Here is a 128,232-nt window from a genome sequence, read left to right on the forward strand (position 1 = left end):
CACCTCCTGTGACTGGCTTACCCCGCTGAGCATAATGTCCTTCAGGTTCACCCATGTTGTAGCATGTGACAGGGTTTCCTTTTTTATGCCTGAATACTATTCCATTGTATGGACATACCACATTCTCTTTATCCCTTCATCTGTCAATGGACGTTGAATTGTTTCTACTCTTGATGCCTCCTACGTGAGGTATCTACAGTAGCCAAATTGACAGGAACAGAAAGTAGACTGGTGGTTGCCAGGGGCTCGGGGAGGGGGAACAAGGAGGTGATGGCTGAGCTCACCGAGGATTCTGGGAGGAGAGGCACCAGGGAGAGCAGGAAGGTGCAGAGCCAGCGCGTGGGGCAGCTGCTGGAGTGGAAGGGCTTTCCTAGGGGGTGAATGGGAGACTCAGGCTGCCGGGGGTTCCAAGCTGGGATCCGGGGCTTTTAGCAGGAACTGCAGACACGGACTTCTGAGAACTGCCGCCTGCTGCTTGACAAGGTGTGGCCCGCTGGCTCCTGCCTCCCTGCCCGTGGGTGAGTTGACACAATAACCAGAGTGCCTATCAAAGGACCGATGACTCAGCCTCCAGGTCCAGCCTCCATCTTGCTTGGCTTGTTTTCTGGGCAAGGCGGCAGAGAACCAGCGGGCAAGATGGGGCAAAATGCACAACTTGCCAGATTTCGCCAGCAGCTCATCTGGTTTCAGATTCAAACTGCCGTTCTGTTTCATTGTACGTGAGAAAGTCATCGTAGTTTGCTGGTGGGAGAAAAGGGGTTTCTTAAAGTGTGGTCCACGGATGCCCTGGGTATGTCGAGAATACAGATTCCTGGGCTGTACCCCAGACTCGTTAAGTGGGACCCTCAAAGTGGGGGGCCCTGGAACCTGCCATTTTAACAAGCTCTCCAAGGATTTGGACTGAAGGGTGTCAGTGGATTGCCATTGGGAATAATTCCTGGGATGCTTAACCCTGTGAGCTGGGCCAGAGAGCCCAAAGAGGAGGCGGCGATGGCCAACCCACCTGAACTTCCTTCTCTCCTGGCTCTCTTCTTTGCCTTGCTGAGCACAACAAACACAGAGTGGACCTCAGAGGTGGTCTGAAAATGCAATGACCTGACTTCAGTATAGTCCAACCCAAAATGCTAAATTTAAAAAAGGAAGGAAATCACACTTATTCATGGTCCACAGGTTTTCAAAAGACCTGTTAATCATGTGGAGATTTATTGCTTTTTTTGGCCGTCTTATATGTAGTCTCCTTGCTTTAGTAACAACGCCCCAAGATCCATTTGGAGTCATCTCTGCCTCCCCGTGGGCAATCTGATGGGCAGGTCAGTCAGGGCGTCTGGTGGCAGGTGACCCAAGCCAGACCATCAACATTTCTCTCCGAGGCTCGGTGAGGATGGAAAACCCAGTTGGTGTTTGTTCCCTCCAGCAAACGTATCTCGCTCAGTCTCTGTCAGTCTCCGTCTCTTGGATTCTCTTTGCCCCTCTCTGAGCCTTCTCTAGCACACGGAAGTTCCGTGGACCACCCGAGGTCCCTCCCAGGAATCCGCCTGCTGCTTACGCTCTGGTCCTCTCGACAACCCTGAAGGTTCTCTCTTTGTGTCTGCATGCTGCTGCAGTGTTCTGGAAAGCTTCACCCTGCTTTTATTTGTCACGGGGAGAAGGGAAGAGCCGAGGTGAGAATGACGATGTGAATCTTTTCTCTGCCATTCATTTTGCCACATTCAACTCAGTCCATCATAAAAGCTTTACATTTTCATCACAGACAACGTGGAGTAAGTTGCTTCCATGGACTCATTGAGATTTGGGTCTTTTTCCACGTGCGTCGGATTTCCAGTCTAAACTCACTGCTTTTAAGCTACATCAGTCGGTTCCAATTTGATGAAAGGATGAAAGAGTGAATGCAGAGGGGAGAGAACGTTTTGCTGGATGATAAAACCCACCTGCAAGGGCTTTTGTTTCTAAGTAGAACTGAAGCTCTGGAATCGAGAACACAGCCAGAGAAGAGCTTCTGACCCTAAGTTAGAAAAACCAACTCACTTCTCAGGCAATTCCAGTTAAAATTTGTGAAATCAAGTTAGGAATCAAAATCAACTGAGAACCAATGTTTGGGGGGAAAGCACCATAATGTCCCTAGATATTAGCTAAAAGACTTGCTACGTTGGCATGAGATTTCGAATATGTTATTTAGTAGTATTGTGACCATCAATTAGTTTCAACACCAAAAATGACAAAAAGCAGGTTTAAGTTCAATTTCAGAAATGTGAAGCGGCACTACTGCCACCTGGTGGCCATTTATGCAAATTGTTCGTTCAGGTTTGTTTTTTTTTTTTAAAGGATTGGCACCTGGGCTAACAACTGTTGCCAATCTTTTTTTTTTTTTCTGCTTTATTTCCCAAACGCCCCCCGCCCCCCCCACCCCCCCACCCCCCCCACCCCCCCCCGCCCGCCCGCCCCCGGCCCGGTGCATAGTTGTATATCTTAGTTGCAGGTCCTTCCAGTTGTGGGATGTGGGACGCCGCCTCAACGTGGCCTGACGAGCGGTGCCATGTCTGCGCCCAGGATCCGAACCCTGGGCCGCTGCAGCGGAGCGCGCGAACTTAACCACTCGGCCACGGAGCCGGCCCCCCGTTCAGGTCTTTTAAGGACAAAATTTGTGACATTGAACGGAGGCCGTCACAGGCAAACATTCCAGCACCCTCATCATTTGGCTATTGACCTGGGCTGTCTACATTTCTATATTCAGTTAACATCTCGATTATAGACCAAAACAATTTGGTATGGTTTGGTCAGAAAAAAGTTTCTCTTTTATTTATTTCTTAAAATCAGATATTCCCCAAAGAAGAGAAAGGATTCCAGTGATTTCTTTTACGGTTGTTCTACGTTCTCTTCTGCCGTGTTATTTTTCTTGCAGGAAGAAGGGTGGGTGCTTTTATTCGGCCCTCCTTAGTGGCCTCAGGGCAGAATAACTGGACCCTCGGGCCTGGGCCTGTTACATGCATTGAAGGTTCCCTGAACAGTATTTATTCTTCAGTCCCCCTGCCCCTGGACATCGCTTCCATGACCCCAGTCCCAGCTGCTGTCATCTTGCCCCGACCATTGCAATAGACTTGTAATTAGTCACCCTGGTTTCCCCCACTCCCACTCCCACCCCCTTCACCAGCCTATTTTCTACCTGGCAAGCAGAGTCATCTCCTCAATCTTGTCCCGTCACCCATCTGGACTGAAACCTTCAATGGCTCCCCACTACTCCCAAGACAACGACCAAACTTCTTAACACAGACTACCGGTCTCTAATAGGGTCCCAGGTGCTGTTGCTGCCTCATAAACAAGCCCGTAACTTAGTGGCTTAAAAGAACTTTTACTTTGCTCCCAGTCTTGCGGGTCAGGAATGTGGGTAGGGTTCTGCAGGGCTGCTCCTCTGCTCCGCGTGGCTTCAGCTGGGGCGTTTAAAACCCAGGCTCTGCTTCAACGATGGCTTCCTCGCTCGCCTTGGTGCTCCCTGGCCTCTCTCTCCGTGTGGCATCTTGTTCTCCAGGGCCTTGTGGCCTGGGCCTCCTGCAGCCTGGTGCTCTCAGGGCGAGGGGCACTTCTTATGTGACAGCCAGCTCCGAGAGCCGGCATAGCATCGCTTTCACTGTATTCTGTTGGCCGAAGCAGTCACGGACTGCTCCCAGAGTCACAGGGATGGGGAGAGACCCCACCCTAGAGGGGGGAGCGAGGCGAGGCCACACGGCAGAGGAGCAGGTGGCACGGCAGGTACTCCCCACTCTGTGTACGTGGTCCAGCTCCTGCGGACCCCTGCAGGCCCCCCAAACCCCAGGCCATCCTGAACCACCTGCCTCTTGCCAGTGTTCCTCCCTGTGCCCTTAACCCGGGAGCTCTACCCGCTCTGCAGACTTCAGCTGGGTCGGGATTTCTAGAGGGTTGTCTTACCCCACCCAGCGTAGATGCTGAGCCCATGATCCAATGTTTCATCTCTCAACTTTTTGTTTTGAAGAATTTCAACCTACAGAAACATTGCAAGCACAATATGATGAATGCCCATATGCTTTCTACTTGACTTCACCAACGGTTAACGTTGTGGTCACACTTGCTTTTATCTTTCTGTGTGTATGTGTGTGTCTGCGCACGTGGGTGTAAGTAATTTAGGAACCATTTGCGAGTTAGTTGCAGACATCAAGGCCCTTTGCCTCCCAGGACTTTGGTGGTATCTCTGAAAAGCCGGGGCTCATTTTCGGGTGATTTAACATGGACACAGCACTCTTATCCATATGTATCCATAGTTGGACTTTGCCAATTGCCCAAATGATGTCCTCCTGAGCTGTTTTTCTAAATCCAGGATCTGCTAAGGATCATGTATGCATTGCATTGTCCCCTGGGACCCCTTGCACACCCTAACCCTTTTCCTTCAGAGACTTTCCCGATGGGTGTTAAGCCCCTTGGCCTGGCACAAGCCCGTCCCCAGACACTCTTGTGCTTAACTCCTTCTCATCCTTCAGGCCTCAGTTTGTGCCTCCTCCTCCAGGAAGCTCTCCTTGACCAGCCTGTCTCACATAGGCTCCCCGGCCCCATCACACTTCACCATATCTCACTGCTCATTTTCCTTGTGGGCCACATCGCGTCGCTCTCTGAAAATCTCACGTGTGCTGTGCACTTCTTGCTTGTTGATCTCCTGTGTCCCCCACCAGGTCAGCTCCAAGAGAGCAGGGCCAGTGGCTAGTCCTTTTCTCCATGTCGGCACCTGGCACGGTGTCCAGCCCAGGGTAGATGTTCAATAATTCCTTGACAAACGAAGACATGAACATTTCACTGGGAAAATTTAACAAACGGGTGCAAATAGAGTTTAGGGCCGCCTGAGCTGCAAGTGCCAAGCCTTTCCCATGTCATAAACCTGCCAGCACAACTGAGTGTGTCTTGGGCCGCAATCCAGCCTACCCAAGCTTGGCCTCTATTTTGCTCAGAGGAATAACCCCTGCCCATAAATTTACCAAATTGGATTTTTACAGAGCCCATGTGGCCTGAAATAAGGCTCCTCATCCTACTACTAAACTAGCCCAAATATCTGCTTGCTACACATGGGTGTGAGCAAGAGATGGGGGAGTGTCCCTGGCTTATAGGTTAATTTCTTTTTCATGGAGAGATAAGTGGTAGGTAAGTACAATTAGCCCAAAAGGAAGTGACTACAAGCTGTGGCGATGATCATGGTAATTTGTAGATCGTCCAGAAAATTCCCCACGATCCCCAATAATTACCACCACATGTGGTTTCCACGGTGATCGGGTGGGTTTGAATTGATCATTGCTACCATGACAGAACCACCTGTGCCGTGTCAGTGTCCTTCCTCTGGCACTCCGGTCATCAATCCCACAGATTAGTCACAGCATTAGGAACCCCCCAAACGCAATACTTTCTTGAGTGTGAACAGTTAAAACTCAGTATTGGAAAAATCAGATATGATCTGGCTCGCGTATTATCTTGACTAAATCCATTCCACCCCAACGTGTCCAGTTGCATTTACTGTTTTCCTTAGAGCCCAAATCCAGGGGACTATAATTGGGTTGTGATTAGTCCTGAATCAATCCTGAGGGTAGAGACATTGTCTTTACACATCATCACTAACCTCCATCAAAGTAAGGAAAAGGACTTCCAGGTGTGTCCTTGCCCCAACGATCAGTCACAGCATCAAGACTCGTGTTCCTTGATATCAGCTTTATTGATCCAACTTCCTGGAATCTTTAAAAGAATTTTATTTCACTGGCATTGACACATGGTTGTCCAACCTGCGACGCCCCCGGCCTGAATTTTAAAATTATGGGAAATCATTCCTTTCAAAGAGATTTGAGAAAAATACTGTATCCTGCTGTATGGGTTATTTGATTATCTCTTTGGAAGGCTCTTGCTTGTTGACTGGTGGGAGTTGGAGTTTGAACTAATTTTTGTCCTTTTCTATCATCCAAACAGCCAATCTGTTAAGATCTCTTACCATTCCTTGTAGATCCTGTGGTCACTGTAGACCTTGCCTGTCCATTTGGATGCCTGGGTCCCAGCAGGTGGGGCTCTTCACCCCAATATAATTCTCCCATCCATAGTTCATCTAGGGAGGGAAAACTTTTCCTCTTCCCTCTTAGGTTCTGTGCCTGGAGCCTGTGAATTAAACTGACAAAAGATAGATTAACAGTAGAAAAGGAACACAAATTTTACTACTTTTACCTGCACAGGAGCATCACAGAAAATAGGTGAAACCCCAAAGAACTGGTTAGACTCGGGAGTTTAAATACCATTTTAACAAAGGGTGGGAAATTATGGAGAAGTGATGAGACAAAGGAAAGGGAGTTTGGGCTCCTTGGGACTGTCAATTGTGGGAAGGTGACTAGGAAATGTGTGGCAGAAGAAGGTTGTTTAGTAGGGTCCGTTATGCAGACTCATCTCGGTGCCATCTGCCTGGTAGGGGAGAGGCGAACACCTTTACAAAGGGAAATTTATGTAGAAACGAGGAGGGCAGAGAACTCTTCCTGTGTCCGCCATTTTTTCATTGCCTTCAGCTCAACATGAGCCTTATGCCAAAGTGGCATATTTTGGGGTGGTCTGTTCTGATCCTCTTCAACATGGATAGAAAACCAAGGAGCTGTATTCCTTCTCCTTAAAAATCTCATGAGGCTGAAAGGTGGGAACTGACTGAATTGGATTTGTCTGCATCATAGGGCTTTTTTTCTTTTTCTTCTTTTAAAGAAGCTCAATTCTTTTACTTCATCCTCTGGATTCGTGTAATGGGTAATATGTAAGCATTGGTCTATCTCCGGGCTTTTGCCAGGTCAGCTGTCATCTGCCAGTTAAAAAAAGGCCGCGATCTGATTCATGATGTTGGGCACGTCTCACGACGGGAGGATCCTTTGAGGTGATTGACAGGGGCTTCGCATCTTCCTCATTGGTGGGTGGAGCCACCGCCCAGCCAATGGGAGCGTCTAGAGCACTAGAGGGCCCGCCTCCAGGCATCCTGCCTAAGGGCCCGGTGTCGTTGTTTTGAACAAATTGTGGTCCCCGGTGAAGAGAGACTGTATGAGCTTCCTAGGGCTGCTGGAACAAATTCCCACAAACTTGGTGGCCTGAAACAACAGAAATGTATTTTCTCACAGTTCTAGAGGCGGGAAGTCGGAATGTAGATGTTGGCAGGGCTGAGCTCCTTCCGAAGGCTCTGCGAGAGAATCCTTCCAGCCTTTTCCAGCTTCTGGTGGCTCTGGGTGTTCCTTGGCTTGTGGCTGCCTCACTCCAGTCTCTGCCTCTGTCTCCGTGTGGGGCACGTGTTCACCTATGGTGATTTTTTGAAAGGATTTCCTTCTATCTCCACGGCCACCTGAGTGACATGCTCTCTCCTGCTGAGCCTCTTGCCCCAGTAAATTAGCAGTTACCCAGGAAACGTGGTATTTCTAACGCCCTTGTCCCCTAGCAAAGGTTTTATTTTGTTGTTTTCTACCATTTACTGATAAGGATTCGCTTTGACTTAGGCATTTTATTATCTCGTTAATTCCGTACAAGGGCCCTATCTATCAGCGTTCTTGGTCTCATGCAGCAGAACCAGTGAAATGAGAAAGAGGGGGACAGGGAGGGGAAGAGGAAGAGAGGAGGGAGGCGGCCCATTGCAAAATGTAGGCGTCAGCTGCCTTCCTTTTACACCCTGAGGGAAAGGAGGCTCAGAGGATGCGATGGGCTGCGAGTCACAGCTGCTGAGTGCTGGAACTGGCTTTCAGACCCAAGGGCCCGGTTGAAGTCCATATTCTATGAGACCAACGTATGAGAGTATGAGACGTGCTACTTTCTGGGACAGTCTGACAAGCTACGGCCCCACTCAAGTCCCCAGAGCGAGGATGCCCCGCCAGTCAGGGATTCCCCACAGTCTCAGGGAGGGAGCCAGCGGTGCTGTAGAACAAGGAATTTATTACAGGGGCAAGACTTGGCCCCACGTGGGAGAGCTGGTGGGGAAAGCTATGCCAACTGTTCCCTCTGGGTCTGGTGTTGAGCCTGGAGTCACCAGAGGTCAGCCAGGTGGCGGTCAGGAAGAAAGGATGGATGTGGACAAGACCAAGCACAAACTGGAAGTGCATCTGTGTCACCACCTCCACCCCTGGAGCCATGGGAATCACGGACCTGTTGGGAAAGCACAGTGGCACGACCTGCACCTGCACACCGAAGGAGGTCCTGGCAGAGGCTGCAGCAGCTTAGGTCCCTGAGCAGCAGACTGGAACAGGGAGCACAAGCCACCACGCTCTGTTGCCCTGGATCCACCTTCTGAAGGTAAACATGACTATTTCGCTTTGTTTCTCAGTCTCAGGCAATGTCTTGTGACCAACGCTCACCTTGAACCATCCAGGCGACGCCCTGGGCAAGGTAGTTCCAGCTGAGCGACATGGACACGATCCAAAGCCACCACACTCACCTTGTGTCGAGGGTGGCCGAGTACAGCTCTCGTTGACCAAAAATTTGCTTTCTTAGTTCACCTTGCGGCTTTGACCCGTCCTAGGATAAGCCAGTTGGATGTGTGTCTGGCGCCACAAGGCAGCAAGGTCGGAGGTGAATTCTTCCTGTTCCCTCTGTCCAGTCCCCACGAGGCATACAGCGGGAACCCACGACCAGGCCAGGTTCAAAAGGGCTGGGTCCCTGTGACTTGGGCAAGACACCCAAGCTCCCTGGGCCTGTTTCCCCATCTTTAAAATGGTCAGAAAATGTCTCAGATCATCATGTGGTAGAACAGGACTTGCATAAACTGCCTCAGGTTTGAAACCTTGTGGATTTATCGCAAGCTATCTTTTTTCCTGTTTTCCGAGCCTGAGTCTTTTCACTTCCTTGTGATTCCATGAGCCACCCCGTAGCCTTCTCTCGATAGATTCAATTGTAGCTCATCAGGCAGTTTGGCTCTGCAGCTTAAAGGAGGTGTAAGTTCCCACCAGAAGTACATGGAGCCTTTCAGGGGTAGGGTTGGGTGTTTGCTCTCTACAGTTGCACTGTCTGGCAGGACTGGATCTTTCTTGTCCTTAGGCTGGCTCTTTTCTGGTGATGCTGATAGATGACACTTGAGAATCTTGCTGCTGCCCCTCCAAAAGGCAAGAAACATTAATGCCTTTTGAGCCATCACCTCTAAGAGGCCCAATAGCATCCCCCACCCTCCGCCTCCCATTACCCTGAAAGCTCTTAGGCACACAGATATTCCAGATTTGCTGGTTGGGGACATAGTCTCACTTGGGAGATGTGCACCAAAATCCTGTCTAGGGTGTCAAGTCTGGGCTCCGCTGAGTGAGAGAATGTCTAGTCTGCATCCACCCAAGGGCGCAGTCCTCTCCCGAGCGACGCCACCTGTGTGCTGCAGGGTGCCCCACTGCCTGAGCCCGAATGAGGCATCACAGAGGGCAGCTCCCTTGTCATCTTCAGTTCAGAACCTGGCACTTTCTTTAACGCTTTAAAATGTAAAGAAACAGGAGACCAAAAAATAACAGCTTTATTTATGACTGAAGATGTAAAGGCAGTCACAAAATGCCGAGAACCATTCCCTGTTCACTTCTTTAGAGGCTCTGCAGCCTGAACTTTCACTATGTACCAGGAAAGAGTGCCTCTCTTGAGCAGATTATCTTTTACGCTAACAGTTATTTTTCTGTTTTTCAATGTCTCAGTATTGGTTACCCAGTTTGTCCCACTGGGCCCTGACTTACACTTATCTAGTCTGTTCACTCGTTGAATTTCTTGGGCTCCTTGTGCTGGCCACAGCTTCCCCTCGGTGCTCCCTCAGATGGAGGTATGCACAGGACACATCTCCTGGGGCCCCTCATTGCTTATATTCTCTCTCCGAGTGATGATGGCAGCCAGGAAACGAGCAAAGGGTCGCATTAGGGAATCAGCAAATTAAAGCCTTAAATCTAAGGCACACAACTCCATTTTCCTCCACTGAATAAATAATGCTTTCCTAAGTGATACCATATGTTTTGCATGTACAGCACACAATGTTCAACTAATTTTATTATACACATATACGTATACAAACAGATTTAGGGAAAACCTCCAGGCTGTTTTCCCCAAATGATTGACACAGTCAAAAAGCGGGGGTGCGGGCACAAATTAGTAGCCCTTAGACTTTGAACAGAATGAGAAGACATGGGCTTTCACAAAATCTGGGTGGAGATGCACCCCAGGGATGACCTGGCCTCAGCGAACCGCTGACTTTTCCTGTATCTATACTGACCACAGGCAGGTCACTGAAAGCTGACTGTCAACACAGGAACGGTGGCTGCCTGTACCCTGGTCTGCCATGCAGCTCCACAGTCAACAAAGTTGCTGCTCACACAGTTTAGCGACAGGGGTCCATGGTAGTGCATAGTAGATGTTTCAGAATATATCCATTCGAAGTACTTATTGAATGCAAATCAGAAATTCATAAACTAGAGGCCGCTTACAACACACGGAAGAGGACTGTCCCTGTACAAAGGGCTCACACTCTGTACTGGCCCTGCAAGATGGCAGTAGTGTTAGAGGAGCACTGCCCACAACTCCAATATGGAAAACAAAACAAAATCTAGCACAATATGTAATTACTGAAGGCTCTTCCTTTAGGTGAGATTTTCAGAAAACCCAGGGATAGATTTTATATCACAAAATGGTCCATATCGCCCAAAAATGTCTTTTGATTGGACGGTAAAATAGTATTTGTTGTAAGTTAAAAATTGAGATAGAGTACAGGCCATTGGGAGTGGTAACGCTTTAATTTCTCCAATTTTCTTCCAAATCAACTTATTGCTAGGGTTCTCATGGCACAGGAAGAGGTGGTAGCTTTCCACAGGAGCACACTTGGGATTGATTTTGGTGATGTTCCAAGTCAGGGCGATGCCCCTGGGTCTCAGCACCCGCTTCACTTTGAGCTCAGGCTTCTGAGGAGGAAGCGTGTCCCGGATTTTGTCTACCAGTTCAGGCAGCAGTGGTGGTGGTTCTGGGAGAGGGGGAAGGTGCTCAAAGGACTCAAGAACCTGAAAACACATTTATAAAAAGTTTAGTGAGTTGGATCGGTGGGTTCTTGATTATTTTAAAGTGGTCAACTGCATTTCTACAATACATAGTTCCCATTCCTCAATCCATCTCTCAAAATTATAAGAACAATAGGATGCTTCAAGAACAGGTGAGGCTGGGCCAGCTCGGTGGCATGGTGGTGAAGTTTGCACTCTGCTTTGGTGGCTCGGGGTTCATGGGTTCCGATCCTGGGTGTGGACCTAGCACTGCTCATCAAGTCACGCTGTGGCAGTGTCCCACATACAAAGTAGAGGAGGACTGGCACAGATGTTAGCTCAGCAACAATCTTCCTCAAACAAAAAGAGGAAGATTGGCAACAGACGTTAGCTCAGGGTCGCTCTACCTCAAGTGCAAAGAGGAAGCTTGGCAACGGATGTTAGCTCAGGGTGAATCTTCCTCACCAAAAAAAGAACATGTGAGGCTAGATCCGGTCTTTTCAAGCATGAGCTTCTTCTGGAGTTAAGATTTCTGTACTCTGGAATCTCACTATTCCAGAGTGGGTTAGGTCTCAGACATTCTGGATAAATATTCCATCTCATTTCCAAACTGCATTCTTAAACACTTGCCAATTGACACGAAAAGTGTGAGTGTATGAGGACATCCATTTCCCTCCACCTTCATCAACACGGTTATTACTCTTAGAACAAAAATCTCTTCCAATATGATGGGTTAAAAAATGCATTTTAATTTCTGTAGTTTCTGGAAAATTCAATTAAATTATTTTAATTGTGTAAATAAGTAGACTCACAATAGCACATTCAAAAGGGCACATTAAAGTGCTTTGTAAGCTGAATCGTGACCGAAATGTTTCTTCATGGGTAAATGGGGACTTCTGCTCAATTTGGAATGACTGCTCCTTACGGAGCATTTCCTATCAGTACCTGGGCTGCATTTTGTGCCACGGGGCTTCTCTCCTCTGAGATTGAAACAGCTTTCATAGGTGACTCCAGGGTGGATACTGGGCTCACTGTGAACAACACAAGGTTTAAGAAGTAAAATTCACCTATAATAATCAATCCTATAGCCTTGAAGCAAAGAAGGGTTTATGTCTCGGGTGGTAATTAAATGTGAACTAACATTACGAAAACTGTGAAATAAGAAGATAAACTTTTGATAAAAGTTTAAGATCTAAAGGTATTAAATATAGAGAATTTTCCTTTAATGTGACAAAAATTCCCCTCTTAAGGTAAATACTTAAGTCATTATGCAACTGGAAAGTAGGAAAAATTACGCATGGAAGAGGGATCCCCGCTCAGTGGTCTCAGAGGGAGATTCTGCTCTGTTAGGTCAACAGGAATGTAAACAGAGAGCCGTTTACAAGAATGGTTTGAAAACATCTGGGAGACTTCAGCTGGGGATGGTAAGAAAGGGGGCTTCAGGTTGTAAAGTAGTAGGGCTGGGTAGCTAAAATTTCAGGAGTTTGTACACACCTAGTAAGTAGTAGAAACCATTTCAGATCCATTGTGTGTGCAGTGATGTAACTGTTGAACACAGTTTGTGAATCTCCCCAAATGAAATTTCTTTTACTTATATATTTCTTTTGACTGACAAGGATAATCAAGATTTTGCATTGTGTTTCAAAGTTAATTTATTAATAACTTTATGTACTGGGGTTAAAAAACTTTTTAAGAAGACATAATGACTTTATGGTTTGAACTGTAAGAGAGTCTGCACAGCCTTTTTAACTGGTTTGATTAATTAGAACTAGATTTGCGAAATCATAATCTTCAAGTTAATCATCACACAAGAGCTGATACAAATAACCCCCTTTAAATTTTCAAGTGAACAATTTCACACACTCACAAAAATCTAATGAATATAACTTCCCTTAATGAACATTCCTTCTTTCAAGGTACTAAGTCAAGAGGCCCCTGGCAAATTAAAAGGGACTCAGACAAGAACTCAATTTTATGATGATAAGAAGAGACAAAACAGGACTTTTATCCCAAACCAGTTAATGTTTACATCCTTCGTGTCATCAATGCCAGTGTCTTGTAAATACTCTCCAGCTTTTATCCTTCATCTATATAAAAATGAATGATTACTTCAGTGCTCTGTATTCTCAAAGCACTAGTAGCCGGTACCTCATTATTTTAACGGTTCTCATTAAATCGCTAGGTGAGAACTGTGGCCATTGGTTTCAACTTAACCCTTTGGTTTTTGACCTTCCAGATCCTTTGCTGCATGTATATCACATGTGGACACACATATTCACCCATGTAAGTATTTGTATTATAAAAATGATTCTTAAAGTTTGGATTTTTTGGGTCCAGCCCCGTGGCCAAGTGGTTAAGTTCACGTGCTCCACTTCAGCGGCCCAGGGTTCTGCTGGTTTGGATCCTGGGCGCGGACCTAGCACCGCTCATCAGGCCATGCTGAGGTGGCACCCCACATGCCACAACTAGAAGAAACCACAACTAAAATATACAACTATGTACTGGGGGGCTTTGGGAAGAAGGAAACATTTAAAAAAATTTTTTAAATAAGTAAAGTTTGGATTTTTAAAAGAATTATTCAGATATAATTTACATGCAATAGAATGTACCCATTTAAAATATGCAATTCTTTTGAGTTTTGACAAATGTACACTTGTGAAACCATCACCAAAATCAAGACACTGTTTTTATTACCCCAAAAGTTCTTTAGTACCCCTTCTCAGTCAATCCCTCTCTCACCTTTGGCTCCATGAAATCATAGGTCTGGTGTCACTAAACATTAGATTTGCCTTTTCTAGAATTTCATATGAATCAAATCACATAGTAGGTAGAATTCTTTTGCCCAGGATAATGTTTCTGAGATTCATCCGTGTTGTTGCGTAAAATAACATTTTGTTCATTTTTACTGTTAAGTCCTATTTAGCTCTAGAGAGATGCCACAACCTACTTGTCCATTCATCTGTTTATGGATATTTGGGGGGTTTCTTTCTTTTTTTTTTTTTTTTTAAAGATTGGCACCTGAGCTAACATCTGTTGCCAATCTTCTTTTTTTTCTTCTTCTTCTCCCCAAAGCTCCCCAGTACATAGTTGTATATTCTAGTTGTAGGTCCTTCTGATTGTGCTATGTGGGACGCCACCTCAGCATGGCTTGATGAGCGGTGCCATGTCCACACCCAGGATCTGAACTGGTGAAACCCTGGGCTACCGAAGCGGAGCATGAGAACTCAACCACTTGGCCACAGGGCTGGCCCCTGGGCTGTTTCTAGTTTGGGACTACTAAGAATAAACTTGCTATGACCATTTGTGTAGAAGTCTTTGTGCAGATGTAAGTTCTTGTTTCTCTTGGTAAATACATAAGAGTGGAATAATAGTATCATATGGTTAGACTATACTTGATATTTTGAGAAACTGCCACACCACTTCCAAAGTGGTTTTTCCATTTTCCATTCCTACCAGCAAAGTATGAGAATTCTAGTTGCTCCATATCCTTGCCAATACTTTGTATATTTTCAGTTGTTTTCATTTGAGGCATTCTAGTGGATATGTTGTGGTATCTCACCATGGTCTTAATTTCCCTAATGAATAATGATGTTGAAGATGTCTTCTTGAGCTTATTTGCCATCCCCCATCTTCTCTACTCAAGGTCATCTACTTGCCTTGGGTTTAACTTGTCTTTTTTTCATAGCATCTTAAGGTAGAAGCTTAGACTGTTCATTTTAGACTTCCCATTTTTTCCAATATAAACATTTAATGCTAGTGATTTCCCTCTAAGCACTGCTTTAGTTGCGTCCCTCAAATTTTGATATGCTGTTTTCATCTTCATTCAGTTCAAAATATTTTTAAATTTCCCATTCGAATTCTTCTTTGACTCATGGGTTATTTAGAAATGTGTTTAGTTTCCAAATATCTATGGTTTTCCAGCTATCTTTCTGTTATTCATTACTAATTTAATTACGTTGAGTCAGAGAACATACTCTGAATGATTACAGTGCTGTTAAATGTACTGAGACTAGTTTAATGGTCCAGAACCTGCTCTATCTTACTATACGTTTCATATGCACTTAAAAAGAATGAGTACTCTGCTGTGGTTGAGTGTTTTATAAATGTCAATTAGGTTAAGTTGGTTGATAGTGTTGTTCAAGCTTCTCTAACTTTACTGACTTTCTGTCTATATATTGTATCAATTACTGAGAACGGAGCGTTGGAACCTCCAATTATAATTGTTTACTTTTCTATTTATCATTTCAGTCCTATCAGTTTTTGCATCAGGAATTTTGAAGTTCTACCATTAAGTGCATATACATGTAGGTTTACTATGTCTTCCTGATGAAAAGACTACTTTATCATTATGAAACCGCCTTCTTTATCCCTGGTAACATTCCTCGTTCTGAAGTCTATTTGATAATAATACAGTCATTCCAGCTTCCTTATGATTAGCGTTTATATGTTTTTGTGTTATCTCCTTCCATCCTCTTAATATTAACCTAGCCACAGATTTATCCTGAAACTGCGCCATACAGTTATCATGGCGTTGGTCTTTGTCATCCAGTCCAACAATGACTGCTTTTTAAAGGAGTGTTTAGACCATTTACACTTATTCTAATTATCAATATGGTCGGATTTAAATGTACCATCTTGCCTTTTGTTCTCTATTAGTCTTATTTTTTCTTTTCTTTTTTGTGGCATCTCAACTGAGTATTTTAGAAATCCCATTTTATCTCCACTATTGGTTTATTAGCTATACTTCCACTTAAAAAAAACTACTGCTCTAGGCACTACCATATGAACCTTTAATAACTTACTATAGTCTATCTTCAAATAACATTATACTAATATAATGTAAGACCCTTACAGCAGCATACTTCCATTCCTCAGATCATCTTTTGCACTAGTGTCATACATTAATGTAGTACAAAAATCCACAATCTGGTGTGGTATCCCTTTGTGTAGATCCACATTCCATCTGATATCATTCCCTTTTGCTTGAAGAACTTCCTTTACTTCTTTTTCTTTTTTTTGTGAGGCAGATTGGCCCTGAGCTAACATCTGTTGCCAACCGTCCTCTTTTTGCTTGAGGAAGACTGTCGCTGAGCTAACCTGTGGCAATCTCCCTCTAGTTGATGTGGGATGCCACCACAGCATGGCTTGACAAGCAGTGCTGGGTCTGCACCTGAGATCTGAACCCGCGAACCCTGCCGAAGGAGAGCACACGAACTTAAACACTATGCCACCGGGCCGGCCCCAGAACTTCCTTTATTTTTGATAGTGAAGGTTTGCTGGCAACAAATTGTGTTTCTCTGAAAAAGTCTTGGTTTTGCTTTCATTTCTGAAAGATATATTTCCTAGATATAGAATTCTAGGTTGACAGTTATTTTCTGTGAGCTTTTTAATGATGTCATTTGATTGTCTTTTGGTTTGCATAGTTCCAATTGAGAAAAGTGGATTTTTCGTTCTTCTGTACATATCTTGTTTTTCTCCTTATTGCTTTTCAGGACTTGATTATGATACGTTGTGATATGGTTTTCCCTATATTTATCCTGCTTGGACTTCACTGAAGTTCTTGATTATGTGGGTTTGTACTTTTCATTAAATTGGAAGGCTTCTCACCATACATGTGTGTTAGACCACTTGATATTGTCTCACAGTTCACTAAAGGTCTAACTTCTTTCTCTCTAGTCTTTTCTTAATCTTTCTTTAATTTGGATAGTTTCTTTCCAAACTATTTGGGTCAGGTGCTACTTCTTCCAGTATACCAATGTGTTTTCCTTCTTTGGTGTCTAAATATGCTGTTTATTCCATCCACTGAACTTCAAGTATTTTCTTTTTTTACATTTGGTTCTATTTTACATCTTTTATTTCTCTTCTTTTGTTCCTGTTTTCTTCCAAATCTTTAAGCATATTTCCATCAGCTCTTTTAAAGTCCTTGTCTGTTAATTCTGTCATCTCTAAGTTTGTTTCTATTGACTGATTTTTCCCCTGGTCATGGATCCCATTTCTCTTCTTATTTCCAGTGATTTTTTTAATCAGATGATGGATATTATGAATTTTGCTTGGTTGTGTGTTGAATTCTGTTGTTTTCTTTTAACAGACAGTGGGCTTTGTGTGATAACCCACTGAGTTACTTGATCCTTTCAAAGCTTGATCCTTTCAAAGCTTGTGTTTTAGGTTTTATTAGGGCAAGGCTGGAACTGCCTTTGCTGTAAGATGAGTTCACACCCAGCTTAAAAATCTGCCACTACAGCTGGTCAGAACTGAAACATTCCCCACCTCGGTTTGAGTTCTGGAAATTGTTCAGCAGAAAGGTCCTTGGGTCATTCTTTGCCCAAATTCGTGGAGTTTCATTCCATGTATATGTGGCTTAATATTATGGCAAAGACTCAAGAGGACTCCTATGCTAACATCTTGGAACTCTTTCTCTGAGTGGCTTCCTCATTCTGATAGTACTCTTCCCTTCATTCCAGTTGACTCAGTCTCTGAATGCAAATTTGTGTCTCCTCACCTCAGCAAGACAACCATTCTCTACTTGGGATCTCCTTCACTGCACCATAGTCTAGGAAGAAAGCTGGGGCGATCAATAGGGCTCATCTCATTCATTTCCCTTCTCTCTGGGTCTGCAGTCCTGTATTGTAATATCTGAAAAGTTTTTTCTTGGATCTTATTTCTTCTATCTTGTTTAGTTGTCTAGTTGTTCACTGCAGAAAAGTTAAGTCTGGTCCCATTTATTCCATGATGACTCTACTTTTACATAGATACTTTCATAATGTTTTTCTCTTGTTATGTTATTAACCTGTTTACATCAATACATGGACTACTTCTCCAACATTATTTTTAATGGCTGAATATTACTACACCATATACACCAAATTTGTGCAGGTAACCCATTATTTCTAGAAATTTAAGGTTTTCTTTCAAAGTTTTGTTTTTCACAAATAGCGTTGCAATGAACATTTGCATACTTCCCTATACACTGCAGGTTCCTGAGGTAACTATTCAAAGAATTTTTGGGAGCTGATCCTGTGGCCGGGTGGTTAAGTTCGCGTGCTCTGCTTCAGCGGCCCAGGGTTTTGCCAGTTTGGATCCTGGGGGTAGACCTAGCACTGCTCATCAAGCCATGCTGAGGCGGCGTTCCACATGCCACAACTAAAAGGACCCACAACTAAAATGTACAACTATGTACTGGGGGGCTTTGGGGAGAAGAAGTAAAAAAAAAAAAAAAAAAGAATTTTTAGGTCAAAAGTCTTGCATATTTGTAAAGTTTCTGATGTTGACAAAATGTTGTCCAGAAAGATTAATTTACACTCCCATTCACAGTATATAAACTTACATTTCCTCTAAAACTTGTTAGTGGAAAATCTGCTGCATTAACGCAACTTTTTTGGGAATGTATACTATGTGCCAAGCGCTATGCTAAAAGAACAGAAATATACAGATTAATACAGACAGCAATGCTGCTGAAAAGAATTTCAAGACTTTTTAGGGAGACAGATGTTTAAAGAAACAATTACAGAACAATGTGATAAAGCTATAATATAGGTAGGCACAAAATACCAAAGGGAGGGGGGTAAGGAATGCCAATTTCTGCCTGGAAGGAACAGTTCAGCACAAGTGTCTAAACTGAATATTAAAGGATGAAAAGTAGGGTCACCAGACAAGTCTGGGGAGGTGCAGAGGAGAGAGCCTGCCTGGCCAAGAGAACCACATATGGAGAGATGGTAAGGAGAGAAGCAGCACCACCTGCTGATAAGCTCTTAAACTGCAGGTACAGAATTTTCAGAAGATAAAGCTAGAAAAGTTTCCAGGGTTTACGTCACTAAAGATTCTCTATGTCTTCCTAAGGAGTTTCCATTTTATCCTAAAGACAAAAATATAATCAGATCTGTATATATGAAATAATATTTTAGTGGCAATTTGGAAGATTCATTAGAAGCAGTAAATTAGGGCAGAAAAGAGAGTTACTAAGTTATGGCAATAGACCAGGCTAAAGGAGATGGAATTCTGCAATAGGGAAATCTGTGGACCAGATCTGTTAGTGAGACTGAGTCTCCATATCAGCGTGCAGGACTCCAGGCTTTGAACTTTTTCTGACCCCGTCTTATTCTCATCCATGTGCTTTCTAGAAACGCTTAGAATTGCAAGTAGGCAAGCTAATCAGTAAACAGTAGAAAGAATAAGTTGTTAGGAGAAAATTTATGTCCCCTGCCGGTAACTGTTCCTTCTGTCTCAGATAAGGAAGCAACTGATCTTTTCTTAGATTCTTCAGGAATGTCATATTCGTCATCCATCAGCAGACCCGAAATGCTTTGTCGATGGAGAGGTGCCCAAGAGTCTGTGGTCATCCATCACCTGAAGTTCCTGAGCCCCCTCCCCAATCCCCATTTGCCTTACATAAGTCGTTTCCAAATCAGTCCCCTTTAAGATGGTTTTTTTGGGATGATAGTCCACCATCTTCCAGTCAGTTAGCTCATCGCTTACTAAAGTTCTTTCTCTACCACCGCCTTGCCTCTTGACTAACCGGCTTTTATCTTGCAGTGAACAGATCGAGCCCTTGCTCAGTAACATTAGCTTTTCAGACAGAACTCATGGGCTTGAAAACTGACTAGATAGTGGAATGAGGCAAATTTAAGAGTTGAAAGTAACTCTTCCACTTGTGGCTTGGTAAATTAGGGGAGCTGGTGATACCATTTATCAAGCCTGTGAACACGGGAAACAGCCCAAGTTTGACTAATTATACTTGTTCAGAATTGGACATTCTACAAGATGGACTCATGCTACCATGAGTTAGCACCATGAGTTAGCGTAATCTACCTGTCCAAGTGCTGCATTGCAAACTAAAGCCCCCAAGTGAGACGTATGACATTTTGCTAAGCACTGAATGCATCTGTATTCTTACTTCTTAATTTACTGTATCTAAAATCCTGTATCATGTAGTTTAGAAACAATTTAGTAATCTTACTCATTAAAAAGTAACTTTGATTACTTAATTATGGACTTCAATTCATTTTTCAAATTTATATTTCTAATCATCTTCATGAAACTGGAAACTGATGGGTTTTAAAATTCTATCGTGAGGTACCTGGAGATTCCAATGTTCCAACTTTTGCTTGGATCCAGTTAAAAGGAGAGAAGGAACTGGACTATATATTTCCTATACTAATCTCCATTTTAAAAAATATTACATTTTTTTAACTAATGGTAAGAAGTGGAGTTCAAATGTTTTATCAAAAGAGTACTATAGACATTCAAATGCAGTTATTAGGAGATGAAACATTGTACCTGATTACCAGCCCCAGAGAACTGTGTTTTACTTCTTTTTGTTTGTCTGAGAAAGAGAGCACTGCTGTCACTCTCCTTCTACATTTTCACGTTATGGCCTAGCACCCTCTCACAGCCACTACTGTTAGGGTTAAGGAAAAAAGGTGCGTGCTACAGGTAGAAAAGAGATTCATAATAGCCCCAAATGACTGAGATGCCTTTAGTGAACAGACAAACTATCATACATCCATACCATGGAATACTACTCAGCAATAAAAAGGAATACTACTGGTACACACAACTTGGATGACCCTCAGGAGGAATTACACTAAGTGAAAGAAGCCAATCTCAGAAGGAGACATATTGTATCGTCACAGTTATGTAACATCCATGAAATAACATAATTCTAGTGGTGAGGAACAGATTAGTAGTTGCCAGGGATTGGGGGCAGGAAGGACGTTAAAAGGGTTAGCATGAGGGAGCCTAGTAGTGACAGAACAGTTGTGTAATTTGATTGTGGTGGCAGTTGCACAAATCTACACATGTGACAAACTGCACAGAGCTAAACACACACACTAATACACAAACAAACTTCACAAACGGGTCAAATGCACTGAGTTGTTAACCTTCCCTCTTTCTTAAAAAACAAAGACAAATCCTTTACCTGCAGTGCTGTCTGATGGGCCTTCTTTCGTCAGATCAATCACAGAATCCAGTTTGTTCTTCTCTACAGCCTGAAAAGTTGTCAAAAAAATAAGATTTTGCCTCAATGCAGAAAATGTTTTTTTAAAAATTAAACACATATCATTTTAAATTACCAGATTGAACACTCCATAAGTCTTTACAGTTTAATTTAACTCTACTCTGAAAGAGAAGCTTATGAAATGCTACATGGTTTCTGAGAATATGACTAAGCAGAGTCTAAATGAGCTACTCTGGTGAATAAGCACAGCTGTGAAATATGTTTATCATTAGCTGTTTGCTTTTCAATGTTTAAGCTGGACTGGAACCTGGTTACGCTGACTAGTCAGACATTAACTTCTCAGAGAGTGAATGACAAAGTGAAGTCATCCAACATGCAGCAACACTAAGTTCCTAGAACTAACATATTCAAGTAAGTAACATTCAGAGACAGTATTTATTACCTACCATAACTTCAGTTTCAGCATGAGGTGAATGGTTAGAATTTCCTGATGTAATTTTTCCAGTATCTGAAAGAAAATTATTCAAATATGAACATTTGACAAGTTTATTAAACTATTAAATATTTATGGACTTTGTTAATATATGAATGCTGAAACAATAATAATGGGGATACTTATTAACTGTGTATTATATAATCGGAAAAAGTAACTTAATTGACCTTACCTATTCCAAAAACTGAGGAACCAGTGCAAAAATAACCAAAATCTAATTTTGGTTTGAGAGATTCTGTCCTTCTGTAACTTTACAACTATATTAGTAACCCCTTTTTGAAACTCTATCTGTAAATTAATAGAGCAGTTGAGGAAATATACTTGGAAATGTACACATATTTTATACACAGTAGCTTGAGACCAAACTACCTGAGATGACTGAGGAGCATTCATCCTAGAACCAGTAGAAAGCCTCAGATAAATATAACTATTTGATTCACAATCTTAATAGCCCAAACCATGGGGACAATTAAGTAGCTATATAAGCAGAGGCAAAACTTTCCGAAATTAAGATGCAAATATTCTAATTCAGGAAAAAATGAAAAGAAAATGAGGAATTTTGAATGAGAAATTATGGACCAACAAGGTAGCTGTTTTAATAGCAAATTTATTGGAAATCTGAGGTTAAAAATTATTACAGAAATATCCTAAGACTGAAACTCTAAAGGGCAACAAGGTACTATCTTAAACAAATTATAAGATAACTTAATAGATAAAACGAAAAGACAAACAAAAAACCCCAACGCTACCACCAACACAGGCCAGAGCAAACAAGTAAAAATAATGCATATGAAAGGTACGTAGTTTTATAGCTTACAAAGCCATTAAATAAGTAAAGAAACAAAAAGCCATAAATTGATAAACAAAAGGTTAAAAAGAAACCTTCAATTATATTAAGGCATCATTTATTTATCCTGGTAATATTAATCACAGATATAAATTAAAACATTTTTGACAGGAGAATCAAAACTTCATTTTTTTAAAAGATAATATTCAATTCTCTATTTTAAACAAATAGCGATTTGAAGCTTTTTGATTTGATAGATCATATTTTAATCAACTTAAGATACCTGTTGGATTTGATGTAATTGGAGGTGTCAAATTAGGGCTTTCCACAGAAATCAACATAACATCATCGTTACTAAAATGATAAAAAAAAATTAAGAACAAAATAAACTAAACATGCATTAAGCTTAAACAAGAAATCAATGGTTAGAATTCTTCTAACTTAACATTATATAACTGACATGTTTTAATTTAACAATTGTGGGAGGTGGAACGGAGATGATAAAACCAAATACCCAAGAAACCCGGGTATTAGTAATTAATTATATGACCAAAAGTTCATGGATATCCAATAATAATGGACCCTTAAAACTTAGTAGAGATGTATTTACAATGAACCCAAATATACAATCTATAAGTATACAATATAGATAAATACACAAAATATACAAAAGTCACTCTAGCACACATACTTGCCTTCATAACTGAAAGAAATCCATTAAGACACTTTGACTCTTACAGATACAGGACTATAACAAATAAAGCTATTAAAAAATCGTTTCTGCCACTATCTACATTATATCACTATAGTAGCAACATTTACCTAACACTTACTAAACTGAAGCAATGATGGTATGTGATGCTGATTATGGTTACAGAATATCCTGAGTCAGAAGATTGTCTTCTATTCCCATTTGACTCTGACTCTCCTTTTATGAGTATGACATTTAATCAAAATTTTTGTTAAGAAAATCTTGACACTGGAGCCAGCCCCATGGCCTAGTGGTTAAGTTCCCGCTTTGGTGGCCTGGGTTTGTGGTCCGGATCCCAGGCGTGGACCTACACTACTCATCAGCCATGTTGTGGCAGTGACCACATATAAAATAGAGGAAGATTGGCATAGATGTTAGCTCAGGGCTAATCTTCCTCAGCAAAAAAAAAAAAAAAGAAGAAGAAGAAAGGAAAAAAATGAAATCTTCACACAAATTTCATTAAGGCCATAAAATTGCTAGATGAATTTTCTATACACCATTTTAATATTTAGCTTTTGTATTTAGGTCTATGATCCATTTCAAGGTATTTTTGTATATGGTGTGAGGTTACTGTTGAGGTTCACTTTTCCCCTCTGGTTATTCCAGTATTTTGTTGAAAAGACTATCTTCTCCCCATTAAATTACCTTGGCATCTTTGTTGAAAACCAATGGACCGTATGTCCTAATGGACTCTCTAATCTGTCCATTGATTTATATGTCTACCTTTATGTCAACACCACTGTCTTAATAAAGCTTTTAATAAGTCTTGAACTCACGTAGTGTATGTCTTCCAACTTTGTTCTTCTTTTATAACATTGTTTTCATCCAGGTCTTTTGCATTTCACATAAATTTTTGATCACCTAATGGCTACCAGGAGTTTGACTGAGATTGCATCAAATGTATAGAACAATTTGGTTGAAGTAGCATCAATAATGAATTTTCTGATTTGTGAACACGGCCTATCTCACCATATATTTAGGTCTCCTTTAATTTTTTATGTTTGAACTTTTAAAATTAATTAATGAACTCATTTTGAGCAGTTTTAGTCTTACAGAAAAATTGAGTGGCAAGCACAGAGAGTCCCATATACCCCCATCCCCAAACAACCTCTCCCACTATCAAAATCCTGTACCCTGGTGGCATGCTTGTTACAACTGATGAACCCACACTGACACATCATCATCACCCAAAGTCCAGAGTTTATAATAGGGTTCACTCTTAGTGTTGTACATTGTGTGGGTTTTAACAGATGTATAATGATATGTATCTGCTGTCATGGTATCATACAGAACAGTTTCACTGCCCTAAAAATCCCCTGTGCTCCATCTAGTCATCCCTCCCTGATAACCCTTGACAATATTTGACCTTTTTACTGTCCTCATAGATTTGCCTTTTCTAGAATGTCATATAGGTGGAATCATACATTATTGAGCCTTCTCAGATTGGTTTCTTTCACTTAATAATATGCTTTAAAGCTTCCTCCATGTTGTTTCATAGCTCACTTCCTTTTTAGCGCTGAATAATATTCCGTTGTTTGAATGCACTACAGTTGAGTTATCCATTCACCTACTGAACGACCTCTTGGTTGCTTCTATGTTTTGGCAATTGTGAATAAAATTGCATTTTATACGATTCCGTTTTCTTTCTTAGCATATCAATTATACTTCTTTTTTCTAGTGGTTGTCCTAGAATTTGCAATGTACATTTTCAACTAATCCAAGTCCAGAATTTTTGGTTGCTGGTTTTGTTCTCCCAACACCTTAATTTCACTCCACTACCTTTCTGCTTACATAATTTCTAAGAAGTCAGACATAAGGTGTTTTTTCCTCTGGTTTCTTGCAGTATTTTATCTTTGATTTTCTGAAGTTTAAATATATGTTCAGGTGGAGTTTTCTTAGTCTTTATCGTGCTTGGTGTTCTCTGAGCTTCCTGGATCGATGGCTTGGTGTCTAACATTAACTTAGTCATTTTGCTTCAAATATTGCTTCTGTTCCTTTCTTTTTTCCTTCTGGAATTCTCATTATGCATATCTTACTCCTTTTGTAGTTGTCCCAAGTTCTTGGACATTCTGGGTTGTTTTCTTTTTTTATCTTCTTTCCCATGGCTTTTCTGTTTTGGAAGTTTCTGTTGCCATATTCTCAAGCTCAGTGAGTCTTTCCTCAGCTGTGTCTATTCTAATGAGCCCATCAAAGGCATTCTTCAATTCTGTTAGTGTTTTTTACCTCAAGCATTTCTTTTCTTAGAATTTCCACTCTCCACTTACATTATCCACCTGGTCTTGCATTTTGTCTACTTTTTCCATTAGAGCTCACAGCATCTTAATCATAGTTTTTCTAAATCCCGAGTCTGACCATTCAAACGTTCCAGCCATATCTGACTCTGGTTCTGATGCTTGATTCAGTCTCTCCAAACTGTGTTATTTGCCTTTTAGTATGTCTTGCAATTTTTTGTTAAAAGGTGACATGACCTACTGGGTAAAAGCAACAATGGTATACAGGCCTTTAGTAATATAATGGCAAGATGTAGGGGGAGGGGAAGCATTCTAGTAGTCCCCTGATTAGGTCTCAGTCTTTCAGGGAGCCTGTGCCCCTGGAGTGTGAACTTCACTAGTGCTGCTCATTCCCCTCAACCCACTTAGGTGGAACAAGATGGCTAGAGGGGGTTAGGGTTAGGTATTTCCCTCCCTCCATGTGGAAGGCCAGAGGGAGCAGGAGCTGGGTATTTCCTTTCCCCCAGGTAAGTTAAGCTCTGCTAATAGTTTCTCTTTAGGGCAGGCCTCGTTAAAAACAGACTGCTCTGGTGTATTTCAAAAGGTTCCTTTTACACCTTCTCGCTGCTGGAAGCTCGAGGGGATTTTTCTCCAATAGTTTCCGTGAGGACCTGGCAGAGCTCCTGGAGACAAAACTCTCAAAACTGTGGGGACCCCCTATAATTGCCCCCCTCCATGGAGTTTTTAACTCTCAGATTTGTCTACTCTGAGCCTCCAGCCGTTAGTTTAGGTTTTCCTTCCCCAGCACTGGTTCCCATGGAGATTTCTGCTCATGGGTTTCTGCTCCAGTTCCACTATAGTGTGATTCTGTTTCCGCCTGTTTCTCTCTCCAGTTTGTGGGGCAGCAGTGTACTCTGTGACCTTACTTTGTTGATGGATCTAAGAAGAGTCACTGATTTTTTTTTCAGTTTGTTCAGCTTTTTATTTGTTGTTAGAATGGAGTGATGACTCCCTACACACTGGACCAGAAATCTGAAGTCTGCTTTGTAGTTTTTGGAGTACATCTTATAGATATTTTGGTATTTTTATCCCTAGGTATATCATGTTCTTTGATATTATTGTAAATGGTATTGATGTTAAATTTCAAGTTCAAACTGTTTGTTGCCTGTACATAAAAATACTAGAGAAATAGTATGAAATATATACACACACCACATAGTATAGAGGAATAGTATAATATATACACACATATATACCCTATACAGAAACACAGAAAAATATTTTATATTTATCCACATATTTATAATTTCCAGCACTCTTCATTGCCTTATCTTTGCATAGATCCAAATTTCCATCTGGTATTATTTCTCTTCTGCCCGAAGAACTTCTTTTAACACTTCTTATAGTGCAGGTCTGCTGCTGAGGAATTCTTTCACTTTTCTTTTAGTATGAAAAAGTTATTTTTCCCTACAGGTTTGATTTTTTTCACTGTGTAGAAATTTGAATGGACAGTTTTTCTTTCAATGTTTTAGAGATCTCCCTCCATTTCAATACTTTAGAGATCTCTAGTTTGCACAGCTGACAGCAAGAAGTCTCCTCATCTTATTTTTTGTTCCTTTCTGTGTAATGTGTCTTTCCCCCCCGGCTGCTTTTAAGATTTCCTTCTCACCACTGACTTTCAGCAATCTGATTATGATATGATTTTCCTTTATGCTTCTTCTGCTTAGGTTTGTTCTTTTTTTTTTCTCTCTTTTTATATTTGTGGGTTTAAGGTTTTCACCAAATTTGGAAAAATATTAGGCGCTATATTTTTATGCCCCCCCCCACCCTCTCCAATGATGTATATATTAGACTGCTTCATACTCTTCCACAGGTCTCTGATACTCTGTTCATTTCTCCCCCCATGCTTTTGTTTGAACAGATTCTATTGCTATTTCACTGAATTTTTTTTAAACAAAAATCAGTATCTATTACGTTGTTAATCCTATCCAATGTAGTTTTCACTTTAGTTATTGTCTTTTTCATCTTGAGAAGTTCAATCTGGATCTTTTTATTACATCTTCCATTTCTCTCATGATGTTCATATTTTCTTCTACATTGTTCAATATGACGAGTATACTGATAATAGTTGTTTTATGTTGTTGTCTGCTAAGTCATTAACTATATTATTTCTAGCATTTCAATTTTCTCCTTGTTATGGGCTATACTTTTTGCTATTCTGCATGCATGTAATTTTTTATTAGATGTCAGACATTGTAAAATTTACACTGTTGGATGATCTTTCATTCTTTCAAAGAGTTTTGGACTTTGTTCTGGCATGCAGTTAAACTACTCAGGATTAGTTTGATTCCTTTGAGTCTTTTTAGCTTTTTTGGGTGGGTCCATCGCAGTCTTTAGACTAACTGAGCCCTACTACAGCTACACCCATCTAAGGACTCTATCTGTGGTTCTAAGATATATGATAAGTCTCTTCCTTATAGCCAGTGGGAAAGCAACATGTTCCCAGGCCTGTGCAACTTCCAGGAAACGTCTGGCTTTCTTTTCAATGGTTCTTTCTCCAGTCTCCTGTAGTTTCATCCTCTGCATGTATAGATCTGTATCTAGCCGATGATTCAAGGGGTTCCCTCTGCAGATCTTCAGAGCTGTATCTTTATACAATTTCCTCTCTTCATTGTCCTGCCTCACAAATTCTAGCCAACTTAGACTGCCCCATCTCTGCTCTAAATGCAGTCAGACCACTAGGCTGTTGGGCTCCTCCTGGCCCTGCTCTTCTACCTGGGAAACGCCTCCAGGCAGCAGGCTGGCACAATGGTAGGGGGCATTTGTTTGCCATCTCCAAGAAATCATAGTCTTGTGCTCTCTGTTGAACAGTGTCTGAACACAATTCTTTTTCTTTTTTAGGCTGGTTTTCTAGTTGTTTACAGCAAAAGAACAATTCCTGTAGCAGTTAATACTTCAGGCAGAAGGAGACATTTTCTACATATTCATTTTCATTTTGTGAGTCAACTGTTTTGCATGTACATTTTTAAACACAGATTTAATTCAATAATTTTTCCCATTATCAAATTTATCAATAAGAGATTCTGACAATAGCCATTATTTCTAAGTTCGATAAAGAAAAACAAATGTTCAGATCTCAATTTTATCAAGAATATTTTATTCTCCTTATCCGTCTTTGGCCTCTCACAAAACTTACAAACTTTATTTTATCTATATTTTTTCCTACTAGTAATACTCATCACATGGATGTGGGACTGATAGCTATATTTACTTTGTTGCTTAACTACAAGAAAACCACAAGCAATTCTTCATATGTTTATTATACTAGTCAAAATCTCTTATCAATCTCAAAATTCTTCATTTAGTATTTCTGTATTTCTAATATTTCTTAATATTTTGACTTGCTGCTCTAGTTCATCAAATATGCTTTTATTTAGGAGTCTAAGAATCTAAGCAGAAAGACTTTAAACAGCAGAGTGAAAGTTCTGGCAATCTCACTGGGCTGAGGAGGTAAGGGTTAAGACCTGAGACCCACCAAGGTGGAGGGGCCCTGGTGAACACTCCAAGCTTTCAGCTGGAATTCATGGAAGGCTGTGTCTTAAGAGCCAAATAGCTGGAGGTAGAAGGAGACTTACCAAAATAACAGCAAGCCTCAATTTATGCCATTCCCTGAGTAGATGAGGCCATTAGGCCCTACTCTATCTGGCCGAGGAGAGAATACACTTTGCCTATAGGGAGATGATATCATTTAGAGCCTCACCAATTTTTCAGAAATTATCAAGCAGGCCAACAGATAGAAACACCAGAAACTGACCAAAAACCAAAAGAAGCAGCTTAGATGATCCAGATACTGGCGTTACAAAACAAGGGCGTTACCAAAATCTGATTAATAGCTTAAAGAATACTAAGGAAAGATGGAGAAAATAGTTAAAATCAGATGGAACATTCAGCAGAAAAGCAGAATCTATGAAAAAAAGACTACACTGAAATTAAGAGGAGTCAGTTCACATAAAGACACTATTAGGGAAGCGGAGAGAAGTGAAGAGGAAAAAAATATTTATAGTAAATATATCTAACAAAAAACTTGAGAAAAGACAGGTAACTCAAAAGCAAAACATGCAAAAGTCTTAGAGAAACTTCACAAAAGAAGATACGCAAGTGGCTAACAAACATAAAAGTGTGCTTAACTTCATTACTAGAAGTAAATACAAATTCAAACCAATACGTAATGCTATAAACATACCAGCATGGCTAAAATGAAAAAAGCAGATAATGTCAAGTATTGACGTGGATATTCAGCAACAAAAACCTCATGTACTTTCAGTGGGAGTATAAGTTGGTACAATTTCTTTGGTAAAGTGGTAGTATCCATTAATCCTGAAAAATACACATATCCTATAACCTACCAATTCTATTTCCAGGCAAATGCCCAACAGAAATGTACATATGTACATTTACCAAAAGACATGTAAAGAATGTTCATAGCAGCACCATTCATAATTTCCCCAATCTGCAAGCAACCCAGATGCCAATTAACAGTTGTGAATGGGTAAACTGTGGTATATTCATATGATGGACATCATTTGGCAATGCGAATGAACAAATTATTGCTGCTAAGCCAACAGCAAGGATGAATCTCACAACGCATAATATTGGGCAAAAGAAGCAAGCCACCAAAGAGTTCAGTGAGTATGATTCCATTCATATAAATGTTAAGAGCAAAGAGAAACAACTTATGGTGTTGCTATTAATGCTTATCCTGAAAAATTCATTATAAATCTGCAAACTAAAGATTGGAATTTCATGAGCATTTAACGATATGTAACTTTCCACTGACTGCTACGAATGATGGCTCTTTTTTTTAATGCACCATGTGTGTGAGGAAAACTGAGGACAGTGATGATTTCCATGGTCATCTGGATGCACATAACATATGTTTCTACTTGCATTTTACCTTGGAGAAGAATTTCTGTGTCTAAAATTAGTAATTAAAATTCTGCAGTAATATTATAATGTAGTAGTTTAAGAACATGGGTTCTGGAGCCAAAGCCTGGCTCTGCCATTTACTAGCTGAGTGTTTGGGGCAAGAAACTCCACAGTTTCCTCATCTGTAAAAGAGGAATAAGTTTATTATTAAGATTATATGAATGTTAATAATGAGTAGGAAGGAGCATATGAAAATTAGTAGGAAATTTCTTAAAATACTGTGGCTGGTAACTGTTTCTTTCTCCTTTGTATTTTTCTCAACACTTCTTTGCATGAAATTCAACGTAAGACTTATTTTTTAGAAAATATTAATGTTTCATTCAATCAACACTAGTGAAGTGGTCGGTTCCTGGGTGCCTTAGACCTTGAGGCTTACTTTTCATCTTCAGAAATGACTACACATAAAGCCATTTTCTTCCTATTTAAGCAAGTTCCTTCTTCATTAAGTATGTGTTCTGGTTCATAAACCTTCCTTCTATGAGCTTCCTCAGCTCAGCTGTTACTGCCTTTCCCGTTTCCTTCACATTCTAAAAGGAAAAATGCTTAAACTTCTAAATCCAACCATTACTATAAACACAGAAAGTCAGTAGTGGCACTGATTCCTTCGGCACTTGGGATATCAGAATAAACAATTATAAAACCTCCTGGCTTTCTCTAGAGTTACAATAATGGGGGAACAACGTGTTCCTTTTTCTTTTTTAAAAGTTCCTTTATTTCTTAACATTTTAAAAAATTTAAAAATAAATTATATGCATACAAAAGTACACAAATTGCTATGTAGAATAGCTATGGTGGAGCCCCCCACACTTGAACAATCTGAGAAGCTATATTAAAAAATTTTAAGTAAAGAAAGAAAAAATAAGAATATCTGTTTGAAGACATTAGAAAGCTGTGATGGAAGCCAGGACTTAAGGAACTAAGATCCCAGAGAGGAGGAAGGTATAGAGAAGTGGGCTAGATACTTGCCATTGATGCTCCTCTCAAGGCAACTAAGCCATTCAGGAATACTAAGAATCTAAGCAGAAAGTGGCTGAGATCATAGTGGATAACGTCATTTAAAGCATCTACAATCTTCAATACACAATGTCCAATATTCAAACAAAAAAATTAGTAGGTGTAATAAGAAACAGGACAAAGATCAAAAATAGCAAATAAAAACAGAGCTCAAAGTGACCTAGATGTAAGAGTCTTAAGAAATAGATAAGAAAATAACAGATTAAAATGTTCAGAATACATGGATGACAAGATGAAAAATTTCACCAGAGAACTTGAATCTATCTATAAAAAAGAATCCATTGGAAAGGGGAGAACTGAAAATTAAGCAAACTGAAATTAAGCACTCAATACACATGGGTTTACCAGCCACTTGGATCCAGCTGAAAAGATGATTAATAAACTGGAAAATATTACTAGAAAATATCCAGACAGAAGCATAGAGCACAAAAAATATAGAGTGTACAGAGAAGCATGTAATTGAAATAGAAGGGGAGAACAGACAGAATGGCACAGAAGCAACATCTGAAGAGATAATGGCCAAGAATTTTCCAATGATGATGAAAGACATCAAATCACAGATTCAAGGACTACAAGCACTAATCAGGACAAATTAAAAAACAACCAACCTCCACCCACAAAAAAACTAGCATCACATAGTATACTGATGAAAACCAAAGTAGAATATCTTAAAGCAGCTAGAGAAACACAGCCATTTTCTTCAAAGAAGCAACAATAAGAGTGATGTCTAACTTTTCAACAGAAATTATAGAAGTCAGAAGACAATGTAATGACATCTTGAAAGTGCTGAAAGAAAAAAACTGCTAACCTACAATTCCATACACATGTTAAAATATCCTTGAAAAATAAAGACAAGAGCCAGCCCTGATGGTCTAGAGGTTAAAGTCTCACCACTTTGGTGGCCCAGGTTTGGTTCCTGGTTGTGGAACCACACCACTCGTCTGTCAGTAGCCATGCTGTGGCAGCGCCTCACGTAGAAGAACTAGAAGGACTTACAACTAGAACATACAACTAAGTACTGGGGCTTTGGGGAGAAAAAAAGAAAAACAGGAAGATTGGCAACAGACGTTAGCTCAGGGCAAATCTTTCCCAGCAAAAGAATAAAAAAAAAGTAAAGACAAAATGAAGTTATTTCCAGACAAAAACTGACAGAATTTATCTTGAGCAGAACTAAAAAAAGAAACGATACATGGAGTTCTTCAGGCAGGAGAAAAATTATCCCAGATGGAAAGATGAAAATATAGGAAGAAATAAAGAGCAACAGAAGGGTAAATATGTAGGTAACTCTAAATGAATAATGACTGTACAAAATAGTGATATTACTTTGTGAGATTTAAAATAATGTAATTAAAATGCATGAAAACAGAAAAGATGGGGAGAGCAGTAAATAAAGTATTCCAAGGTCAAGCATTGCCTACAAAATGGTAAAAGTAGCAGTTTATATTAGACTCTAATATTAGAGTCAAGAATCCATATCATGACCTTTGGGATAATTTATAAAGGAATAATGAAAGATGTATAATTAACAAGGTAATGGGGAATGGAAAAAAGAAAGATTAATCCAAAAGAAGGCTAAAATTAAGAGACAGACTAACAGACAGACACAGATAGATAGGGGGAAAAGGACCAAAAAAATAGATGGGACAAATAGAAAACAAGTAATAAGATTATAGTTATGAACCCAAATATACCAGAAAGATTACATTAAACATAAACAATCTAAATTTTCTAATTACTAGATAATTTTCAAATTGGATTAAAAATAATGTTCAATTTAATAAATAATTATGAAGTTAGCACCCACATAGCCGTCAATGACATAAACACATTTGCAATGATCAGCACTTCAGAAGCTGATGTGCTTCTATAACGATCTCATCAATCTCCTCCATCAATAACATGTGTGGTATTAATTTCCATTATACTCTTTAGATCTCCCATCTAGCTTTGAATTCCTCAATAGTCTACTTTTTCCTCTGGCTATTTTTGAACTTCACTTGAATGAAATCATACTATTCTTTTGTGTCTGCTTTTCAACAATGTGTTTGTGGGAGTAACTCACACTGTTGCATGTGATGGTAGTTCCTTCATTTTCGTTAATGTACAGAATTCCACTGTATGGATTTACTGCAATTTATTTTTGTTTTCAACTGCAGATGGACAATTTTTTCCTTCCAGTTGTTGGCTATTATGGAAAAAGCTCCTAGTAAACATTCCTATACATATATCCTATTGCACATGTGTGCATGTCTCCAGCTAAGGTTTATATCAAGGGATGGGGCTGCTAGGTCGAAGAATATTCAGATCTTCAGTATTTCTTGATAATGCCAAATTTCTTCTGAAGTACTATACCAATTTACTCACCCAATAACATAATATTAAATAAAACCAATCTGCTTTATTTCAAAACCTCACCAATACCTGGTATTGTCAGATTGTACAGTGTTTTACTTTTCCTTACCTGATATGCAATGGTATCTCACTGTGGTTTTAATTTGCATTTCCCTGATTACTAAGGAAGATGAGCACCTTTCCATATGTTTACTGGCCATGTGGAATTCCTCTTTGGTGAAGCAGAAGTACAGTCTTTTGCCCAGTTTTCTTTTGTATTATCTGGCTTTTACTCATTAACTCGCTGAAGTTCTTTATATATATTCTGGGTACTAGCCCTCTACAGGTTATGAGTGCTGCGAGTATCTTCTCCCACTCAATGGCCTGTCGTCTCACTATCTTTACAGTGCCTTTTGAGAAAAGAAGTTTCTAATTTTAATGTGGTAAAATTGATCAATTTTTTCTTTTATGGCAAGGATATTTGTGTCTTAAGAAATCTCTCCTTATCTGAAGTTCATGAAGACATTCTATATTACCTTTTAAAAGCTTGATGATATTTCTTTAGATATTTAGTTCCGTAATCCACGATATTCATTTTTACATATAGCCTGACATAGAGATCCAATTTCTTTCATATTTCTCCCAACATGAATAGCAAATTAATAGTACCATTTACTAAAAGTCAATAATTTCTCAAATGATCTGCCATACAGTCTCCATCACATACCACAGATACATACGTGCACAGGTTTCTGGACTCTGTTACACTGCTCTATTTCTATAGCACTTGCCAATATCACAGTGTCCTAATTACTGCTGTGATGACCCGACTTCTGATGGCAAATTCCTTCCACTTGTTTCTCTACTTAAAGGATATCTTGCCCTCTTAATCTACTGCATTTAAAATCAGCTTGTCAAGGTCTATAAAATTACACACTGGGAAACTGACGGAAATTGTAGTCTATAAATTAATTTGAACAAAAGTGAAAACATTTTATGATACTGCAATGTCTAAACCATAAACATAGTATATTTCTCCATTGAATTTCTCCTTAATATTTCTCAAAGTTTTGTGATTTTCTTCAGAGTAATTACAGGCCTTGTTAAATGGATTCCTAGGTACTTGATATGTTTGGTGCTACTGTAATGGTATTATATCTTTTTAAAATTTTCATTTCCTAATTGTTTATATTTGGTATATAGGAATACAATTGATTTCTTACATATTGAAGTTTGGCAATCTTGCTAAACTCTTATGAATCCTAATAATTCATCTATAAGTTCCTCTGAATTTCCTACATACATACCCAAGCATCCAAGAACAGTAATAATATTGTTGCTTTTTTTGAATCCTTTGTATTTTTACTTTTCTTTCATTTTTTTGCATTTTTGCATTAGCCAACATATCCAGTATAATGTTAAAGTGGTGATAGCAGGCATCCTTCTGTTTTGCATCTCAAAGGGAATATTTCCAGTATTTCACCATCAAATTTGTTTTAGAGTTTTTGTAGATAGTCTTTATCAAATTGAGGAAGTTACCTCCTATTCCAAGTTTGCCAAGAATTTGTCTTTAATTATAAACAGGTATTTTATCAAAACCTACACCTACTGTGAGCTGATGATGATTCTTCTCCCGGCAAATTACATTAATTGATTTATGATTACTGAACCAACGCTGCAGCATTCCTGGGACAAACTCAATTTTTATAGATTGTTGAACTTGGTTTACTTGTATCGTGTTTAGCATGTCTGCATCTATTTCGTGAGTAAAAGTAGACTGTAATTTTCCATTTCTGTAAAATTTCTAAATTGATTTTAGTAAAGTATCAGAGTTATACTAGATATCTAGTCTCATAAAATGAACTGAAGAATATTCCCTCTTTTTTAATTCTTTGGAAGAATTTGTTTAAAATTGGTGTTGTTTCTTCCTTAAATGTTTTATAAAACTCACCCTTGAATCCACCCATCAGGGTCACATTACACATTTGTTACACGTGTTCTCACACTCACTATGGGCTCAGAGAGCTGCCTGAAACAGTTTCATAAATCATAGGTTCTTTCTTCATTATAGAGCATAAGGTGGATTGTGCATATCATAGATACAAGCCACTGATAAATTTGACATATTAGTCTATAAAATGCTATTTTAAGGGTATCTTCACTTTTTCACTTCCATTACCAGCATTTTCTTTTTCTTTTTTGCCACTTTAGGAGTTTCAGCACATGCATGAACAAGGGTTAACAACAAAGACAATGAAATTTGACTCTTGCCTTCACCAACTAAATAAATGCCTTCTTCACAGCAGCTTCCTGGCTCAAAGCTAAAATGAGGGCCTCAATGTCATGGAATATTAGGGTTTTTTCCAAAGAGTCAAAGCTGCATGTAAATTCTCAAATACCAAGAATTTACTGTAAATGGTGTAGATCTCTAAGGCTTCTCTTTGTTTTATAGCATCCTGGAGTATGCATAGTTATTTGGGGGAAAGAGTGTTGTTCTTCAAACAATAGCATCCTTTAATTCACTCATTTTTGGTTATATATTTTCCCTTTTCTAAAAGCTGAGGAATAATTAACATATAAAAGTAAAACCACATGACATTTTAAGGAGTGGACGTTAAGAACAGATAAATAATATTGTAAAGTTCCAAAACTGTTAGAATTGCCAGTGAAGAGAATTCATTAAAGTGTCCCCCTCCACCTTGAACATCAATCCAGGCCGAGAATCACCAAAAATCTTTCTTTGTTAAACTAAACTGCCTCTTCCCTGCCAGCCCCAAATCTTTTAGACTAGATTGGAGATTAGGTGTCCCCCCTGCTTTGGACAAGTAAGTTGACCTTTTCACTCTAATTTGAAGTTACCATAATACTTTCAACATGCAGGGAACTAATTAAAGGCACTTTTTTCCTAGTCTTTCTTACTTTCGTAGTCGTCTTCTTCTGGGTAATTTTTTTAAACCACTGTTTCACAGGGCGTTGACTTTCTCCATATGTAGAATTGGAAAACTACTGGAGCGATCCAGTTGATCACTCTAGTCACCATACCAAAGACAGAGAGCATCACAATGAAAAACCTCATCATCTAACCAAGTCAAAATTTTATCTAGTACTCTTAAAACAATATTGATAAAAGCTTTGGAGAGCCAATTCCATTCGTCCATAAAAGACAAACATAGTGTTCATATAAAGTTTTAACTATTCTATACTTAAGTGAGAAAAGGGTATATGTTCACAAGTATATATTTAGCTAAATAAATTTATGCATTTTTTTGTAGAAATGCCTACCTTTCAGAAACAGCCTCATCATGTTCCCGTGAGAAATTAATCTCTTCACTTGCTTCTTCTGAAGGATTAGAAGGCTTAGAGTCCACAGAGGTCTTTCTTTCATCTGGACTCTTAAGTGACACTGGATTCATATCCAAATTCATGATCTCTGCATTTGCAACCTATTAATTGGGTGAGGAAAAAGAAGTTGAGGAGAGGGTTACCAACTGTGTTCTTCGAGACAAAACTGATGATAGGTAAGATTTCACTTGAAAATGTTCTCAAAATTTTCTCGCACAAATATGGCAAAACATACATTAAATTATGTCTATTTCAATGGCTTATAACCATGATTGTAGTTTCTCTGCCAAAATGAATAAAAAAAATACTCGAAATAAAAATGATAGTACAAAGCAGCTTCTTAGTTTAGATGGAAAGAAGGAAAAACAAATACTTAAGCACTTAGATAACACTTTATTCCTATTAGACTAAGTTTTAGGAACTGTTAAACATTAGACCTTAACAAGGAGACTTTTTACTTTGTTATACTTTTAATGATGAGTGAAGACCAGAAATAAATCAAATTTTCAACTTACTCTTCCAGTCCTTGAGTTTTGTTTAATACTTGGAACTGAAACATTTAGCCCATGCTTTGGTTGAGAACTTGGAGTACTGAAAATACATTGTATATTAATCAATACCAAAGGATCAAGTGATTGCATAACACACGGGCTTTTCCGATAGATAGCATGAACAAAAATGCAGGTACACAAAGACAGAATTCTGAAATGTTATTATAGTAAGTGTATGTATTTTACATGTAGAAATAGGTTCAAACAACAATGGAAAACAATAGCAAAAAATATTTGGTATCTTTTCACTTCCAGGACAAAGTGGCATAGACCCATTTTTCCCTTCTTCTCCCTTCTAAGCACAACGAAATATCCCAGAAATAATTCAACAGATAATCATAAAGGTGGAAAGAAGAAGGCAGACCGCCTGGGGACCTCAGGATTGAGGAGCTACACCACAGTGAGTTCCCTGAGTTTTTTTATTCTCCATATATCCTGCACTGGGTGCCAGAAAGGCCAGGACCCATCTTTCATCCCAAACCTAGAGCAGGTGTGGCTAATCCCCCACTCCACATCTGCAGAGTCAGCGGTCAGATTCACTGTGGCAGTAGTGTCAGCTGGGTCCCTAACCTGACACCTGAGGTAGCAGTGGCCCTAATCAGCTGCAGGAGCAGTGTTAACAAAGCCCTGTGAGGAACCAATCCCCAGGACTCCACACCTGGAACAGCAGTGGACCAAATCCAGTGCAATGCCAGTGGGGCAACCACCCCCCAGCTGGGATGGCAGTGGGCATGGATGATTGAAGAATCAGCAATGTCCCTACTCCACGCTTGGGGCAGCGGCAGGCCCAATCCACTGCAGTGGCAGCAACTATTGGCCAACATTTCCTGAAGTTCCCACCCACAGCCCTGGGGAGCCCAGGCAGCACCTGCGGGCATTGAACAGGAGACCCAGTGGAGCCAGAGGAAGGAAGCCAACCAGAAAAGCCCGCAAGGGCTTTGGAAAGTAAGTTGTCATTAGAACTACAGCTCGCAAAAGGAGTCCAGGACCTGCACACTCAATCTACACACGGTAACTGCCTGCTGGAAGTAACAAACGCCTCATCTCTTCAAAGAGCCCTGTGTGTGAATGAGTACTGTCATCTTTTGACCCCTCCTAGGCACTAGAAGAAGGTTGTCCAGAAACACCATTGGCTCTCTCTCCAGAGCATGCTTTTCTGACAATGAACCTTCTAATTTTAAGATCTTTTGCAATCTGGATAGGCTCAGAATTTCCCAAGTCAAGTCATGGTTGCTTTTGTGTGTGTGTGTGTTTGTTTCTTTATTCAATAATAAAAGGCAAATTGGAATATCACTATTTTGGGGTGGTGTACGCTGCATGTCCTGGGAACGTTGGTTGCTCCAGTGGGTTAATATGGTAAAGGGTCTGGTTTCTATTTCTTAAGATTTGATTAACATTCTCCCTTTTTTTAAAATTTGAGTTCATGATAGTTTATACCACTGTGAAATTTCAGTTGTACATTATTTCTTGTCTGTCACCACACAGGTGCTCCCCTTCACCCTTTGTGCCCACCCCCTACTTCTCTTCCCCTGGTAACCACTGGACTGCTTTCTTTGTCCATGTGCTTGTTTATATCAAGTCATGGTTGCTTTTTGCTAAACAGTTCCTCCTTCAATTTCTCTCTTCCCTCCCACATTTCACTATAGGAAGCAAGAAACCTGGCCAAAACTTCAAACACTTTGTTCAAAAATCGCATCAGCCTAATAAAGATCTAAGTCATCACAAGTTCTGCTTTCTGTATCACTGTAGGACACAGTTCATCTAAGCCTCCTGCCACTAGGTAACAAGAATACCCCTTCCCCCAGTTTCTAATAACATATTCCTCATTTCCTTTTGAGTCCTCACCAACAGTGCTTTTAAAGGTCCCTATTTCTATCAACCGTCTGTTTAAGAAGATTTAGATATTCTCTTGGACTATATAGGTTTTCTCTAAGGTGTTCCTCATTTCCTTCTGAGCCCTCACTTGCAGTCTTCAATATCTCTATTTCTAAAAGTCTGCTTAAGGCAACCCAGGCTTTTAAATATCATGCTCCTCAATATCCTTCCAGCCTCTACCCATTACGCCATTCCAAATCCACTTCCACATTTTTAGGTATTTATTGCAGCAGCACCCCACATCTTCTGGTACCACATTCTGTATCAGTTGCCTGAGGTTGCTATTACAGTTACCATAAACTAGGTAGTTTGAAACAGAAATTTATTCTGTCACAGTCCTAGAGGCTGGAGGTCTGAAATCAGTTTGACTAAGCCGAGATCAAGCTATTGGCAGGGCTGCATCCCTTCTGGAGGCTTCAGGGGAGAATCTATTTCCTTTTTTCCAGCTTCTAGAAGCTACTAGCATTTCTTGGCTCATAGCCCCATCCTCCACCTTCACTGCAATCATTCCAACCTCTGCTTCCATTGTCCCATCTCCTTCTTCTGCCTTTGACCTTCTTGACTCCTTTTTGTAAGGACCCTGTGATTACATTGCGCCCACCAGGATCATCTCCCCATCTCAAAGCTTCTTTTATCAAGTAAAGTAACATATTTACAGGTTCTGGGGAATAGGTCATGGACATCTTTTGGAGGCTATTATTTACCACTATCAACCATGTTGGCACAATTAACACAAGTGACATTCATAGAACATTATACCCAATGTTCTTTTGTGTACATGGAATATTCAACAAGCAAAAGCATATCTTGGGCTATAAAATGTGTCAACTCTCAAGATTGAAATTTTACACAGTATGTTCTCTGACTAAATAAAATTAAATTAGATGTCAATAAAAACAAGATACCTAAAAAAGTCCCAAATGTTTGGAAATTAAACACATACATCCAAATAGTCCATGGGTCAAAGAACAATACTGCAAGGGAAACTGGAAATTATTTTGAACTTATGGAAAACAAAAATACAATATATCAAAGATTATATTATAATCTTTGCACTAAGAAGTGTAATAATCTAAACACTGAGAAGGTGCTTAGAAAACACAGTGCTCAGAAGTAAATTTATAGCTTTAAATGTTTTCTAGTAGAAAAGAATGTTCAAAATTAACACTCTTGGGCTGGCCTGGTGGCACAGTGGTTAAGTGCGCATGTTCTGCTTCGGCAGCCTGGGCTTTGCTGGTTCAGATCCCAGGTGTGGCCATGGAACTGTTTGGTAAGCCATGCTGTGGCAGGCATCCCACATATAAAGTAGAGGAAGATGGGCACAGATGATAGCTCAGGGCCAGTATTCCTCAGCAAAAAGAGGAGGATTGGCAGCAGTTAGCTCAGGGCTAATCGTCCTCAAAAAAAATTTAAAAAAATTAATGCTCTTTCTCTTAAGAAGCTGGAACAAAAGAACAAATTATATCCAAAGTAAGTAAAAGGAGGGAAATAATAAAAAATCAGAAATCAATATAAAAAATACAATAGAAAATTACTAAGATTTTAAAAACCCTAGCAAGACTGATCAAGAAAAAAAGAAAACACAGATTACCAGAAGTCTATCTCAGAAATGGAGTATATCACTACAGATCTACAAATATTAAAAGGACAAAAGCATTTTATCAATAACTTCATGCCAATAAATTCAACAACTTAGATAAAAATGAACAAATCTTTGAAAAGATAACTTACAAAACTGATACAGGATGAAACAGAAAAATCTAAATTGCCTTATACCTATCAAAGAATTTAATTTTCAAAAAAGTCTTCCTACAAAGAAAAAGCTCCTTGCCCAGACAGTTTGCAGAGGTGGATTCTATTAAACATTTAAGGAGGTAATAACAATTGTACACAAACTTTCAGAAAACGGGAGAGAAGCTTCCCAATTCATTTATTGAAGCTCGCATAAACATGACACCAAAGCAAATCAAGACACGACAAGAAACAAATTCCGTGAATGTATACTGAAGATTACACTTAAATTTTATATAAAAAATATCAAGATACTAAACTCTAATGATATCCAAGCTGAAATATCTTGGAAGTGTACATTGCAAAGAGTTATTTTGATAGAAAAGATATTACTACTTATGAATGTACCAAATATAAAGATGGCTCAGGAGATAAACAGACTGACAGATACACGACAAAAATAAATACATTAAAATAGTAAAGGTAGAATTTAGGTGCTGAGTGTACAAGTGTTCACGGTAAAATTCTTTCAACTTTGCTGCATGTTTGAAACTTTTCATCATGACACAATGGTGGGGAGGCAATCACAAACCACCTCGTTAGTCACTTTATGAAAGAAATACAGGTGGCATTTATTTTTGGTTATGTAGGGGTGTCCTCTCCAGAGATAGAGTCAAGGGGACATTCTAAGTATAAATTCACTGTCTTTTAATAAGCCTCTGTCTTAGTTTGGAAATGTATTCATTTTTTACAATCCAACTACTTATCATGTGGGTAAACTAAATTATTAAAACGCCTATGTGTTTATACCAACCTTACAGGCTATATTACTGGATAGCACGTTTGTTTCTAAACAAATCCTTTGAGATGACAATACTGCTCTAATACGTCTTTGAAGTTTTGCTATTTTCGCCTAGAAGAAAAAGAGAAAAACAAATAAATATGAAACCAGAGTACTAAAAGATATATCATATAGAGACGGAGGGAAAATTATTCGCAAAGTAGTTTTGTGAGACTTAGGCATCTACCCAAATAAATAAGAAATTCTTATATAAGCCAATGATCTAAATCACATTTGATGCTAGTATGACCTTCAAAGAACGGAAGATAACATCAAACTTCCAACTGGTCCAAAAGAAAACTGTTGGTAGAAACACTAATCAGTAAGTAACCCTAGAAGAGTAAAACAAAAAAACCCCAAAAAGCTTGAAACAGGTTGTCCAAGCTCTAATACAGAATATATTTTGAATTAAAAGAAACTGCCTATGTATTAAGTTTGTCAATTGACACAGAATGGCTGATATTTCTAAAAGTATTTCTCAAAGGCCAATATTGCTGAGATGGAATAAATTTCATTCTCTATTGTATAGTACATCAGGCTTATGACCAGGGATCAGATTTGGGTCTGCCTTTGTTTTCCTTTCCTAACATGTAAAATATCATTAAATCCTACTTTTTAAGAAGACTCAAATGAAATCAAATGAAATTAGAAACTTACGAAGAGTGCATCAGCTATTGCTTCATGTTTATTCCTGCACTGTGTCTTCCCAATTCGTTCAGTCAATTCTTTCAGTCTGTTATCAAATAGTTTGTAATTTATACTACAGATCTCCTGTCGAATCAACTGTTTGACCTAGAATTTTAAAATAAAAACCAAAACACCCCATGTTTCAAATTTAAAAGCAACTTTATTTTCTACTTCTTAAAAATAGCTTTGCTCTTTTCTGGATTTATTGTAACCAATAAAATATACTTTATTTATATTTTTATGTTCACATTTATATTACTGTACCAGCAAGTTTTGTAAAGTTGGATATTAAATTCAGCAGAACACACCTAATATTTAAATATACAAAGGTTAGAAATTAAATTTATTCTCCTAGTGCTAATTTTAGTTTCCTATAGTTTCAGTGGAATTCCATAATACATATTAAAGGAATAGTAAAAGCCTATGTCCTATTTATATTTTTTAATGACCATAACTCAAACCTAGTATTCCATAAAAAGCAACTCCACTTATCTGAAAACCAGAGCCTAATGAAAATGGTTGGTCTGTAGTAGATATGGAACAAATTACGAAAGTTTGAGCCTTGACTCTGCCATTAACAAGCTGTAGGACTTTTGGGAGTCACAACATCTCTGAGCTTCATTTCCCTCATCCACAAATGGACTGAATGAGTGATGCTCATAGGATTTTTATAAGAACATAAAAAGATAACATGTGAAAGAGTTCCAAAAAATGGAAAACACTGAATTGATATGAAAGAAATACATATGCAAGATAATCTCCTTTACTCACATAGTTTTTTGGGGGTTTTTTGAGGAAGATTAGCCCTGAGCTAACATCTGCTGCCAATCCTCCTCTTTTTGCTGAGGAAGACTGGCCCTGAGCTGACATCCATGCTCATCGTCCTCTACTTTATGTGTGGGACACCTGCCACAGCATGGCTTGACAAGTGGTGCCATGTCCACACCTGGGATCCGAACCCCAGGCCACTGAAGCGTAATGTGCGAACTTCACCGCTGCACCACCAGGCTGGCCCCTCACATAGTTTTTTTACGGGGTGACTTTTTTATTGTTAAAATTGAAAGAAGCCAGGGACAATTATGTAGTGACTAATGCTGTCTGGCTTAATGCAGGCTATTCCAACAGATCGAAGTAGCTATCACATAAAACATTAATGTATTTCATTATCTGCTGTTTTTAGAAAACAGCTGGCCTATTTGCAGAGAGCACAATTAATCTAAATGCCCACTGATATGAACAGCTCTGCTGAGCCATACATTCAGAAACAGCCACTGTGGATTTCTGCTCAATGTGTATCCTCCTGTAAGCAACTTTTATAACAGAGTAGGTAGTCTCTTAGTAACAAAACCTTTCATGATACATTTAAGGTATTTACTAGTAAAATTTATATCTTTCCCCTAATATCTTGCTTCTTGGTGCTCAACACTGGAACACAGTTTTTATGTTAAATTCTTTTATACTGATATCACCTGGATGATCATATTCAGTAATTTTCTTTGATTATTCCCAAGGTTTTCCTTCTCATTTCCAGTTGCTCTTGCTCTGCAACATTACTGTCTGCTTGATTTCTTCTGTAATGCTGCATTAACATTTCTTCAGTGGTTTCTCAACATTAGACATGATTCTCATTTTTACTTTCACGACTTCTAAATATTCAATTAAATTAATAAGTGCTCAAAATATATTATTCAAACAGATGCTCAGAAACACATACTATCTTTACTGAGGGCCGTTACCTATCACCCATGTGTCGTTTTACAGATTATTGCATGTTTGCTAGTTCACTGGCTGGGATCAATATGCGCAGTTCATACCCAGACGAAGCTTGGAGAAACATATCTAAGTGTTCTGAAAATGGAAATACTGTTTTGCTAACAAGCAAAGGCCACAGAGTGTTTGTCAAACTTCCCTGGTGAGGGGGAATCACACGGCATACTTGTTACAATCCTAGGCCCTACCATGGATTCACAGAACAGAATTTCCTGGAAAGGGGTCTAGACATTTATATAACTAACAAGCACCATGATGATTCTGATCAGGTAAGTCTGAGAAAAGAACAGCCTAGAACAACAGTCTTCAACTATTAGCGAGTTCAAGAAACCACAAATTAAACAAGTACTCCTGGTGATTCAGATGGAGCAGACTCTTCAAACTTGAGTATTTTGGATTAAATGCCCACCAACGGTGACTCCTGTTGCTTAGGGTGTACATTTGTTCTCATTTAGTGGCAATGTTCCTCATACAGAAGGAAAATATGGTAATTTCCACCAAATACCTCACAAATTTATCTTCTGCTGACGGTAATGTGTCCAAATTTACGAAATCAGATGAAAGTCCTAGCTATGACTTGCAGATGGCAGCCAAAGTGGCCTAAAGATTGGAGAAAGACTGGCAATTATATATTCCCAATTTTCCTCAACTTTCTTAGATGATAGATAGAGTGAATAACCTGGTCGTTAGAACAAAAACTCCTCCACTTCAGTAATTGAATCAGAATCAACTAGGCCAAGATCCTTAGGAAATCTCAAAAGACAAGAGTCAACAGCTCTGTGACTCTCTCAGCAGGGGCGAACAATGTCAGAATGGGAGGCCCTATTCCACTGGATTCAAACAAGAAAAACAAACAGATGAGCGTTAACTAACTGAACGGGAATTAAAACATCACGTTAGGAAAAGCTAGCTATCTAGAGATAGGTGAAAAGACAGGAATCACCTAAAACCCAAGTTGTCTCTGGAGAATGTGCAGACACTTCCAGTGGTGGGGAAGAATAACAAAATAAACGCATTCCCCGCACTAGGAAAGACCACTTTCTGTGTCAACTTGGACCAAGTATTTCGTGAGGTAGACAAAACTAGTGAATGAAAACCCTGATTTTCCCACACTGGTGAAATCAAAATGTTCAAAGATTAAATTTTGTCTTTACATGTCGAAATCAGAACTTATTTCTGAATTCAGCTATTAATCATTGGGAATAAGACACCTGGAAGCCCCAACCTTTTTCTTAAGCTAGATCCATGCTTAACCATGATTCTGCTACTGCTTGCCTGCAAACAATAGAACATTTACATAATTTTTATTACTGTCTCCTTTGGTCTTCCTAGAAGAAAACAAGAGGTAGAAAGGGAAAAACCGTTGACTCACCTTTTAAGCTGGTTCTGCATGAGTCTTTCAAAAAGGTTTCTATTTATTATGTGAGTACACATTCATGTAATATGTAACTATATAATTGTAATAGTCTGTTTTAGAAAACTGTAGTGTTTTTGTTTCTGAAATAGCATGACCGTTTGGATTGGGACATTTTGGTCCATTATAGTTGACGGACATTAATCTACCACACAATGACCTTTGGTCATGGCATTCTAGTGGTAGTGAAACAGCAAAAGATGATCGTAGACAGAGGTCCTGATTACAGGATCTACTAAAATTGAAGCTCATTACACTTAAACTCAGAGTTGATGAGACATGTATGGGAAACTTTAGTACAATGAGATGAAATAGGGCAAAAATGAGAGCAAAACGTGCACTTAATGCTATAAAGCAGAATGTCAGATAATGCAGCCTATCTGCGTAAACTCGGAAATCAGGGCAATTAAACTTGAACGCAGCAGGACTTAGCAATAGACTTCTGGGTTGTCTGAGTCCCTGACGTAGTGGTCAATTGTGATGAGATCTACCAACAGCTCTAACTGCAGATCAAAGAACCCATGACCAGTACAAAAGAGACTGGATTGTTCTGCAAAGCTCAAGGTCATGCAGTGTTTGACTCACAAAGAGATTTGAGGACATAGTATTGGCTGAAAAGCCCATTCTCTTTCTACCACAGCACTCTATCTACACGCGATTCTCTAGGTTACTCTGCACAGGGTCATTTTCAAGAAACTAGCGATGTTTTGGTAATGCAAATGATTATCTTTCCCTAATATGTCCATCTGCTAGTTCAGTTTTCATATACCAGCTTTGCATCAAGTCAAAGTTATCTGTACTAAGTCATTGTGGAGATCAATTAACTTTTACCATTATTAATCAAAAGTAAGTTTCTGAAGCAAATATTTAAGCCTCAATATTTTACCTGTTCCAGCAATGCTGTTTGCTTCTCCAGAACTACACAAATATTTTCACTAATTTGCTCTGACGTTTTCCTGCGCTTAACATTTTCTTTGTTTTCTGAAAACATCCTCTTCTTTTGATTGTGGCCTTGGGGAGATGAAAAGATCAGATATAAAAATATTCCTTCTAAAGAAGGAAATGGGAAGTCCCTAATTTAGGGACCCTCTAAGCAAACGGAAAAACTAAAAATGTGACCATGGCAGCATTTTTTAGGAAATGTAGTTGTATAAAAAATCCCAACAACTAATCTTTAAAAAAAAAAAAGTATGGTTTAGGTATGATTCTGGTCTTAGGTACGCTTTCTTTTCAATCTTATTTAATACACATTTCATACCTATTTAATAGCAACACAAACTAAATAAATTACAGCATTTAATCTTCTATTACAATTACTTAAGCAGTCCTACATATTTTTAATAGGTTATGCTATTATTATTTTTAAGCAATTTTAAATTCATCTTGTTAAAGGATCACTCTGTAGCCTAGACAAGAACACAAAATTTATCTTATGAAATCAGTTTTCTCTTATATTTCATTAACTGACACCCTACTTTTAATGAAATTTACTTTTCCTATTTTAATGATAACTCCAGAATTTCATTGGTTACTTGATGTGTTTCTCTTTTACTCTACAGACACATATATCTACGTATATGTATATATATTCTTATTATTTATCAGCTAATACTTGGCATGTGACTTACAAGTCAATTCTTTGGAAAGAAATGGATTCACCAACAGTTAAAAAAAAAAACCCACTCTCTCTTTCAACTAGCCTCCTTATTAATCTAATAAATAAAAATCCAAAATAAGAAGAAATTTAGATGAAATAAACCAGATAATTGCCATAAACCACCTTTTGATTTTTTGTACTCTCAAGGGAAAATGACTGATTACTTCTTTGCCAGAATTTACTTCCCTTTGCATATGGAGGATTCTGTTTCCCCTCCCCACCAAGAATGGTTCAGAAGCAAGATACTCTGAAATAATTATTGTCATCATTTACTTTTTTCCTGTCTATATGTACTCTACTGTTCCTATATCGAGACTATAAAATACTCTAAAGGAAAGTGACTATTTTAATTTCTCCAAAAGATGTGTAAGCATAACACTTACTGTTATTACTATCAGTATCAAGTGAGGACAAGCACGTTGAGCCCATACTTTCATAATCAATGCTGGAATGACAGGTTCTACAGGACTCTTCAATTTTCAAAACGTCAGCAGCACAGTTACTGGAAATTACTGAATTCACCAATTTGGGTATTTTATCAAGAGGCAAAGAACAGGTGTCTGAACATAAAATGTCATTTTGCCTTTTATCACGTGACTCAAAATTGGAGTTTGTTTCTAAATAGGAAACCATTTTGTCGATTTTCTTATCATCCAAGGTATTGGTTACTGTAAACTCTGACATTTGAACTGTACCATTCAATACAGTGGAAGGATGCCAAATGCATTTCAGATTACAGTCCTCTTCATGTTCAAAAAAGGATCTTGTTATATTTGCCTGACATTGAAGATGGTTTTCAGAAGTGTTTTGTGAATCTTCTGCCTCCTGTGTAAAGAGTTTCCTGAGAGATTCTATTGTTTTACTCGGCTTTTGGTAAGGGCACGCAATTTGTTCTTCAACGTAGTTCAATCTTGTTTCCGAATCAACAATTTCTAGTGGTTTTATCAAATTCCGAGAAGATACTTTACTTTCCTGTGAGCATACCGAATTTTTGTTAGAGTCCAATGAGGAAGCATCACTTTCAGAACGTTTACATTTGCTACTTATCACACCAGTACGTGAATTCAGATTACCACTTGAGACATTACTCCCAGTTGCTGCTGTTTTTAGTGCTTCAACATTCTTTGACTTTTTCAGGATCGCTACTTGCTTTTGGCAACTTGCAGGCATTGTTTTTTTGGCTTTTAATATCTTCCTTTTACTTCTATCTGGACTTGCCATCTTTCATATCCTAGAATTTAAGATACGATATTTAAATGATTTTCTCCAGCAGACAAAAGCTACCTTATTTATTTACAATATTAAAATAATGTTGAGACTATCTCTCCAGAGTAAATTATGTTTTTTGAAAATTACATCCATTTTCATCAGTGTCACTGACAATATACAAATAATTTTTATTTTTTTCTATAAATCTAAACTACATAAATTCAAAATTTATATTGCCAGCAAGCCTCTACTTGATACTAAGCCCGATAATCTATCTGGCCACTTTTTTTGATGTCACCTCACTGCTGTAACCATTCATGTCTGGTCTGAATCATCCCAGTAGGCCATACATTAAAGATTAAGTTGTATTTCTTCATAAAAACAAAAGACAATGTTTTGTATAGAACATTCTATTTTCCACACATAGTGGTACCTTTTTAAAGCCTTCCTAGTGTTCAAATTTTCAAAATAAATGGTACTCCAGGAGTAATTCCCAAGAGTAATAAGTACAAAATGAGCCCTAAGAAACACAACATGATTCCAGTTCAAGTAAGAAAACCATTTTAGGCATTTTAATACTTAATATTACATACAAATATATAGAAAAAAAATTTCAGTATTTATCCTTCAGCATCCGTATCAAATTGGATCTGAATTGTAGGTAGGTAAATGATTTAAAAGAAAACAATACTGACGGATTACAAGGCAATCAAAGGGATAAGTGAAACAAAAAAAAGAAAAAAAGAATTATAATGACACATGATAGACGAGTTATCTAACAAATTATAGAGCACTTATTAAACTCAGTCAAAGGGAGAAAACAGGATCTTTTAAGACACAAATAATCCAGTCAAAGCTATTATCTATATTATCTATTGTTTATATCTATATAAAATAGGTTGATTATCATTATCTATTTCCTTACTTGGAGCTTTCGTTTACTATTTTCTTTGATTCAATATATCGCTTGATCAGGAACAGTTCCAAAATTTGTGAGACCTGAAGGTTGAGGTGAATATTTATTTAGAACAAGAAAAGAAATCAACTTCAAATTTTAAAAACCTGTAATGTACACGTAAACAAGACTAAATCCAGAAAAATGGCACACTTTCATTAAGGACCTCCACACAATACAGAATTCTATTTTTCCTATATGACGGTGTATTTTAATTGCCTCTTTTTTTTTTTGAGGAAGATTAGCCCTGAGCTAAAATCTGCTGCCAATCCTCCTCTTTTTGCTGAGGAAGCCTGGCCCTAAGCTAACATCCGTGCCCATCTTCCTCTATTTTATACGTGGGACGCCTACCACAGCATGGCTTGCCAAGTGGTGCCATGTCTGCACCCGGGATCCGAACTGGTGAACCCCGGGCCACCAAAGTGGAACATGCGCACTTAACTGCTGAGCCACTGGGCCGGCCCCTGATGACTGCCTCTTCATGAATACAATTTTTGTAATATTTCCCGTAGACAGAATGGACAAACCAAGTCTTTCCTCTAGCATGGTTGATTTTTTTTAATTGAGAATCAGGATGCATAAAACAAACAGCTTCACCTAAAGACACACTTCTTGTTGGTACTGCTACAGCTTTGTGCCATATAAACATAAAAATTCTTATTTTATTTCAAAGGCAGAATTCCTATCAAAAACAGTGTCAAGTGTATTTCTAATTGAGTGTGCTATGTTATTGAGTATTTCTAACAGGAGAAAGGTTCTCTTTTGACTGAAATCCATGAGAACTAAATCCTCTAACAATTTTAAACAGATAACTGGAAAATTTCTTCCTGACTACCTTCTGGCTTCACAAATTTCAATGCTTGGCCTCTTCACTACTCACATATTTCAGGTGCCAGGCACTGCAAACCACACTCCCATCGCAATCAGGCTGATAGGCAATAATTACCAACACTCAAAAGTGACTCTAACCACAAATGTATCCTATTAAACCCACACTAAGTATATCCACAATCACAAAATGCCTGAAGCCATTCTACGGCCAGGTGACACAAAGGTATGGAGAAATCAAGATCAAGAGAGATAGCAGTCTTAAATGATTACAGTTAAAATATCTTACTTTTGTGAATCTTAGAAAAACATCCAACCATGTGAACACATTGCTATGGTCCTCAAGGTCTTTGGAAAAGGGCTAAAACAGTGAAAAGCCCTGAAAACTTAGGGGTTAACATGCCTCTACATTTGATGCATACAAAAGACATGCAATATACGTTAATTATGAAGTTTAACAACATACTGAAAATACTGATTATCTTTGAACCACCCACCATTCAACCAACTAATACCAGTAACTTGCATTTACCTGTATGTTTCCACATACCATGCCCCCTCCTCCTCTTCCTCATCCCGAGGTAATCTATATCCTAAATTTTGAGTTTATACTTTTTTTTTGAAAAGATTAGTACCTGATCTCACAACTATTGCCAATCTTTTTTTTCTTCTTCTTTTTCTTCTCCCCAAAACCCCCCAGTACATAGTTGTATATTCTAGTTGTAGGTCCTTCTGGCTGTACTATGTGAGACACCACGTCAGCATGGCTTGATGAGTGGTGCCATGTCTGTGCCCAGGATCTGAACCAGCGAAACCCTGGGCTGCTGAAGCAGAACATGCGAATTTAACCACTTGGTCACGGGGCCAGCCCCAAGTTTATAGTTCTATTGTCTTTTGTAAATTATAGTTTCATTATAATGTCATGTGTAAACAATATGGAGTTTAATTTTGTTTTTGAGCAAACTATAGTTTTCTAATACTTGTTTTTTCACTCATTCTCAAAACTCATCCATGTGGTTGTGTATAGCAATAGTTCATACATTTTCATGGCATTATATCCATAATCCATGGCACATTCATAATCCATTGGGTCAATATAGTAAAATTTGTTTATCCAGTTATCTATGAAGGATATTTGGGTAATTTCCAGTTTTCTTTTTCTTACTAACATTGGTCCTGTGAATATTTTTGTTTCAAGGTCCGTATCTGTAAACATTTCCTGAGTGGGTTTGTTGGATAGGAATAAGGTATACAAATGTTCAGCTTTTCAGGACAGCCAAATTATTTTCCAAAGCAGCTGTACCAATTTATATCCCTACGGGCAATGTGTAAGAGTTACTGCTATCCACATCTTCTTGAGCCCTTGGTATTGCCAGACTTAATTTTTACCAATCTACTTGGATGTAGATGTGCATCTCACTGTTGTAATTTGCATTCCCCTAATTACTAGCATCTTTTCATGTTTATTGGCTATACATGCTTCCTTGTCTACAAAATTCCTGGTTACGTCTTGCTCATTTTTTTCTATTGTTTTCTCATTTTTTAAGAGAACTTAATGAATTATGAATAATAATCCGTTGTCAATCCTTTGTTATATGAGTTACAGGTACGTTCTCTCATTCTGTGGCTTGTTTTCTCTTCCTAATTTTAATATAGGCAATTTACCCATTGTTTTACTCTTATGGCTAAAGCTTCATCTGTCTTCTTTGAGAAATCCTTCCCTAACCCCATGCTAATGTGTGAAATAGTGAGGCTTACTGGTGGTAGAGAAGCCTTCTTCTGATCTAGGTTATCTGAGGACATGGAGTTGTACCACAGCTGTGCAATGATAAAAATATGTAATAGAAACGCAGAACTCAGAGTGAATATATAATAGCAATGCTTGCTGAGAGTGAATTATTCTTAAAGTTTATAAACAACACGAGATAATTAGTCCCAACAGTGTGCAACTTTCTAGTGGATAAAACTTAGGGCCCTGAAAGAGAGGTACTCCACCTGGAAAACCTCGGCATTGGAATGCTTAGGGAAAGCAAGTAAAACTGCCAGTAAAAGGCTCAGGGAAGTTAAGTACTGGTAACAGCCTAAAAGGTGAAGAAAAAGTTTACGTGTTGTAGAGAGGTTTAGTGAAATTTTATTTATTACTGGGAAAACAGAAAGCAACAACCTGGTCTAACTGGGGGGCCCCCCGGATCACAAGAATGCCTGACTCTCTTCAACCAGCATGACTCCTTTGCTGTCAAGCCACATTTCACAGAGATCTTGGAATCACATGTAGGGGTCTGGAATTGGCCACCCCAATGTATGTCTCTTTGGCATGATTATTTGAGGCTAGTTCCTTTGCAGACAGGAAAGCAACTGAAAAGGAGAATTTACATACCCTTTGTAAGAGACATTTACATTGTAAAGGAACTCTCCATCTGTAAAGATCTCTCTAGAAATTCTTAATCAATGGGGAAGGCAAGGACTTAAATCTGCATTTGTTTATTGTGCTTGTCTGGTGACCTCCTGTAACTGACTTCCCTCCCCCTCCCAACGTTGGCATTTCCTTCAGGATTAAGCATCTTTCCTTAGGCTAGGAACTGATTGCTGCGCTGACCTGTGACCACCCAGCTCGAGACAATAGAATTGCCTCCTGCTACGCCCACCGAGATAGCAGACCCACTATCTGCTGTGTCCATCAAGCACTGTGCCGACAGGGCAATCTTGTGACTATTGTGGGAGGCACATTTCAATCATATGTGAAATAGCCTGTTTGGGGGTATATAACCACTCTGTGCACCCCACTTCTTCGGTGCTCTTTCTTCCTTCGGGAAGAAAGGCCCCAGGCCATGGTTCTTCATAAAGCTTTGTTTAATTTTCTCTTGCTATTCTGTCTCATGTGAATTTAATTTGTTCTCCGGCCAGACGAACCCACATTTTGGACAGAGGAAAACTCTTCCTCCCCTACACACACTACTGTCCTGCAGCACAAGGTCAGAAAGATAAGTCATCTATATTTTCTCAAGTTTTAAAGATTTGTCTTTTATAATTTAAGTCCTTAATCCACCTAGAATTGATTTTAGCATATAATGAGAAGGGATCTAATTTCATTTTCCCCTCAGATGTATAAGTCTTTGACAGCATCCTGTTAATTTTAAACTTTAAAAGTCTAATCTGTCCCTTAGACTCCTGCTGATATATACTGTTGTCTATTCCATCAATTTGTTTTAGATGTCTCTTGTAAACTTATTTAAATATTTTAACCTAATGAACCTTTTAATAGAATTTAACCTAATTACATTTATTATAAATGACATATTAAAGCTTTAATTTACATCTGGCTTTATGCCTTCTGATTTTTACCCTTTGTTGCTGTTAACTTTTTGTTATTCATGTTATCGTCATATTACTGTAATATGAAAATGTTCTTTTTATTTTTTAAGGTCTACATATGCTTCACAATTCCATGGACTCCAGTATATTTAAAGATTCTCAAAAAGCATTCTTCAGCCAACATTTCATTAACCATTAGGGTCAGGAGTGAAACAACACTGAGTATATCTTATCTAAAAAGAGTTTCTTCCTTACTTTCATCACTACCACTTTTGGTGCCCTTTGCCACTGAATTCAGAATTTTACGTTCCAGATTTGACCCTACTTTTACAATATATAAACTTTCAAGAATAACTTCAGATATTTACATTCTGCTCTAGAAGCAAATTTGGCTATTATGAATAATGCTGCTATGAACATTCACATACAAGTTTTTGTGTGGACATATGTTTTCATTTCTCTTGGGTATATGCTTAAGGATGGTATTGCTGAGTCATAGGGTAACTCTAGATTTAACCTTTTGAGGAACAGTTAAGGCTGTTTTCTGAAGGGTCTGGTCCAATTTACATTTACACCAGGAGTATATAAGGGATCCAATTTTAACACCTCTTCATCAATACCCATTATCTGTCTTTTTGGGTATAACCATCTTGGTTCAAGTGCTGTGGTGCTTCATTGTCATTTTAACTTGCATTTACCTGAGGGTTAATTATGTTGAGCATCTTTTCATGTGCTTATTGGCCACCTGTATATCTTCTTGGAGAAATGTTTATTCAGATTATTTGCCCACTTAAAAGTTGGGTTATTTGCTTTTTTATTACTGACTTGTGAGAGTTCTTTATATAGTCTAGATTAAGTCCCTTATCAAACACGATCTGCAAACTGTTTCTCAAATTCTGTGGGTGTCTTTCCAATTACTTGATGGTATGCTTTGAAAAACTAAAGTTTTTAATACTGATACAGTTCAATTTATTTTGTTCATCTGTTGCTTGTGCTTTTGATGTCATACGTAAGAAATCACTGCCTAATCCAAGGTCATGAAAACTTACCCCATGTAAAAGTTTTATAGTTTTACTTCTTTGATCCATTTTGAGTTAATTTTTATATAGTGTGAGGTAGGAGGTCCACATTTATTCTTTGGAATGTGAAAAAACAGTTGTTCCAGCACAATTTGAAAAGGCCACTCATTCCCCTGTTGAATTGTCTGGCAGTCTTGTCAAAAAGCAGTAGACTATAAATGTGAGTGTTTATTTCTGGATTCTCAATTTTATCCCACAGATACATAGATCTGTCCTTATGCCAGTACCACACTGTCTTGATTACTGTAGCCTTCTGGGAAGTTTTGAATCCAGGCTGTGTGAGTCCTCCAACTTTGTTCTTTTTGAAGATTGTTTTGGCTATTCTAAGTTCCTTGAATATCTGTATGAATTTCAGGATCAGATTAACAATTTCTGCACAGAAGACAGCTGCGACTTTGAAAGGGATTGTGTTGAATCTGTAGATCAATTGAGGGAATATTGCTACCTAAATGAAGACTAAATGAAACTTTTTCTTAATTTCACTTTTGAATTGTTCACTGCAAATATATGGAAACACAATAGCATTTTGTATATTTAGCTTGTGTCCTGCAACATTGTTGACCTTGTTTTTATTTCTTAATAATTTTCTGTGGATTCCTCAGGATTTTCTACATAGAAGCATCATGTCATCTGTCAATATAGTTTTATTCCTTCCTTTCAAATCTTGATGCCTTCTATTTAATTTTCTTACCTAATTGTCCTGACTAGAACCTCCAGTACAATATAGAAGTGGCAAGAATGGACATCCTTGTCTTGCTCCTGATTTAGGGGGAAAACCTTCGGTCTTTAACCATTACGTATGATGTTAGCTGTGGATTTTTCACAGGTGCCCCTTATCAGGTTCCCAAATATCTCTACTTTATTGAATGTTTTTATGATGAAGGAACGTTGGATTTTCTCAGAAAATACCTTTTCAGCATTAACATAATCATATGGTTTTGTTCTCCATTCTATGGATATGGTATGTTACATGAATATATTTTTGGATGTGAACACAATGTTGCAGTCTTGGGATAAATCCCATTTGTCACGGTGTATAAACCTTTCTATATGTTGCTGGATTCAATTTGCTCGTATTTTGTTGATGACTTTTGCACCTATACCCACAACAGATATTGTTCTGTACTTTTTTTCTTGTCTTCTGATTTTGTTATCAAAATAATACCGACCTCATAGAATGATTTGGTAAGTATTCCTTCCTCTTCTATTTCTTGGAAGAATTTGTAAAGGATTGGTATCTTTAAAATGTTTGATAGAATTCAACAACAAAACCATATGATACTGGGCTTTTCTTTGTGTTCTAATTCAGTCTCTTTACTTGTTATAGACCTGTTCAGATTCTTCTATTTCTTCTTGAGTCGATTTTGTTCATTTAAGGCTTTTTAGGGATTTGTCTATTTCTTCTATTTAATCGATTAGTATACAGTGAATTGTTCTATGGTATTCTCATAATCTTTTTAACTTCTGGAAGGTTGATAGAAATGTTCCCTCTCTCATTCTGGATTTGGGTAATTTGAGTCTTTTCATGGTCAGTGCAGGTAAAGGTTTCTCAATTTTGTTGATCTTTTTAAAAAATAACTTTTGGTTTCCTTGACTTTCTCTATTTTTTTTCTTTCTCAATTTTATTACTTTTTACTCTTTATTATTTCCTTCATTCTGCTTAGATCTAGTTTGCTCTTCAATGGTATTAAGGTTAAAAGGTGATCGATTTGAGACCTTTTTTAATACAGCCATGTGCCACATAATGACATTTTAGTCAACAATGGACCACATATACTACAGTGGTCCCATGAGATTATAATGGAGATGAAAAACTCCTATAACCTAGTGATGTCCTAAACATCACTACACTGTAGCACAATGCATTACTCATGTTTGTGGTGATGCTGGTGTAAAGAAATCTACTGTGCTGCCAGTTGCATAAAAGTATAGCATGTACTATTATGTACAGTACCTAATACTTGATAATGATAATGACTATGTTACTGGTTTATGTATGTACTATACTATACTTTTTATTGTTAGAGTGTACTCTTTCTAGTTATTTATAAAAAAAAGTTTACTGTAAAACAGTATGCCACATTACACTGGCAGTAGCCTCATACATCTGTGTTTACTGCATCTCTTGATTTCATCATTTTCTCTTGTGCTTGATTTAATCTCACGTTGTTTTGTTCATCATGGCCCCTAAGTGTACAAAATCCACTGCTAATGTTGCCAGTAAGAGGCCACGTCAACTGATTGACCTGGAAACAAAATTAAAAGTGATTAAGGACTAAGAAGATAGAAAATCAGTGATGGTTATTGCTCTCCAGTCAGGCATGTCCCATTCCACCATAGCTATGATTTTGAAGAATAAGAACAAAGTGAAGGAAGCTGCTAAAGGATCTGGTTCACTGCAGGCAATGAAACTAACAAAAATTCAAGAAGGGCCTATGTCAGTCCTGGAGAAACTTCTAAAGACCTGGATTGAAGACCAGAGACAGAATCATATAGCTCTCAGGACCATGACAATCACAGCCAAAACAAAATTTGTCTACAATGTTGAAAGAAAAGCCTGGACCTGACTATGATATCAAATTTACTGCTAGCTCTGGGTGGTTTAAATGATTCAAGAATCGTTATTCTTTACATAATGTGAAAGTGAGTCGTGAATCTGCAAGTGCTGATGTGACAACAGCTAAAGAATTTTTGGAAACACTAGATAGGCTGACGGTGGAGGAAAACTACTAGCCAGAGCAAATACTCAATATGGATGAAAACTCTCTCTGTCAGAAATGAATGCCTGAAAGGACTTTCATCCATAAGGAGGAAAGTCAATGCCAGATTTCAAGGTTTTTAAGCACAAGGTAACAGTCTTGCTTAAGGGCTAATGTTGCAGGCTACAAATTGAAACTCTGTGATCTTACACATTAAGAACCCCATAGCATTCAAGCATATCAATAAGCACACACTGCCAGTGTACTACAGGAGCAATAAGAAGTCATGGATGACCCAGCTCCTCTTCCAAGACGCCCTCCTGAATTGCTATGCCAACAAAATGGAAGAGTACTGTTTGGAGAATAATATACCTTTCAAGTTTTTGATTACTGATAATGCTCCTGGATATCCTCCTTTTATTGGTGAGTGTCACTCCAATATCAAAGCCATCTATTTTTCCCTCCAAACACCACTTCTTTGATCCAATCAGTGGATCAAGGAGTTACAGCAGCTTTTAAGGCCTACTACCTGAGGAGGACCTTTACCCAGGCTATTGCTACAACTGAGGATGACACTGAGAAGACCTGAAAGGACTGATGCAAACCTGGAAAGATTACAACATCTATGACTGCATCAACAACCTTGCTTGCGGTAATGTCACCAAGCAGTGCATGAATGGCATCTAAAGAAGACACTCAAGAGGTTCATCCATAACTTCAAATGATTTGCAAAGCATGAAGAGGTTGCAAAATCAGTAAGACTATGGTTGAAATGGCAAACAAGTTTAACCTGGGTGTGGATGAAAATGACATTCAGGAGTGCCCAGAGCTGGTTTCTGAGGAACTGACCAATGGGGAATTGCTGGAACTAGAACAGGAACACATAGCTAAAGAAGAGGCAAGAGAGATGGAAATGGCAGAAGAAAAACAACCCCCAAGAAAATTCACAGCAAAGGCTTTAGCGGAAGCTTTTGCAGACCTCAACAAGCTCCTTAAAAAGTATGAAAACATGGGCGCCAGCCCCGTGGCCTAGTGTTTAAGTTCAGCACACTCTGCTTCGGTTGCCTGCGTCCACAGATTCAGATCCCAGGCACAGACCTATACCACTCGTCAGCCACACTGTGATGGTGACGCACATATAAAATAGAGGAAGACTGGCACAGATGTTAGCTCAGGGGTAATTTTCCTCAGCAAAAAAAAAAAAAAAAAAAAAAGATTGAAAACATGAACTCCAACACCAAAAGGTTTTCATTAAGAGAGAGGAATGGTCATGTTGCATTATCTGCTTAAAAGCAAATCGATGACAAAAAAAAGAAACAAACCAAGCAAACTATCGTGGACATATTCCTGAAAAGAGTGACACCTCCTCAACGAGAGCCTCAGGCAAGTCCTTCAGGAGGTATTCCAGAAGAAGGTATTTTTATCAGACGAGATGACAGCTCCACATGTGTTACTGTCCCTGAAGACCTTCCAGTGGGACAAGATGTGGAGGTGGAACACCTCCTCAGGAGGATCAGGATATTGATGATCCTGACCTCGTGTAGGCCTAGGCTAATGTGTGTCTTAGCTATTCACAAAAAAGTTTAAAAAGCAAAAAAAAAAAAAACTTAAAGTAGAAAAAAGCTTATAGAATAAGAACATAAAGAAAATGTTTCTTGGGGCCGGCCCCATGGCCAAGTGGTTAAGTTCACGTGCTCCGCTGCGGCAGCCCAGGGTTTCCCCGGTTTGGATCCTGGGCGTGGACATGGCACCGCTCATCAGGCCATGTTGAGGCGGCGTCCCATATGCCTCAACTAGAAGGACCTGCAACTAAGATATACAACTCTGTACCAGGGGGGATTTGGGGAGATAGAGCAGGAAAAAAAAAAAAAAGAAAAGAAAAGATTGGCTACAGTTGTTAGCTCATGTGCCAATCTTTAAAAAAAAATAAAAAGGAAGAGAAAATATTTCTTTACAGCTGCACAAAGTGTTTGTGTTTAAGCTAAGTGCTATTACAAGAGTCAAAAATTTAATACATTTAAAACTTTATAAAGTAAAAATGTTACAGTAAGCTAAGATTATTGCAGAAATATTTTTTCTTATAAATTAGGTCTAGCCTAAATGTACAGTATTTATAAAGCCTACAGTATAATGTCTTAGGCCTTGATATTCACTCACCATTCACTCACTGACTCAGCTAGAGCAACTTCCAGTCCTACAAGCTCCATTCATGGTTAAGTTCCCTATACAGGTGTAGCACTTTTTTCCTTTTATACTGTATTTTCACTGTACCTTTTCTATGCTTAGATACGTTGAATACACAAACACTTATCACCGTGTTACAACTGCCTATTCAGTACAGTAACATGCTGTACAGGTTTTCAGCCTGGGAACAACACACTATACCATATAGCTTAGGTTCGTAGCAGGCTATAACATCCAGGTTTGTGTAAGTACATTCTTTGATGTTTGCACAACAACAAAATTGCTGAATGACACATTTCTCAGAACATGTCCTTGTCATTAAGTGACACATGGCTGTATAGGCATTTATCACTATGTATTTCCTAAAAACTGCTCTAACTGCCCCACAAAATTTTGGTATGTCACGTCTTCATTTTCATTCACTCCAAGTATTTTCTTTCTTTTTTTTTTTTTTTCAAAGATTGGCACCTGAGCTAACAACTGTGACCAATCTTTTCTTTCTTCTTTATCTCCCCAAATCCCCCGGGCACATAGCTGTATATCTTACTTGCAGGTCCTTCTAGTTGTGGCATGTGGGACGCCGCCTCAATGTAGCCTGACAAGTGGTGCCATGTCCGCACCCAGGATCCAAACCAGGGAAACCCTGGGCTGCCGCAGCAGAGAGCACAAACTTAACCACTCGGCCACAGGGCCAGCCCCTTGAAATATTTTCTAATTTTCCTTGTGATTTCTTCTTTGACCCAGTGGTTATCAAAGAGTGTGTTGTTTAATTTCTACATAGTTGTGAATTTCTCAAATTTATTTTTGGCATTGAATTCTAATTTCATTCCACTGTGGTCAGAGAATGTACTTTGTTATGATTTCAAATGTTTTAAGCTTGATGAGGTTTGTTTTATGGCCTAACATGTCTATAATGGAGAATGTCCTATGTACACTTGAGAAGAATGTATATTCTGCTGTTGTTTGCTTCAGTGTTTGAAAGATGTCTCTTAGGTCTTGTTGGTTCATAGTGTTATTCAAGTCTTTTCTAATTGATCTTCCACCTAGTTTTCTACACAATAGAAAAGTACTCTATTAAAGTCTCCAACGATTACTGTTGAGTCATCTATCTCTTCCCTCAATTCTTGTCAATATTTGCTTCATATATTTTGGTCCTGTTATTAGGTGCATATTTGTTTATAAATGTTATAACTTCCTGAGGGTCTGGCCATTTTATTATAAAATATCCCTCTTTACCTTTAATATTTTTGTTTGAAAGTCTATTTTGTCTGAAATCAGTATAGCCAGCCTAGTTTTCTTATGATGGTTATTTGCACGACATATCTTTTTTCTATCCTTTGACTTTCAACATATTTGTATCTTTCAACCTAAAGTGTGCTCCTGTAGATAGCATATACTTGGGTGCTGATTTTCCTTCAGTCTGACAATCTCTGCTATTTGACTGGATTATTTAATCAATTCATATTTGACTTTTTTTTTTTAGAGGAAGATTAGCCCTGAGCTAACATCTGCTGCCAATCCTCCTCTACCTTATAAGTGGGATGCCTGCCACAGGAAGGAGTGATAAGCGGTGCGTAGGTCTGCACCTAGGATCTGAACTAGCGAACCCAAGGCTGCTGAAGTGGAACATAAGAACTTAACCACTGCACCACTGGGCCAGCCCCTGCCATTTTACTTTTTGTTTTATATATTTCATGTCTTTCATTTCTCTATTCCTTTACTGCCCTAGGTATTAGTTTTTTAAAGCTTTGTAATTGGCATCATTTTAAAATTTCAGTTTTCTGCTTACTATATACAAATATAAATCAGTACTTTATTGATCACATCTCCAACTAATTTAGTAAATTCACTTTTTAAATCTAATAAATTATAGATTCTTTTGAACTTTCTATGTGGATAATGTCATAATTTTTTCCTTGCTCATCTTCATTTCATTTTTTTTCCTTGTCTTATTGCGTTAGTTAGAACCTCCAGTCTGATATGAATAGGTATGCTTTCAGTGAGTATCCTTCTCCCATTATGAATCTTGGACTGAGTGTCAGGGTGTCACTATATCACCACGAAATAAGATTTTTGCTATACTTTTTTGTAGATATTCTGCATCAGATTAATGAATTACCATTCTATTAGCTAAGAAATTTTATCATGAATGTGTTTTCAATTTTATCAAATGCCTCTTCATATCTATTTAGATTATCACATAATCTCATTTTTGCGATTAACATGTATCATATTGATTGATCTTTTAAAATATTAAATCTAGCTTATTCTTGGAATAAACCTCACTTAGTGGTAATATCCCTTTTTAAATTTCATGGTCCTACATTCAATTTGCCAATATTTCGTTCAGGACTTTTGCATCAATATTATGAGATGAGTCTGTAATCTTCCTTTATCAGGTTTTGATGTCAAGGTTATGCTTGCCTCATAAAACTGGAAAGTCTTTTTCTATTCTCTGAAGAGTTTGTGTTTGCAAATGGTATCACTTCTTTGTTAAATATTAGAAATAATTCACCATAATGCCATCCAGGCTTGGAATTAACTTGGTGATAAAGGTTTTCAATTATGATTGAATTTTTAAAAATAGATACAGGATCATTCATGTTTTCTCTATCTTTTCCTGTAAATTTTGGTTGTTTTCCCATTCAACACAATTTCAAAGTTATAAAGTTCTTCATAATATCCTCTTATTTGTAATATCTGCAAGATCCGTAGTGCTGCCTCTACTTATTCTTGATATTACTGATGTTTTCCTCTTTTTCTTGATCATTCTTACTAGAAATTTATCCATTTAATCAATACTTTCAAAGCACTGACTTGGCCTTGCTCACTTTCTCTTGTATGTAGTGATGCACTTCATCATTTCCTGTTAGTATTATTGACTTGTTCTCGTTCTAGCTTGAGATGAAAACTCAGATGACAGTTTTCAGTCCCTTTTTTTTCTGACTTTGCATTTAAGGTTATAAATTTTCCTCTAAGATCTGCTTTAGTTGAATCCCATAAATTTTGATAATCTTAATTATCATTTGGTTCAAAATATTTTAAAGTTTCCATTGGCATTCCTTCTATCATCTACAGATTACTTAGAAATATACTGATTTGATTTCCAGGCAATTGCAGATCTCCTAGTTATATTTTTGTTGCTGAATGTTAGCTTAATACCACTGTAGTCAGAATATCATCTAAATGATTTCAATCCTGTAATATTCGTTGAGGCTAGCTTCATGGTCAATTTTTCCAAAAGCTCCATGGGTAATTGAGCAGAACATGTATTCCAACACTGTTTAGTGCAGTGTTATTACATGTCAATGCCAGCTAGTTCAAATTTTAGTTGTGCTGTTCACAGTCTTCCAGCTATTATAACAGGAGTGTTAAGAGTGACTCACTATGATTGTAGATTTGTCTATTTCTTTTAATTCAATCCTTGTTTTTCCTTCTTACATAGTCTGAAGCTATGAGTAGATATTGAGTTTATTTTCTCTGTTTCTGGTGGTGGATTGGTTTTCCTCATTACAAAATGTCTCCATCTCTAGCAATGCTTCTTGTTGAGACAGTATCTTAATACACTATAAACACTACTGGGCAATCTCGTAATATTTCTTTAAAATCCATGGAAGCAAATCTTTTTTTAACCATAACTTGTTCTAAAAAGTAAAAACTTAAAAGAAAAAAAAGATGAATCTAAGCTAGGTTATATAACTTGTTCAAGGAAACACAGTTTAGATCCAGTATTTTAATGCAAGGTCTTAAGACTCAGAAAACTTGCAAGTACAAATCAGATAAGGTACTAGGAAGAAATAGGGTAACCTTAAGGGGTATATCGTGGTCAACAAAATGACAAAATTTGACCAACTTGTGCCAGGTGACAACCTCATAATGCACATGAACTAATCTTTACTACTCTAAGTGTGGTCCATGGACCAGCAGCATCAGCATCTTCTAAGCGCTAAGAGATTCTTCCCTTAAAAAAACTATCAATCTAATAGCACAAAATGAAGCAGTATAAAATGCTCATAATGAAATAAGCTAGTTGCTTGTCAGCACTCCTTAATGCCTAATGGCACGTTTAACTAATTAGAACATGTTTTTTTAAACCTCAGTATTTTAAAATAATACGTTCACACTAGTATTTCCTGAGAAATTTTAGCCATTATCTATCAAGTTCCTATACTCATAGATGAGGATTTTGCTGTTTTCTACACCCTATATGCCTTTTCATCACGTTTGTAGTTAAATTGATACTTAAGTTGTTATAAGCAAATATTCTCTACATAACCAGATAAGAGTATCTGGCTATAAAATATTTTGTTTTTCTTAAGGCTATCAAATTTTATCTCATTTCCTACAAACTTATCCTTCACTTCTTTTCAGATTCATCAGAACTGTCATATATCAACAATTTCCCTTATTCTCTACTCCTTCAAGGTCATGTTTAAACATCACCTCTTCAAGAAAGCCTTCCCCCAAGAGAACCGCTTCCTTATCTGAATTTCCCATTAGAAATATATTATTTTTATGTTATGAGCTTTGAGGGCAGAGATATGTCTCATTTTTATATCCTCAGCAAGATGCCTTTCATATAGAAGCTTTATTAAATGCTGCTTAAGTTAATTTATAATTTATAAAAATTATAATTTTTATTTTAAATGTTATAATTTATAAAAATAACTCTGTAAAGCCACCCAGGTTATTCTTTCCTTAATAAAGAGTACCAGAACAGGCCTCAGCAACTTTTGCCATAGCTATCCCACAAGCTATTTCATATCAGCAGCAACGTGCACAGTAAAGCCTCAGAGATATACAAGTGGCACCACATTTAGCAGATACATATAGTGCCTTTATATAATTAATGGTTAAATTTAATAAGATCTGTTTATAAACACCCCTTATATCCCTAGAAATTTAATCAGGAGTTCAAAAATTCAAATTATATCCTACCATCTCCTCTACCCAGAAAGTCATGGTTACTTCTCTCTAGACATTACCTAGATGTGACTACAATCTTTCTGTCCTAATTAGATTCATAAGCTAAAAGAGGATAAGAAGTTACCTGAGACTATGGTAATGCATTTCAACCGTATGGGTCAAGGTTTACTGAAGCCTCAGAGAACAGAACACAGTGATGCATCGCTTAACAATGAAGATACCTTTTGAGAAATGCACTGTTGCGCAGTTTTGTCGCTGTGCAAACATTATAGAGTGTACTTACACAAACCTAGGTGGTACAGCATACTACACACCTAGGCTATATGGTACTAATCTTGTGGAACTACTACTGTATATGTGGTCCGTTGTTGAACCAAAATGTCGTTATGCACTGCATGACTGAAAGTATTTAAATGATGTAAGAATATGAGATGGAATATGATAGAATATGGTTCTTTGTATTTTATATTTATCATAATCTCACTCAACTTAATGAGAATTAATACTCTTGCGTATTTAAAAGTTCCAAAGTTTATTTTTATCTTTAACAACTATCCAATATATTATTTAAAATTTGATTACATCAAGTGAAATATCTGTACACAGCCACTATAAGAGAACTACATGATATGCAGTGACAAAGACGCAGGGATCATGCAATATGTTCACACCAGAATTCAAGATACTAAGTAGCAAGCAAATACAGTGGACTTGAAGGCTAAGGTGAAGTGCAAGAGTTGATAGGGTAAGCAGAGCAGAAAATTCAAGATGTACCTAGATACACCTGTTCTTAAAAGACACTAATCATTTCCAATAAAACACTGTTCATGCATTTCTGTTGAAGCAGAAGTCAATCTTAGGATGAGGTCTGTACAAATCTGCAGATAAGACTGAGAGTTAAGTAGATTAATTTGATTAGGGTCAAACAACATTTCTAAAAACGAATTGAAGGATAAACAAAGAAGGCATACTTCACAAAAGCTGAATTCAGTGTAATTAGTCCTTCATACAGATGCTTCACTTTTGCATTTTCAATAGCTTTCCTGTGATATAAATTATCTTTATCTTGAATGTTCTTCCCCATTTGTTTTGCAAATACTTATGTCGCAGGTCATTTACCGGCTACAAGCAAATATATGACAAAATCAAAAATGAAGAGAGTATTAAATCCCAATCCAGAATAAGTCTGTTTAAATTGATACGACATAATTCTTCTATTTTATTTCTAATGACTTATTCACACAATTATCCTTTGCTCTATCTTCACCATATACAGTCAGCCCCCCGTATCTGCTGGGGGGATTCAACCAACCGTGAATCGAAAGGCTACAAAGGTTGCATCCGGGTCGAACATGTACAGACTACTTTCTTCTTGTCATTATTCGCTGGATAATACAATATAACAACTATTTACGTAACTTATACATTGTATTACGTAAAGAGCTGCTAAAGTACGCGGGAGGATGTGCACAGGTTGTCTGCAAATACCACCCCATTCTATATAAGAGACGCGAGCCTCCGTGGATTTTCGGACCTCCCGGGGTCCTGGAACCAATGCCCCGAGGACAACCAGGGACGACTGGGTAAGTCTTCAGGGCAGTAAAAACTAGCTTGTCGTAAAGCGAGCCACACGTGCTGGCTCCCAACGTCACAAACTTCTTCACAGTCCCACGGAGGGGTGGAAGCCGACTTTTCCAGCACAGCGTGGTTTCAGGCAGAGAGCGAAGCAAAAATAATCGCCTCCTCTGTGCCGGCGACATTCTTCAACGCGCCCAAATCGCAGAAAGCCGGTGGGGGAGGGGCGACGAGAGGGAAACGGTCTGGGATTTTCTTTTTTTTTTTTTAACTGACTCCTAAAATGCAACTTCTGTTTTAGAAAACTGCACACGTCCTCCGCGTGAACTCGCAGCATCCCCAGCCTGGCAAGCTCGACGGCTGTCCTTTACCTGTCTATGCCGCATGTCCCCTCACCAAAAAATGACAAAATTGGCCCAAGACTCGACTTCACAGGACCCCTGCCGTTCTGGACGACAGACGCCCGGGAAAGCCTCCCCGCCGCCGGGGGGACGCGGCGACCTGTTCTGGGACCCGGTTTCTTCAGAAACTCTGACTAAAACGACTCAAGGAAAAGTGGCAACGGACCCCCGGGTGGGGGCTGGGGACCTCGTTTTACCGTCGGCCTGTGGACGCGGCCCGGGCCGCCCGAGCTCCTCCCGCGTCGGCACGGCCAAGCCCCGAGGCGCTGTCCCTCCGCGGCCCGGTCGCCCTTCACCGGCCGCCGCCCGGGGGGCGGGCCAGGCGCGCCTCTCGCCCTTCGCGGCGTCCTCCCCGCCCGGCCGGACTGCGAACGACTCGGCAGCCGCCTTCCGTCAGCCCCGCCGCAACCGCCCTCGGAGCCAGCGCGCGGCCAACCGCCGCCCCGGCCAACGGTCCCCCACCGGCCCAACTTACCTACCGCGGCGCCGCGCGCCGCCCACTGACAGCACACCTCCTCCTCCGACCGCAGCCGCCGCGCTCACTGAAGCGCCCGCCGGGACCCGCGGGGGTAAGTCACCCTGCGCCCACCCCCGACGGACTCCGGGCCAATGGCAGCACGAGCGTGCGGCAGCCCAGCCAATCAGCGACGATCTGGCGGGGTGGGCGGGGAGACGGGCGGCCGGGGAAGTGGAAGCCGGCTGAGGGGCGCCAAGAGTTCGCCTCCCGGAGCGCTTCTTCCCGTCAGCCCCTTTGGGCTTTCGCGCCAAGTCGCGTGAGCGAGCGTCTGAGGTGGGCGTTTCTGGTGAGTGACTCGTGTCCAAATGGGGAGAGTTTTGCGAAAATCTTTCAATAAAATTGTATTGACAAAATCAGGAGGCCCGTCTGTTCTGCGGGCTTAAGCTGACCGATTTGAATTTTTTAAGTATTGCACGAAAATAGCATTTCTCGGGATTAAGGAGTGTTTTTTTGACAACTCCTTAAATTTTGCCACACAGGCCAGTGGTCCTTCCAGTTGTGTTTTCCTGAGTTTCCTAAATTGTCGCAGTTACCTGCCACCCTGGGCTGCGTCGGATTTTACGAGACCCACCCTGCTGCCAAATAATCGCTCTCTTGGGGTTATCGTGCATTCACTCAAGAGTTCGTTACTGAGTACCCTCTCGGTGCTGGGTGCGGGAGATACAACCGTTAACGAGTTTGACGAAGCCCTCCTCATCACGGAGGGTAGAGCTGGCTTCTTTATACTAGTGACTACTGGTTACGAGAAAAATGAGACAAGGACGGATAGTCCAGAAGTCTAGGTGGTTAAGAGAATAACATACTCAGACCCAGTAGGTTCCCAAAGTATGGCCCCAGGATCCTTGGAGTCTGCGAAGACAATACTATTTTCATGATGATGGGAAGATGTTATTTGCCTTTTTCATTCTCGTAGTCACAGGAGTGTTTGATGGAATTTTCCAGAAGCTTCTGGAAAATTGACGAGATATTGCAACAGATTGAATGCAGTGACAGATATGAGAATCCAGCTGTCTTAAGTCAAGCACTAAGGAAATTGGCAAAAATGTAAAACAGTGCCAATCTTTACACAATTTTTTTTTGTCTCGGAAAATAACAATTTTGAATATAATTGAAGGGTATATAGAGGGTTGCTGAGAGAGAGATGGTGTAGGAAGGAGTGGGAGGCAAGTAAATTGGAGCCAGATAAAGAATTTGGACTTAGTTAAATCAATAATGAGTAAGTAGCTTTTAGGAATCCCGTGTCTATTTAGGGTAATAGGATATCTTGTATGCGATTTTAATATTAATAATAATAATTATTGATATTTTCTGGGCGTTGTGTTAACCAAGTTCATTGCATTCAGTGTTTTCCATTATTTCTCCATTTGAAGCTGGACGATCTCTGTTCGAAGCCACAGTGGGTTACTTATTAGTCATGTGGTCTTGGGCAAATTAAGTCACCTTTCAGAGCCCCAATGATCTTATCTTTAAAATGGTAATAACAACAACAATAAATGATTTATTGAATTTGTAGTTGTCTCAGGCACTGCACTAAGCACTTATCCATGTTATTTAAATTAATTCTTGTAACTAGTGAATTACCATGAAGTCTCTTAACTTGCTATTTGATTTTTTTTTAAAGAAATAGATGGGATAACAGAGATACAACTCCTTGTATATTTCCAGACTTATAGTAGACTCTTGGTATATGGTAACTATTATTAAAATTGATAAAGCTGAGTAACATGAATGATCTTGAGCAACTCTCTTAGCCTTTATGTTGGAATGTTTGTAGTTTGTTGTTTTCTTCCAGTGAGGATTGTGGTAGATAGAATTTTGACCCCCCACCATGATCTTCGTCCCCCGGTATGCCTCTCATGGTTATGTTACATTACATGGCAAAAGGGACTTTGCAGATATAATTAACATTTCCAATCAGCTGACCTCAAGATGGAGAAATTAGGCTGGATTTTCCAGGTGAGCCCAATGTAATCACATGAGCCCCTAACGGCAAAATAGCAGGTCAGAGAGATACAGCAGAAAGGAAATTCACAGAGATTTGAAGCATGAAAGCACTCAACCCGTGGGTGTTGGCTTGAAGATGGAAGAGACCACATAGGAACCACACTAACGCTCTGAATTCTGCCCACAAGCTGAACAAGCCTGTAAGCAAATTCTTCCTCAGAGCCTTGGCTTTCTGATACCTGATTCCAGCCTTATGGGACCCTAAACAGAATTCCCAGCTGAGTCTGCTGGGCTTCTGACTTATAGAATTGTGAGATAATAAGTAGGTGTTGTTTTAAGCCACTAAGTTTGCGGAATTGGTCATGGCAAGAATAGAAAACAAATACTAGCATTCATTCTCATACCCTGCTCAGCTCTCCCTAAGGCAGGCTGGAATCCTGGGGACTGCATTTCCCAGGGGCCCTCACAGGCATTGTTCTGGATTCACTTACATTTTGTCAAGTGGGCTGCACTTCCTGAGATCTGAAAAGTGGAAGAAAGACATAAACTATTGTTCTGTGTTTTTTGCTTGTGCTTTGGCTCCCTTCCTTGACAGCCCCTGCCTCAGTGATATAAGGTGGCTGTGACAATCAGCAATGGTTCTCTGAACTTTTCTGGCCTCTGAGTGGCAGCAGCGGCAGGAGCAGCTTCCCGATTCTCTGCACCACAGAAGCAGTGGCACAAGGGAAAACCAGCGTGACAGTAGCTTCTCTAGCCCTTCCAAAGGCTTTTAAGCACTTAATTCTCTGTACTAAATACCATTATGCTTGAAATATCTGGAGTGGTTTCTATTTTCCTGATTGCACCCTAACTGATAGACATCTCCATGCCTCAGCTTCCTCCTCTGTAAAGGGAAATTACCAATAATGAATGATGCGTAGTAAAAAATAACCTCTTAGAATTATTGCATGGTGTAAATTACATGGATTAAATCCATGTAAACTGCTTAATAGAGTATTTAACACACAGTAGGTGCTCATAAACAGAGCTGTATAAGAGCAAGCTTCCTATATACTATTGAAGTTAAGGTGGTATTAATACAAACTAGATTGGTGTTAATAGATTGTTATAAGTTTAAGAGTCTAATTGTAACCCCCCCCCAAGTAACCACTAAGAAAATAACTTTTGAAATTTTCACAGAAGAGGAAATGAGACACGAATAAAAATGGTACACTATTAAAAAAAAAAAAAGATGTAAGGGCTGGCACAGTAGCATAGTGGTTGGGGTCCCACACTCCGCTTCAGCAGCCCAGGGTTTGCAGGTTTGGATCCCAGGCATGGACCTATGCACAGCTCATTAAGCCACACTGTGGCAGTGCCCTACACCCAAAAAAATAGAGGAAGGTTGCCACAGATGTTAGTTCAGTTAGTTCAGATCTTCCTCACCACCTGCCCCTGCCCCCACAAAAAACGTAAACACAGAAGAAGGAAGTAAGGGAAAAATTGAGAAACAACCAGAAAAAAAGAAGACAGAGAAAACAAATAGCAAAATGACAGAATAAGGCCTTCCTTATCAGTAACTACTTTAAATGTAAATGGATTAAACTCTCCAATTAAAAACAGAGATACATTAAGAGATTTTTTTTAAAAAACAACAAACCATGATCTCACTATATGCTGTCTATAAGAGACTCTTTTTAGATCCAAAGACACAAATAGATTGAAAATAAAAAGATTAAACAAGATATTCCATGCAAATAGTAACCAAGAGAGAGGTGGGGTGGCTAAAGCAGTAACAGACAAAATAGAGTTCTAGTCAAAAACTGTTGCAAGAGACAAAGAAGGACATTGTGTATTGATAAAAGGGTCAGTCCATCAAGAAGGTATGACAATTATAAAAATATTCATACCTACAACAGAGCTAAAAAAAATAAGCAAAAATAGACAATATTGGGGCTGGCTCAGTGGCATAACAGTTGGGTTCTTGCACTCCATTTTGGTGGCCCGCGGTTCACTGGTTCAGGTCCTGGGCACACTGCTCATCAAGCCATGCTGTGGCAGGCACCCTACATATAAAATGGAGGAAGATGGGCACAGATGTTAGCTCAGGGCCAATCTTCCTCAGCAAAAAGGGGGCGGGTTGGTGGCAGATGTTAGTTCAGGGCTAATCTTCCTCAAAAAGAAAAAGGACAGTATTGAAGGGAGAAATAGATAATTCTACAATAATCATTGGAGACTTTAGTATCCTACTCTCAACAATGGATGGGACAACTAAACAGATGAGTAATTAGGAAATAGAAGACTTGAACAACCATATAAACCAACGAGACCTAACACATGTGTATACGACATTCCACTCCAAAACAGCAGAATAGACACTTTTCTCAAGTTCACATGGAACAATTCTCCAGGATAAAACATATGTTATGCCACAATACAAGTCTCAAAACATTTAAAAAGAGTAAAATCACACAAAGTATCTACTCTGGCCACAATGGAATAAAATTAGGAATCAGTAACAGAAGGAAAACTGGAAAATTCACATGGTTGTGGAGCTTAAACAATGGGCCAAAGAAGAAATCACAAGGGAAATTAGAAAATACTTTGAGGGGCCGGCCCTGTGGCCCAGTAGTTTAGTTCATGTGCTCCACATCAGCGGTCCAGGGTTTCGCTGGTTTGGATCCTGGGCTCGGACATGGGACTGCTCATCAAGCCATGCTGAGGCAGTGTCCCGCATGCCACAACTAGAAGGACCCACAACTAAAAATACGCAACTATGCACCAGGGGGCTTTGGGGAGAAAAAGGAAGAAAATCTTTTTTTTTTTTTAAAGAAAATACTTTGAGACAAATGAAAATGAAAATGCAATATACCAAAGCTTATGGGATGCAGCAAAAACAGTGCTCTGAGAGAACTCTATAGCCGTAAATGCCTACATTAAAAGAGAAGAAAGATCTGAAATAAATAACGAAAGTTTACACCTTAAGGAAGTAGAGGAAGGTCCTAAATGAAATCAAAATCCAGCAGAAGGGAAGAAATAATAAAAATTGGAGCAGAGATAGATGAAATAGAAAACAGAAAGTAGAGAAAATCAACAGAACAAAAAATTGGTTCTTTGAAAAGATCGACAACATTGACAAATCTTTAGCTAGACTAACCAAGGAAAAAATAGAGAAGACTCAAATTACGAAAATCAGCCATGATTGGGGGACATTGCTACTTTCCTTACAGATATAAAGTGGATTATAAGAGAACACTATGAAAAATTGTACACCAACAAATTAGACAACCTAGATAAAATGGACAACTTCATAGAAACGCACAAACTACCAAAACTGGCTCAAGAAGAAATAGAAAACTAAATAGGCCTATAAGAAGTAAAAAAGTTGAATCAGTAATCAAAAACCTGCCAACAAAGAAAAGACCAGGAGCAGATCATTTCAATGATGAATTCCACCAGTTATTCAAAGAACTAACACTAACCTTTCTTAAACTCTTCCAAAAAAATAGATGTAGGGGCCGGCCCGGTGGTGCAGTGGTTAAGTTCGCACTTTCTGCTTCGGCAGCCTAGGGTTCGCCGGTTCAGATCATGGCACCACTTGGCAAGCCATGCTGTCGTAGGTGTCCCACATATAAAATAGAGAAAGATGGGCACGGATGTTTGCTCAGGGCCAGTCTTCTTCAGCAAAAAGAGGAGGATTGGCAGCAGATGTTAGCTCAGGGCTAATCTTCCTCAAAAAAGAAAAAAAAGAAGATGTAGGAATATGTCCTAATTCATTCTAAGCCAGAATTACTCTGATAGCAAAGTTGGATAAAACATCACAAAAAAAGAAAACTGCAGCCCATTATCCCTTATTAATATAAATGCTAAAATCCTCAACAAAATATGAGCAAACCAAATCTGGCAGCATATTAAAGAGATGATACACCGTAACCAATTGGCTTGTATCCTAGGAATGAAAAGGTGGTGCAATATGAGAAAATCAATGAACCTAATACATCACATTAATAGAAGGAAGAAAAAACAGCCAACCAATCACATGATCATCTCAATTGATGCAGAGAAGGCATTTGACAAAATCATCATCCTCTCGTCATAAAGACCCTTACAAACTAGGAATAGAAGGCAACATCCTCAACATCATAAAGCACATTTATAAAACAATCCCCAAGGAGCTGTGTCCTTCTTTCTGCCATGTAAGGACACAGCGAGAAGATAGCCATCTAAGAACCAGGAAGCAGGCTCTCACCAGACATCAAATTTGCTGGGGCCTTGATCTTGGACTTCCCAGCCTCCAGAACTGTGAGAAAATAGAAGCTGGTGAAGGCTATTAGGACCATAAGATTGTCCTCCTTTATACTTTTCTACTGAATTTGCAGACAATGAAGCATACGTATTTCAAGTCTAATTTTTTTTTTGAGGAAGATTAGCCCTGAGCTAACATCTGCCCCCAGTCCTCCTCTTTTTGCTGAGGAAGATTGGCCCTGAGCTGACATCTGTGCCCATCTTCCTCTATTTTATGTGGGACACCTGCTACAGCATGGCTTGATAAGTGGTGCCTAGGTCTGCACCTGGGATTCAAACCGGCGAACCCCAGGCCACCAAAGTGGAACGTGCAAACCTAACCACTGTACCATCAGGCCAGCCCCTCAAGTCTAATCTTGATAAAGGGTTATCTGTGTTTAGCAACCTAAATAGAGCTTATATATGTTTAGAATGCACTCAGCCTGCCAACTCTGAAATTATTCCATTCTCGTGAAAGGTTTAGTTTTTGGGGATTCACAACATATGGGCATCAGAGTTGGGGAAAGTGATGCGCTTGAAAGATGCCCACAGATAATGTCACAGAATATAAGATGTCTTTGCGGGCACAGTTTATGGAAACATCCACAGAGTGATAACTATGTAAACAGGTAAAGATACAAGATTCTGGTTCCCTGGACTTCCCCAGGGGTTGTATGGCTATCGATGATAAGGTCCAACTAGAGTGAGGGTTCTGCCAGGCTACGGAAACTTTTCCCTCTCCTGATTTGACAGAGTCTTTATGCAGTTAACGCTTCTCCCTAGAGGGAAGACGGCTTACATGTCTGCCCATCTACCACGTGCTTGTCTTAAGTCTCGTCTCCAGTGTGTTTACTTCAAGTTTACTTAAAGGTATCGAAGGTCAGTCTCCAAGGTGCTTCTATCAGAAGCAGGCTTCAGATCTGAGATCCATTTCTGCATAGATTATCCCAAGTGTTGTGCTAAAGTGAGACCTTACTTGAATATTTGTTTCTATTGTGTGAGTTCAAATCTGATTCATTCTAAATCCTTTTTTTTAATTTTAAAATCAACTTTATGGATGTAAAAATTACATAAAAGAAAATGCACACATTTTAAGTGTACAGTGAGTTCTGAGAAATGTAACTAACGCCACGGTCAAGATCATCCCCCCAAATTCTCTTGTGCCCTTTGCAGTCACCCTCCACCTCTGATCCCAAGCCCCAAGAACCCCCTGATCTGCTTTCAATCAAAATCTATTAGTTGCACCTGTTCTAGAATTTCATTTAAATGGAATTACACAGTATACTCTTTTGTATCTTGCATTCAGCATAATGTTTTTGAGATTCACCCATGTTGCTGTCTGTTTAGGAGTTTTTTCCTTTTTATTGGGGAATAACATTTTATTGTATGAATGAACAACACTTTGTTTTACCATTTACCTGCTGATGGACATTTGGTTTTTTCCAGTTTTGTGTATTATGAATAAAGTTGCTGTGAACATTTATGTACAAGTCTTTTTGGGAACATGTGATTCTTTTCCACCTGGGAGGTGATGTAATAAGTATATGCTTAACCTCAAAGGTCTACAAAAGTTTTCACTAGGGCCAGAAAGTAAATATTTTAGGCTTTATGGGCCACATGGTCTCTGTTACAACTACTCACGTCAGCTATTATAGTGTGTAAGCAGCCATACGTAATTGACTGAGCATGGCTGTGTCCCAATAAAACTTTATTTACAAAAATGGCTGGTGGGTCAGATTTGGTCTGTAGTCAATAGTTTGCTGAACTCGAGCAACCAAAGTTGGAAAGATTCACTGCTGTGTTTTCTTTTAGACATTTTATAGCTATACTTTTATATTTATATCTAGATCAATTTTGAATTAATTTTTGTAGATGATGTGAAATTAGGATCAAGGTTCTTTTTTGTTGTTGTTGTTGTTGTTGAGGAAGATTGGCCCTGAGCTAACATCTGTTGCCCATCCTCCTCTTTTTGCTTGAGGAAGAGTGGCCCTGAGCTAACATCTGTGCCAATCTTCCTCTATTTTTGCACGTGGGATGCTGCCACAGCATGGCTTGATGAGTGGTGTGTAGGTCCACACCCAGGATCTGAACCTGCGAACCCCAGGCTGCTGAGCTGAAGTGGAGCTTGTGACCTTAACCACTATACCACTGGGCCTGCCCCAAAGGCTCACTTTTTTGTTCATACTGTTCTTCTTCTTGTTTCAGTAACATTTGTTGAAAAGACTATTTTTTCCCTCTTTGAATTACTTCAGCCCCTTTATCAAAAAGCAATTGATCATTTACATATGGGTCAGTTTCTGGACTCCCCCTTTGTTTCTATTGATTTTTGTGTTTATCCTCATGCCAATATCCCACGGTTTTGATTACTGTGGCCTTAGAGTAAGTCTCGAATTCAGAGGGTATAAATCCTCTAACTTTGTTCTTCTTTTTCACAATTGTTGTGCCTATTTTAGGTCCTTCTCATTTCCATATAAATTTTAGAATCCACTTGTCACTTTACATAAAAAAACTTTGGTGCTTTTGATTTGGATTATATTGAATACCTAGACAAATATGGTGAGAACTGACGTCTTAACAACATTGAGTCTTCCAATCCATGAGGAGTTAACACTCTGATATGTACTATTTATCATGTATATGTATATTTTTATTAAAAATATTAATAGTAATCCTCTGAGTGCTGGGATTATAGAATACTTTTGTTCGTTTTACTCTTCTGCCTCAAAAATATTATTTCAAAAATATTTAGCTAGACCAAAAAAGAGATACTAATTTTGGTTATGCAACAGCTCAGTTTAATTTGAATGATTCAGAGACAAGGAACTATATTAGAAATAGAGAGGATAATTGTTTCTGTCTTTCTCACTAAAATAGAAGATTCATTACCAAACGAAAAAATTATTTGATGGTGTGTCCTTAGCAACTAAACTTTTAAAAAGTAATTGAAAAAAAGAGAATGGGAAACTGCATATTCACCTACATCATAAAAGTGCTTTCATCCAAAGAACTGTTTTTTGTACATTGTGGACTCATAATCTATTTTCTCTTTTGAGAACAAGAGAAATATGCATTTCTAACTTTCCCCACTTAAAAAGCCAAGAAACAATGACTAATCTAATGGCAATAGACTCCTCCCGTATTCAGACTACATATTGTTTCCCACTCCAAGAAACTAGAGCTTCTTAGAGAAACAGTTGATTCCAGGTCTGAGCAGGAAAGTGCAATTTTACCTGGAACATCCCACATTCATGAGAAGAGGAGTTAAAATTTCTCTCTGAAATGGAGGAGTATTCTAGAATTTGTGGGCATATTTTAAAACCACCACAAACCCATGAAATGATTTTAATTTTTAAAAAAATACCCAATTGTTATCTATATGTATCTACAAGATAATAGATAATACACATATTGGTCTCTGCCCTGGCAGAGTGCTCCTGAAACCTTTGTAATTTCTTAAATGATAATAGCACTAGGAGCATGTCTTGTTCTAATATTTGTCTTTGACCTTGTCCCTGACACATGGCTTCCAAAGTCCTTGTAATTCCTAAGGGATAAGAGCACTAGGAGCATCTTTTGTTTTAATTAGGCAACTCTGAGTGGGCTCCTGGGTGCTTCCTGGATGGGGACTGGTCACCAGAAAAACCAAGCCAGGATTAGAGGCTTGGGAATTTCGGCCCCTCCCCCCATCCTCCAAAGAAGGGAGAGGGGCTGGAAATGGAGATAATTAATCATGCCTACATGAGGCAGCTTCCATAAAATCCCAATAGTAGGGGGTTCAGAGAGCTTCCAGGCTGGCCAACACAACACCAGGAGGGTGATGCACCCCAGCTCCATGGGGACAGAAGCTCCTGCACTGGGAACTCTTCCCAGACCCCGCCCTATGTATCTCTTCATCTGGCTGTCCACCTGTATCCTTTAATAAACTGGTAAACATAAGTAAGTGTTTCCCTGAGTTCTGTGAGCCCCTCTAGCAAATTAACTGAACCCAAGGAAGGAGTCATGGGAACCTCCAATATGTAGCCAAATTGGACAGAAATGGTGGGTAACCTGTGGACCTACTACTTGCGGGTGGCATCTGAAGTGTGGTGGGGGCAGTCTTATGGGACTGAGCCCTTAACCTATGGGATCTGAGTAGACAGTATCAGAATTGAGCTAAATTGTAGGGCACCCAGCTGGTGTCACAGAAAACTGGTTTGGTGTGGGGAAAAGCTTCCACCCATTTGGTGACCAGAAGTAAAGTATTTTGTATGAGTAGTAAAGGAGACACACAGGGGAGAAACACACAGTAGGGAAGAACTGGTTTTTTCCCTACATAGGACGGAAAAAAAACTAAGTTGTTTTTCCTTTATAGCATCCTTATGAAAAATCATATAGAAGCATATTCTATACAGTAAAAATTGAAATTTTTTCACAACTAAACTTACCCATATCCCCACTCTAAACTTCTAGCATGATTTTAAAGACTATTTCCTATTTACGTGCACACTCACATACACACACAAATATGCATACCTATACATATACACATAACAAATTTAGAGTTTTGATTATTACATGAATGGGCTCATCCTACCATTCTATTTATCAATTAAGACATATTTATATGTCTGAAGCTCTTTCCATGTCAGCATAGAGCTAGTTCATTCTTCCTAAAAACTGCACTGTGATCTATTGTGTTGACGTACAGTATGTAATTTATTTAACTAGTTCCCAACCGGATGACATAGAATGATGCCCCGTCCTTTTTCCTATTACAAACATTGTTGCAATGAGTATCTTTTCAGTTTTGTCCTCTTCCTTCTCTAAATTAAAGACCTAGAAGTGAAAAAAGTGCTCTTTTAAATGCTATCTGTGTATTAAATTTTGATGGCAATTGCCAAACGGTAGGTTCACAGGGAAGTTGCTCTAAAAAGGAAGTTCTTTCAGGAAGAAAAGAACGGACTTTTATCAGGATGTTTTGCAAGTAACCGAAAACAACCCAAAGTAGCCCAAACTCTTAGAAACAGCGATTGCAAAACAGCGTTTCCTTTTACCTCCCCAGGGCAGTGACTAAGATCCTGTGGATTCAGAGTAACTTGAAAACGTGGGGTGGAAACACAAGGTTATTTAGTGCTAACAACTTCAGCCGGTTGTGCTAGCTTTGGTGCAGTCAAAACGGGAAAAAATGATGCTGACTTCCAGCAGACAGCGCGGTGAGAAGCCCGGCCCGCGCCTGGAGGGCCCTGCCTTCCGCCGGGCCTGCGGGCCAGTTGAGACGCCCGGCGGCCGCGGCCCACTGCCCGGCGCAGGCTCTGAGGTAGCTGCGAACGCTCCACTCCTACGACCTGACGGCCTCGGCGGCCTCCCTGAGCCCAGCCCCGGCCCCACGGGCCGCCCTGTGTGGGTTGGGCCACGGTGAACCCCACTAGGCCGCAGACGACGTGGCGCCTGTGTTTGGCGAACACGGCGGGCGAGAACATGGCGGCCGCCGGAAGGGCACGGAAGGCAGAGAGGCCGGTCCCCGCTGACGCGAGCTCGGCCACCTCCGCGTCAGGCCACTGAACCGCGCAAATCCAGCCCCTCGGGTGACTGCTTGGTCCCAATCAGACAAAAACGACCCCTCTCGCTGACATCGTGGACAAAGGCCTTCAGGGCCCGGAAGTGAACGGAGCCCGGGACAAGGACTCTTGGGACCGTTGGTGGCCGTCAAACAGTTGGTCTTGACACCGGAGCCCAGAAATGGTAGAAGAACATAGCGAATTGGGCTGTTAGGAAGCGCCCACCGTCGTTGGGGAAGATTTGCTGGTTTACAGAAGGCCTGTGGAAAAGCTGCGCTCCACTTCCGCTCCAACCTTTAAAAGAAAACTTCTGCTACATGTAGGCCTTCTGGATGTAAAGAGGTTGCCTGACGTATGATAAAGTAGAGTGAGACAAGCAAAAGTCTTGTAAATGACCATTTGTCAAAAGATTGTGGAAAAGAAATGTCTTCTGGAATGACTTTTTGAAATGGAATTGTTGGACGGCCTCTAAAAGAGACATCAGGTGTGACACACATCCGTGCTTTTTCCGTGGTTTAGAGGACTCGGAGCAGAAGGCCGTGAGGAGGAAGAGAAGAAGCTTCTAGGCCAGACTGGTCATATTTAGAAGACATTTTCCCACTTACCTGCATTTTATTCCTCACTCTATCTAGCTGACAATGCTCAGTACTTTTTTGAAATATCTTCTCTTTCTAGATGTTCTGAAGTGCCTGATACACGTTGAAAGTAAAGGTGGTAAGATAACACATTTTGTAAATATCCTTTTGTTCAAATTTATGAGAAGTGTTGCTTGTTTGTTTTGGAATGGCCAAACCGCTTCTCTGAGCACGCATTGTGTTTGTGCGCTGATTTGAAAGAGGGAGCAGGAGAAGCAAATGCTAAGGGCTCTTTGTGAGTGTGTTTATACTTAGGCAAGATTAACCATTATCCCTGAGGTTCATACATTTCGTTTTCCGTTGCTCTGTATGTAATAGTGCTTATAATGGACAAGCTATCCTCCTAGTTTACAGCATCTAGTCTTTCTGGATGTTAAAGAGCTTGTCAGTCTATGACAAAGGTCTAGATGTTAAACTAATACATTTTGTGTGCCTTGTGTTAAAAGTCCAAGAAAAATTGGCTTTTGAAAATTTGAGCATTACAGCCCACTGGGTGGGTGGAGGAGGGAGAGAAGAAGGAAGGATTCTAGGCCAGAATGTGCTTATTTAGAAGATCTTTCGGATTATAACTGTTGTTATGTAATAAACTGTTGTGCAGTTTATTCAGGACTGCTGTGTCTATAGTGGACAAAGTCCTTATTTGAAACATCTAGTCCATGTAAATGTTTTGAACTGTGCGAAATATGTTTAAAGGTAGTGAAATACCACTTTGTAAATATCTTTGCGCTAAAATTCATAGGAAATGTTATCTTTGGGAAATGGGATTGCTAAATCACCTCCGTGAGCAGTATAATGCTGTCTGTACTTGTTCAATGGTTTGGAGGAGGTGGGAGGGAAGGAAATGCAAAAGGTAAGGTGATAATTTCTTCATATTTGGATAGTTTTGGGCAAAACAATTTTTTTGTATGTTATATGCATTTTGCTTAGCTGTGTATATAGTGTGTATCATAGACAAATGAATTCTAATTTTTTAACATCTAGTTGGTAAAGAGGTCACCAATGTGTAACAGAGTTAGTAAAATAAACACATTTTGTACATTTGTGTTGAAATTCATAGGAAAGCTTATCTTCTGTAAATAACTTAAAATATGAATTTGTTCAACCACCTCTAAGCATTGCACATGCCCGTACTTGACCACTGGGTTGTGGTGGAGAGAAGGAAGTGTAGAGGGAATGGTTCAGGGCCAAACTGGTCATATTTAGAAGACACCTCAATTATGACCATTGCTCCATGTGTCTTTCACAGTACTGTATATAGGGGACAATTAAGTTCTTGTTTGAAATAGCTAGTCTTTTGGGATGTTTAGAAGTGCTTGATGTATCTAAAGTTACAAGTAGTAGAATAACATTTTGTAAATAGCTTTTAAAAATTGATGCGAATATTGTATGGGATTCCACTTATATTAGGTACTTAGAATAGTCAAATTCATAGAGACAGAAGGTAGAAGAATGGTTATTAGGGGTTCGGGGGAGTGTGCTAATGAAGAGTTGTTGTTTAATAGGTACGGTTTGGAATGATAAAAAGTTCTGGAGGTGGATGGTGGTGCTGGTTGCACAAGAATGTGAAGGTACTTAACGCCACTGAAGAGTAAACTTAGAAATGGTTGAGTGGTGGGGACGGCCCCGTGACCGAGTGGTTAAGTCCGTGTGCTCTGCTTTGGCAGCCCAGGGTTTCACTGGTCTGGATCACAGGCGCAGACCTAGAACTGCTCATCAAGCCATGCTGAGGTGGTGTCCCACATAGCAGAACTAGAAGGACCCACAACTAGGATATACAGCTATGTACTGGGGGGCTTTGGGGAGAAGAAGAAAAAAAATGGTTAAGTGGTAAATTTTATGTCATGTAAATTTTATCACAATGAAGTTTTTAAAAGTTGGTGAGAAATATCTTTGCAAATGGAATTGTTAAACCACCTCTGTGAACAGTATACTCTTTGCACTTGTTCTGTGGGTTGGGGGAGGTGGGAAGGAAGAAATTACAAAGGGTGTTTTGCTGGGATGTACTAGAAGGTGTCATATTACACATTGCCTAGTGTGCTATGTGCCTTTTTTTTTTCCTGAGGAAGATTACCCCTGAGCTAACATCTGCTACCAATCCTCCTCTTTTTGCTGAGGAAGACTGGCCCTGAGCTAACATCCATGCCCATCTTCCTCTATGTTATATGTGGGACACCTGCCACAGCATGGTTTGATAAGAGGTGCGTAGGTCCACACCTGGGATCCGAACCGGCGAACCCTGGGCTACTGAAGTGGAACATGGGAACTTAACAGCTGTGCCGCTAGGCCAGCTCCTATGTCCCTTTCATTTAACTTTGCTGTATTGTATATAAATCCAGGAATATCTTCCTCAAGGGCCTGGGAACCATCTCTTCAATATGTAATCGTTAAGGGAGATAGGCTTTATCTCCAAGTTTCTGTGGGAGGCTGGGAGCCTAGCTTCAGTGGGCGCCTACCAAGTTGCAAAGCTACCTTCTGTCATAAATGCTCAAAATAAGAAGTTTATTTTCCCTTTGACTAAAGCCAATTAGCAAACACAGATGGCCACCTCAATTACCAGGTGAATTTGAGATGAATTCTGTGTGACAAATGGTGCTGTCAAGTCCTCTTACTTGAACACTAGTTATCATCTGGAGAACATATATGGAATGAGTTGTATCGGCTTGGCATGGGAAAGGATGCCAGGATGAAAGGGCGGGATTTTTTTCCTGTCTTTGCAATGTCTTAGTGGATTGCCTGTGATGCAGCACGTTCTGGTTTAATCCTTATTCAATAATAAAACTGTTTTCTTTCTCTATTACTTTTGTGGAGAGGATTTCTGCATTGGGAGAAGATTTGGTTTTTAATTATATTTCCCCAACGGTGACAAAAGCAGTAAAAAGTTGGGAATCATGTTGTAAAACCAAATCTCATTCAGTGGGTCGTTTTTGGAAAGGACTTGAGATAAACAAAGGATTCTAGACTACAATGGTCATAATTAGAAGTCAGCTGCAGATATAACCTTTGTTACGTGAGTGTAGTTTATTCAACACTACTGTGTACATAGTGGACAAACTGAAGTCCTTATTTGCCGGAGTCCCGCCCCAGCTGAGTCCAGGTTCCTGAGGGATGGACGGTGTCGGCACAACGAGGGGAAAATAAAGGGTACGTGAGACTTGGGTTGGTGTTAGCAAGTCCAACTTTACTGTGCACAAGTGTCGTTTTTATATTTTTCAGGATTAGTACAGAAATAGCTCTACAAATATTCAGAGAGAGAAGGAAGTAAAAAACGAGCACAAGAATATTTATTAGCATTCTATTCTGTAGAGCATAAGGTTAATGGTAGTCTTCTCCGCAATTAACTAGTGTTTGTTGTCTCTAAGCTAAAAGAGATAGGTACCTAGACATCTGTTGTAATTCATGGTAAAGTTAAATCAAAGAGAGAAGGTCCAGGCCTCCGGACAGGACAGCATTCCGCCTGTTTACATCCTGGGGGAGCCATCCCTGCCTCCCTCAATCATTTACCCCTTTAGTGTAGATGGTTAATGGGAACAAAAGGCGACTCCAGGGTATCTTATCCCCAGGGCTATCTGCATTCTCAGCGGGCAGTTAAACATCTTTACATTTTCGCGCCCTTTAGGGGGTGGAAGCATTCCTTTGTCTTTTAGATTGTAGAGCTAACAGTCCCCTAAGCACACAGCAGGAGAAAATGTCATTTTGTTAGTAAAGTAAAGGGCTGAAAAGCTAAGCTAAACTATGTATCTTCAAAATAAAAAACAGAAATAAGTATAGACATAACCTTGATAGAAAGCATGCATATAATTCAGAAAATATCAGGGGTGTGGGCCGGCCATTCTTCACCGAGGGGCATCCCTGCACCCCTCGGCCCTTCTAGTCATCAATTATTTATTATTTATTGCTTTTAGGAGAAAACCTCTATAACATTTTAACAGAAAGCAGAAGGTCAAGAACAATATATAGATACTTCTTGATCATCCAATTAACCAGCAAACTTAGAAGGACGATGCATATATATTTAGACAAAGAACTGGAGGGAGAAGGAAACATTAACCAGATGGAGGCCATAAACCTAACTCGACATCTTATCTGGGCAGGATTCCTTTCTGCTTGTCTCAAAAGGGACTGTGTGCTCCTCTGTTAATTAACTGAAAAATACCTTGAAAGTTACCTGCAGGTGGTCACATTCTCTTACTATATCTAATTTTCCCGGGAGGTAGTGCCTCCCAAGCAGCCACCCAAAGGAGTGAAAACTGGAGGTTAAGAAAGGAAAAGGAATGAAGGGCAATTAGAAGCAGCACAGGTTTCAAAACTATGTGAGGGGCCGGCCGGTTATTCTTCACCAAGGGGCGACCCTGCACCCCTCGGCGTTAATCGGCTGAACCCTGTCAAACAGCCGATCAAATGATGTAGCCACAGCTCCCGGCACTTATTTGAAATGTCCAGCTTTTCTAGAAGTACATAAAGTAGGTTGAAAGTAGAGGTAGGGAAAGCACACATTTTGTAAATACCCTTTTGTTAAAATTCAGATGAAATAGTGTATTTTGGAAGTGGAATGGTCAAGCTACTTCCTTGAGGGGAACACATCGTGTTTGTGCTGGTTCAGGAAGAAGGGAGGAGAAAGTACGAAGGGCTCCATGCTAGTCTGCTTAGAGTTAGACAGGATTAACCATCACCCTCTTGTGTTCTGTGCGTTTGGTTTTATTTTGCAGTGTCTATCATGTATATAAAGGATAAGTTCAAATTTTATAATATCTAGTCTTTCTAGATGTTACAGAAGTTGCTCGCATATGACACAAGTAGAACTAGTAAACTGATTTTTTGCTATCTACCTCTTGGTGCTAAATGAATCTCTGTCATCAAAATGGTGGAAGAAGGCTTAGAAGAGGAAGGGTGAAGGGAGGGGCCCGTTGCTAGTATTTCCATGTCTAGAAGATAGTTTGGAGTTATAGCCATAGCTCTATCTGTGTATTTTTTATAAAGTGCCTGTGTTTATTGTGACAAAGCTCATTGTTTATTTTGCAACATCTCAGCTTTTTGTAGGTGTTGAGGTGACAATGTGTGATAAAAAATAGAGCTGGGGGGCCGGCTCCATGGCCGAGTGGTTAAGTTTGCGTGCTCCGCTGTGGCAGCCCAGGGTTCAGATCCTGGGCGCGAACATGGCACCGCTCGTCAGGCCACGTTGAGGCAATGTCCCACATCCCACAGCTAGAAGGACGTGCAACTAAGATATACAGCTGTGTACAGGGGGGGTTTGGGGATATAAAAGCAGAAAAAAAAAAGATTGGCAAGAGGTGTTAGCCCAGGTGCCAATCTTTGGGAAAAAAAGGAAGATTGACAACAGTTGTTAGCCCAAGTGCCAATCTTTAAAAAAAAAAAAAAATAGAGCTAGGGAGGGGCTGGCCCCATGAGTGGTTAAATTCCCACACTCTCCCTTCGGCAGCCTAGGTTTGAGAGTTCAGATCCCAGGCATGGACCTACTCCATTCATCAGCCATGCTGTGGAGGCATCCTACCTACAAAATAGAGGAAGATTGGCATGGACAGTAGCTCAAGGTGAATCTTCCTCACCAAAAAAAAAAAAAGTAAAAAAATAGAGCTAGTGAATTAGCCAATTTGTAAATATCTTAAAATAATTAATAGAAAAGAAGCATCTTGGACATGGAATTGTTAAACCACCTCTGAGCAGTGCGTGTCAGGACTCGTCCATTAATTTGGTGGTGGGGAGAGGTATGGGCAGATGTGTTCACATTTGCTTACTTTTTTTTTTTTTTTTTTGGTGAGGAAGTTTGGCCCTGAGCTAACATCTGTTACCAATGTTCCTCTTTTTTTTTCTCCCCAAAGCCCCAGTACATGACTGTATATCCTAGTTGCAAGTCATTCCAGTTCTTCTCTGTGGGATGCCACCTCAGCATGGCTTGATGAGCAGTGTAGGTCCACACCTGGGATCCAAACCAGTGAACCCCAGGCTGCTGAAGCGGAGCACACGAACTTAACCACTCAGCCATGGGGCCAGCCCCTCACATGGAGATTTTGATGATAACCATTGATGTATGTATACAACTCTTTTTGGCTGTACTGTAGAAATACATTATTAAATAACTGAGAGGAGACATATTTCTTGATAATATTTTAATAGAATATGTCTGATAATGAATTCTCTTAAAATCATTGTACTCTATTGTTTTATGTCTCTTTTAATATTGAACAGGAGGGAATGCAGTATTTTAACTGTAATTCTGTCGATATCTTTATCTAGAGGCCTGTTGCCATTTTTGTCTTTTATGACATTTTTGTCCCCCAAGTGTATTAGTCAGGGTTCTACAGAGAACAGAACCAATGGGATTGATTGATTTAAACTGGCTCTGAGAACACCCAGAAATAACGTTTAATGTGGGAGCCCCATGACCGGTCAAGTTAACACACAAAATTAACCATCACACCAAGAAAAGCAGGATTTCTTTTTCTTTCTTTTTTTACTGATTGATTTGGTGTACTGTATTTTTAGTTATCAAAATACTCGTGGCTTTTGGACTTTGAATTGGTCATTATTCACGATCATGATGTGTGAAAACGCATGATACACCCTGCACAAGCTCAACCACATAAAAATGTTTGCGTAGTTCTTTGTACGCACACGTAGGACCTAGAACACATCAAACTGTAAAGTGCTTACGATTATGGATGACGTTTGGGTACTTTGCTTCCTGTATTTTTCAGTTTTCTATAATGTACCTATTAACCTTTAACAATTTAAAAACTGACAGCACCATCTCAGTGATGTCCAACAGCAAAGTTAATTACTCACTTGCTCATGCTTACGTTGGTTGCTGTGTTAGTTCCCGAGAGCTACCGTAACAAAGGACCACAAGCTGGGTCGCTAAACACCAAATTTATTCTCTCATAGTTCTGGAGACCAGAAGTCCAAAACCAAGGTGTTGGTGGAGATGGTTTCTTCTGGAGATACTGAGGAAGAATCTGTTCCATGCCCCTCTCCTAATTTCTGGTGGTTGCCAGCAAGCCTTGGAGTTCTTGACCTGTAGCTGCATCACCCTGACCTCTGCCTCCATTGTCACATGACCTTCTTCCCTGTGTACTCTCTCTTCTTGTAAGGACACCAGTCATATTGGATTGAGGGCCAACCCTAATCTAGTATGATCTTATCTTAACTAATTACATCTACAAAGACCCTATTTCCAGATAAGGTCCCATTCACAGGTATTGGAGTCTAGGACTTGTCTTTCTGGGGGACGCAATTCAACCCACAACAGTTGCAGGTTAGTGGTTGCTCTGCTCCTGTCAGATGTGTCTTTCCATTCTTGGATCCAGACTAAAGGAGGGGCCCCTACTTAGCATGTGCCGTTCCTGTGGCAGGAATAAGCAATAGCTCTCAAAACATCCATTCACATGAGGCATGTATTATGTTCGATCACATGACAAGTTTGAGCACATGCCGTAACTCTCTCTGCGTCACGAGTTCCTGCCTCAGGCTTGTGTTTGTCCAAAACCTGCATCACTTCACAGTCATGGAGTTCCTGTTAAGAGTCATTCGGTTCAATTTCCGTTTTGTCTTTAATTAATTTATAGTCATTCCACTTTTTGTAACTTGTAACTATAACAAAAGTATGGTCTCTCCCATCAATCCAGTGAGAGTCCACTTCTTTGAAGTTTGAAATTTTTCTTAAGAATACAAATGCATCTTCAGCTGATTAAATGCAAGAAACACATGAAAAAATCTTAGCACTTAAGATTCTTTCAAGAAAAGATATCCGTTTCTGAAATATATTCACAATATAACAATAGTTAGGCAACACAATGGTTTCATTTATACTCTGTAAATTTTTTTTTAAGATTTTATTTTTCCTTTTTCTCCCCAAAGCCCCCTGGCACACAGTTGTATACTCCAGTTGTGGGTCCCTCTAGTTGTGGCACATGGGACACCACCCCAGCATGGCCTGACGAGTGGCGCCATGTCCATGCCCCAGATCCAACCTGGCAAAACTGGGCCGCCAGAGTGGAGCACGCGAACTCCACCACTAGGCCTTGGGGCTGGCCCCTCTATAAATATTTTTAAGTGGAATATTTTCGCAATGTCCACATCAATGGGACAAACTCTAGATGTTGCTCTCAAGTGTTAGTCTGTGTGGTAATGAGGGCAGCAGGACAGGAACAAGGGGGTTCCTTGCTCTATACTCTACATCTGGTGCCATTTTGCTAAGCAGCTTGGGTGCAGAACGGTAGCTGTGCCATGTTGTTATCTGAATAGTAGAAATTGCACTGTCATTTCTGGGAGTTGGGGAAGCAGGAAGGGGTTCACCACATCCCTGAACTTCAGGAAGTGGGCCCAGGCTATCCACTAGAGGCATGTGATCCTTAAACCCATTGGTTGGAGGTTTCAGGGCACAAGCTGGAAGCTTGTATTCTTTGGTTTGCTTATTTTTTTGCCTTTGGATTGAAGTTACCTTATTCCACTTCATCTAAGAATGACCTATAAACATAGAAAAGGGGTTCCACGTAGTTGATCATCAGGGAGATGCCACATAAAATCATGACAAGATGCCATTATACACCCTGTGGGAGGGTGAAAACTGAAAAGACTCATGACACCAAGTGTTGGTGAGGATTTGCAACAACTGATTGCTGTACACTGCTGGTACTTTAAAATGGTACCACCACTTTGGAAAACAGCTTGGCAGTATTTTTTATATATATAAAATTAAATTATGGTCTATCATAGCATTCAACAATTCCATTTCTAGATATCTGGCCAAGGGGCTGAAAAATTGTTTGTTAGGAGACAAAAAAATTATCTTATCAGCTATCTGGGCATTCTTAGCCCAGTCAAGCTGACACATAAAATTAGCCATCACATTCAGCAACTAGAGTAAGAGGCCAGAAGAGGAACTGTAATGATTCTAGTTAGGATATAACTCAAAATCTCAACCAGTGACGACGGCTTCTCACGTTGTTCTTATCAGTTTTAGAATTATTGGTTTTTTCACTCTTTTATCCCTTTAGTCATTCAGCACATATTTAATGAGCATCTGTGATGTGCCAGGGTCACAGTGAACAAGAAAAGGTCCGTGTCCTCAAGGGATTTGTCATCTGAAATAAGGTAAACAAGTAAATTAGTCATTTTAGTACAGTGTGATCAATGCTATGATGACGTGATGTGTCACAGGTTTGATTTCACTAGTAGAGTGCCACCAGGGATCTTAGCCCTACCATATAGAGCTCACTGCCAAAACACACAGTAGAGGAGCACTGTAGACAGAAGGCGTGAGACCCAGGTCTTTCCACGTTGCCTGTTCGGATATGGAGTCTTTGGTTTAATACTGATATCTTGACAGGAAAGAATGTCTTTGGATTAGGAATTCAGGGAGGTGAATCTCTGAGGAGGTGACTCTAGAGAGCATACAAAATGGAAGGACTTGACACAAGAAAATGGAGTGATGGTGTAACTGTCAACGCCTTAAAGGAACACCCATAAAAATCACAGACACCCCCAGAGATAACCAAACAGCAGGCTGCAGACCCGAACAAGATGTGGAAGCAGCAAAAAAGGGGAAGGTGAAGGCGGACCAAAGCCAGTGAGCCATTCCAGAGAGCAGACAACAGGCTGCTGGTCGCCTTGCTGATTCCAATGCCTCTTGCCTTCCCTTCGGCTGGGCTGATTTCCTGTTCTGACTCACTGGACCGTGCCAAGGACTTTGTGGATTTTGGTTCGTAACCCCTTGCATACTGAATGCTGTGTTTGGTGTTAGTTAATATGTTCTTATGATACTCGTGATTTATTGTGTGATGTTTGATTGCGTCTCGGTAAAGGGCTGCCAGGTTGTTACCGCTGTTCCTGGACCTCAGTCACTTGCAACGAGATCCTTTGAATTTACTGTAATAAATCTTGGCATTGCGGAAAGACACAAAAGTGAGTGGACAATCCATTATTAACTGCTGGTTACAATGAAATTCAAAGAGATACCTGATTGGCAAGAAGGGGGAACAGCTAATGCAAAGGCCCTGAGGTAGGAACACACTGAATGTTAGAGGACCTGAAGGAAGGCCATGTGACCATAGCATAGGGAGTCCCAGAGGCCTGGGAGGAAGATAGCAGAGGGAGATCGCAGTGGCCTAATTTGGGGCCAAGAGATTGGATTTCATTCTAAAGGCAGTGGGAAACCATTGGATTACCTTTAGCAGAGATCAGATCTGACTTGCATTGTGCCTGCAGGGGTGGGGACTCACTTGTCACTGCTCGCTTTACCCAGCTTCCTTGGCGAGGCGAGATACAGCAGTGCTCGCAATCACCGAACTTCGGTGATTAGCAGTAGCTGACAAGTACGTGGTTACAGCGACTTCCTTACTGCAGAAGAGTAGACTCTAACCAGGTTTTCTCAGCTCTCACTTCCCTTTATCCTAGCCCAAGACAAACAGACAAAAAAACAGCAACAACAACAAAAGCTTCAACGGGGCTCTTTAAGAAATCTCCTACACGGCCTGAGGGAACTCTTTAAGGTAATGGAAATGTTCTGTCTTGATTGTGGTGGCGATTATAGAGGAGTATCCATTTATCAAAACCCATCAAACTGTAGACTTACAGTTGGGCAGTTTTATTGTATGTAAATTATGCCTCCTTAAAGTTGATTTAAAACAAGAAAATTCTCTACACGCTCTTGGTAAATACAAAGGAGGGGCACTTTGCACTGTCTCAAGAGGCCTGGAAACTTCTCAGAGAGGATGGCGTTAGAGCCGCTACTTGAAGAATGAGTGATCGTATGGTCATTTAAAACAAGCTTTCAAAATTCCATGACACTCCCATGAAGATCTGTGGCTAGTGCCTTGTAACTACTTGATCATCAGAATAACGTGGAAGTGGTGCTGTGCTTTACAAATGGGCAGCTTCCACTTCCTGTCTTTTGGACACTCTGTCTTGGCCGACAGCCAGCCCCACTTGCCAGCCGTGTGAGCGAGCCATCCTGGAAATGGGTCCTCCAGTCCGCAAACTACCCCAGCTGATGCCGCCTAGAGCAGAGACAAGCTCTCCCGGCGGACTGCTGACCTAACTGCAGATGTGTGAGCTAAATCAATGACTCTTGTTTTAACCCACTAAGCCTCAGGGTGGTTCGCTATGCAGCAATAACAACTGATCAGTTAGATAAAAAGGGTGGCGACAGGATGGGTATTCCAGGCCCCAAATCCTTAAGGCGAGCAGTGTTTCAGAATTCAGAATTTTTGGTTTTAGGGTGATAATACAGTTCCTATATTTGTATTTTCATAACATTTCCAGTGGGTAATGCACGACATTAATTCATCTGTAGGAAAGTGTATAAATATGTGCACTAAAATCAACAAATTAAGACGATAAATAGCCACAAGTCAGGCTTTGCTACTGAATGAATTTGCTGCAAAAGAAAACAAAATCTTTAGTTGTTAAAACTATCTTGGATTTTGATTTTGGAATTGCACTTAAGGAATGAAGGATGGACTGGTAGTTTGGCCTGCCTAAAAGGAGGGGGAGAGAGGGGTGTGGGGCAAGAGATTCAACTTTCAGATAAAGTTCTTTATAAATACAAATTCTCATACAATCCATGACCTTCCATGCCCAGAGGGCTTTGATTTGAGGGCCTCCACCATCTTGAGGTGCAAAAGACCCAGGAGGCCAGAGGATCTACCCAACCAGTCCGGCCACTTCAGTCTTAGTTTCTTGATACGCATAAAAAAAGGTCAGAGTCAGTTCAGAAGGCAGAAGTGGGGGCAGGGCAGGCTGCCTGTAGAGGGGAGGGAAGAGGAAATTTCATCTTGAAATTCTATATACTTATTTATTTTTTGAAAAATTTTACAGGAATATATTGGTGTATTACTTCTGTAAATATATAAACCATATACCATATGAAACGAGCCAGCCCTGGTGGTCCAGTGGTTAAGATTTGGTGCTCTCACCTCCATGACCCAGATTTGTTTCCCACTCAGGGAACCACACCACCCGTGTGTCTGTTGTCAGACTGTGGCGGCTGCATGTTGCTGTGATGCTGAAAGCTATGCCACCAAGATTTCAAATACCAGCAGGGTCACCCCTGGTGGACAGGTTTCACTGGAGCTTCCAGACTAGGACAGACTAGGAAGAAGGACATGGCCACCCACTTCCAAAAATGTTGGCCATGAAAACCCTGTGAATAGCAGTGGAGCATTGTCTGATAGAGCGCTGGAAGGTGAAAGGATGGTACAAAAAGACTGGGCAGGGTTCTGCTCTGCTGTCCACAGGTCACTAGGAGTCGGAATCCACTCGACAGTGCTAAATGACAACAATACTGCATGAAATAGGTTCTGGCAATTTTCTTATGATTTGTTCTATAACATGATTAATGGCAGTTGCAGGAAAGGCAGGAATAAGCCAGAGTCAGGGTAAGGTGACCCGGCTTCTCTTGTTTAGTAAAGAGGAGGCAGGTGATTGCCGCTGATGGGGTTCAGGACACACTACCCCAAAGTATGGCCCCTTGGCATATTGAATACTCTAAGCTGAAGGAGGGTGAGAAAAAGCAGAAGCGGGAAGGGCACTCTGACCTCCTTCTTGCTCCCGCCTTTCTGCACTGAAACAGGGCATAAAACTCCTGTGAGAGGAGCCCTCCCTATACCTGGAGGAAAAGAACATCCTTATCTCTGAAGACAAAGGCACGCTGAGAAGAATCCTAACAAACTGGCCTTGCTAAATTTCCCCCAATTCACTGCAATTACCTCGTATTCCTCAATCTATCGTATTCCTCCACGAACGCCCACTCCCCATCAAACCTGGGGTGACAGTCCACAGGTCTGCTTCGCTTGGTCTTCATGTCCTTATGAAGGCTCCACGTCATGTCAAACTTATATTAAGTAAATTCATGTGCTCTTTTCCTGTTAACCTCTTTGTCAGTTACGTTTTTTAGACCCAGCCAGGGACTGACTCTAAGAGGGTCCAGGAAAACTGTTTCCTCCCCTACACCTCCTCACCTTCTCTTCCTAGGATGTCTCCTTGAAAACCCAATAGGCCCCAGAAGAGGTCCAGCCTTTTGATTTTGCAGTGCAAGACTGCAGGCTTTCTGGTCCTTGGAGCTGTGAGTGCTGGCCTCCAGGGCTGACTTAGAAACTTCTCACAAGGTGTGTGGAGACTGTCTCTTCTGTCTGTGACTTTCTCATTATTCTCTCTTCCAGTTTTCTGTATAAATTTGTGTGGAAATCAGAATTTGTAGTCACTTTCGTGCTACCTTACATGCGTGTAAATACTATAATGTTTACTCCATACTAAATTGTGCTCTCATATTGGTATGGAAGGGTCTTAGGTTGGCAGGATTATTTCATTTCCCCCAAAATTGATAGACACACTATAAAATAAGCTAATTAAGCAAAAATAAGACTGTCAGGAAAAGTCACACTATAGATATTCAATTTAGGTGAATAGAGCTTAAGAGATAGACAGTATCAGCAAGAATACTGTAACCATTGCACACAATTCTGCCCCACTTTCCACTCGATGACCTGTGTCCTGTCCAGCCGGAGCTCCCAGACTTCACTTTCCAAGTGGTGCTCGTCACAGAATGAGCATCTTGTCACCCTGAATGTAATTCTAATATGTGAAAAGCAGCCATTTCTGTTTGGCATGCCTCCAAACACAAGGTGAGCACTTTGTCTGGTGTACGTGAAAGTACAGCCTGATCTCAAGTTGGAGAAAAGACTCACTGTGCTGATTGCTTTGAGAGGAGGTATGTCCATCTCCTCCATCAGTCTGGAAGCAGATGTAGAAGGGGAGAGTTGGTCACTGTTGGGGGAGGAAAAATTTCTCTTCTACTCTTCTGGGTTCTCCTGGCTGGTCTAAGAATTAAATTGGCATGAGACGGATTGACAGGAGAAAATCAAATCCAATTTCATATGTACAGGAACCCCAAAGATACGAGGCTCCCTGACAGAGGAGCAATTGAGGTTTATATGCCATCCTGAGCTAAGGAGAAGAGCGTAGGGTAATAGGACTTCAAAGGAGAGGGAAGCAATTTTCAGGAAGATGGGAAAAGCAGGTTTGGTAAACAAATGTTTGATATGCTATGCAGAGACAGTGGGACACAGAGAGGACTTTGATCAACCAGGCCATGCTAAGTTTCCCCTAGTTGACCACACCTGCCTCTTATTCTTTGTAGACATCTCTGGCAATAGCTCTTCTTCCTGGAACAGGCCCTTTATCTAAATTCTTTAGGCAGTTAAGAGGGAGGCAAAAAGAGATATTGCCTGAGTCTTTTGTTTCTTAAAAATAATCAGCCTGAAATAATCCTCATGCCAGAGAGACACATTTTGGGGTGGCAAAGTTTGCTCCCTGACATCACCATCCCAGGGTCTGCTCCCAGCACTCCCAGCCCTTTGGTATACTCCATTGTATTCACCCTACCCAATGCCTGCTGGTGAGACCACCAAGAATGGACCCAAATCTCAGGACCTAGTGGGTCCTACAGAGCACCTTGTCCTCTCTCTAGGCCATGTACACTCCCCAATTACAGCTACAGATTCAGTCTTACTTGACTACACTCAAAGCTTCTGCTTGCCAGTAGAAACACCTCTGACAATGACCACGAATGACTATGATTTCCTGGAATGGACTATGTGTCCTTGGGCTATTCTGTCTAGACAGATAGCCATCTCCAGTCCACCTTTAGTGAATAGGATCTTCACCTCGGGGTGGCCACTCTGAGTTTTCCAGGGCTCTCTCCCAGATCCATAATCATCCTGGGGCCTGGAACTGGTTATTATACATGGAACATGATGCTACAGGTTCATGTGGGGCTCCATTTCTGGGTCAAGGGACTAATGAACTGGTGAGATCCATATGGGATTTCTCACCCCACCAGACCAGATAGCCAGTGCCTCCAGTCCTAGGATCCAAGCAAATCAGCATGGAGGCCTAGGTCGGAGTGGTCTTAGACAAGAGAATTATTCCTTAGTTTCTGCAGGCCAGACAGGGAGTGGACTCTACCCTCACTAAACTGTGTTGTGTTTAGGTTAACTCTGGTGGCAAGGTAGAACAACCAGACTCCTATGTATCGAAATGGGTAGAATGGCTGACTAAGATGCTCTGATCAGCAGCCTGGAACCTTTTCTCTTGTCTTATCTGGGATCCTTTGGCCCCTGATTTTTGGGAGGGCTTCAGGTGTTATTCATCGCCTTCCTTTTCCCGCTCACTCTTCTAACCATCCTTCAGTGTCTCCCATAGCAAAACCAGAGACTAGCTTCACAATCCTTATGGTTCAGCAGGTATAGGTGCAAGACTGCTGGTGGGGTGGAATATGACACGTAGAAGCTATCCTTTGAAATCAAGGGGTGGACTGAGAGGCAAGGATTAACTTGTCTGGAGACTGCTCCCCTGCAGACTGGCCTCCGAGGGAGGAAGCTGGCTTCCTGTAGAAAGAGTCTGTTTGGGTTACAGAAGCTGGTTAGAGCTGAGAGTAAAAAGAGTAAACGTTCTGGCAGAATGCTGATGTAGTGGAACAGGACTGAGGAGTATGTCATATTAAAAGGCTCTATCTACCAGACTTGCACTACAGTCCAAGGTCACTTCAGGGTGAAGCTGATACAGCCTCAACCACAGGACTGGTAAGCCCAGAGGCTGGTTCATCTCCTGGACTCTCATCTGGCTCGGCTAAGTCTGTGTTCTGCCCTATGTGGCAATGGGCATTGGAGGGGAGAGGGGTCACACACCTGGCACTGCCCTATCTCTGTTATTTCCTCCAATAAACACTGTTCCAGGCTTCCTGCTTGTACTGTCAGCTGTCTACCCCTCTTTGCTCAATAATGCCCATAAAATCATTTCTCACCTTTGTCCTGAATTCCTGGCATACCAGAACCAGCCAAGAGCCATCTAACCTTTCTCCTGCACGAGAAATGATCAGAGATGTTTCCTCCAAATAAATTAAGTAGAAAAACATTCAAAAGAGCATGTCTACCTGGCATCAAAACAGATTTAACAGAGGAAAAGTGCACAGAGTCACCCGGGTCATTTGAAGACTTAATGAAAAAAAAGACTTTTATTACTTGCATATTCTAGGAGGAAATGAGGGGCAATATGTGGTAAATACAAGGAACGCATTTCTCCCTCATTCACATGGGATATGAACGAAAGTACTTTCACAAAGCTTTCCACCAATGTTTAAAGTTTTTGTCCCAAGATGTTTTAGAAGACAGAGATACACTGTATAGAATTTCACAATTAAAAGTTAAGCCCTTAAGGCTATAATTAACAAGATAAGAAATAACAAGTGTTGGAGAGGATGTGGAGAAAAGGGAACACTCACACACTGCTAGTGAGAAGCCACTATGGGAAACAGGATGGAGATTTCTCAAAAATTAAGAATGGAAATACCATATGACCCAGCTATCCCACTACTGGGTGTTTATCCACAGAACATGAAATAAATAATTCAAAAAGATATATTCACCTATACGTGCACTGCAGCACTATTCACAATGGCCAAGGTGTAGAAGCAACACAAGTGCTCATCAATGGATGAATGGATAAAGAAGATGTGGTATATATACACAATGGAATACTACTCAGCCATGAAAAAGACAAAATCGCTCTTTTACCAGGAACCTGCCAACATGGGCCGTGTTCACAATGAAACCAGGAAGAAGTTGGCCTGGGTCATCATTGAGAAAGACTACACGTGCCCAGGCAGTGACTTCCATGCCAATAAGCACATGTATGAGGGAGGACATCACAGTTATTCCCAGCAAGAGCCCCCACCAAAGGATAGCAGGCCATGTCGCTCATCTGATGTAGCGGATTCAGAGAGGCCTGGTGAGAGGTATACCCATCAGGCTGCAGGATTATGAGAGAGAAAGGAGACATAATTATGTTCCTGAGGTCTGAGCTCTGGATCAGGAGATCACTGAAGTAGATCCTGACACTGAGGACATGCTGAAACTCTTGGATTTTGACAGTCTGTCCAAACTGCAGGTCACTCAGCCTACAGCTGGGAGGAACTTCAAAACGCCACGCGGAACCATTGGAATCTTTCTGCTGTGCTGTTATGTTGTCAATAAACCTTGGACAACAATAACAACAACAACAAAAAGACAAAATCGTGCCATTTACGACAACATAGATAGACCTGGAGGATTTTATGCTAAGTGAAATAAGTCAGACAGAGAAAGACAAACACCGTATGATTTCACTCATGTGGAAGATAAACAAACACACGCACAGGTAAGGAGAACAGATTAGTGGTTACCAGAGAAGAAGGAGGAGAGGGTGGAAGTGAAAGGGGTGAAGGGGCATGTGTATATGCTGACAAATGGAAACGAGACTATTGCCGGTGAACACGATGCAGTCTATACAGAAACTGAACTAGAATAATGTACACCTGAAATTACACTATGTTAAAAGCCAATATGACCTCAATAAAATAATTTTTTTAAAAGTTCCAAAATAGATGGTTGGTGATGGTTGCACAACTCCGCAAATATACTAAAAGCTATTGTACAATTTAAATAGGTGAATTGTATGATATAGGAACTGTTTCTCTATAAAACTACTTTTTAAAAAAAGAAAAAAAGTTAAGCCATCAAGATTGAACGTTATTGCTTGCTGACTAGCACCCATTCCTTCCCATTGGCAACAGTCTACTGGATTTCCTTGAATGAAATTAGCCAAACAGTTTAGGTGGGATTGATCCCACCTATGGATTCAGGGGTGGCACATTGTCAGTTTGAGGCAATCAGCAAAAACAGTTTAGTTTCCCAGAACTCATGATTGTCTTAAGAATGTATGTACATATGACCAGGTTCGGAGCTATGAGAGGCAACGAGAGGCTGGCAAGTTCTGGGAAAGAGGTTTCCTCCCTTTTCCAAGAAAAATTCAGAGAAAGACGTTGCTTCTTCTAATAGGAATGAAGGACGCAGCCCTGGAGCTCCTGCCCAGCCGTCTTTTGACCACAGTGGGAGGCGGATGTAGGAGAGGAAAAACTTCCTTCTACCCTCTTAGGACCTATAGCTGAGCCTAAGAATTAAATTCATGTAAGACAGATGAGCAGGAGAAAAGTGTACATATTTTACATAATTTTTTTTGAGGAAGATTAGCCCTGAGCTAACATCTGCTGCCAATCCCCCTCTTTTTGCTGAGAGAGAGTGGCCCTGAGCTCACATCTGTGCCCATCTTCCTCCATTTTATATGTGGGATGCCTGCCACAGCGTGGCTTGATAAGCGGTGCATAGATCTGTGACCGGGATCCGAACCAGTGAACCCCGGGCCGCAGAAGCGGAACATGCAAACTTAACCGCTACGCCACTGGACCAGCCCCGTTTTATGTAAAGTTTTTATGTGTACACAGATGTCTTCAAAAGGAAAATGAAGACCTGAAGAAGCTGTTAGACCCAAAAGCTTACAAAGAACAATAAATTCTGGGAATGTAACAAGAGACAAAGGGGTTTGGGCAAGGGGCAGTAAATTGTGGCACAGTGACTAGGAAATATATGGGGGAAACTAATGGAAGATAAGGGTTACGTTAGCAGGTTGGTTTGTACAGATCCATTTTGGTGTTGACTCCCAGTCTTTGGTGATAAGAATTGTAAGAGAGGAAGAAATTTTCCTCTCCCCTTCTAGGTTCTTCTGGTTGGTCCAAGAATTAAACTGACAGGAGACAGAATCACAGGAGAAAATCAAACCAAGTTTAATAACGTGTATACATGGGAGAAACCCAGGAAAACTGAGTAACTTGCCAAAATAGTTGAAGCCACCACCTTAAATACCATCTTCTTCTAAAGACAAAAGAAGATGTTAAGGGTAGTAATTTGGGACTTCAAAGGGAGGAAGGAAATTTACACAGAGTTGGAAAAGCAAATGTTTGGTAAACAAATGTCTGCCATGCCTGGCAGAGACAATGGGACATGGAGAGAACTTTGATCGAAAGGGCCTTGCTAGGTTGCTCCCTGTCTACCACACCCAGTTCATATTAAACTAGAGTTATCTATGGTGATAGCTCCTTCCTGGAACAGCCCTTGTATCTTGATTATTATTTTTTCTTTTGGTGAGGAAGATTGTCCCTGAGCTAACATCTGTTGCCAATCTTCCTCTTTTTGCTTGAAGAAGATTGTCGCTGAGCTAACATCTGTGCCAGTCTTCCTCTATTTTGTATGTGGCACGCTGCCACAGCATGGCTGATGAACAGTGAGTAGGTCCACACCCAGGATCCGAACTTGCGAACCCCGGGCCACCAAAGCAGAGAGTATGAACTTAACTACTATGCCACTGGGCTGGCTGCTATCTTAAGTTTTTTTAGACAGTTAAGGGGGGAAGTCAAAATTTCTGCCTGAGTCTTTTGTTCTTAAAAAATAATGAAGCCAAGAGACACATTTTGGGGTAGCAAATTCTGCTCCCCTACAGAATGTTCTTCTGTTGATGATGCAGAAAGGGCATTTTTCTTTCTTTCTTTTTTTTTTGAGGAAGATTAGTCCTGAGTTAACATTTGCTGCCAATCCTCCTCTTTTTTGCTGAGGAAGACTGGCCCTGAGCTAACATCCGTGCCTATCTTCCTCTACTTTTTATGTGGGACGCCTACCACTGCATGGCTTGACAAATGATATGTACGTCTGCACCTGTGAGCCGAACCGGCGAACCCCGGGCGGCTGAAGTGGAACCTGCGAACTTAACCACTGCACCACCGGACTGGCCCTGAAAGGGCACTTTTCTCATGGGAGATTTTATGACTTCCTTTTAGGTAGAAACAGGGTGGTCAGAGAGCCCTTCCTGCATCTGCCGCTTCTCCATTGCCTTGAGTACAAGGTCGCAATACGCCGAAGTGGCATAATTTGGGATGGCTGGTTCTGAACGCCTTTACAACCTTTGTTTGAAGCCAATTTTAGAGAAGGTGAAGAGAGTCCAGAAGAAACCAGCTCATTGGTGACATGGCTGAGCTGCTGTATCAGGTCCCGGTTGAAGTCTGCTCTATCGCTGGGCTTATCAATTCTGTGGGGCAATACATTCTCATTATTGTTTAAGGCAGTGACTCTGAATCTCTGCTTGCTACTCAGAGGATCCTAACAGATAGAGCCATAACGTTTGATGTAATGACGTGAAAACCACTAAAAACAGACCAAGAAAAAAGCTAGAAAGGCAAGGCAATCATGATTCAAATTTGGATGTGTGCTGTTATCTCTGTCTAGTCTTAGAGTCAAAATCTGCTGCAATGGAGTTGCTTGGTGGGAAAGATTTTACGTGTTATGTGTTCAACAGGCTTTAATTTTCACAGCAGTGTCTTTATCCAAGGAGCCAGGATGTGGGACCTGGCTGCGGATGTAAATAGGCCTATGTGTTGAGAAGATAAAAATTATCCAAAAACTGAGACAAGGTCAAGTTACATTGTGCAGATAACTGTAACCAAGTTGAGCAAATTGTTGATAGAAGAGGAGTTCTGTTGTTTGAAGTCTTTGTTAATTGGTAGTATATCTGGTTAATAGCCCTGTTTGTGAAGTTAGAATTTACCCCAAACAATTAATAGTCATGAGTTTTACAGTCTAACAATCCTTAACCAGCCTTGTGACTAGACCTACAATGTTTAACCAGGTATTTCTTTCTGGAAACGAATCATGAAATATAATCCTCCCCCCACTTTTTTTTCTATTAAGATCTCCCTCTCTAAAAGCATCTGTGTTAGCTTTCTTTTGCTTTTTGAAATTTTTATTGAGGTATAATTGGCCTATAATGTTATATTAGTTTCCGGTGCACAACAAAATGATTCATTATTTGTACACATTGTGAAATGACCACCACAATAAGTGTAGGCAATGTTGGTCACCTTACATAGTTTTTTCTTGTGATGAGCATTAATTTTAAGATTTATTCTCTGAGCAACTTTCAAATAGGCGATACAGTATTATTAATATAGTCGCCATGCTGTACATGACATTGCCATGACTTACTTATTTTATAACTGGAAGTTTGTACCCTTTGACCCCCTTCACCTATTTCTCCCACCCTTCACCCCCCATCTCTGGCACCCCCTGTGTAAACGTAAGGAAGTCTATGGAGCCTGCAGTGGGATGCGAGGCCACGAGGAGGATGAAGGTGCCTTGGCTAACAGGAGCACCAATGGCTGGACATATGAGTGAGGCCATCTTGGACCATCCCGGCCAGTTGACCCTCCATCTGAATGCAGCCACATGAGTGACTCCAGGTGAGACCAGCTGAAAGAATTGCCCAACCATCTCACAAAATCATGAAAAATCATAAATCATTGCTGTTTTAAGCCACTAAGTTTGGGGGTGTTTCCTTAGATATCAATAAATAACCAAGACAGTTCTCCAGATCAGTTCTGCTGAGAAGACTGTTTAAAATGTAAAGGCATTGTGACGTTTGGATAGCAGATGTGATTAAAATCGGAAGGAATAAACTGCATATTACCCAGTGTAATGTATTCTCCCAACCCTTTGGGCTCCAAACGGAAGAGCTGAGTCATCAGGAAATGTGGCCCTGCCCTGAGAATGGTCATCTGTGTAAATAAGATCAGGTTTGAATTACATGTTGCTTCATCTTGCAAAAAAGACTGGACAGATTTTCGCCAAACGTGGAGGGTGTGTTTCCCATGGTCTGACTTGTGTAGGGGAGGAAAAGAATCTTTTCCCTCTACTCATGTTAGTTTCCCCAGCTGGGGCTCTGTAAATAAGACTGACAGAGGACAGATTAACAAGAGAAGAATCAAACAGAGGTTTATCAGCATATGCCTTGACCGTGTACTTGGGAGTACCAAGAGACGAGTAGCTTGAAGGGGTGGTTAGAATTTGGGGTCTATATTCCTAACTGAGTAGGAGAAAGAGAAGGGGGAGAAAGAGTATCTAAGGAGAGACAAATGACTTTTTGGAAAGATAAATGGGCTCTTAGGAAACTAGATGGGAGACGGGATGATCTTGTGACAACGTCTGTTTGGGTGTGGTGCCGACTTAGCCCAGGGGATCAGCTTTGATCCTTGAGAGGGAATTTGGGACCATTGAGTTCTTTTGGGAGGCTCTGCTTGTAGGTAGATAAGAGATTTCAGGAATCCAGATGCCTTCAGCTCAAAATAGTTCTTCTGTCAAAGTGGCACATTTTAGGGTAGCATATCCTGATCTCCTTCACTTGAAAAATAGACGATGAGGAATATGTAGATTTCACTTTGGGAGCCTTTGGAGGGTTCCTCAAAGAGGTCGTTAGTCATCCTCTAAATAGCCGAAATTGAGTACGAGGGGAGGGTCATGTGACTGCTGATTGGCAATAAGTGGCTATACATACAACAGATTAACATTCACCCACCGTTCCCTCTGTAGAGTAGACTGCCTAAGCAGGGTATGCTGAGTCCATGGCCAGCAGACCTCCGCGTTCTCATTTGTAAAAGGGAGTGATACAGTCATGCGCCACATAATGACATTTTGATCAACCACGGGCTGCACATATGATGGTGGTCCCATAAGATTAGTACCATAGAGCCTGGGTGTGTAGTAGGCTATATACCCTAAAGGTTTGTGTAAGTGCACTCTATGATGTTTGCACAACGAGGAAACCACCTAATGGCGCATTTCTCAGAACGTGTCCCCGTCGTTAAGTGACACTTGATGGTGCTCTCTATATCATAGTGTTGTTTTAAGGATCGACAAAGACTCTCTCCTTTAGTCAGCCTCCTCTGAACTCTATTCCCAATTAGACCTCAACTTCTATGTTCTTTGCATCACCCAGTTTTAGCCAGAATCCTGTCGAATCATTTGAGCCGGAATCCCCCACCCTCAGTTTCTCATCACCATCGATCTGTGCGACCAAATTTCTCACCCTCCACCATCCTTAAGCTGATGTCTGACCACCTGGTCTGCCTTCAGCAAGAATCCTGTCAGGTCAGTTCAGCCAGAACCCCCCCAGACCCCTGAGGTTTCCTCTCGGTGATTTTCCATCCGCCGACCCCAAGCTGCTCCTGGGCTATAAATCCCCACTTACTTGTCCTTGTTGCATTTGGAATTGAGCCCAGTTCTACACTGTGGTCTCTTTTCCCTGGCTGCAATAGTTCCTGAGTAAAATCTGTTTTTGCTACTTTACTGTCTGGCTCTGGGTTTTCTTAGACAGGGTGAAATGGGTTAATGTATGAAAAGCACTTAGAATAGTACCTGGCACACAGTCAGCCCTATACAACTTAGCTTTATCATTAATTTTGAAGCCTTTTACATCAGTTTCCCAACCGATGGGAGTAAAGACACATCCTACCAGCAAGGTCCAAGAAGCAGCTGCGGACATGCCCACAGATCCCTTCTCCCTGTAAATCTGTCTTCCCTGGGGTCTGCAGACCCAGCCCACCACCTCTTCCTCTCCCTGCCCATGGGGTGGGGGGCCCGTTTTCTATCCCAGCCCAGGCTCTGAGTGTTTCCTTATCTTGTTCTATAATGATCTCTCTCTTTCCCAAAGACACGTGATATTTTTCAGCTTCTTATTCCTCTTTCAAGGACCTTTATCTGGTCCACTCCCTTCTATCCAAGGCCAGCCACACTTGTTATCCTCAGGAGCCTGCTCCTTATCCGTTTTCCCCATGCAGAGCTGCTGGCCCCTAAATAGAATCACTAAATTCTCCTGCAGCTTTAAGGGAAGAGTCTTGGGAGGAAGGGGGACAGAGGAGGTATAAATTGGGGACCCCTTTTAATAAATCTTTGAAGTCTGGGGTTCCAATGGAAAGCCAAGGACTTTATAACAATTCTCTATTCCTTTTCAAGTTGTCATGGCTGACAGGGCCACACATTTCTCTCCCCTTCCCAGAGCATCACCTTCCCCCCTCACGGTGTATGTGTATTTGTTTTTGACTACAGGTGTATTCACACAGAGAAAATCAGAGTTAACAAAAATCTATAGTCATGACCATTGTCGATAACCAGTTCTGGAGAGTTTCTGTGGAAAGACAAGACAAAAAACTTGCCTGCACGTAGGAATTCAACAGTGGGCATTTCAAAAGCAAAGTCTATAGAAAGATATTAAAATTGAAGGATGTACAATACCACCACCAACAACAACAAAAAACATATTTAAAATGGTTTTTCAATGCAAAGAACAGACATGCAAACCAGACTGGTTTAAGCAATAAATATAGAATTTCTGACTCACAGAATTGAAAAGTCTAGAGGCACTGTCTTCAGGTACAGCTGGATCTAGGTGCTCAAACAATGTGATCAGATAACCCTTTTTCTCTCCTTCCTCCCCCCTTTATCCATTCTTTTCCTTGCTGGCTTGACCTTTATCATTCATTTTATTCAACAAATATCTGTTTAGTTTAGATGTGGCTGACACTGGGGGATATTTCAATAAATAAGATTGACAGAGTCCCCATTCTCACAGGAGTTGTGTTCTTTTAGGAGAGAAGGACAATAAATTAGTGAACGGACAGACACAAAATATACTTACAATTTGGGGTCATTATGATGAAAACAAATGAGGAGCTGAGAGCTGAAAAGGGAAAGGGCTGGGGGAAGACTTGTGGCATCTAGGGTGGCAAGGAATGTCTTTCTGTAAGGGTGAGATTTCCTGTCACCTGAGGGAAGAGTAGAAGTCAGCCATGCAAGGATCTGGGGGGTGAGCATTCCAAGCAGAAGGAACAGCTATGCAGAGGAAGACCAAACCTTCCAATGATGAGAAACTGGTTTCAGGGAGGCTGGCACAAGGCAAAATTGGCCAGAGAGCCAGGGGCCAGGTTATGGACTTGGGCTGATGCGCGGAGACGGCACCGATGGGTTTTGTGAACTGGAGTGTGGCTTACACAGGTGATGATTTATCTTGTCGAAGATGATGTTTGTTGCAGCATAAAGAATGGAATGGAGCAGGGTGGGGATAGGAGGCCTTGCTGATGATCTCAGCACAAGGAGGCTGATTTCCACCCACCTTAGCCTGTTACGGCATTGGCGGGACTCACCGAGTCATGGCGCAGCTGTCCATCCTACAAAGGGAAATCGTCGTCATAGCAACAAAGAAAACACAGTCCATCATCTCGCCCCTGTCAATAGACAACAAACTGTAGTCACATTACACAATTTTCTGCTCATGGAGCATGCCTTTTCACGTTTATTGGCTTTGTACAATTTGGCTATTTTTCAAAATGTCAGAGGCCATTATCTGAAACTTTTAAGGTCTTAGGAAAGCAACTTGTTCTTGTGAGCAGAGCATGAAATCTCTTTCTAATTATAGCCCTTCTGAATTCCTTGTCCTTTCCTTTAAATAAAGCGTCTAGCCATATGTTCAATGAGTAGTATTCTGAGTTTCCTATCTCGCCTCATTTTCTTTGGAATTTGTCAATGTCAGAGCTTTTTACAGTGTTACTGTTAAAATGTACTGAACCTTGGTTGAGAAAACCAGCTCTTCTGAAGATAAAGTGATTTTTAAAAAAAGGTTGTGTGGGAGTCTGTGTCCTCCTTGCAAAAATAGTGAAATCAGGCCTTTCAACTAATTCCCTGCTTAGACTTGAGCTAGCCTTTTCAGTATTGTGTTGACTGTTTTGTCTGGATTTAAATGCACTTTGTATGCAGTTCAAAATCATCTCGTGCTTTTAAGAGGCAAGGTCGTGAAATATTCACCCAGAGAACAGCCTGAGTCAGAGGAAAGTAGAGGCTAAATAAAACACGGTAAATATATGTGAAAACGGAAACTGACATAATTTCCTGTCCTTGAATTAACCATACTGGGTCCAGGAATGCTTTTCCATGCTTATATTAAAGAATACAGAGATCAATCACGAAACATTTAGCTGCCGATTCCAGGAAATACTTGCTTTTGGAGGATAAGACTGTGAACCTATGAAAACAGGCTGCTCATCAAGATTTGCTTCAAGACTTCCAAATCACTGGGCCCTTTTACCCAAAGCTATTGTGTCATAAACTATGCCCAGTCCTAGGTGGTTCCCTGCCTTGCAAAACCGACATTAAAATCACCCAGGTTTGGCTCTAAAAATCCTACAAATACTCTTCGCTAGTGAAGGGAATCAGAATATGCCACCTCAAAGTATGCCACTTTGGTGTAAGAATTATTTTGCACTGAAGTCGATTAAGGATCAACAACTGCAGGAAGAGTTCTCTGCCCTCCCTTTATCCGACTGAAAGCAGGGCAGACATTTCTCTTTGAGAAAGGTGCCCTTCCCTTCCCCCCAGGACCAGGAGAGAGAAGCAAACGACACATTGTTACGAGCAATGGGCTCCTCAGCTCACCACCATCTCAGCAAATGAATCACAAGGAGTTAGGGATGGAGAAAGGAAGCTTTAATTGGATTAGCTGGCATAACCAGAAGACGGGTGACTGACATCTCAAAAACACGTCTTCAAGAATTACAGAAACTTGAGGCAGCTATATAGGGAAAATGGGCAGCTAAAGAGGGGGCTTAGAAACGTCAGCCTCTGGGCACAATGGACTCCAGGATCTTCTATTGTTCTTTTCTTCTGTCAGTGATGATGAATATCTTGTAGGTGTGTTTCCCGCCTCTGGTCAGCCTGTTCCTGGAGAGAAACTCATAGAACGAAGTTTTAATTTATCAAGCTATAGGGGAGTACATACGTAAGCGGAGGCCATAAATCAGGAGAGCGTGTGAATTATTTTAGAGTACGTGCTGAGCAGTGAGTAGTCACACGGAGGAGTGGCGGGGGTCATTTATATAACAAGATGACCTCATTTATGTTCCCTTACATTATCATTAAAGATGGAGAATCTACTCCAAGATAAGTTTGCATAAACACAGCTTACTAAAATAACTCTTTTTCTGCCATTAGTTCTCTCTATATATTTCCTAGTAATTTCCCCATAATTTATTGTCCCTTGAAGTCCAAACCTTCCCTCCTTTGTTAAAAGGGTATATAAGTGCCTGAGTCTAACCACTCATTTGATTTTTCACTCCTTCCTTTGAACTCCCATGTGTGTAAATATCAAGAAAAATTGCGTGACTTTTTTCCTGTTAATTTGTCTTTTGCTAATTTAATTCACAGGCCCCCAGAAAAAGAACCTAAGAGGATAAAGGACAAGTTGTTCCTCCCAAACACTAATTTCCCTATTTTGAGACTCTCCCAAACCCCTGTCAAGGTGATGCTCTCCCTTACAGCATTAAATCCAATAAACTTAGCTTTTCTTGATCAACAGGTTTTATCAGAGATCCTTGGAGAGTGAATAGCTAACTTATATATGTAGTCATATGTTGCTTAACCAACGCCAGAGATACGTTTTGAGAAATGTGGTGTTAGGCAATTTCGTCATTGTGCGAACATTGTAGAGTCTACTGAAGGGGAACAAAATTTGCCACCACAGCTGTGTGCCTTTAACATGAGGATTATTTTTGGCTGATTATTTTTAAGAAACAAAAGACTCAGAAAGTTTTTCTTATGACCTCCCCTTAACTGCCTAAAAGAATTCAGATAAAAAAATTTGTCACAGGAAGTGAGCTATCACCTTAGCATAACGTGAACTAGGTGATAGACAGGTAGGAACCTAGAAAAGCCTGTTTGTTGGGCTCTCCGCTGTGTTCTTCTGTTTCTGTGTGGCCAAACGCTTGTTTTCCAAACATTTGCTCCTTTTCACCTACCTGTGAATTGCCTTCCTTTCCTTGACATCCCTGACACTTCCCGCCACAAACATCTTCTTTTGTCTTTAGCTGAGGATGGCATTTAAGGTGAGGGCTTCAGCCATTTTGGCAAGTTACTCAGTTTTCCTGGGTTTCTCCCTTGTATACACATTATTAAACTTTTGTTTTTCTCCTCTTGATCTGTCTCATATCAACTTAATTCTTAGACCAGCAGAGGAACCTAGAAGGATAGAGAAAAATTTCTTCCTCCCCTATGGTACTTACAAAAACCTAAATGGTATAGCCTATTGCACACCTAGGCTATATGGTTCTAATCTTATGGGATCGCCATGATATACATGGTCCATCATTGACCAAAACATTGTTATGCAGCACATGACTGTCTGTGTGTATGTGGTATGCAAATGCCGTAAAACCTCCACCACAATGCAATGGTCCAAATTATCTGATTGCATAAAATGTGGAGTTGTGTGAGTGTGAGGATAATGAAATTCCCTCTTGCATGATCAATCTTTCCACCTCAGTGGTTATCCCTCTGCAATTACTAACATAATCGAGCCTTACAAGTATACTCAAAGTTTATTCAATACCAAAAAGGTTATGTGGTGGTTTGGTTGCAAAAACCATCTAATCCTTTATCTCTTCCTCTGACAACACCCTTTACAATATAACTCTGCAGCTCCTCCTATCAAGAGATAGGGTTGTTTTCCCAGTTCTTCAGTCTGAGCTGACCTAATGACTTGTGCAGGCTGGTTCTGCATTCGCAGAAGCATTGAGGCTGTTCCAATTTTGGGCCTAGGTCTCAAGAGAACCTTTCAGCTCTTGTTCTTTCTCTTGGAACCCTGACTCTGTCGTATGAACAAGCCCAAGTTAGCCTACTGGAGAATGAGAGACCACATTGGGAAATCAGTCAAGGCACCTCAGCCTCCAGCTAGCCTACCTCGTGTCATGTGAGAAAGCCCAGCCCAGATCAGCAGAGCCCCCACCCAAGCCACATCTAACACATACATGTGGGTGAGCTCAGCTGAGACTGGCAGAACCACCCAGCTGACCTATAGACTCTAAAAGCCTATTGTTCTAAGTCATTGAGTTTTGGGGTAGTTTGTTATGCGGCAATAGCTAAATGATACACATAGCTTGGCAGACACTGTTTATTGCCTAAAAACATCTATTTTCCTCTGTTCTTCCCAGCTAAAATAATGCAAATTTTGTTCAGATTCCTTGACCTCAGAGAAGGTAAACAGTGGCCAATCACATTATCCCACATTGTTGGCTACAAATAGGGGTGAGCACATGAGCCATCATGGGTCCTTTACGGGACCATCCCTATTGTCATTATGATGAGTCAGGGATGAACACGTGAATCAAGATATGTGTCTTAGTCTGTTAGGGTTGTTATAACAGAATACCATAGACTGGGTGGCTTAAAAAGCAAATGTTTATTTCTCCTAGTTCTGGAGGCTGGGAAGTTCAAGATCAAGGTGCTGGCAGATTCAGGGTCTGGTGGAAGTCCACTTCCTCATTCATCCATGGCCTTGTGCTTGCATGGCAGAAGAGAGAAAGGAGCTCTCTGGGGCCTATTTTATAAGGGCACTAATCCCATCCCAAAGTTCCCACCTCCTATTACTATTACATTGAGGTTAGGATCTCAACATATGAATTTTAGAAGGACATAAACATTCACTCTGTGGCAGTATGGCAATCAGAATTCTTCCCCAGGGTTTTATATATGGACTTTAGAAATGAGAAAACTATGACTGACATGGGGACTAAGTCAGATTGATCTGTTTGAGAAGAAAGTATGAGATGAATTTTGCATCTGAATATTTTAGAGAAAATTCATATCTGCGTAATAAATTTACCAGAACGGTGAACTCAAAAGTTACCTCCTTTTACATACAAACTGCACAACAAGTTAGGAGTGGGCCTTTGGGCTTCTAGGAAGAGAAATGCCGCGTTAAAGAAAGATGATACAGGGGCTGGCCCGGTGGTGTTAAGTTCACGCACTCCACTTCAGGGGCCCAGTGTTTGTGGGTTCCGATCCCAGGCGTGGACCTACACACCACTCATCAAGCCATGCTGTGGTGGCCTCCTACATATAAAATAGAGGACGAATGGCACAGACCGTAGCTCAGGGACAATCTTCCTCACCAAAAAAACAAAAAAACACAGCAAAAATCAAGATGATACATAATCATGTTTTTGACTCCCACTGAAATTTTCTTTTTTGCCTGCATCGAAACAGTGCAAGCGATGGATGTTGATATTTTAGGAGAATCAGGTCAGACGAACTCATCCCCAAGGAGATTTAAAATGCTTTTGAAACCCTCCTTGAGGTAGACCAAATTTCATGCATTCTCTTTGAACTTATCATTCTGGGCCCTGTTTGCCAACTTGTCTTGCATCCGTATTTTGGACTAAAGCTCCACCTTCTGGAGAAGAATGACATGTAACAACTGTTTGCCACATGGACTAACAGTCAAACTTGGTTTGGAAGTTTCTGAGATGATGTCTTTCTTAGTCATCTGAACGATTTCTCGTTGGCAGCTCATCTGTTCCCTTTGGAACCAGTATCATCTCCTCGGGGCAGTGAAACTAGATGTAAGCTATTGATCACCTCCTCTTTCTCAAAGAGAGAGTCATAGCATAGTTTCGTCTCTCTATTTACAGTGTCTACAGCAGGAGACTGATTGGAATAATTTCCCTTCTCTCCGCATGTTCCTCCTTTGATCCCTTGAATCATTGACTAGGTCCTGGGTGTTATTTTTTTACTCTCTGGAGAAATCAATTTCTCTGCAGCTTTTGCTATATTTTATTCATGTTGTCTATACTGAAGCTCCTTCTTAAATGCAAATATTTTAAGAAATATTTTACATGAATGTCATATTTTTGAGAGATTAAAAAATGGTCAATTTTTTGGTTTTGGTTTTTAAAATAAAGTTAGTTTTTTAAGAATAGTTTTAAAGAAAAATTGTAAAGATAGTTCTGAGAGTTCCCATATTCCACGCACTCAGTTTCTCCTATTATTATTTTACATTAGTATGGCATATTTGTTATAATGAATGAACTAATATTGATGCATTATTATTAATTAAAGTCCGTGCTTGATTCAGATGTCCTTAGTTTTTACCCAGTGCCCTTTTTCTGTTCCAGGATCCCATCCAGGGCACTCCATTACATTTAGTTGTCTTGTCTCCTCTTGGCTGTGAGAGTTTCTCAGACTTTCTTTGTTTTTGGTGACAGTTTTGAGAAGTACTGGTCACGCATTTTACAGAATGTCCCTCTATTGGGATTCATCTCATGTTTCTCTAATGCTTAGACTGGGGTTATGTGTTTTTGGGAGGAAGACTATGGAGGTGAAGTGCCATTTTCATTACATCAGGACTTATCACTGTTGATGCTGACCTTGAAGTCGTGTTTGTCAGTTTCTCACTGTGAAGTTACTCTGGTCACTTTAAAGTCACTGTGAAGCCTGTTTGTGACCTTGAGTGGGTGTTTGTTTGGGAAGGATAAGCATGGTACTCTGGCTGCTCTGTGTTTAGCTGGTGCTACACAGCTGGGTTGCTCCTGGCCCCAGCAGAGAAGCAGCGGGTGTGACGGGGTCCATTTGATTCAATCTATTTTATGCAGCCATGGGGAAAGGATGACCTGGGAAGACAATATGTAAAAGGAAGTCAGGGAGCCAGAGTTGGAATCTGTCTCCGGGCTTGGAAATTCTTTTGTCTCAATCACCAATAGGCTAAAAGGTTCTTCGGGTATCTTTGAGGATAGAATGGAAATAGCACTCCAGAATCAGGAGATTTGAGTTTTATTCTGAAGAGTTATGGTGCCTTGGCCAACACAGTAGCATTCTCTGGACTTGGGTGGAGAGGACAGTAAAAAGTATTCACTAAATCATCTACTAAGTGACTTCACAGTGCTCATCTTGCTGAACGAGCCAGGTAATCTTTGAGGTAGGCATTATACTACTAATAAAACAGCCACCCCCACAGCAAGATTAACAAAACCAGCCATTGTGTATTGGCTCTTCCTGTGTGCCAAGGAGTGGGGCTTCAGAGGGGCTAGACCCATCCCTTGGGCATTCAAAATCTAGCAGAGAAGAGAAAAAAATATACAAGTTGTGGCATAATAAGAAATATGTTTGGTTTTTGTCCCCTGTGGCTAGCAGAGAGCTCCTAAAACCCTCGGAATTTCCTGAGCATGGGAGTGTCTTCTGTTATTCCTAACGAGCTTCTCAGCATCACACCTGAGTTTATGCTAATAAGGTGACTTAGGATGGGGCCCCAAGATAGCCTCAGGATGGGGCTGGTCACCCATCACCAGAAAGACCAAGTGATTAGAAGATTATGTTGGGGAGGAAGAGATTTCCTCAACCCACTGTAGGTCCTTCTGGCTGGGCTATGAATTAAATTGACGTGAGACAGAATAACAAGAGAAAATTAAAACAAAGCTTTGTAACATGTATACATGAGAGAGACCCAGAAAAACTGAGCAACTCACCAAAATGGTGGAAGCTTTCACCTTAAATACTGTCTTCAGCTAAAGACAAAGGAGGATGTTGGGGGAGAGGGGAGTCAGTTATGGGAGATTACCAGAAAAGCAAGTAAACAAGAGTAAGGTTATTATGCAGACTTAAGTCCTTGCCTTCTTCACTGATAAGAGTTTCAAGAGATAAGGTCATCCCCCCTTCTTCCTGGTACAAGGAGAGGGAGACACCTTTACAGATGGAGATTTCCCGTACAGATGTAAATGTTTCTTGCAAAGGGTTAAGTTTGACTTTTCCGAGTTTCTCTCATGTCTGAAGTTTTTAAAAGTAACCAGGCCAAAATAATCCTCAAGCCCAAGAGACATATCTTGGGGTGGCCAATTCCAGTACCCCCGCAGTGGGAACTTTCAGCCTCCCCCCCCCACCAAACTCTGGGAAGAGAACGCAGAGCTGGAGACTGAGCTCTATAAAAATTCTTGAACAATGAGGCTCAGGAAGCTTCCAGGTGCGTGAACATATTGAGGTACTGAGAGGGTGATGCCCTGAGAGAGCCCGGAAGCTCCACGCACCCCTCTCCTATACCTTGCCCTATGCATCTCTTCCATTTGCCTGTTCCTGAGTTGTATCCTTTATAATAAACTGGTGAGCATAAGCAAAGTGTTTTCCTGAGTTCTGGGAGCCATTCTAGCAAATTATCAAACGCAAGGGGGGGTTCGTGGGAACCTCTGATTTATAGCCAGTCGGTCAGAAGTACAAGTGGCCCGGGGCTTGTAAGTGGCATCTGACATGGGTGCAGACTTGTGGGATTGAGCCCCTTTAACTTGCGGGATCTGAAACTAACTCCAGGGAGTTAGTGTCAGAATTAAATTGAATTGTTGGACACCCAGTTGGTGTCAGAGCGTTGGCTGGTGTCGGAAGGAAACTTGCACAAGTGCATCGGGGAATAAGAGTCGTGAGCTGGGCAGGCCAGGAGCCCAGGAGAACTCAGAGGACTTGAAACTTAAAGGGCAAGGAATGAGTTATTCCACTCAAGAACATAGAGGGAGGGTATTGCAAGGAAAGGAAGCAGTGTAGACAATATTTGTAGCAATACTATTACTATTATTAATAATTTCAACATAACAGCAGCTCCAGTTATCACTTACTATGTGCCAGGTAATGAAATTAATGGTTTATAAGTATTATCTCATTTAGTGCCCAGAGGAATCCTAAATTTATGATGTCTGTTACCTGGGTTTTTCATATGCAAAAGTTGAGGCTCAAGGAGGTTAAATTTGTTAGATAGCAAGTGTGAAAAGTGACATAAATGAAGCCATTTTAAAATGGAGCTGGGGCGGCCATTCCAGAGGAATTGCCTTGCCCATCTAGTTCCGATCCTTTGGACTGGGCCAAACCTCAGTTGTTTTACAAACCATTGTTTGAGAAATCAGCAGGAAAGTGGACATCCTGATGACGAGGACTGATGATTATGGACCTTCTCTCTGAAGATAGAATCAGTAAGCTGTAAAATGTGAAACAAAATGCAGTCACTTGTGTCAAGTGGTTTTAAAATGGAGTCAGGAGGCCATTAAGGAAGTGGGCCTTATGCACGTCCTCACCAGATGAAACATGAACTTTTGAACTAAGCCAAACTACAAATATTCCGGGAACACAAGAGCACCTGCAATTTGTCACAGTAATGGACTTTTACCTCCCTCTAGCGATAGCCTTAGCAATCAATCAAGTTTAGCCAAGACTAGCTTTCTGCCTACAACTCCAATTAAAATTCTTTGTAATGCAAAACCTCCCTTCTTTCCCTTTAAAAGCCCTTGACTGTTACTCCATAGTGGAACACTATTTGAGTTTCTGCCTGAATTTGTGCTCCCCGAATTGCAGTTCCTTGATCCCAAATAAACGCTCATTTGCCTCTCATTTTGGCTGTCTAGTTGTAGGTTGACACAAGTAAGTGATACTACTGTCATTTGAAACCATAATGGAAAGGACAGTAGCTTTGGATTCAGATAAAACTGGGTTTATTTCCTTGTTCTTCAAGCCTCTTGAAAACTTCTGAGCCTCAGTTTCCTGATTTATAAAACGGGGAAATAATAATACTCACCTCCCAAAGTGAAAATTAAATAAGATGAAGCGATCTGTATGGTGTCTGATAATAAAAATCAATGCGTGACAGAGATAATATTGAAAATTGATGTTGTTGCTTATATCAGTCAGCAATTGCTGAGTAACAACCAGCTACGAAGTCTCAGTGGCATACAAAGGTAAGGATTTATTTCTCAGGCATCTGCAGGTTTGGCTGGGGCTTTGTGAGCTTGACTGAGTGGCTCTGCTTCATGCTGTGAGCTGGTCCTTGCTGAGACTTGGGCTCCAGTCTGCTTGATGTGTGTTCATTCTGGGGCCTAGGCTGAAGTGGCAACAGCTACCCATGAGAAGCCATCTCAGGTGATGGCAGGGTGACCCCAACTGTGCAAGTGCCTTTCAAACCTTTTCTGATGTGTTTTTCTAACACCACCAAGCAATTCTCCGGTTCTCAGCAGACACTGACTGGGTATCCTACAATTTAACTCAGCTCTGACACTCTACCTGGAGATATCATCAGACCCTACAGGTTAAAAGGGTTCAGTCCTACAAGACTCCCTGTCGTCCCCCACCGCCCCGAGACACTAGTCACAAGTCCAGGTTGTTACCTGTTCTGACTGACGGGCTATAAATCAGAAGTTCCCATTAACCCCTCCTTGGGTTCCATTAATTTGCCAGAGTGGCTTACAGAACTCAGGAAAAGAATCAACTTACTAGAGTACCAGATTATTATAAAAGGATATAACTCAGGAACAGCCAGATGGAAGAGATGCATAAGGCAAGGTATGGGAAGGGGCCCACAGCTTCCATGCCCTCTCTGTGCGTGCCACATCACCACGTGTTCACCATTCTGAAGCTCTGTGAACCCATATTTCAGGGGTTCTTATGGAGGCTTGGGCACGTAGGCATGATTAATTAAATCATTGGCCGCTGGGGATTGATTCAACCTTCCACCTCTCTCCCTCACTGGAGTTTGGGTGGGGGGTGGGGCTGAAAGTTCTAACCTTCTAATCCTGGTTGGTCTCCCTGGCAACCAGCCCCCATCCTTAGGGATTTCCAAAAGTCACTTCATTAACATAAACTCAGGTGTGGTGAAAGGGGCTTATTACAGATAACAAAAGACACCTCAATCACTCTTATCACTTAGGAAATTCCAAAGGTCTTAGGAGCTCTGTGTCAGAAATGGAGATCAAGACCAAAATATATATTTTTTATTATTGACATAAGAAAATTTTTATATATTGAAGCATATGGGTAAGTCATTCTGGTTTGAACTTGATTTGGCCCGAATTTTATTTGAAGCAAAAGCCTGACTTACGGCTTGTCAAACATCTGCTGTGCATCTGCTTTAATCATTACCCTAAAGTAAAGAATGTACTCTTTGAAGATAAGAGTTAATGCCTCCCTTCTTGTGACACCAGTGCTCTTTGAAGATAAGTCTCCTTTCCCTTGAAGCTGGGGTCATGTTGACCCACTTCGGATGTGCTTAAGGACAGAATATTTATTCAGTCTTTAACTTTCAAAAGTCCAACGGTTCAGAGTTGATTCCCAAGACACTGGGATGGTTCGCCCCTCCTAGTTAGTATGTGACCATGGAAACATCCCTTTATGGGAAAGTCAAAGGTCTTCATTATCTTCTGGGTTAGTCAGGACATTTGGGGATGAAAGAGACTAAGAAACAAAGTGAGGATGGTGAGGGGTAGAGCAGACCACAGGGGCCAGAATCTGTTTTTACCCTCTCTCACCCACTAATTTGATGCAAAGGACAATTTGAAAATCAATCTTTGGATCACAACGATATCGATATGCATGAATTGTCAGAACGAATTATCCAAAGCGAACTCTATTACACCAATTTAATTCTGTGATTAATTATCTATATGGGTCAATTAAACCATTCTAATTTTCCTTGAATCTTTTTTTATTTTGCTGAAATTAGTGGCATAGGAATGAATTGTTTTCCACTCAAATTTTGCAACAAATTTATTTCATCTACTATTTTTCTCATATTGCATATACTGATTATAAATTACTATTGATTTCATTTTGAGACCGTTATTTCTGCCAAGTCTGATTTTCCTGAGATAAATTCAGCAAAGATCCATATTTCACTTTGTATGGAGAAATTTTTGGAGAAAATTTTGATTCTTTGTCAATTTTTTTAACCTTTTTTTGGTTTGGTTTTTGAGGAAGGTTAGCCCTGAGCTAACGACTGCCAACCCTCCTCTTTTTGCTGGGGAAGACTGGCCCTGAGCTAACATACATACTCATCTTCCCCTGCTTTATATGTGGGACATCTACCACAGGATGGCTTGCCAAGTGCCATGTCCACACCCGGGATCCGAACCGGCGAACCCTGGGCTGCTGAAGCAGAACGTGTGCATTTAACCACTGCACCACTGGGCCAGCCCCTCTTTTGCCAGTTTTTAACCAGTGGTGAATTTGACCCTCTGTGATGTTCAGTTGTTCTCAGTGTTATTTGCATTGATAATTTACAGCTGTAATATTCATTATTAGTTGAAAAAGGAATGATAGTTTGCATTTATTTTCTACTTCCTCCATGAGGAAATTGTGAGCTATTTTGTAAGGCAGAGAGAGAGAGATGGGGGAGAGATGGAGAAGGAATCGGGAGAGGAGAGTGGAGTAAAGGAGAGATAGAAAGTGCTGAGAAAGATGGGGACAGCAAGTAGAAGACCCCAGAACTCATCGGATCTAATTTACAGAGCCCTAGATCAGTTTTCAAGATGGCTCAGGATCAAGTCAGCCTTGGTGGTTCTAATTCTCTTCTTAAGAAGAGAAGGAACAGGACTTCAGGCAGACAGACTGGGCTCCAATCCTGCCTCTGCTCCTTACTCCCCAGGCTGCCTTTGGCAAGTCGCCTAACCGATTTGAAGCTTGGTTTTCTCATCTTCCAAGTGGAGATATTGAGAGTACCCATCTCATTGGATTGCTGTGAGGCTTAAAAGAGAGGCTCCAGATTGAGCACTGGACACAATATTGGCACATAGCAAGAGCTTGGCAAATGTTTGGTGGTAGAATAATCATAATCCATAATAATAATAATTTGTTTCTGGAAAATAGACCTCTATAATGATCTTCTGTCTTGAGAACTTGCAGAAACCCTAGTTGCCGTTTTATTCTTGAGGCAAACCCATGACCAGTGGTTTGCCAGTAAACATTTAACAACTTGCTCTCAGGGAAAACAGAGCCTTGATCTGTATCATTTGCCAATTTCTGTGGTGTAAATGTTTCTACCACAGCCAATTTCAAGCTACCAACGTGATGTAAATGGAACACAGAATTGGGAAGGAATATGCAATAGCAATCTATTATATATTTCTACCACATACATACTATAGGCATTGTGAGATAATAGAAAATATATATATATCTCTGCCCCTAGTCCCTGGCACAGAGCCCCTAAAATCTTTATAATTTCCTGGGTGATAAGAGTGTCTTTTGTTCTAATGAGGCAACTCTGAGTGGGCTCCTGGATGGCTCTTAGATGGGTCTACTCGCCATAAAGACCAGTCTCCCCATTCTCTTAAGAATGGAGAAGGGCTGAAAATGGAGTTAATGATTGATCATGCCTACGTCATGGGACCTCCATAAAATCCCCAAATTATGGAGTTGGAGGAGCTTCTGGGTTGGTGCACACGTGGAGATTTGGGGAGAGTGTTGTATCTGGAGAGGGCATGGAAGTGCCACACCCTTTCCCCATACTTTGTCCTATGCGTCTCTTCTGTCTGGCCATTCCTGAGTTATATTCTTTTATAATGATATAAGAAAATTTTTGTATAAAATTTTGTACAAAAATTTTTTATTGAAGTATATGGGGAAGCCATTCCAGTTTGGACTTGATTTGGCCTGAATTTTACTGGAACCAAAGAATCCTGACTTATGGCCTGTCAAACAGACATTGTACATCTGTTGTAATCATTACCCTAAAGAAAAGAATGTTCTTTTTGAAGATAAAAATTAATGCCTCCCTTCCTATGACGCCAGCCCTCTTTGAAGATGTCTTGCCATGACGCCAGGGTCATGTTGACTTGCTGTGTACATTCTAATCTGTAACAAATGCCTCCTTGAATTGAAGGACTGTACTCCTGTCGTGCTTGATGTATGTATCTTTGATTTGAAGTGGTGTAAAGCTGTGCGAAAAACTGCTCTTATCTGGAGCGCTTTCTTCTCTTGCAAAAGTGGTGACTCCTGGGTTATAGTCCTCAGTTTGGCTCAAATAAATCTCTCTATTTTTCTTTATTATAGAATGATGATTCATTATTTGCATTGACAGTAATAAACTGATGATATAGTAACTAAAATATCTCTCTGAGTTCTGTGAACTGTTCTAGCAAATTAATTGAACCCAAGGAAGGGGTTGTTGGAACCCCCAATCTAACCTATAGCCGGTTAGTCAGAAACATAGGTTGTAACCTGGGCTTGCAACTGACTTCTAACGGGGGAGGGAGGTCTTGCTGGACTGAAGCCTTAACCTGTGGAATCTATTGCTGTCTCTGGGTAGATGGTGTCAGAATTGAGTTGAATTCTTGGCCACCCTTCTGGTATTAGAGAATTCCTTTGTGGTGTGGGGAATTTACCATCCCAAAATGTGTCTCTTTGGCTTGATTGTTTTTAAGAATGGAAGACTCGGAAAGAAACTTTGAACCTCTCCCTAACTGCCTAAAAGAATTTAAGATAGAAGGCCTGTCCCAGGAAGGAGCTAATACCGTAAGATGATTTAGTATAATGTGAACTAGGTGTGGTAGACAGGAAGGCACTAGCAAGCCCATTTTTATCCAAGCTCTCTCTTGGGTCTCATTGTCTATAGATGGCCCAGCAAATATTTGTTTATCAAACATTTGCTTTTCCATCTCCACGTAAATTGCCTTCCTCCCCTGTGAAGTCCCAAACTGCTATCCCCCAACATCCTCCTTTGTCTTCAGCTGAAGATGGTATTTGAGGTGGTGCCTTTAGCCTTTCTGGCAAGTTACTCATTTTTTCTGGGTTTCTCCCATGTATACATGTTATTAAACTTTGATTTTTCTCTTGTTTTTCTGTCTCATGTCAATTTAATTCTTAGATCGGCCAGAAGGACCTAGAGGGTAGAGGAATATTTCTTCGTCCCCTTCAGTTGTGAACAGGAGTTACAGGAAAGAAAGACATAGGAGGGAAGACTGGGTTTTCCCCACTAAAATGCAATGCAGTAACTAGAAAGTGATAAATTTTGAGTATTACTTTTGTTTTTTAATATGATATATAATGTTTTTAATATTATAATTTCTAATAGCGACTGTGTTTAAGAATCACCTTGCATGGGGCCAGCCCACTGGCACAGCAGTTAAGTGCACATGTTCTGCTTCGGTGGCCCTGGGGTTCATGGATTCAGATCCTGGGTGTGGACATGGCACCTCTTGGCAAGCCGTACTGTGGCAGGCATCCCACGTATAAAGTAGAGGAAGATGGGCACGGATGTGAGCTCAGGGCCAGTCTTCCTCAGCAAAAAGAGGAGAATTGGCAGCAGATGTTAGCTCAGGGCTAATCTTCCTCAAACAAATTAAAAAAAAAAAAAAGAATCAGCTTGTAAAATCTCTGAAAATTTAACACTTGTCTCTTGTGAGCCAATTTGAATTGGCTCCAGCACTATTGCTTATGACATCTCCTTCTCCCTCACCTCCAAGTCTAATCAATCCCTCAGTCCTATTGATTTTACCTCCTAAATGTCTCCTTTAATCAATTCTCTTCTCTCCATCTTCATTGCCACTTTCCTGGTCTGAGATGTGGCCAGCTCCTACGTGGATTGCTATAGACACATTTCTAACTTTCATTTTGCACATGCTTCTCCCCACCCCCATCCTTTCTTTCTTGTAAAACTAGAGACATCTTTTGTTTTTTAATAGACCTTACTTTTTAGAGCAGTTTTAGGTTCACAGCAAAATTGAGCAGAAGGTACAGAGATTTCCCATATACTCCCTGCCCCGACACGTGCACAGCCTCCCTCATTAAGAACATCTCCACCAGAGTGGTACATTTGTTACAATCAATGAACCTTCGTGGACACATCATCGTCATCCAACGTCCATAGTTTGCATTAGGTTCATTCCTGGTGTTGTAGATTCTGTGGGTTTGGACAAAGGTATAATGACATGTATCCACCATTACAGTATCATACAGAATAATTTTACTGCCCTAAAAATCCTCTGTGCTCTGCCTACTCATCCCTCCTTCCTCCCTAACCCCTGGCAATCACTGATCTTTTTACTGGCCCCACAGTTTTGCCTTTTCCCTCATGTCATATAGTTAGAATCATACAGTATGTAGCCTTTCCCGATTGTCTTCTTTCATTTAGCCTTTCAGTTTCCTCCACGTTTTTTCTTGGCTTTATAGTTCATTTGAGATTTCTTTTTAAAACACGAATCAGCTATGCTCGTCCTCCCCCTATGCCTGCATTCCTCTGTCCTGTGTACTTGACCCTCTTCCTCTGGTCAAGATTTTGCACCTGGGGACCGGCCCCATGGCTGAGTGGTTAAGTTCACGCACTCCACTTTGGTGGCCCAGGGTTTTGCTGGTTTGGATTCTGGGCATAGACATGGCACCACTCAACAAGTCATGCTGAGAAGGTGTCCCACATAGCACAACCAGACCTACAACTAGAACGTAGAACTATGTACTAGGGGGCTTAGGGGAGAAGAAAAAGGAAGAAAGAAAGAAAAAAAGACTTTTGCACCTGCCATTTCTCTCTTCCTAATCACTATTCCTTCCTCTCTGTACCCAGCTAAGTCTCATCCTTCTTAAGCATTGTTTCCCCAGGGGAAACTCCTCTGCTCTCTCTGTTTAGGTTAAAACCACCTATTTGAGACCTTTTCATTCGGTACATAAACATTCGTTTGTGTGTCTGATAAATGTCTGTCTCCCTTGTCTGCCAATCAGCTCCGTGAGGACAGGGATCACATTTGGTTTTGCTCTAGCACCAAGCGCCGTGTCTGGCACATAATACATCCTCAATAAATATTTGTTGAGTGCGTGAATGTTGGCCAAAGCTAATTAACTCTGTGTCTTACAGACCTGGTGTTTCTTTTACATTATTCCAAATAGCACTGTCCGGTGACATCAGAGGGCTGATCTGGTCCCCATCACAGAACACCTGAGTCTCCTTCTGTTAAGATGCATCTTACCTCACTGCTTGTATTGGAGTTTATTCCTTTTGCCAACTTCAGCTCTTTATTTACAAAGACCATTAAACTTAAATCTGAGACAAGAAATTAAGAAACTGTATGTATGTGGTTTCTTTTTTTGTATTTCTCCTAGACCGTATTTTCCAGAAACACGCTGACCATTTATAACAGCATTAACCAGCTCACTTATCGCTAAGTGCCGGCTCTGCAGGGATCTGCCTGCACGATCCTACCCTTCACTCTTTTTTTCTGAGTCATTTGGCCAATAATCGCCGTCTCGGGAATGGGACAAGAAAGGAAACCTACCATCTTATTTGGCATAAAGCCCTCATTTGCCCAGCGTGTTCAAAAAGACATTACCCAGAGTAGGAGGATTCATTAGGGTTGTTCAAACACTCCACGGCACACTTTTTGCACCAGTTGTCTGTGGCACTTTGGGGCAGACATTAATCAAATTCTTGGCAGAGGTTCGTAGGGTATTAGTGTTTGTTGAGGATATGATCCATTGTCTTCTTGAAGTGGGAGGAAAAGATAGCAGACACACTGCCCAGTTAAGGCTGCATGACTCTCACGGTCACTTAAATGGGAAGGATGAACCAATTCCTCTTTATGGAGGATGAAATTGAGGACCTGAGGGTCTTTTTCCACTGCTTGTCTGTGGTGGAGCTGAGACTACAATTTAAGACTCCTGTTCTCCGTTCAGATTTAGGAAATCTCAGGGGAAGGGCTTCCCTGGTTTTACCCAGAAGATCCAACCTCTAGATGCAAAGTAGAGAATCCCATCCTTATCCAGATGGCACTGCATATATGGGAGTTTGACAGAGTATTGACCAACTGGAGAGTTCTTCTTTTATTTGGATACATGGCGAAGACACTGGGCTTCCCTGCCTGAGTAGACTGAAAAGTTACAGGAAAACTTCTTTCCCTCCCCTGCTAGCTCAGAGAAAGGTGCCCACGGTGACAGGGAGATTGGCATGTTATCTTCTCAGAAGCTTACCTTCAACAGGGATGAATCCTAGACCTTTGAGAAACATTTCTGGGTTAGGAAACTGGCAAGAAGCTTACTTACCTCTGAAGAGATTTATGGACATACCGAAAGGTTAGGGAAAGGATTTACAACCACTAGGCTTCTCATGGAAATGTTCTGGCAAGGAGAGGGGGAAATAGTCTTCTTCTATTTCAGCAGCCTGGAAAATTCTCTTTTTTCTCCCCTTACAGGTGATACTCAATACCGCCAAAACTTTTGGGGTGATGAGAACAGAAAAATAAAATTTATGGTTGGGGTTTTTTTTTTCAGTGTATTTTTTTCAAAAAAGTATTATTATAAAGGTAACACGATTTCACTGTAAAGAAATTGTAGAAGTAAAGAAAATTGTAAGGAAACTCAAAATCGCCCTTTGAAGTTCACTCTAAAAGGATGAACTAATTTGAGACTGCTTGGAAATTATGTAAATATCCTGTTAAAATCAACAGTGAAGCCTTTTGTATGTTTCCATCATCAGAGCCAGCTCAGTATAATTGAATAAAATGATACCAAACGAAATACCATATCTAGACTAATTGCAAGAGAACCAAAGGAAGTGATTATAATTATCATTAACTTTCTAATCACCACACCAGCACAACAGCTTCATTTATACAGCAAAATACCAGTGAGTGGAAGGTACAAGGAGGAAGATGTCACAAAGAAAGGGTAGCCTAAGAATTAGAGGTCACCCCTTCTCTTTTCCATTCCTTCTTTCAGAGATTCAGTTCCACATTCCCTGCCGCCAGCCGCCAACTGATCATCACTACTGCCTTAGTTTATCCTATCTCTGGTTGTTCCCTACACTGCTGGTCGAACAACCATTCCACCTGATAAATCAGATTACTCACCATTTTCTCCTCCCCTGATACTCATTTGTCCAACAAATATTTACTGAGTACCTCTTATGTGCCAGCCACTAGTCTAGGAGCTGGGATGCAACCCCGAACAAGATAGGTGTGATCCATCCTAGCAGCGCTCTTCTCTTCACTGTTACTCAACTGGGTTCATTTTGCCCACCAAACAATTACGCCAATCACCAAGAAGATGAGTTTGCAAAGAGAAAGGATTTAATCACAAAGGAGCCAAGTGAGGAGGCGGGAGAATCAATCTCAGATCCACCTCCCAAAAATGGGGACTCAGGGATATTTACGGGGTAGAGGGCAACGCGGTCTGAAGTGTGGGAATGGATAATTGGAGGTAAGGAGAAGTGAGATAACTGATGACCTGCACAAGCGTAGTCCAGCTTCATGGCTCTTCATAGGAGGGGGGTTCACAAAATGGCGGTGTTCTCATGATCTGAGGGTGGAGTTTTTAGCTCCCTGACATCAAAGGATCATTTATTGGTCATCTGTGCAGGCCTAGTTGAGGAGTTGGTGTTCTCAATTGGCCTGAACTGGACAAGGATTCTCAGCTCCTGAAAACCTTGAGGAGCCCACCTGTTGCCGTGGTGACCCAAGCATCAGAGATGTTATCTGTGGGGTGGGCTTTAGTAATGCTTGCCTAACTGCTACTGCTACTACTACAAATCTACTTTTGCAAACAGACAACTAAGTATAGTTAAAGCAAGCTGGCCCTTGGTTTCATCACGGTCTTCTTCCTGGCCCACCTGCTCTTCCATCTTTACCCTCGTTTCACTACCTGGGGCTCCAATAAAAAGACATTTATGGATTTATATCATCTTTGTATTCCTAGGGCCAAACGCAGGGGGCCATATTCAGTACATTCTTCTGTCATGAGTGAGTTAATTCTCCTGTATTGAGATTATTTAGTCAGAGCCTGGATGTTAGAGTTGTGGCAGAAGGAATTAAAAAACTCCTTGGAATCTTTCTATTTTTATCTGTGTTGGTTTTTTTCTGTTTATTAAAATATGAGTCAATACGATAATAAAATCATTACAGAAATAAATAAATAGGAAGTGAAACTCCTCCACATTCCTAACCTCTAGAGATAAGCACAGTTCACAATTTGATGTGTACTCCTCCAACTTGTTTCTCTTTTTGGGTAGCTAAATCTATCTATATACACACCTACATATGTATATTTATATCCTATACATAATTAAAAATCCCAAACAGAATCATAGTAGTCAAATGAATCTTCAACTGCTTTTTTTCCCCATTTGATAGTATATCTTGACTTGAGTTTTCTCTAAATTCCTTTCCAATTTTAAATTGTATGCTTCTGAATCAGAGCCAGAAGCTCACTTATGTTTATTAACTAGTTCTCATTATTATAAAGGAAATACATAGACATGGTAAATGCATTTAACAGTATAGAAGGGAATAAGATGAAATGGAAAGACTCCCTCCTCTTCACAGTCTGTTCCTCTTTCCCAAGTTAACCATTTTTAACAGTCTCTTGAGTATCCTTTCAGAAATTTCCAGGGCAAATGAATATATGTATTTAAATAGATAAATATATATGTCACACACACACACGCATCCACAAAAGGAAGTCACCTTTTTCACTTGTTATGTAATCCAATAAAAGAATTCCAAGTATTGAGCAACTTTCGGGTAAATTTCTCTTACAGAAGCCCCTGGCAAATCAGTAAAATCATCAATCAGGTCTGGAAATTGTCAAATATTCACCCTAGCCATGGCACAAACTACTTGCCATTCTCTAAAAGCCATTCATTCACCTCTTCTCTGTTAAGAGGCTCACCAGTTTTTTGGAATATCGGCTTCCCAGAATGAAAACAACACTTCCCAGTCTCCTTTGTAATAAGGTGTGTCCATGTGACTACATTTTATCCATTGGTTTGTGAGAGGAAGAGCTGTGGACCAGCTACCAGGTTGTACCTTATAAAGTAAAGTGTGTTTCTTCCTTTTGTCATTTTCCCTCTCTATTGGTTGGAATATGGACTTTGGACCATGGGAATAAGGACAACACCTTAGAGATGAAGACGCAATAAGACTCCTGGGCTCCTGACAACTTTGCAAAGCAGAACCACCAAAACTGCTTGCATTTTTGGGGGGAAAGAGAAATATACTTTTGTTGACTGAAATAAAGAGTCTAGGTGACATTAGTGAAGGAGTTTATTCAATAATCGGCATGAGGAGTACAAACCTTTGGAGAATAGTTTGACAGAATGCTCTGATGAAACTGCTCTGAGGTGCATGAGTTTAAGTGCAGCTTATATCTCTTTCACAAAACAGCGCACATGCAGGGAAGAGATTAAAAAAAAAAAGAAACCTTACAACCAGATTTCATATATGTCAAAAAGGAGCAGGGTATATCTGGTTTTTCTCTAGATTATGCGTTAAAGGCAACATAAACAAAAATTCCTTGGTTATACATCAAACAAGTTCAGGGCTGCTGATATCATCTATGTGTGGAGGGAGGCAAGGACCAGGGTTGTTAATTATTCCCTCAGTCTCTAAGCAATGCAGCTGGGGGTGTAGGAGCCAGGTACCCATTGTATTTACCTGTTGCTGATGTCTCCAGCTGGCTATTTGAGTCACGAGGTATGGGGTTGCAAGGTGATTTTAACACAGACTGAAGATGGCCTGTATGGCTGCTTCGCAATATAGTGTAGGGGAGGGGGAACCATTCCTCTACCTTCTAGGTCCTTCTGGCTGGTCTAAGAATTAAATTGGCATGAGACAGAATGACAGGAGAAAATCAAAGTTTAATGACATGTACTCATGGGAGAAACCCAGGAAAACTGAGTAACTCACCAAAATGGCCAAAGCCACCACCTTAAATACCATCTTCAGCTAAAGAAAAAGGAGGATGCTGGTGGTAGTGGTTTGGGACTTCAAAGGGGAGGAAGGCAATATATATGGAGACGGAAAAGCAAATGTTTGACAAACAAATGTTGACCATGCCTTGTGAAGACAATGAGAGATGGAGAGGACTTTGACTGAAAAGTACTTGTTAGGTTCCTCCCTGTCTATCTCACCTGGTTTATATTATATTATAGTTATCTTATGGTGATGGCTCCTTCCTGGAACAGGCCTTCTATCTTAAATTCTTTTAGGTAGTTAGGGGGCAGGTCAAATTTCTTTCAGAGTCTTTTGTCCTTAAAAATAATCAAGCCAAAGAGACACATTTTGTGGTGGCCAATTCTGATCTCCTACAGTCCCGCCTTTGAAACTTTAAGAAGCTTCCCAATCCAGAAACTGAGTTGGTAGACTGTTCCATCTCACTGGACCAGTCTCTTAGTCCTGATGATGGGTCAGTCTAGTGAAATTCATTTTAGAAGGTGGTGATGCAAGAGGGCTTCCAGCATTAAGCCTATATTGTGTAATCCAGTAATTAGGTATTTAATTAGAAGCATTTCTATTGAAATAAAAAGAAAAACAAGGTTAATGGTTGGAGCAAATTATAAACCAGTTTCTGAGTCCAGGGGAGAGCCAGGGTCAAAGCAGCTTTTTCAGTTTGAAATGTCTCTGATGATGTCATCAGGTGTTCAGCTATCTTTTGAGTGGCTTACATAGCAAGAGGCATCTATCGTGGTGATCTTTCTTAAGTTTAGATCCAACTGTCCAGCTTCAGTATGCAGGACTTGAGGAATAAGAGTGGTTTCAGTTCTCAATGATTCCAAAATGAAAATGATGAAAAAGATTGAAAATGTTAGTTTGGAGATTTGTAGCCAGATGTTTTAGGAGACTAGAAGAATTCAGCATCCAGTGCAGTTTACGGGTAGAAAACAAAAATCTCCAGGACAATTAACACAAGTAGAATGTGCATCACAATTTTCTACTGAAACATGATTTTTCCTTGTAAAATCACCCTCATTTTTAGTAAAGATAGCCAAATTAAGACTAACTGGTTTGCAAAATAAGTCTAGTTTCAACAAGCTTGGCCCAATTATTTACATGAGTAAGTAATAACAGCAAGTGATCACATAATCTCTTTTTTTAAAATAATAAAAATTTATTTACATGGCAATTTTGAGCTATAGCCTCCATAGACTTGTATTTAATGCCAGGAATTAACATCAGTCAAAACCACATAACTTCACTAATGTATCTAATTTTTAGGAAGGTCAATATACTTATTCTAGAGCTGATAATAGCTCTAATACATACATCTTCAATCTATAAGTCTTTTTGTACATTTCTAGAGACACTTTAATTTTCAGAGTATCTTTCATACACAGTATTTCATTTAATCTTTACAACCTCATAAGGTAAATGGGGAAAGTATTATTTCCACTGAAGATGTAAGAAAATGGGCTTGGAAACATACAAGCTCTTCTAAATCTGCTTTGCTGGAACTTTTTATAAGGAATCTCACATTGGACTTTAACAGCCTCTTGAGGCCAGGAAAGCCAAGCCAAAGATTTGTCATCAGACTCTGCCTGCAATACCTATAGATTTGAGTGAACTCCTCTCTTCTTGAGGTTCCCCAAATAGTCTGTCTCTTTACACCTGCCGGGGAAGTGACCTTCTTTACTCACCTAGTAAGGTTGTTGAGAACCCTGTAAGCAAGGTAACTGGCCAATATTTCCAAGTGGCTTTACTTGTTTCATAAAATCAATCTTTGTCACTAAAAGCTGTTTGGTCATATCTGAGTCTATGCATATTTCTCTCAAATATGACATTCCAGTCAAAGCTTTGGTACTATAACCAATGTTTCCAGCTGTGTCCTGCTATAAGGAGAACAGATTCTTATTGAACATATGCAAACAACTAAATCGTCATGAAAATAAGAAAATTCACTTTCTAAAAGTTTCCGGATTCTGGAGGGATTAGGTAGGGAGAAAAAGATAAATGTTTCAATTCTGCTTACAAAAGTATAATTTATCAAATTGTTACAAGTCATAGTTAGCTTAAGAGAAAAATGTTTCCTTAAATCTGGAAAAACAAAACATTAAAAAATCAGCAGTATATCAAACACATGTCAAAAAATTATAATCCGGGGCCAGCCCTATGGCCGAGTGGTTAAGTTTGCACTCTGCTTCGGCAGCCCAGGGTTTCAGAGGTTCAGATCCTGGGCATGGACATGGCACTGCTCATCAGGCCATGCTGGGGTGGTGTCCCACATGCCACAACTAGAAGGACCCACAAATTAAAAAAAAAAAATACATGCAACTATGTACTGGGGGTATTTGGGGAGAAAAAGCATGGAAAAAAAGATTGTCAGCAGTTGTTAGCTCAGGTGCCAATCTTTAAAAAAAAATTATAATTATCTTTATCTGTTTATTCAGTCCCATGTAATCAACTCTTGATCTTTTGTTAGCAGTTTCATGAAGTCATCCATTTCTCTGTTAGAGTTTTATAATTTTTTACCCAATTCAGTTTTATGATCTGAAAATTTATCAGAAACCTATATTCTAGGGTAAGTGTCAGAGTCTTTTCCATGAATTTCTCTGAAGATGAAACATATTTGCAAAAGCAGAGTAAAATAAACCTGTCTGTAAATGACAAAAGACTTATAAATGGCAATTGGGTTAAAAATTTGGTTATTCCTGTGGCATATAACACTTTGAGATAACTAGAATTATTACTGACAACCACGACTTGTTAGAATTTTAGGAATGTTATATAA

The 128,232-nt window shown here is 40.3% G+C and overlaps 2 protein-coding genes, 3 long non-coding RNA genes and 1 pseudogene across 17 annotated transcripts; 4 read left to right on the forward strand and 2 right to left on the reverse strand.

Annotated features, from left to right (window-relative positions):
• Positions 1-2,764: 2,764 nt before the first annotated feature.
• On the reverse strand, positions 2,765-6,144 carry LOC102148994 (uncharacterized). The gene is made up of 3 exons (XR_288228.4): positions 5,972-6,144; positions 5,609-5,721; positions 2,765-4,769 (listed from the first exon to the last, which is right to left on the reverse strand). It is a non-coding gene; the product is annotated as an uncharacterized lncRNA (long non-coding RNA).
• Positions 6,145-9,972: 3,828 nt separating this feature from the next.
• Positions 9,973-67,264, reverse strand: ATF7IP2 (activating transcription factor 7 interacting protein 2). Of its 13 annotated transcripts, XM_070231039.1 has the most exons (14): positions 67,006-67,227; positions 65,526-65,676; positions 65,329-65,444; positions 49,497-49,570; positions 47,746-48,593; positions 46,592-46,716; positions 42,492-42,626; positions 41,808-41,906; positions 36,777-36,937; positions 22,486-22,556; positions 21,369-21,430; positions 20,884-20,953; positions 11,913-11,998; positions 9,973-10,991 (listed from the first exon to the last, which is right to left on the reverse strand). In XM_070231039.1, the coding sequence occupies exons 5-14, from the start codon at positions 48,581-48,583 to the stop codon at positions 10,578-10,580; spliced, it is 2,061 nt and encodes a 686-aa protein (XP_070087140.1). In that variant the 5' UTR covers positions 48,584-48,593; positions 49,497-49,570; positions 65,329-65,444; positions 65,526-65,676; positions 67,006-67,227; the 3' UTR covers positions 9,973-10,577. The 13 variants fall into 13 exon arrangements, with proteins under 13 accessions (XP_070087140.1, XP_023472097.2, XP_023472095.2 ...); XM_023616329.2 differs by lacking the exon at positions 65,329-65,444 and having other exon boundaries at positions 67,006-67,264; XM_023616327.2 differs by lacking the exons at positions 65,329-65,444; positions 67,006-67,227 and adding an exon at positions 66,728-66,869.
• On the forward strand, positions 29,712-35,332 carry LOC138917026 (uncharacterized). Its single transcript, XR_011424353.1, has 2 exons — positions 29,712-29,848; positions 35,079-35,332. It is a non-coding gene; the product is annotated as an uncharacterized lncRNA (long non-coding RNA).
• LOC138917025 (uncharacterized) lies at positions 36,874-38,680 on the forward strand. The gene is made up of 2 exons (XR_011424352.1): positions 36,874-37,012; positions 37,643-38,680. It is a non-coding gene; the product is annotated as an uncharacterized lncRNA (long non-coding RNA).
• LOC138917024 (immediate early response gene 5 protein-like) lies at positions 66,007-70,221 on the forward strand. The gene is made up of 2 exons (XM_070231042.1): positions 66,007-66,137; positions 66,431-70,221. The coding sequence occupies exon 2, from the start codon at positions 66,514-66,516 to the stop codon at positions 67,231-67,233; it is 720 nt and encodes a 239-aa protein (XP_070087143.1). The 5' UTR covers positions 66,007-66,137; positions 66,431-66,513; the 3' UTR covers positions 67,234-70,221.
• A 25,763-nt stretch (positions 70,222-95,984) lies between these two features.
• LOC100630263 (small ribosomal subunit protein eS17 pseudogene) lies at positions 95,985-96,750 on the forward strand (annotated as a pseudogene).
• The last annotated feature ends 31,482 nt before the right edge of the window (positions 96,751-128,232 follow it).

The sequence above is a fragment of the Equus caballus genome, chromosome 13, assembly GCF_041296265.1.
Source record: "Equus caballus isolate H_3958 breed thoroughbred chromosome 13, TB-T2T, whole genome shotgun sequence".
NCBI classification, from domain to species: Eukaryota; Metazoa; Chordata; class Mammalia; order Perissodactyla; family Equidae; genus Equus; species Equus caballus.

Bases quoted from the DNA above. Each gene is read 5' to 3' on its own strand.
- ATF7IP2 (XM_023616329.2), bottom strand. From the start codon at position 48,583: ATGGCAAGTCCAGATAGAAGTAAAAGGAAGATATTAAAAGCCAAAAAA. The intron at 36,938-41,807 runs GTTGGTATAAAC...CCCAATTAATAG, and splicing joins CCAGTAATATAGCCTGTAAG to GTTGCAAATGCAGAGATCAT. The intron at 20,954-21,368 runs GTAGGTAATAAA...ACAACTTTTCAG, and splicing joins ATGCTGAAACTGAAGTTATG to GCTGTAGAGAAGAACAAACT.
- LOC138917024 (XM_070231042.1), top strand. From the start codon at position 66,514: ATGTCCCCTCACCAAAAAATGACAAAATTGGCCCAAGACTCGACTTCA.